Source organism: Onychomys torridus, chromosome 2 (genome assembly GCF_903995425.1).
Source record: "Onychomys torridus chromosome 2, mOncTor1.1, whole genome shotgun sequence".
Classification (NCBI taxonomy): domain Eukaryota; kingdom Metazoa; phylum Chordata; class Mammalia; order Rodentia; family Cricetidae; genus Onychomys; species Onychomys torridus.
Genome location: NC_050444.1, coordinates 123,140,552 through 123,280,682, shown reverse-complemented (window position 1 = coordinate 123,280,682; position 140,131 = coordinate 123,140,552). Strand labels below are relative to the sequence as shown.

Here is a 140,131-nt window from a genome sequence, read left to right as displayed (position 1 = left end):
TCATCTCCCCCATTGAGTACCTTGTCTTACAAGGACCCCTGTCATATTAGACCAGGGTCCCACCTGCTCCAGCATGACCTCATCTCAGCCCATTATATCTGCAACAACCCAATTCTCCAATAAGGTCACTAAGATTAGGGCTTAAGCATATTTTGGGGGTAGGGACACAATTTGATTCATAACAGTTGGGGGGTGTCTGGGGCATGAAGGGAGGAGAAAAGGCCTGAGGGCAAGTCTCCAAGCCATGCTCACTAACATCCTGTTGTATTCTCTCTGCACAGAACCCAGTTGGGGTAGGCCGCTACCTCAACACCACACTAATGGAGACCAAGGACAGACGGCAGCGATACCGTTCTCTGTTCCTGAACGGATCCAAGCGCTACCTGCAAGACCTAAGCCGAGACCAGCTCATGCAGTGAGTATAGCTGGAGCTCCTGGAGGGGGCTGAGGAGAGGTGGTATGACCCTTGGTGGCCTGGAGGAGGGGCATGCTCGGTCCCCATGACAGTCACACAGCAGAGACCCTGGAGACATTCAGTCTAGATCTTGGTTAAGTGCGTACTGGCTGTGGGAGGTGGGCTGAGCTTTGTGTCCTTCCGCTGTTAAGTGAGTGGATGGCTGAGAAGATGGGGTGATCAGTCTAGGGTGAGGGAAAGGCTCCTGGTTCAACCCTCTACCACCAGGTTTAGCCCTAGGCACTTGCATCTCACAGAACCCCAGGTTCTTGGTTTGTCAAGGGTTGGTAAAAGTCATTTTAGGGCGCCATGAAGCCTAAGCATGAAGGGCACATGAAGCCCGGTGGCAAATGATGAGGAAGTCACAGATATCAGCAACTACCATGTTTTATTGATCTAAGAGGCTGTTGGCTAAAATAGAATTTCCATTCTAGGTTTGTTTGAATTTGATGGGACATGCACTTTAGAACTGAGTGTTTTCTTTCTGGGAAATCATGGAGTGGACATTCTGAGGACCCAGTGCTGAGCACCAGATGATTTGCTCAGAGATTATTTTTTGTTTGTTTCTTTTCCCATTTTTCATGTGTGTGTGGGTGTGCATGTATGCATGTTCTTGCATGTGTGTGGGCGTGCATGTATGCATGTTCTTGCATGTGTGTAGGTGTGCATGTATGCATGTTCTTGCATGTGTGTGGGTGTGCATGTATGCATGTTCTTGCATGTGTGTGGGTGTGCATGTATGCATGTTTTTGCATGTGTGTGGGTATGCATGTATGCATGTTTTTGCATGTGCGTGTGTGCCTATGACTTGAGGTTGATATTGAGATTCATTCTTAAGTACTCTTCCACCTTTTCCATTGAGGCAAGGTCTCTCAATCAAACCTAGAGCTCACTGATATGGATATTCTTGCTGGTGAGCTTGCTCTGGGGATCCCCGCTCTCCATTTCCCTAGGTGAGCATCAGGGGCAGGCTACTCTACCCACACAGAATGGGATTCTGGGGATCCCAACTCTGGTCCTCATGCTTTTCTGGCAACCAAGCCCTTTAATTGCTGAGCCATCTCTAGGTTTGTTTGTTTGTTTGTTTTTTGAGCTGAGGATCAAACCCAGGGCCTTGCGCTTGCTAGGCAAGCACTCTACCACTGAGCTAAATCCCCAACCTCATCTCTAGGTTTTAAATGTAATTTTAAGACAGTATTATTTGTGTAAAAATAGTCTTCCTTGATTTAACCCTTTGTTTGGGGGTTCTGGAGACAGGGCAGGGCAGTGGGGAGTAAGAGTTTTAATAGATTTCACATGTGAAGATGCTGGTTCCTTTCTTCACCTTCACGACTCACCCATAGTCTGGTTGGAAATAACCAAACTGGGGTTCATTTTCTTTCAGGATTCGGTAGCTTTGCCGTGCCCTTTCTAACTCCCTGCTTGGTTCTTTATCATCTGGCTTGTGCGTGTGACCTGTGTGTTTCTTTCTGGAAACTTCCAGGACCTTCTTTGACCCTGGTGCTCTGGATCTTCTTGGTGATGTGCCGTATTGTAGTCCATTTTCAAGCATTGTGCCAGGCAATTGGTGTGCTCCTGGCATCTGGAAGCTCGGGTCCTTCTCCTCTGGGGAAGTTTGATTTTGGGGTTTTGTCTGTGATGATTTCTAATGCCCCCCTTTTCTTCTTTTCTTCTCTCTTTTAGAAATTTGTCAGGTGTCTTTATTTGGCATTCTTGGGTTTTTTTTTTTTTTTTTACATGTACACGTGTGTGTGTGTGTGTGTGTGTGTGTGTGTGTGTGTGTGTGTGTGTATGTGTGTGTGCATGTGAGAATGTGTGTGGGTCCATGTATATGTGCAGGTGTGCATACATGTGCACATGTGTGTCAAGACTGAAGTTGACATCAGTGTCTTGATTTGATTTACTGAGGTCTCTCAGTGGAATCTAGAACTCCTGGATCAACTAGCCAAGCTAGCAGTTAGCTCAAGGGCTCCCTCTCCTATCCCCCCTTTCTGTGTGTAGCCGGAAGTTCTCTCTGGTCTCGCTTGTTCTCAAGGTCCCAGAGCTGCTTATAAAATATCATTCAGAGGCTTAATATTAATTACCAATTGCATGGCCTATGGCAGGCTTCTTGCTAGCTAGCTTTTATAATTTGACCCATTTCTATTATTCTATAAGTTGCCACACAGCCATGGCTTAGTGGTACTTTTACATTTACATCTTGCTTTTCCTGGTGGCGGCTGGCATCTCCTCTGCCTCTCCTTTCTTCTTCCACTATCTCTTGGATCTTCCTGCCTGGCTCCATCCTGCCCCGCCATAGGCCAATGCAGCTTTATTTATCAACCAATCAGAGCAACACATATTCCCAGCGAACAGAAAGACATCCCACAGCAGCTGTGATTACAGGAGACTATGGCGACCACCTGGCTTCTCCATGAACTCTGAGGATCTGAACTCCTGTGGTCACACTTGGAAGGCCTGGAGTTTGGATGAACTTTACATGTTGAGCCATCTCCCCGGCTCCTAGCTTCCTGTTGTCTTTTCTTGTTTCTTCTGTGTCCGCCTTTTCCGTTCTTTCTGGTTGGATTTCTTGGTGCTAGTTTTCTAGCCCTGATTCTATCATATTTTTAATCTCCAAGAGCCTTTCTGTCCTGTCACTTGCTCTTTTTTCTTTCTTAGAGTAGTTCCGTGCTGTTGACATGGGATGCTTTCTTATCTAAGGACTCTCTCTTATCCAAGGAGATATTACAGTTTTTCCTGAGTGTGCTGTCTCCAGCTCTTCTTGGCTCTTCCTTTTCTTCCCTTGTTCACTCACCTTCAAGAGAAACACACAGCAAATGCCCTATAAGTCTAAAGGGGGAGGGGCTGACAGGATCCATCATTCACCTGTCACGCTTCCAGGGCCTTCTCTGGGACTACTGGGATTTCCTGGAGAAGAATCTTCCGTTCTGAGTGAGGCTGGTGCAGTGTGGGTGCTCTGGGGAGGAGGGATAGGCCCCTCCCCTTCCTTGGCCTTCTGCTATCTGCTGTTCTGGGGCCCAGTGAGGAGCCAGTGTGGGGCCGGTACAGCTTTGCATCTCCATCTTCAGTGTTGGTCTTGGGCCTGATGTCTGTATTTCCTGGGCCTCCCTGGGGTCTGTGGGAGGGGCTGCATTTCCTCCTGGCCCAGATCTCTCTTTTCATCTTTGTAGCCAGGCTGACTCTCCCTTCTCTGTCCATTTCCTTAGACACATTTACCCCCTGCAACCCTGAGTGCCCTCATCCCTTCCCTTTCTCTACAGTTTGCCTAGCCTTTAAGAATTCATTTAAACACATTTTGGTGAATCTCAGGTGGGAGTGGAAATAAATGTACATATCACCTGCAATTTTAAAATAAAAAAGATTTATTTTATGTGTATGAATGTTTTGCATGAATGTGTGTGCAGCATGTGTGTGCCTGGTACATGTGGAAGTCAGAAGGGGGCATCGGATTGCTTGAAACTGGAGTTTCAGATGGCTGTGAGCTGCCATGTGGGTGCTGGGAACTAAACCTAGGTCCTTTGCAAAAGCAGCAAGTTCCCTTAAGAGATGAGCCCTCTTTCTAGCCCTTCACCTGTCTTTAAGGAACACTAATACTTTTAGTGTATAAAAACACTTGCCTTTCTGGCCAAGGTGCTTAGTCTTATTTTACATATATTAAACCAAGACCAGAGAGAGGAAGGAAGCTTGTAAGTTGCCCAAAGCCACACAGCTGGTAAGCAGCAAATTGAGGACTACAAGCCAGTCTGTCTTCTTCTAGATCACTGACTATTCTCCCATGTCAGGCCCTTGTGAGGATTTGGGAGCCTAGGAAGAGTCATGCCTGGATGCTCAAAGGTGTGTGTGTGTGTGTGTGTGTGTGTGTGTGTGTGTGTGTGTACGCATGCATGTGGGGAAATGTGTGCACATGTATGTGCATGTATGTATGAGTATGAGTCACATGTATGTGCATATATGTGAGAGTGGGGTATGCATATGTATGTGCATGCATGTGGGGGTCTGGGTGTGAGTGTACAAGTGTTTATATGCATGTAGGGATGTGGGTGTGAGTGCACATGTGTGTGGGGGTATGCACATACATGTGTGTACCTACACATGGAAGTGTGGATGTGAGTTGCTGTGTGTGCACATGAACATGGGGAAGGGTGTACATGCACATGTATGTGCATACATGTAGGAGTGTGGGGTGTATGCACATGTGAGTGCATGTGTAGGGGTCAGTGTGAGTGCACATGTGTGTGCATGGATGTGGAGGCTGGAGGTTGGGTGCAGGGAAGCATTCTCATCCGTCCTTACTCCTCAAGGGAGGAAGTCAAGTGTACAAGAAAAAGCATACTTCAGCTCTGGCCAGCATTAGCTTTAAGATCCTTAGTACTTTACTTTTATTGTAGTGCATTTTCAGGAGAAAGAGGCTCTCAGGCAATCTTCTTCTGCCACAACAAAACATTGGGAACAAGGCAATTTAAAAAAGAAAGCGTCTAATTTTGGGGTCCACAGTTCCTGAGGGTTAGAGTCCGTGACCATCATGGGAGCACCATGGGGAGCACGGCAGCAGGTAGGGAGGCATGGCTCTGGAGCACAAGCGGAGAGCCCCCTTCTCATCCACAAACATGAGACAGAGAGCTAACTGAGGATGGTGTTGGCTTTTGAAACCTCAAAACCTGCCCCCAGTGACATACTTCCAACTAGGCCACCCAACTAGGCCTCTTAATCCTTACCAAACAGTTCCACCAAGTGGTGACCAAATATTTTAAAGTGTGAGCCTGAGGGCCATTGTCATTCAAACCACCACATGCACCCATTCAGCTCATAGGAAGTATGGTACAATTTCTGAATTTCAAAGATAAAATAAAAATCTTTCTAGTATCATATCTAAAAAGACATTTTTTTTTTTGAGACAGGGTTTCTTTGTGTAGCCCTGGCTGTCCTGGAACTCGCTGTGTAGATCAGGCTGCCCTTAAACTCACTTGCCTTGCCTTTCAAGTGCTGGGATTAAAAGTGTGTGTCACCATCTCCTGGCAAAAAACAGTATTTTTTAAAGTTTTTTTTTTTTTTTTTTGCATTTACCTTTATTGTTGTCTTTTTGTTTAACTTTTCCTTCCTTTAGATTTTTAATTAATTGTGTGTGTGTGTGTGTGCGTGTGTGCACACACATGCACACACACGTGAACACCCATGTGTGTGAGTGCCACAGCACACATATGGAAATCAAGGACAATTTCTCTCCTACCTTGTGGGTCCTAGGGATTGAATTCAGATTCTCAGGCTTAGTAGTAAGTGTCTTTACCCTCTGGGCCACTTCACTGGCCCAAGGCAGCTAATCTTAAATCTAATCGAAGCAGTCAGGCTTGTTTTAGGTTTCTCTTCTGAAACATATATGGTAGGACATAGCACACGATTCTCAGGAAGAAGAATTGGGTTGTGGCATCTTCTTTGTAGCTGAAATATGATTTGTATTCATACAAGACAAATGAGCTGCATGAGGACTGAAGGTATATCTCAAGCATGTCTGAAACTGCAGCACCTTCTCTGGTCACAGGGAGAGTGGTTAGTGCAAAGACCCTCAGCTGTGACTGCTTTTTGTAAGCAGCGGGACGGGGAGGGGCTGGAGGGATGCCTCTGCAGGTAAGAGCTGGTGTAATTGCAGAGGATCCAAGCTTGGTTCCCAGCACCCACATCGGGTGGCTTACAACTTGCTGTAACTCTAGCTCCAGGGGATCTGAGGCCCTCTTCTGGACTCCTTGGGCATCTGCGCTCACAAGTGCACATACTCCCACACAAACACACATTTACACTTGATTTAAAAAAGTATGGTGAAAAGATGGCTTAGTAGTTAGGGACACTTGCTGCTCTTACAGAGGACTGGAGTTTAGTTCCCTGCTCCCATGTACCAAGTGGCTCACAACCTTTTGTAACTCCGGCTCCAGGAGATCTGATACCCTCTTCTGGTCTCAACATGCAGTTATATCCAAGTGTATGTGTATACACACACACACACACACACACACACACACACACACACACACACAATTTTTTAATTAAAACATTAAACAGTAGGAATAAACAGTAAAAATGAATAGAAACTGGGTGGGGGAGGGATTCTCACTGGTTCCTTACTACCCTTTTCTGTTGGCGTCTGCCACTTTTCAGGGTGGTGGCTGTGCTCCTGTGTGCTTGTGGTTGTGAAATGTGTAATGCCACAGATAGCAGAGGTGCTACAGCAGTTTTCCCATCTTACGACTCAAGTAAGCATGGTTTGAAGAGGTGTGTGAAGGGATTTGCCAAGTCCTGCAGGAGAGCAGAGACAATGCATGGAATGGAGTGTGTGCTTCTGCCTCTGGTCTTGTGCATTATTTTCACTTTCTGAGGCCATGGAGCCTGGTGGTGGCACATGCCTTTAATCCCAGGACTCAGGCGGTAGAACCAGGTGGATCTCTGTGAGTTCGAGGCCAGCCTGGTCTACAGAGCAAGATCCAGGACAGGAACCAAAAACTAGGACAGACAGAGAAACTCTGTCTTGAAAAACCAAAATAATAATAATAATAACAATAATAATGATAATAATAATAAGGCCATGGGTGGTGAGACACATCCTTTATTAGCACGCTGTCTCTAATCCAGGTGAGGGAGAGCATGCATGAGAGAGGAGAGGTGCAGTATATGAGTCCATTGAATCTTTCTTAGTCTCAGTTCCCGATCTCAGCTGCTTCTTCTTGGACTGGACCCACTGGGTCTCGAGCTCCCAATCAGCTAACCTCTGATTTAAGTCCTGTGTGGGAAAGAGTGCTTTTTGCTCTACTGTGTGTATAGTAGGTCCTTCATAAGTGTGTTAGCTGGACAAGAGACCACCATCTGGCTACCTTTCTGGATCTTTTGGCTAGGACATTTTATTTTATTTTGTTACAGTCCCCAGACCTTAGTATAACTGACTCCATGATGGAAGTACCGTTGGAACCCAGCATGTATACAGCACCACCTGCAAGACTGAATCCATCAAAGTTCATAGCTCTGGGAAAGACCCTACCTGGACTGGCCTTGCTTTTTGATTTCTATAGTTCTGCTTCTGGATAACTGTTCTTGCTAACTGAAGTGTGCCAGCCCAGGATATGCTTTTTGTGCTTAAGAGTTCACCATGAGAAAGGCTCCGGACTGACTACACTCCAATATAGTCAATGGCTGGCTAGTATAGACTTTCTATTGGCTTGAACCTGCGTCCAAGTAATCTTGTCTGGTGGATACCCCACAACATTTCTGTTTCTGAGACAGAATCTTTCTATGTAACCCTGACTGGCTTGGAACTAACTATGTAAACCAGACTAACTAATCAAACTCACAGATATCCACCCATCTCTGCCTCAAGTGCTGGAATTAAAGGCATGTAACACCACACCCAGCCCTTAACTAGTATTCTAAAACCCTGTTGGGGTATAGTGGTGTGCACCTTTAATATCAGCAATGGGTAGGTAGATCGCTAAATTTGAGGCCAGCCTGGTCTACATACTAAGCTCTAGGCCATACAAGGCTGCATAGTAAGACACTGTCTCAAAAACAAACAAACAAACAAACAAACAAACACTCAGCTCTGGGGAAAAAAAAGACAAAATAACAAAGAAAAACTCTAGCTGGCCCACTCTCTAGCCATATGGACCAATGCCAGCCTGGCATCTCCCTTACTGGCCTAATCCTCTAGTGTTTATCTGGGAAACGCCTATGTATCAGCCACAGCTCAATGTAAATACAAAAGCTTCCCTGATTTTCTGGACAATGTCTCTTTATTCTTAGCCTCTTGCACATCCCAGGGCGGCACATGCATCTCTGTGGTACTGTGGCTTCCTCACATGCCCACAGAGAAACTGAACAGAGTGTCCCTGTTCCCTTGCTCCAGTGTCTTGCTGATACTCAGAGGTGGAGCTCATGAACACTTGTTAAATGATGAGCCAACACATTCATTAATGAAATGGGTCAGCGTCTTGATAAACACCACAAAAGGAGCACTTGAGATGCTTCTGGTTTTATCTGGCAGAAGATTTCACTTTCTTTTGTTTTTATTTTATGAAAAAAAAATTGAACATGTAGAAAAGTTAAAAGGATTTTATATTGCACACCTCTACACCCACACATCATTTAGATTTTATTATGGGCTGTTGAGATGGCTCATGGGGGAAAATACTTGCTGCCAATCCTGACGAGCTGAGTTCAGTCCCTAGTGTTCACATGGCGGAATTAGACAAGAGACTTAAGAAAGTTGCCTTTGACATATGACACAGCATCCATGTACCTGAACTCTCCTTTACATACAACATTATTATTATATAAAATGATCACAGTACTAATGTTTTAATGCTTAATGGCATATCTTCTATCTGTCACTCTGTCTATTAGACATCTTTAAAACATAAAAAAATTTTGGTTGGGGATTTAGCTCAGTGGTACAGTGCTTGCCTAGCAAACTCAAGGCCCTGGGTTCCATCCCCAGCTCAACAAAAAAAAATTAAATTATATGTGTTTGTGCATTTGTATGTGGGTATGTGCACATGGGTGCAGTGCCTGTAGAAGCCAGAAGAGGGTGTTAGAGCTGGAGTTACAAGTGGTTATGAGCCACTGGATGTGGGTGCTGGGGGCTAACCTCAAATCCTCTGTAAGGGCAGCATGTGTTTTTAACCACTGAACCTTCTATTCGGTCCCTCTTAATCATCTTTTATTTTTTACAAATTTCAAAGGAAATGGAAGCATTAATACACTTCTGCCAAAACACTGAAGCTGCACTGTTCTTTCAGAATTCTAGTTCAAAATGCATATTCTTTACCCAAAAAATTCCAAAGTGGAGCCATAAATGCTCCTTGTTCATAGTAATAATAAATTCTTACCTTCTTGGGGCATGTTTAAAGTATACACGGTGGCTTTAAATGCCGATGCGTTTATATAGTTACTTTTCTTGTTGCCATGAAAGTCCCTGTTAAAAGTGACTTGAGGAAGGACGGGTTTACTGTGGAGTTGGTGACATAGTCCATCGTATGAGAAGATGATGGTGGGAACAGCTCCTCTGTGGCAGCAGGTGGGTGAGGCACCTGGTCACATTGTCTCCCTATCAGGAAGCAGAGACAGATGAATGCTGATACCCACCCCACCCCCAAACACACATGCTCACTTTTCCCGAACTTCCTGGACATTTGCATGTACTGTTTGGGGAGAGATTTGGGTGTTTGAGTCACAAGGAGGGACTCTAGGAAACCCCTCCCTGCACTCCAACCCTAATCTGAATCCTGAGTGTCACTGGGAATGGTGTGTGCAGTGGGTAAGTGACAGTGAGGTCAGGGCAAAGATGGTCTAGTGGTCACTAAAGGCCTTGGACATGGAGCTAAAATGCTTGGATTTGTTCTGAAGAAGCCATGGGTTTTCATAAAGGTCAGATTTATTTACACACACACACACACACACACACACACACACACACATACACACTTTTTTTGTTGTTGTTTTTTGGGATTTTTTTGGTTTGTTTTTGTTTTTCAAGACAGGGTTTCTCTGTGTAGTTTTGGTGCCTGTCCTGGATCTCACTCTGTAACCCAGGCTGGTCTCAAACTCACAGAGACCTGCCTGGCTCTGCCTCCCAAGTGCTGGGATTAAAGGCATGTGCCACCACACCCAGCCTTAAAAGTCAGATTTATAATAGCATTACTTGCATACATAAAAGTCCTTTCTCAGGCATGCAGTTTATGAGGTTTAAAATTATTGCTTAGTTTTAATTTCTAGTTAAGGATGTATATGCATAACTGAGAGTGGGTTTGTGCATATGAGTGCAGTGCCCATAGAGGCCAGAAGAGGGCCTGTGTCGATGCACTATGTCCATGCCAATGACTAATGTGTTTGCCATTCCCAAACAGAATCAGCCACGCTCAGCTCAGACACATTTTTCCCTTTCATTTTACACAGTGCTCTTGAAGTTGCCCGCGTTGTATTGGCAGATTGTTCCCCTGATGCCGGTGTGTCCGAGTGTGTGGATAGGCTGCCTTTTGTTCCCATTTCAACGTTTATGAATGTTGCTTTAAGGAGCTCATACAGCTCTCTGTATAGCGTTCTTTCTGGTAACTAGCCCAGAAGATGTCGTTTTTAGGTCATTTGGCAGATGCACATACAGCGGGCTCTTAAGTTTTTGGGGATGCTGTCCTGTGTGTATTTCACCAGCAATGTGTGAAGGTTTGCTTGCTTCACACTCTGGGTTTGTTTTTGTATTGTGTTTGGTGGTGCTGGGGATTGAACCCTGTGTCTTGTGTATGCTAGACAAGCACTCTACCACTGAGCTACAGCCCAGCCCCACCACATGGGTGGTAAAATTGCATTTTGAATTTTTGTCGTTCTAATTCGCCGTGGTTCGAATTTACATCTCTTCATGACAGGATGTTGAGCATTTTTTCACTTCTTTGCTGAAGTATCTTCAACGCTTTTTGTTTATTCGTTTTAAAGAGCAGGCTGCTTATATTCTTATAGTATGTTTGGAGAATTCTTTGTCTTTATTTTCAATTTTTACCTATGAGTCTGTGTCGTCTGTGTCTGTGGTGTGCCCACAGGGGTGCAGGTACCCACATGGGTGCAGGTGCCCACGAGTGCAGGTGTCCACAGGGGTGCAGGTGCCCACATGGGTGCAGGTGTCCACAGGTGTGCAGGTGCCCACAGGGGTGCAGGTGCCCACAGGGGCTGGAGGCTTCCAATCACAGGGAGGGGAGGTGCTGGAGTTATCTGTGGTTGTGAGCCTTCTGATGTGAATGCTGGGAACTGAGTGTGGACCCTCTGCATTCAGCTCTGAGCCATCTCTCTGGCCCCACATTTAAAAAATTCTTTAGATATTATTGGCCTAAGTCCTTTCTTAGACATTGTATTTACAAATACAAGTGAATACTGTCTCCCAGGTACTCCGGAGGATTTTAATGGGAAGGAACTCGTGTGTTTTCGGTGGGTAGATGGAGGGGGGGTGCAGAGACAAAGATTTGGTCTCGAAGTCTAGATGAGCAAAGAGGGAATAGGTAAGGGTGCAGAGACATAAGACACAGACCCACTGGGTTGCGGGAGAGGCCCCTGTACTCTGGTGAGCCCTCGCTCCCTCCTTCATCCTTTGACTAAGATCTGTAGCATAGCCACTCAGTGCCGGGTCATGATTGAGGGTTCAGAACAAAAGCATGTAACAACCACAGCCCTGTCTCCATGGAGATCCTGGCTGTTCAGTGGGGAAACAGGCAGTCACTGAGAATGTGACGCATGTGACAATGGCCGCTAGCTGCTGTTGGTCATGGGTAGCTAGGGGTTCCTATAAGAAAACCACTTCCAAGTTGCCTGTAGGATGGAGACATGGTCCTGAGCAGGGGCAGGGTGTTCAACTCCTGGCTCAATATCTAAACGGTAGAAGGAGCATGGGAGCTGAGGTTGGAAGTTCAGGGGTGCTGGCCCCGAGTTCTGGCCCTGACCCTGGCCTTAGGTGACCTCATGCAAGCTTGCCCTTCTCTCTCTAGGCCTCAGTTTCCCTCTCAAGGCAGGGCTGTATTATCTTTCAGCTGCTATGGTTTTGTTTGTTTATTTGATTTTTGAGAGGACTCATTCTGTCCTGAAACTCACTGTGTAGCCCAGGCTGGCCTCAAACTGATGGTGATCCCCTTACCTCAGCTTCCCAAGTACTAAGCTTCCAGGGATGAGCTACTTCCACATCAGTGGCCGATTTTCTTTTTTCTTTTCTTTCATTTTTAGACAGGGTCTCATAGCTCAGACTGGCCTCAAGTTCACTGTGTAGAACTGAGGTTGGCCTTGATTTCCCAAACTTCCCACCCCTACATCCCAAGTACTGAGATAACATGTGCCACCACGGCCAGCTTGCTAGGTTGTTTTTTTGTTTTGTTTTGTTTTTTTCCTGTGTCTGTTTTGCATGTGTATAAAATGTGTTCGTGTGTGTGTGTGTGTGTGTGTGTGTGTGTGTGTGTGTGTGTGTGTATGTGCCCATACACAATGTGTTTATATGTGTGTGGAGGTCTTTTTTTTTTTTTTTGAGCTGAGGATCAAACCCAGGGCCTTGCGCTTGCTAGGTAAGCACTCTACCACTGAGCTAAATCCCCAGCCCCTAAGTTTATATCGGGTGTTTTCCTCGACCACTGTCTGCTTTATTTATTGAGTCAGAGTCTCTTGCTGAGGCTGGACCTCACCAATTCTGGCTAGCTAGTTAGACTTTATATGTTTTTCCCTTGGAATTCTTGTAAGACATTCTGACTGTGATGAAATGGGTACAAAGCAGAGATCCCTTCCTTACAAAGGAGTCCTTTCTGGAGGTCATGAATCTTGGCCTCTCAACCAAGGTAGGATTCCCTGTGATGCACAGCTAACACCCACCTGGGATGGGGAACTCACTGCCTTGTGAGGGATTGTGTCCATATTTCTCTCTTTCTCTCTCCCTCTCTCTCTTTTACAGGGAACGGATTACACCTTTTACAAAGGGCAAATGCCCTCCAACTGTGGATTACAATTCAGATCCTGTTCCTTAAAGCCACAGGAGGAGGACAGCCTGATGCGACCAGAGGGCCCAAGGCCTGAAGAGAAATCTTAGGATGGGAGGATGGGAAAGGAAGCAGGGGTCTTGGAGAATGACTGGGAGAGGGGAGAGACCAGGAGGGGCGTCTTTGCTGAAGCCCTGTGGCCAAAAGTCACAAAGTCTGCTGGGACAGTGTGGGGCCAGGTACCTTGTTACAAGAGATCCATTGTCCTGAGCATTCCAGTCAGCTGGTGACATGAATTTGGGAGCCAGACAGCAGGTGGGGGGAAGAGGGTCATGTGGGTGACTCCCTGGAAACCTTCCACTGTTAAGCCAGAGCGTGGGTACCCAGCCCATTGTTGTCCCAGAGGAGGTGGGAGGGGAACATTTGCCATGCAGCAGTCTAGGCCCCTGCAGGAACACCCCACCTCCATGCTAGGATGCTTCTGGAAGCTCAACAGGGCTTCCTGCAAGGAGGAGACTGCTGACCTCCAGGCAGTGTCCAGCAACTGAAAGAGCCTCTGCACCCTGAGTCAGCACTGTGGGCACACAAGTATAGTCAGGTGGGTCTGTGGGGGGCGAGGGGCAGCATCCCGCCTTGCTTCCCACACTGTTCACATCAATGAGAGCTGAGTGTGGTGGTAGGGGAGAGGGTTGTCCCCAGAGAAGAGGGTGCTGGGACCCAGTGGACTCAGCCACAGAACTCACATAATTAAAGAGTAGATACTTTCTTCAGGGCCAGTTTTGTCTCCCCGGTTGCTTCCTCACTTGTGTGTCAAGTGGCTGTCGTGGGAGAAGAGAAACCGTCTCTATTCACAGAGATAATAAAGTCCTCCACGCAAAAGCTGACCCACTGACTCTTCAAACTGGCCTGACAGTTAATTTAGCAAGGTAACAGGAAATAAGATCAGTCTATCCGATGAACTTTCCATAGACTAGAAACACAGCGTTGCAAACTGAAATTTAAAATGTCATCTGTAATAGCCAGGGAGCCCCCCCCCCCCAATCTGCCTATTGGGGTTAGAGCACACATCATATCATCCAGCTTTTCCGTGGGTCTTGGGTCTCATACAAAATAAAAAAGTAAATCTTTTTTGAAAGTTAAAAAATAACTGCAATAAAACTTTAAAAAAAAACTATTTACCTTATAGAATGAGTGCATTTTACGAAATATTTTGCCAGTTATTAGATCACTGGCACTTGCCATCACCATACAAAAGGTGAGCAGATTGGAAACCCTTGCCTTTGTAGGTGAGAACCCTGGGAAGTTTGTTTAAATACTTTGCCCGGAGGTAACCGATGAGCTTTGCGCATGTTACGAAAGTCACGTGTGAGGTAGGATTCCCACCTCTTACAGGCTCGTCTGACTGCCAGGGCAGGCTGTACAAGAAGTCCCAGGGACACCATACCCGCAGGAGCTGGTGTATCAAAACCCCCAGCTTCTCGGTGCTCAGGCAGAACTGAAGTGTGTTCCTCCACAGGCTTAGTGACCCTAGTTGCCCACAGGGCCAGCTGATGGAGGGTGCTCACCTCCGCTGCCATTCCTCTCCACTTTCCTCCTGCTGTCTCCTTTACCTCCTAGTAAACCACTTGTACCCAGGTCTTTAGCTCAGGGTTGGGGTTGGCATCTAGGAAAGGACGAACACTGACATCTTTTCTGACATCCCAGTGGGTCATTAGCTCACACCCTGGTTTGGGCACCTTAGTTTGGAGACCATTCTTCTACTCCCTGGCAATAGCTGCACCTGTCTCTGATTGTAAAAGGCTCCTTTGAGTGTGAGGCAGATATGAGGCTTCTTCTTTAGCCTTCCATCTGGGCAGGGCTTGAGCAAACACTGAGAGCTGAGGCTTGGAACCTGGACCCTTCTGAGGCCTCTAGCAACCCACAGAGAAGGCCAGCATGGAGGGGGTCATGAGGCTGGATCCTGGCTCTGTCCACTAAACTCCAAGCAGCTCCATGTCGATTATATGCTGGACTTTTCCTAATGATTTGTTTTGGGGAACAAAGAGCTTCATAGCCAGTGACACAAACATCTAGTAACCATCCATTCTAGTTCCATCTCTGAGGAGCCAGGCTGAATGAATGTCAGACACATAAATCTTACAAAAGTTGCACCAGGTTCTAGCATCTCTCTAATTGTCCAGCAATTTCCGTCACTCAGGGGTGGAACATCCTGTGTGGGGAGAAGTTGCCCCTTTGAAGCCAGGCTATCGACCCCACAATGTAGACCATCCCTGATACAATGAGTTGGGCATCCTGTGAAGGCAGTCCTAGTCTAAATCCTAGTGACCAGCTAGTGCACAGGAGCAGGTGGGCTCAGGGTGGCCTTGAACTGACGTGCTAGAGTGACTGTCCTCTTCAGTACCCCAGTAGCCAGGATCATCTGCATGTACCACCATGCTCGGGGCCCCTTTCATCCAGAGTTTGGATCTTTGTGCCTCATCATCGTGAGCAGCTTAGTAACAACTGCCCAAGCCTAAGCAAGCCTGGCTCCCACTTCTGGCCCTGTTGTATCCTTTACTCTGAAGGTGCTATATCCAGCTTGGCTCTGGGAGTTCCTCCTCTTCCATTTACCTGTCGCTCAGGCCCTACTGGTCCACTCTCTTTCTAGATCCCTGTAGACTCATCCAGAGAAAACCAAACTGAGGAGAGATGGTGTGGAGAATGCTGGGGGCTTTCAGTGATCCAAATCGGAGAGGTGACTGTCCTGGACCTAGGCAGGCCTTTATTGCCTTGCTGTTCTGCCCTCTCATTGGCTCTCTTAGCCCAGCTACCTCACTTCCTTGTCACCGCCTGTCTGTACAGACCTCCAAGTCTCTATGGTTGGTACTGGGATTAAAGGTGTGTCACCATGCTTAACTCTGTTCCCTAGTGTGGCCTTGAACACACAGAGACCCTGCCTTCCAGGAGATCAGATTAAGGGTGTGTGCTACCACTGCCTGACTTTTGTGTGTACTTAAAAACGGCTTGCTATTTCCTCTGATCTCCAAGCAAACTTTATTTATTAACATACAAATAAAACATGACCACATGGTGTCTTAGGAAATGTTCAACAGCTGCCTCTCAGAACAAAACAGGATGATGTGCCTGTGATAGCTAATTTTATGTGTCAACTTGTCTGTGTCATGTGGTATCCAGGCATTTGAGTAATAAGCATTTCTTGGTCATTTACAATCTTGTCTTACTTAATGTGGGTAGCTGGGTCTTGGCCAGTCAGCAGAAGCCTTGAGTGTTGAAGACTGAGTGAGGACTGCCCGGTGACTGGAGCAGGCCCATCCGCCATCTTTTCCCACATTTGTATTAGAGCTGAAGCATTAGTTCTTCCTGGGTCTCCAGGCTGTTATCTTTCAACCGAAACTGTTATTACTTTTCCTGGAGAGGTGCAAAGAAACACCAATTTGCTCTATGTAGGACATCAGCAGACCAAACAAGCTATTCCATTCAAGCCCAACTCATAAACGAATGAACGAGCTGGTTAGGGTTCCTAACAGGGGCATAGGTGGAGGGTTCTTATAGGAGGGCGGTGACTCAAAGGCAGCAACATCACAGCCAAGTCCCATGCCAACATGGGAACTCTGAAAGGCTGTCACTGGAATCCCCCTGTCAGCCTTCCACCTTATAGACTCTAGTACCTCCCCAGATCACAGGAAGTTGGGAGGGGAGGGGAGTGGTGCCTGGAATTATAGGTTAGGTTCTGATGATGCTGCCTCTTTCTTCAAGGGAGTGCTAATAGGCCCGATCTTGTCAAGGGTTCTGCAGGTAACCACAGATGATCTGATATCAAGACAGCCAAGGTCAAGTCATGGCCGGGGAGACAGAGTTCAAAACCAGCCACACCACTAGCTCTCCTGGGTCTCTAGACCTTGGGCCAAGGCTGCCTCCACAGCCTTCTAAGCCAACACTTGAAATAAGCATCTCTCTCTCTCTCCTCTCCCTTCCTGCCATTTCAGCTGTTCCTCTGACTACACCACCAGCTACGGCAAGCTTGATTGGCAGAGCTTGCCAGGTTCCACAGTGGAAGGAGTGACGAGGCTACCCACGCCACTGAGCTAGTGACATCTTAAGTGTGAGACGTGACAATGGCATTTGTATTGCCCCAGTCTGCCACTGTTCATACGCCTTCCTCAGAAGAGAACAGCTTTGATTTGTGGGGTTCGTAAGAGTTCCAGGGTCATGCACATGAGGTCTCCCACTTTCGGCTTCCAGGTCAGCAGTGAGTAGCCGCTGGCCTGAATGTCTCCCTCTTACACACTCTGGCACTCCTGCACGTGACCCAGTTGACAGTAAGATAAGGCCCCTTGCTTCTTCTCTGGCTGCCTCTTCCAGGTCCTAGTCCTTGGTTTTAGGCTCAGAACTAGAACTGGGAAATGGGAAAAAGCAACTCTGGCCAGAACGACACCTAGAGTCCTGGTCCAACTTACCAGGGAGCTCTGAGCCCAGCTATCACAGGTATCAGCCTAGACAGGAAGTGCCCCATTTAAAAAAAAAAACAAAAACAAAAAAACCTTCCTTGGATCATAGGGATGGGCAGAGCAGGATTCAGCTGTGTGAGTTCTGTGTCCGTGGCCCCCTTACCCCTCCCACCCCTGGCCACTCTGTCAACATCTCCTCAGAGAGAATGAATGACTGCCTTGTGACATTGACTCCACCCCTACCCACACACACCAGGCCAAAGCCTTTCAAGTTATTTGAATGGGGGGAACCCCAACTCAGACAAGGCCTCCATACAATCAAGCTGTAGGGCATTTTCTTAATGACTGATTGGAGAGGGCCCAGCCCATTTTGGGTGGTGCCTGGGTAGTGGTCCTGGGTTCTATAAGAAAGCAGTCTGAATAAGCCATGATAGGCAAGTCAGTAAGCAGCACTCCTCCATGACCTCTGCATCATCTCCTGCCCTGCTTGAGGAATTTCTGCCTTCATTGCTTTTGATGAACTGTCATATCATTGGTTCTCACATTGTGGGTTGCAAGCCCCTTGGGGGGGCATCGAACGACCCTTTTGCAGGGGTTGCCTAAGACCACAGGAAAACACAGATATTTACATTGCGATCCATAACAGTAGCAAAATTAGCTATGAAGTAGCAACGAAAATAATCTTATGGTTGGGGGTCACCACAGCATGAGGAACTGTATTAAAGGGCTGCAGCGTTAGGAAGGCTGAGAACCACTGGAAGTGTGAGTCAAACAAACCCTCTCCTCCTCAAGTTGTTTTGGTCATGGTGTTTCACTACAGAAACAGGAACCCTAACTAAGACCCCACCCCCTTTCTGCTACAAGACCGAGAATTGAATAAGACACACATCCAAATGTTAGGTGATGTCCAGGGCTGAAATGTAAGTTCTGTTTAATGGTAGTTTGGGCTTGGAATGTTGTCTCCAAAGGCCAATGTGTCAAAGCCTTTGGTTCTATTGGGAAGGGCTCAGTAGGCCTTTGGATCACTGGAGATAGGTCCGTAAAGGGGACTGAGGGACCCCAACTCCCTCCTCTATTCTCTTTGCTCCCTGGTTGGTGACCATTTTCTCTGCCATACCCACCCATTACGATATGCTGTCTCACCACAGGCCCAACTGATCATGGAGTGGAAGCTCTGAAAATGGGGGCCGAAACAAGCCTTTCCTCTTTATTAGTTGACAACCTCGGGTATTTTGTTACAGTGACGGAAAGCTGAGCAGCAGAAGAACAATAAAGGTTTAAAATACAACCCGTAAAACCACTGGGATTTCCCAAGGGTTCCTGGAAGAGAGCGTCAGGACGAAGTCCACCCACCCCGCATGTTCTGGTAAAATGCTCATCGTGTGCACATTTGTGCAAACCTTTGAGTTAAACTTGATTCTCCTGACTCTGGGCTTTTAAGCCTCACAGCCCTGGAGGCAGCTGGGGTGAGCCAAACTGCTCAAACAATAGTTACAAATCCACAGTGGCTCTGTCCTAACAAAAGTTTAGCACTTGCTTCTGGGACAGTCGGGAGCTGGTGAGCAGCTTTCTAGTGATGCGGACTCCAGCCTCTTCCCAGCTGAGGCTTCCCCTCCCCACTCTTGCCCTTCTCGTATTTGCATCCAGCTACTGTGGGGGGACAGCCGGAGCTGATGTACTTCACTGCAGGAAAAAAACCACTTAACCCTGAGGGCACACCCGGCTGCAAGGAAGGCTGGTCGAGGGGAGGGGAGCATTCTGTTCTGCTGGAGGGGCGAGAGGGTCCTCCAGCTTTTAGATGAGGAAATGTCTACACAGACGCAATTAGCTTGTCAAAATCAGTTGGGCGAGAGGGTCCTCCAGCTTTTAGATGAGGAAATGTCTACACAGACGCAATTAGCTTGTCAAAATCAGTTGGTCACAACCAAGTACAGAGCCGGGACAGCAGCCAGACCTCCTGATGACACAAGTCTGATGCCTGAGGACAGTACCCACCCTCACAATGGGACTCCCGATATCACTTCTTCATTGGAATGACGGAAATACATGTGTTACCCGCTTCCCCCATGTTCTTGTCAGCTCGTGTCTGTGGGTGTTTGTGTTCAGACAGGACGTCAGAGCCGAGTGGTACCACCTGCTGCCGAGTCCTGCTCTGACGCCATACTGTGGTCCTCTAAGGAAAAAAAAAAGACAAAGACGAGCTTCCAGGCCATACTTTATTTTTTACAGAAGTGGTGGCCCCACAGCCACAGGGACATGTGTTCTGGAGAGTAGGCAACGTGCCTGAGACTGCAAGAGCCTGCTAAGGGGTATTCATGCCTTCTCCTTGGTCCCCATGACCAAATTAAAAAAAAAAAAAAAAAAAAAATCACACAGCACACACTGCCACACCCATCCCCATCCCCCTCTTCCCTTTCAGTAACAGCCAATTCAGCTTTCTAGCCAGACAGTGGCTACAACTCTGATTTTACAGAAAACCTTCATGCAGCCAAGAAACCAGAGCCACGGAGGGGAGAGGCTTGCTTTGACTTCCCACATGCACTGTCCTGCAGCAGCAAAGTGACCCCACCCAGCCACTGCACGGCTGGATGTCAGGACTGGCTATGAGGAAAACCTGGGACCTAGCTCACCATGCTTGGAAGACAACCACTTTTCAGGCAAGATATTATTGGAGCCAAACACTAACCTGAGGCTAATGCGATTCAAAATCCCTTCCCTTCCCAGGTCCTGGGGAATGTCTGAGGAGGGCTGGGTTTTGGTTATTTGGGTGACACACGTTGCTGACATCACTGCCACAGTCCCAGTGGCTTTGGGGTAGAGGCTTGATTGGTGGAGTGATGGTGCTTTACCTATCACAGTAACTAGCCTAGCTCGCACTGACCATTCATCTGCAGCAAACAGAGTCATCAGTCTGCGAGGACAAGGATGCACACGGACCACCAGGAGAGCCCATGACAAGAATTCATGCTGCACAGACAGCCAAGTGAAGACTACTTCCTTCACAGGCCAAACGGGTGAGGTGGTTCCTCTGCCTTCCAATGCCACAAGTGCACCAGCCTTTACAGGACCACACGGGCACCGTGCAGTATGCCAAGCTCTGAGCGGCATCAGCGAGCACCCTTCAATTAAAGTATGACTCTAAGGGCTCTGGCACCTGCCAGACAGATGGAAATGACACGGGAGCTGGCTTGGTGGTGGGAGGAAGGACTTCAGATGACGGACAGCCCCTAACTGTCACCTGGATTGTTTATGTCCCCCAATTTCTAACGTTAGGCTTTTTAGTGTCTAACAAAGACAGGCTTCAGGAGCTCTTACGTTTCCATGCGACATGAGAAAACGACAGTGTAGCGGGGACTGTGACCAACTCAGCTCTTGAACTCTGGCTTCTCTTCCAGGGCTTGATCCCCCACCCCCACCCCACTCCCAGACTCTGGGTTTTCAGCCAGGCAGTTCTGAAGGTGGGGCTGTACAACCAACCACGCTTCACTAACAAGGCAGAAGGACCTTGGAGGCCCCTTCCTCTGGAACGGAAATGGAGCTAACTTTCTCTGAGCTTAGGATTTGTAAGGCACTGAAATTAACTAGAGCTGGGGGCGGGGGGGGAACAAAATGGGGGGAAATGAGTGACCCTGGATGCTTTCCTTCCGACCCCAGGGAGGGTCCTCACAGTAGCACAGGGTGGATACCCCTTTCTTACTCAGTGTGGGAACCACCCCTATGTGACACAGTCACGAGCATGTGCCCCTGTTGTGACTCAGTGGATTCTAGAGGTCTGGTTGGTGGGAGTCAAGAGAGAAAAGCCCAGGAAAGCCAGGCTTCCCATCTTGAGATGTCTTTTCTAGGAACAGTTCTGAGTGGGCTCAGTGATGGCTGGGGTGGCCCTTGGGCCCGAGCACACAGGAAGAAGGGGCAGGATGGCCCAAAGATGGCAGAGAGAACTTTGGACTGGACCTGGCTTTGGCACAGCACATCCTGGGCCTGCCTGCCCATCACGTGGCCCCCTGAGGTCCAGGGGAAGGAGAACCTCCTTTGCTCCCATGAAGGGCTCTTGTGGTGGCTGATGCAAGCAACGCGGGTGCAACTTCAAGGCACCCCCTTCATCACGCCAGCCAAACCTGTGCCACGGACTTGTGGGGAGCCTTCCTGGTCTCAGCACTGAATCCAAAGCATGGGTCAGGTGTGAGGTTGAACGGGAAGCTGTGGGAGCGGCCGCCACTTATGAAGCTCCTCCCACACAACCGGCCCTTTATGTAGATGACATCCCACAGGTAGGTATTTTTACCTCCTTCCACAGATGAACGCGGGCACGGAGGGGCCAAGTGACTAGCCCGGGGTCGGAGCCGCACAGCTAATGAGTAGCTAATCTGGGACTGGGATTTAGGACTGTCTGACTCCAAATCCCACATGCTTCCACTTGCCTGAGCTGCCCTGGAGGCCATCCGGCTGCCTCGGGGATTTCTGGAGGGGTTTCTTTCTGAAATCTGGGGAAGCAGAGAAGCTGGAGCGAGGGAGAGCAAGTCCATTCCCATGCATCGGGCTCCCCAGGTGCCCTGCTCAGTGCCTCGCCGCCTTGCAGATCTTGTCATACACCTCAGGGAAGGCGTCCTGGCAGCCAAGCTGCTTGCGCAGCTTGTGGTACAAGGAACCATCAAACATCTCCCAGAACTCCTCACGGTTCATATAGCAATCAGCGTACAACATCTGGAACCTGCACAGGAGGGAAGGGGCAAGGGAGGGTGTGAGGACGGACAAGGTGGGTGAGAGGGTCCCTGTGTCCCCAAACCCCAGGCCACTCACCCGTGCACACTCCGCACAAACTTCTCCAGCTGCCTCATGCAGGACCTGGCCTCGAAGTGCTTCACACGCGGCTCCCCATAGGCCCCAATGTCCACGTAGAGCTCAGCTTCATCTCCCTTGGGGTGCACCAGTCCTGGCTGACTGGGCAGGATGAACGGGCACAGCCAGATGGGGTAGACCTGAGAGGCCAGGGAAGTGGGTTGGTCTGCCTTTTCCCGGCAGGTAGCAGACCCAGAACTGGCCCACCCACATCCCACGAAGGGCGACTTTGAGTTTGCAGCCCTCACTAGAGGCTCCCAGCTACTCCCAGCTTTGTCCTCCCCTCCAGCCCTGCCAGATACACCCATCCTATCTCATGGGGCCGCTCCAGAGCAGCCCATCAGGCACCAAGGCCCCTCCTCCTTGCTGCCCTGGCTGAGTGGGCCAAGATCCTCATTTTATAGTTGGAGAAACTGAGGCCCAGAAGGCAGATACACCCTGGTGGGTGACATGGCTCTAGGGAGAAGATCTGGGTTCCATGGGACCATGCCCGCCTGGCCTCCCAGCTTACATGGATGTCATTTTGGAAAGTGTGCAGGGCCTGAGACAGACACTTCATGGGCACCAGCATGTCCTGCACCACATGATGTTGCTCGTAGAGCTTGCGAAGAGTCTCGCCCTGGGTCAGCTTCAGGAGGGAGATCTTGGGGGGCACCATCCAGCCAAAGAGGTAGCGGAAGATGGGGTTGTTGCCAAAAGGGATGATATCCTAAAAGACAGAGATGGGGGATGGGAAGAAGGCGCCATGGCCATGGTACAAGTCCCTCACTAAAGGTGGAGGGGACCTTTGCCAGATGGATCTGGGTTTGAGCTTCATCTTCCACATTGACCAACTATGACGGCCTTGGGCTACTTACATAACTTCTCTTAGCTCAGCTTCCTTATCTGTGAAAAGTGACATGTGAGGCGGCAAATGGAGATGTTGTGACCAGTGCCAGGAACACAACGATGAGGTGGTTGCCATTCCTGTTCTCCAGATTAAGGTCAGAGTGGTTGGCATCCTGTAAACATTTGCTATACAAACGCTGTCCAGTGAGAGGAGGGATACTCGGAGGCCTGAGCACTTTTTCTAGGGTTATGCAGCAAGGACAGCCCTCACCAGGTGGGTGGAGTCCATTAGCTTGCACACAGCCCATCATTCATTCATTTGCTTCCCTTGGTCTCTCGAGACTGACGGGCAGGTGCCATCTTTCCTCTCATGCCTGCTTCCCCACCACGCCCTTTGCTTAGCTATGCAGAGGACTCCCTAGCTCACAATGTTCCTTCTAGCTCTAGGCCTTGCCACCTCCCCAAGTCACCTGGAGCCTTGACGCCAAGGGTGGGTGTCAGACACGGGTGCTGTCCTGAGATGCTCACTCTCTTGGGGGTGGAGGGTATGGGGCTGATCTGGGACAGAGAGTCAGAGGCAGTTCCTGATGGTCCCCTGGACTAGGAGCCCAAAGCAGGAGTATGTGCCAACTGCTGGAAGTCTAACACCACCACTCACACTTCCCAAGTCAGAGCTCTCCTCCGAGGGCATCTGTCTACTGTCCAGTCTGCTAGAGCCATACAGCACTATAGTGCGTGAGGCCAGAGTCAGCCCTCTGTAGCCACATCCACCCATCTATGTGTCCAGGGCCCCTGTCCGACTCGGGGGACCAAGAGTACTTGGAGAGACTGCGTATCCCTATAACAGACCTCTCCAGCCCTTCCCAGACTGTGTGGGGTGCCTCACTCTGTTGCCCGGATGTAGAGCATTTTATGTAAGTAGGTCTACATTGATGAGCATTTAGATCATTCAAAGATTATCAGTGAAGATCCTTTGCGTATGTCTTTGTCATATAGGCGCATGTGATGTTCCTGGACATGGACAATTCCAGATTAAATGCTGTGGGGATCTTTAAGGGATCCAACTTCAGACGCTTGCACCATCTTGTACTCTGAAACTAGTGGCGAGCATTGCTCCTTGCACACTTGCTACCAGTGTGCTGTCACACTTCCAGATCTCTGAGGTTTCCCTGACAGGTGTCAGAAAGCTCGAGTTTAAACCCTGCTCTTCTTTCCTGCCTCTGCCACACCCTTACACCATCCATGACCCCTTAGTGACCTGGGGTTCCAAAGCCCCGTCCTGCCATATGCTTCAGTCACTCATTCCAGTAATCTCCCTCAAACTGCTTCCTCCTCAGGCTCTTGGCCACCTCTGCTAGGGCCCCAGGGATGACCAAGGATCCCAGTATCTCCTTCCTTACCCATGTAATCCCCCGCCACCCACCCACCCACCCACCCACCCACTGGCTAACGAATGAAAACGGCAAGCCTGGTGCTGGAGAGATGGCTCAGTGGTTAAGAGCACTGACTGCTCTTCCAGAGGACCCGGGTTCAATTCCCAGCACCCACATGGCAGCTAGCAACTGTCTATAACTCCAAGATCTGACACCCTCACACAGACATTCATGAAGGCAAAACACCAATGCAAATAAAATAAAAAAATAAATTAATTTTAAAAAGTCATGTATCACAAGCGAGGCTTTTAAAAAGAAAGAAAGAAAGAAAATGGTAACCCCTAATGGAAGGATGACATAGGTGCCCTAGGTTCTCAGGCCTCTCTTACTTAACAGGAGGATGAAAGTCAAAGAGAATCTATGTATGTATGCAAATGCATGCCTGTGGAGGTCACTTATGGAGGTCAGAGGACAACTCTGGGTGTTGTCCTTGCCTTCCACCTTGTCTAAGATAGGGGCTCCTTCGTTGGCTGCTGCCCTGTGGGCCAGGCTAGCTGTCTGGAAAGCTTCCAGACTCTCCTGCCCCATCTCCCTTTAGAGGTTCTGGGATTATACATGTGGGCCATCATGCCTAGCTGTCAGTGGCTTCTGGGGATTCAAACCCAGGTCCTCAGTCTCGAACAGCAGCAAATGCTTTACCCACGGAAGCATCTCTCTAGACCAAAGTATTGTCATGACAGTGGGTCCCCTCCTCCGGTCCCCCCACCCCATTGTGCTAGGGATTAAACTTATGGCCTCATGTGTGTTAGTAAAGTACCATATCCCTGAGCCCCAGCAAGTACTCATATTTCTATTTAAAAAATGAAGAGTAAAATCTATGCTAATAACTTAAAAATGAATGTTTTACTTATTATGCAAATATTTATGACGGAACAAAGGAAAAGGCTTTATATTTTAGTACTCAGTGGCACTCTAGACCTGTTTTGTGCACCAGCCTGACAGGTTACCTAGCTGGCCCTGAACTTGGTGCTGCTCAGTGACTCAAGTGGGGGAGGGGAGGGAGGGAGGTGTTTGAGCCAGCCAGGCTAGGCCCAGGTGAGGAGTGGATTGACTCATCACCCAGAATGCAGGTTCAGCGGGTTCTTTCAAAGACCTTTTCTTCTACAGGGGGGAAGGTGCATTGAAGGCAGCCAATGGAAGGCTAGACGCATCAGTGGGAAGCCTACATATTGAGACTGTGTGTGTTCTTTATCGGAGAGGTCTCAGCTTCCATAACTTCTGTAACTCCACCTAGCTGGGTGCTCCACCCACTCCCCAGAGACTCAGGGAGTTGAGTTCCTCCTCAGGAAACCACCCTTGGCAGAAGGGAGTTGCCTCACACAGGCCAGGAGGAGAGGAAAAAGCCTGGTCAAGGGGCAGAGGTGTGGGGAAAGTCTATTGATCTCAAGGGGAACAACGCTCTGAAGGGCAACTCTGCTTGGAGCTCCTGTGGGCCAGCTGAAGCCTTCCTTGTGACTGACCGCTCGGCGGCTGCTGTTGCCCGGTCTTTTGCCCATTTCCCTGCATTTCTAAGTCCCAAGAGTAAATAAAGTCCACGTAAGCAAACACAGGCTTAAAACACCTGTTCTTCCAGTTCCTTCCTGTAAATGAAGTCGATGTAGGACAGTGTTTACTTAATAGCGCACCAACATGACAAGCTTCATTTTTGAGCATAGACTGTGAAGCAGTTAAAAATCTTATCTCCTTAGGAGATGGGGCTCAGCGCCCCTCAGCTGGAGTGGGTTCAATTAAATGACACACGTTGCTAACACTTGGGATGTGGCGGGAGTGACGGGAAACCATGACATGGAAGGCATACTACAGAATCTGCCTGAGTCTCTCTTGGGTGATCTTTTGTGGGGGACACCAACCGCTCTGCTGTTAGGCAGTTCAAGGAGCCCATGGGGTCATGAGTAAGGGCTTCCTCCATCCATCACCCTCCCCCACACACTCACGGATCCCTCACTGGAGCCTGAACCACTGCGATCCTCTTACTCCGCTTTTATGGCACCCCTCAATGAGGCCCAGACTGCTGCACCCTCTCATCCTACACTCATGGGTACCCCCTCACCCCACATCCATGGTGCCCCTCAATAAAGCCTGGACTGCTGCAACCCCTCACCCACATTCATGGCTCTCATCACTGAGGCCTGGGCCACTGTGTCTCCTCACCGTCACTGATTCCCTCCCGGCTTCTGAACCCCTGCGTTCACATTCACCCATGTTCACTGCAGCTCTGCTTTACGGAGTCTGGGGTCACCGTCACCCTCATTGGCACTCATATTTGGTGATTTTAATAGCCACACCTATGATCTACTGGTACCCCAGCTCCCCAGCCCGCTTGCCTTTATCTTCCAGCAATCTTATTTTTTGCTGAGCTCAGCTACTGCTCTCAGAACAGCTGACAACATTGTCACCACGGCGATCTAATCTCAGAGCCAAACTAGTCCCGGTGCATCTTTTCCCAGACCCACCCATACCATGCTCACTCACTGCAGATCGGATCACTGTGTCACTGCAGTGCTCTGTGGCAGCAGAACTCAGTTGCCGGAGTATAAAAGTATCATCTAGTTGGTCCTTTAAGACTGCTTCCTGAGCCCCGGACGATCAGTATCTATATTCATCTACTCCACGGTCCCTACTGTCCAACCTCCCCGAGAGGTGGCCCACTCCACCCACCTGGCACCCACTGTCACAGTATAAAGAGCCACAGCCACAAGCTGGCTTTGCCATGAGTTCATGGTCACTAGTCTCAGGAAGCTGAATCCCCTGGTCATCCCCAGTCAATGAACTTCCTATTCTGTAAGGGGCAATTCACAGCCACCCCCCTCCCCACAAGCTGCCACCATGCTCTGGCTAAAATTCCCACTTCTGATTTCATTAAGAAATTACAGACAACCAGAAGGGAACTCCCTCAACTTCCCACCTCCCAGCTGTCACCCACTTCAAGTGACTGCTCCCTCCTACACATGCTACCACCATGAGGCCACGTTCTCAGCTGAGCCAAGGAGCCATCATCCCCCTCTATAAACACCCCCGCCCTGTAATGTCGTTCTCCCCGTCAGCCCTAGGACACCCTGTCACCTCTCCCAGAAACAAGAGTCTTTCTCTTAGTGCCACCTTCTCCCGGCTTCGGTCCCGTGTCTATTTGTCACTTTTAGTTGGCCTCTGAGATTGGTTTTCACATCCCACGCTTTCAAGCTCAGCCTTCTGGGTTTCACCTGCTATTCAAAGCTGATTCGATCCCTTCATTTAACTTAGCATTGACACTTTCCTAAGGGTCCCCTGGGCTCTGGCTAAGGGACCTTCTCTTCTGCTGGTTCCTCTCCCCGAGGCTGTAGGGGACCCAGGGCTGGGCATCTTCATGTGCCCACTATCATGGCTTTAAATGGCATTTCTCAAAAAAAAAAAAAAAAAAAAAAAAAAAAAAAAGCAAGGTGTGGTGGACGGGCCTGCGAGTTCTGCATTTGGGAGCTGGAGGCAGGGAGAGTGAGGCTAGTCTCGGTGACTAAAGATGAGCACGGGCTACATGGGACCTTATCTCAAAAACAAAACGAACAAAACCCCCACAAACTCAAAAACATTTCACGATGCCCATGGTCTCAACCTCTGCTGAGACCCTCTGGTCCTCACACAAATAGCTGACTGGCGACCAACTGGAGGCCCCACCTGTGTGCTCCAAGAAGTACCTTCAGCAGATCTGCTCCAGGCAGAATTTCCAGGGTCCTTTGCCAGGCCCTCCCCGCTTCCCGTGGTGGGTAGGGGGCCTCCTTCGCCTAGTTCTTGGGTCTCCAACCTCGAACTCATGCCAATCTGTCTGGAGATCCTGTAGGTCGGCTCAGCTGTCACAGTCCCTCACGCTGCCTTTCTCCTTTTACCTCCCAACAACAGTGATGTTTCCTCTCTTTCCACGATCGCCCCCAACCCACTGCACTCCCCTTCCAACTACCAAAGGTATTCTTTAAGATTAAAAATACAAAGTAGGACACACCACCTTCCTGCTCAAAGCATCCACCGGCTTCCTATGACACCTAGAATAAAGCATTAAGTTCTCACTTGACCTACAAGGAGCCATGTGACCCAGCCTCTGGCTGCTATGTGACCTCATTCTGCACCCTGGCCCTAGGCTCAGCAACGCTGCTGTGTTTCAGACATATGCAGCCTGCACTGGTTAATTCTCTTAGCCCACGCTCGCTGGCCGTCCCTCTGCCCAGGAGCTGTCCTGGAGCTTCTGTGTGGCCTGTCCTCCTGTCCACTCTAGACACAATCTCACCTCAAGGCTGAACTGGACTCTCCCCTCACCCCTGTGCACAACCTTTCCCCCTCTTGCTCTGGCTCCACCCTGAGCTAAAATCTCTCTGTTTAGTAAGGATATAATGTCTCCTGAAAGAAAGAAAGCAGGTCTGCCTTCCCCAAAGTATGGCCCCACTCTGTGTCAAGAGTGAGAGCCAACCTCTCACTGCAGGTGGCTGTGCCCAGCCCACAACATAGGAACTGTTCTGCTGGACGGTGAGGACAAGACCATTCACTTCGCCAAGAGGACAGAGAATTGTGGCCACAACATGAATGGCCCGCTGTCCCAGAGGAGCCAGGGCCTTGAGAGAGCTGAGCCTCACCTGGAGCTCCCAGAAGATGCTTCGTGTGTGGCGGTGATAGTAATGCCTCAGGGGAATGTACTCAAGGCCCTCGCGGTTGGTCTTCAGGTAGTTCTCCACATGCTTGAAGAACCACGGCTTGTAGTAACTGCCAATGCTATTCAGCTGAAATGACAGGAGAGCATTGTGATCAGAGAGGGCCAGGCACCACCAGGGAGCCACCAGGGAGCAACAGTCAATCCCCTTGGCCTTTTCAAAGCTCTGACATGTCAACTGTGGCCTTGGAGCGTCTTCAAAGCCAGGCGGGCTGGGCACAGCAGGCACTCCACAGCAGAGAGAGGTCGCTCAGTGACCTTAGAGCTGTGCACAGGGCCATGGAGCTGGCTCTGGCAGGCTAGGGAATTCAGTGGCCCATCTTAGCCAGCTTCCTGCTTCCAGCAGAAGCCAATGTTCACGGTGTCGATGACAATTCAGGGCTCTGTACAGGTTAGCTCCACCGCCCTCACCGAGCCAGTGTGGACCACCCTCACCGCAACCCACAGCTCCAGCCAACCATGGCACTTTCCTGCTGTTCCCCGACTTGGCTCCAGTCCTCTGGGTTTGGCACTTTCGTTATAGTCTCCCTCTCCTGGAGGGAAGCTCCTAGGTTACAGGTGCTAGCCCTGGGCTCTGTGTCCTCCAATGCCTAAATGACAATTTGGACTGTTGTCTTAGGGGTTCTCGGAGGTTTGGGCCTTGATCTGCCTGGTTCTAAGATGACTTAGCTGCTCAGACCCCCAGCTCCTTCTCCCCTGAAATGAATTCTGGGCAGGATGGGAGGAGAGAATGTTCTAGGGATGGGCAGCTGGCCAAATGTTGTCCAGCCCTACTCTAGCTGTGTGAACCGGTGCGAATTAACAATGAAAAAAATAGACATTATCTAATATATATATATATATATATATATATATATATATATATATATAAATTCAAGGCTTTATTTCTCTCTCAAAACAAAACAAAACAAATTAAAAAAAAACAAAAAACCACAAACCAAAAAACCAGACCAAACCATACTGTACATACTGTGTATCAATCTGCTCTTCCCATGTATAACCCATGAGGCTGATCCTTTAGCCTGTCTGTCTCACTCTGTATATGGCAAGATATTGATACTTCTGACTGGAGTGGCTGTACAGATCAAAACACACAACACAGGACACACCTAGCAGGGGCCTGGCCCACAGTGAGCCACAGCATCAGTTCCTTGCCCCTCCCCCTGGCTTTCAGCCTTTCCCTCTGCAGCCAGCACCCGTCACTTCGCTCTTGTGGAGCCTTATCTGCGGCAGGCACTCTGTGGGGAGGAGCGTGGGAGCTGCAGTTGGCTAGACGGTTTTGCCCAAGCTGGCTTCCCTGTGGATAGTGAGGCCTTTGCTTGGTAAGAGAAGGGGACCGAAACTCAGCAGCAGACGGAGCAATTTGATCTGAGGCGGCTGAGGCCTGGCCACTTGCCTGGCAGTGGCATCCACTGTGTAATTAAGTCGAAATTAGGAGTGCCTAGGTCCAAGGTCTTAGGGAAACATTGTACCAGAGAAGCCCTGAAACAATAAATAAGCCAATCTAACCACCACTCAGGACACACGGCAGCGGTGAAGGCCAGGTGGCCGCAGAAGCTCACTCTGGCTTTACCACAGCCACAGAGAGCTGCTCCCACCTGGTGGTAAAGTGGGTTACATCTTCACAGAGAGCCTCACCCTGGATGGTGCCACCAGATGACCCATCACAGTGCTTGCCTGGCTTCTAAACTAGGACACTTGACCACTACTCTGCTGTCCCAGTCTTGCTTGCTAGGTCAAAAGGCAAGAACAAGAACCTCTGGCCTCTGGGCTTTTCTGGAGGGGCTTGGCCTGGAGGAGCTCCTGGAAGGGTCTTGGGGGGATTGGGTCAGGGGTCCAAATTCTTCAAAAAGCCTAACAAATCCTTTTAGCAATACCACTTTGATGGCATCTAATCCATCAGACAATGGTAAAGTTACTTTGGTATGGCGGGTGGCTTCTCTCCTTGCTCCTTCCCCTCAGCTTTACCCTGTAGACAGTCTCTTAGGAAATGCCCCGGAGAAGCTGGAACACCTCTGGACCAGATTCCCCTGATAGGTGAATAGGGGTGGGGGGTTCACCATGACTAGGCTTGAGGCCAGGGAGAGCCAGAACACTTCAGCTCCATGGCTTCTGTTGCCACTAATGCTCCTGGATGCCCTCCTCCAGACATGTGTCCTCCTCCTCCTCCAGACATGTGTGCCACCAGCAATCAATGCTGTGGATGCTGCTAAACTCTAGAAGCTGGGACCCACATGAACCAGGAGCAGAAACCAGAACGTAAACCCGCTGGGTATCTCCAGGAGTCTCCCTTCACTGGACCTCATGTTCTAATATGGAGAGGGGACTGTTCCACAAGACTTGGGAGTCCTTTTTGGTTACTGTATTTTACAAGACATACTAGGTAAGCACTCTGCCACTGAAACCTTAGCCCTCTTCTCCAATTAAACAAAACCAAACCAAAATTGATTGATTGATTTTGTGTGTGTGTTGTGTGTGTGTGTGTGAAACAGACACATTTGTGGAGTTTGTTCATTCCCTCTGCCATGTAGGTCCCAGGGATCAAACTCAGCTCTGGTGGGAAGTACCTATATCCACTGAGCCATCTTGAGGCCCCCAATTTTAAAACATTCAAATATGTAGGTACAGATCAAGAACCTTAAGAGATGCCTATACTTTGGTGTGTAATTCTACTTTAAGATATTCTTCAGGCTCTCACTGATCCACTAATTAAGTTAAAAATCAAAGCAAACAAAACTGGGAGCAACTTAAATTATTTCCAACTGTGGACAGTAGTTTTGTTTTTTTTTTCTATAAGCAACAGACAGGGGATTTGCTCATCACACTGTTCTGAAGACAGCAAATCAACAAAGGCAGCAGAGCACAGGCCAACGCTTACCCACCGGGCAAGACAAATTTGAAGAGGCCATCACAGATAAAGGCAGACAAACTAGGAAACAAAACAAAGATGTGTTCACCCCTGCAAGTAACAAGAGAGCTACAAAATAAAGAGGAACTATTTTTAACCTTATCAGATTGGCAAAAATCAAAGTGTGATACTCTCACTACAGTTGGCAAGAATGTAGGGGAAAGGCCTTCAGCCACCTGTTGCTGGATGCGGGCGTGAACACAATGACGCCACTGAGGGCTCTGTGGTTTCAATCACCCATATTTAGGGTGCTCACATCTTGGCTCAGGATTCCATTTCATTCAGAAAAATGTTGGTATGAAAGGACAAGAAAAGAGTCTTGAATTAGGCCAAGTACTTATATTCAACCAAGTGGTTTGGAATAGGATAAAATCAGCACGTGCCCAACCACATACGTTGGGAAATGCACAGCCAATTGTGGAAGTGGTTATCGTGTGTGTGTGTGTGTGTGTGTGTGTGTGTGTGTGTGTGTGTGAAAACATGCACCTTATCTTTCTTACATATTCAACATTGTCATACTAGTTTATTATTTAAAAAGTGTGAAAAAGGTTTTATGTATGTATTAAGGGGGCGGTAAATAAATGAGGAACAGCTAGCTCTGGGTCACATGTGTAGGTGGGGGTCTTTTACTTGTTTATACTTCCAGGTCTCTTACAGTGAGCACAAATCCTTTCTGAATGGAGGAAAAAACTCCCACTATTAAAAATCTACTTTGTTGCCGGGCTGGAGAGATGGCTCAGCGGTTAAGAGCATTGCTGCTCTTCCAGAGGTCCTGAGTTCAATTCCCAGCAATCACATGGTGTTTTACAACCACCCGTAACGAGATCTAGACCTCTTCTGGTCTGCAAGGACACATGAAGGCAGAATACTATATACATAATAAACAAATATTTAAAAAAAAATTACTTGGTTGCCAGGCATGATAGCACACATCTTTAATCCTGGCACTTGGGAGGCAGAAGCAGGAGGATCTCTGAATTTGAGGCCACCTTGGTGTAAATAGTGAGATCCAACCAAGGCCACATAGTGAGACAAACAAAAAATAACAACAAATACATTACGTAGTTGACTCACACCCATAATTCCAGAACTCACACTCAAGAGACTAAGGCGAGAGGATGGCTATCAGTTGGAGGTTAGCCTGGGCTACACAGTGAGTTCCAGGACAGCCTGAGCTACTATGTAACCCTATCTGAAAATAAAGATTAAAACATTACACACGGCCGGGCGGTGGTGGTGCACACCTGTAATCCCAGCACTCGGGAGGCAGAGGCAGGTGGATCTCTGTGAGTTCGAGGCCAGCCTGGTCTACAGAGCTAGTCCAGGACAGGCTTCAAAAGCTACAGAGAAACCCTGTCTCGAAAAACAAAACAAAACAAAAAAAAGTAAAAAAAAATTACACACTTGTTATGTATAATTAAAATATATGTTAATAAAACATTAAACATTGTACGGTGAAAGCTGAGGGTGTGTACCCATTTGGTTTGGAAGAGTATCAAGGTAACTGCTCAGTCTTGCCCCTGTCATCCTGTGGAAATTTAAATTAACCCTTGGAGAATCCGATTCCTCATCTATGGCATGGATTGTCATCAGACATTAGGTTTTGTCTACCACAAAGGGGGGCACATGACAGGCAGGAGGAGGAGACAGGACTCTTGTGGCCCCAACACAGCTCTGAAGGAGCCTGTTCCCTATATCCTGGTGGGCTGCCACAAGGAACAGTCTAGAAGAGGCCCAGCCCCAGCCCACCTTTCTTCCCCTGGCCTACCTTGCTAGGTTCTACGTCATCCGTCATGACCCCTGTCATGATGACAGCCTCATCTAGGGAGTACAGCAGCCCTTCCACGAAGTGGTTCTCCAGCCGCTGGGACTCCCGGGTGAATTTCTCACAGATGGCCTCCAGGCCCCGAACTGGCTCAAACCGCAGCTTGACATACTTCTTGGCAGGGATGATACGGATCTCAGCAGCCACCAGGAAACCCAGGGTCCCACAGGACCAGGGCACCGCGTAGAAAAGATCTGAGTTTTCAGACTGAAACAGAATTGGCACATGCTGAGAGCTTGTTCTCTAGACATGGTCAGTAAAGGGACATAGGGCCTGGGCTGGATTCCTGCCTGTTGCTATCTTGGGCAATGTACAATATCATCAGCGCTCGATTTTCCCTCCACAGTTTCCACTTCATATTTAATCTCCTACTGCTCCCTATATCAGGGATGCTCAGCTAAACAGCATCCACTACCTGCTGCTGAGGCTAGCCCCTGAACCACATGCTACCCAGCAAGGTAGTAACCAAAGACCCCAGAGAGGCTCCAGTGCAGGCTACATGAGCTAGATCCTTCTAGAGTCAGGGTAGCCAAGAGGCATGAAAATGTGAAAACGCCCCCTCCTGAGCTGGTGCTAAAAGAGAGACTGCCTCTCCTGGCATGCTTCACCTTATATTCAGGGCCTGGCAGGGCATTGCCCCACTTTGGACAGGTAAGGAGCATGTATCTCTATAAGCTGACCTGCCTCAGTCAGGCTCTCCCAACTCTGAAATAGTGTTCTCCCTACAGCCCCTCGTCAGGTTCTGAACACCTAACCCTACTTGTCCCAGAGACGGACACTGCCTTGTCCATTGCCCATTCTAAGTTAGATGTTTTACGTCTCCAAGAGCCCTTTTCCAAAAAAAAAAAAAAAAATCCAGCCTCGGGCTGGTTTATCAATAGGCCAGCAGTGTGCCATCTCTAACCTGCATTGCCTTAGGGGTAGGCAGGACAGGGAGCAGGGTGACAGGGGACTAGACAAGGAAGTTTTGTGGCAGGCAGCAGGAGCCTCTGGCACAGGAGGACTCTGTCAACCAATCCCTCCCCTAGGCTACTAGCTCATTTCACTGTCCAGGTCACAGCAGCATAAACTCCCAAAACTGCACCCCTGGCTCCATGCCGGGAACCGACATTGCACCCTCCCGCTCCAGATCTCACAGCTGCAGAGGGCCCAGCCTCAGAGGAGCCTTCATCTCCTTTCTCCCCACAACCAGATAACAGGGCTCAGTGAGCGTGTAGGAAGATGCGCTGAACCAATGTGACATAGTCCTTGGCTGACTGCGGCTTATTTATTCCAGACCGGAATTCCTGAGCTAGTCATCTTTCCTTGGACTCTCTTCTGTGAGGTACAGGCTCTGGAGGCTCTGATGTACCCACCTTGAACCCAATGACCCAGGTTTAAGTTCTAGCTGTGGAGAATTTACTGTGTGACCTTGCGTAGGTTATTAGCCTCTTTGTGCTCGAGTTTCCTATTTGACCTCACAGTTTGTTGGAGAAGACAACATGCAGGAAGCATTCTTAACAGTACCTAAGTGCATTTTAGGGGCTGTACAGCCCAATAGATGTATTTAAAGTGACGCACCCAAGGACAGCCACCTCCCTGACTTCACAGTCCCTCACACGCCCATCTCTGAACTTACCGGCGTGCAGCGCACAAAGCTGCCATCTGCCAGGATCAGCTCATATGCAGTGCAGATGTGTTGGAAGAGGCCGTACTTGTGGGATGATGACTCGATGCCTGTGCCCATGATCAGGCCCCCTGCAGAGACACGGATGTCAGCAGGGAAAGCTGTGGTGTGCAGGGTGGGGCTGGCGGAAGTGGAGCTGCTAAATTGATGCTCTCCAGTCATCAATTTGGAGAGAAAGAGTGAGAAGGTCTCCTTGAGACCACCCACCCTCACCCCTGGTCAGCCTCAGAGGTTAAAAAAAAAAAATCTGTGTGTGCATCCACTTTAAGAGGAACTTTACTGAAAAGAGAGGTGACTGGGTGGCAGGGTGCTATGACCTATGGGAAGATGCTGCCCCTGGAAAAGAGCTTTGAGGAGGGGGGACCCTACAGGGAGAGGAACCAAAGGTATTCTGTGTGCAACACCAGTAGAACCAGAGCAATGGACTGTCATGAGGGAGCTGACAGGGTCAAAACATCTGACTGCTCAGAAATGGAGCATGGCCATTTCTGGCCCAAAGGGAAAAGCAGCTGTCACAGAGAAGATCTGCTATACAGAAGGGGGTTGACGTTCCTCCACTGTGACACCCGGGACCACCTAGCCCTCCTGCCGTGAACACGGAGTACTCACCCACTGTGAGGTCATCGAGCTCAGGTAACACAGGTAAGGTCCAGCCAATGGAGTTCAGCAAAGCTGTCACCTGACCCATAGACACCAAGGGCTCCACTCGAACAATCTGTAGATGGGACAAGAGGGAGGCTGGGCTGAGGGAAACAGCAAACCCAACAAGAATGCCTGCACAGAGAATGACAGACACCTCAGCCTTCCCAAGCACTCAGGCTGGAGAGTCCTATACAGCCTTTATGGATCTTTCTAGAATACTATATTGGCTTTAATTACGGTGAATATGACTTCTGGTTCTGAGTCTGCTAGTGTGGAATGTCATCCTCTGGAAGATCTTGTATCTGTTGGATGTGGTTGCACACACTTGGAATCCCAGGAGAACAGCCTCAACTTTGAGGCCTTTGGGGCTATCTACTAGCAAGATCTTGTAAAAAAAAAAACAAAAAAACAAAAAAAAGAATGAAGACAAATCCCGAACAAACAGAATAAAATACAACAAATGCTTAGTTATTTTTTTCTAGATTATAGGAGAAATATTAATTTGGAAGTAACAGCAATCATCTAGTCTAGCTATTCACTTAGCAATGACAACCATGAAGCAGATCTGTCTTGCTTTTCCATATGTCTATGCTGCTCTTTTGTATGTTTTAATACAGCATACATATACACAAGCACAAACCCACACATACACATCTGTTTGACTACTAAAAATCTAGTACTAGAGGGGGCTGGATAGTTGGCTCAGCAGTTGGGAGGACTGGATGCTCTTCCAAAAGACCCGGGTTTGATTGCCAGCACCTGCCTGGTAGCTCACAACCATCTGCGACTCCAGTTCAAAAGGCGATGGCTGTCTTCTGGCCTCTGCAGGCACCAAGCATGCAAGTAATGCAGAAACACACATGTAGGCAACCACCCATACGTGTGAAAAAGAAGTTGGCATTAAAGATTGGGGAGACCACTCAGTGGATGCTAGGACAGACGTCCAGACTCCTGGTACTCAAGTAACTGCCTGGTAGACGTGACAACCTGCCCAGTGCATGAGAGCTGGAGACAGGGAGTCCTTACAGCAAGTTGGCCAGCCAGACCAGCCAAACTGACAAGTCTGGGCTCAAGTGAGAAACCCTGCCTCGATACGTACAGTGGAGCAATTACAGAAGACACCCAACTTGCTGTGGGATATTTGTATACTGTGCATAATGTGCTGCTTTTGTTTCCATAGGAGAAATGCTACGGAGGCCATCAAGATGGATAAAGATTAGATTCAAACAGGAGAGACCTCTTGATAGGAGAGGTGATAGTTCATCAGACAGCCTGACCATTCAATCCAAACTAACTTAGAAGACTAAAAAATGCCTTTCATTTGGATCAGGTATGGAAAAAATAATTTTTATTATTAAAAGATAATATTTTTTTCTGTTGTCAAAAACCAGGGGCTGGAGAGATGGCTCAGGTTAAGAGCACTGCTTGCTGCTCTTCCAAAGGTCCTGAGTTCAATTCCCAGCAACCACATGGGGGCTCACAACCATCTGTAATGAGATTTGGTGCCCTCTTCTGGCCTGCAGGGATATGTGCATTGTATTGTATACATAATAAATAAATTTAAAAAAAAAAAAAGGAATTTGTCAAAGTTAGGGTTGGGGCAGGGTTTTGTTTTTGTCTTTCCAGGAGAATAAAAGCATCCAATTAAAGAATCTGAAGACCACTGAACAAATGAGACATCGGAAGTATAAATCATCCAAAGAAAAATGTCCCAAGAAAAAGAGCAAAATTGGCCTAATGGAATAGCACTTATTTATAACAGAATAAAATTTCATAAGTCTTCACAAATATTTGTTTCTGTTGTTCTCTACAGACATAAAAGGCAAATAGTCTGTTTGTGGTCCCAATTCAGATAAAAATCAAAGCTGGCTCTGGAGTTGAAGCATGGCTCTCTCATTCTCTAAACCCAAGCATGATTGTTAAAGAAAAAATCCAAATTCCCTGTCTCATGTCAGAAGAGCCACCTGATATGGGACAGAAGAAACTAAAGGGACTAGTTTATTGTATAGTATTATCTCTAATTTATAAGATTACTGTATATATAATATATACTTTCTGTCATGATATTAATGGTCATATGGAGTACTAACTAATTCTAGAAGTAGGCTTCATCTAGCTTCCTGTACATGATTTCAGGCTTGAGCCTGAATCAGGTAACTAGGAATTAAGCTTGTGTACCCCGTATGTACTTAATAGATTGTGGTCTTTTAACTTCTCTGTGATCTGCTGCATATGATATTTAAAATGTTTAAGTTTTCTGCAGTGAACTGTGATCATTCCTAACAGTGATTTTTGAAGTCTTCAAAAAAGATGATGGGGCTCCCATAACAAAGATTCCACCTGGATTGTGGTGATGCCACTAAGCTGACAGACACCACCCAAAGAAACTAGAAACTACTCGGGACAATTTCAAGGCAGTTAGTTGAGATGGTCCAACCTTGCAGACTATCCAGCTAAGACTTTAGATAAGCCCTACACTTGCCCATCACAGAGACCAAACAAAAAATAGAACAGCCTGCTCTCCCAGGACTTGACCATTACCTCAGTTTTCCCAGGGTACCCTAAAGATTCTGTTGCCCCCAGTCAGTAGGAAGTAATTCTAAGAATTCCAAGAGGTAGGGTGGGTGCTTTTTGATTGTTCAGTGGGTTATGAATGTTTGTCATCATTTAGGGGGGTTGGTTGCAAATTGTTACTGGTCCTGGTAGAGGAGGAAACTAAGCAAGGGAGGTTGGATTCAAGGATCTCTTTCTGAAACAAAAAGAGGGGGGGGCATGGAAAGGATAAGGTAAAAGAATAGATTACTAAATCTACTTTAAACGAAAAAGCAATTATTAAATCTCAAATATTTTACATTGGTATGGATTTCTGTATATTGATACAAATTTAAGGTTATTTTTGTTATACTGTATATGTTTCTACTCTTGTTTAAGATATTACACCTAAGCAGCTCATAAAAAAAAAGTAATGTATAATTAAGAAATTCAGGTTAGTAGTCAGTCATCTATAATAATCAAACTTGTAGTCATGTTAGGTTGTTTTCAAGGCTAAACAGATATGTATTTTAGACAGCTAGGTGGTCTCCAAATACTTCAGAGACTTAGGAGATAAGGCATTTAAGATGTTTTAATAACCTAAGGCTTTTCATGAGTGAGACATATCTGCTTCTGGCAGCATAAATTTACTTCAAAAAAGGATGTTGGGCATTGAAGAACCTCCTTTGCTTTTGTTTTGGCAAAGTTAGCCACTAGGCAAGAAACTGCCCTTGCTTTGACTGCTGACAATATGCTGTCCAAATTGGATGAGCAGGCCACAAAAGAAAGCGATTGCCAAATTTTGCCAAGATGAGGTAGGACAGTCCTTCAAAATTCCTGCTTCACAGAAAGGTCTGTCAGATATTCTAGGCCTGTAGGCCAAAGATGGATGCCCCAAGGTTGCAGAGGAACCTTGGGTGACTGTCCAGGCAGCCAGATGCTTCTGTCATTTCTTAGTTTTGGAAGTTGCTTGTCCTGCACTTCCTGTTTAATCTGTTAATGATACCGGAGGAACAGGGAACAAACAAGGCAAGCTCTGAGATTACCCTCATCTGCCCAGAAGAGGGAAACCTGGGTAGAGCTTATATCACTACGATTTGCTAGACCAGAGCTGCAGAGGACCAATCAGAAAAGAGTTTGCAGCAGAGTCTGAGAACAGTGCTGCCCAGAGAAGAACACTTGGAAGAACTGCAAAGGGCACCACAGCAAATCTGACCAGGTATGGGCTGGTTATACACATACATCTCCCAAGGCTGAGGCCAGGGACCAGAAGCATCAGGGATGATTATGGGCAAAGACACCAGAAGGTCATCCAAGGCAGGGCACAGTATTTGTTCTCATAAACCAGCATGGAAAACTTGATTTATGGAGCCTTGGGCAGAGTCCTTAGAATGTCTTGCTTCGGTATCAGGGAAACAATTAATCCAGATTAAATGGTGCTCTGGTCCTACCACTAAGAAAATCAAGAACCAGCAGGATCAAATTGTTTCCAAGGAATTTAGCTGCCTCCTAGAAATACAACCTTAAGACATGTAGGAATGTAATACCCAATACCCACCAGGAAAAGGTCAGAATGGCAGAACTATTCACTATCCAATCAGCATGCAAAGAGGCAGGAAACTACAGCCCATAATGATGAGGGAAAAAAAAATCAAGCAAAACAGAAGAGCAATCAGGGACACCAACTAAATTCTTTATATTCAAATAGTATGCCTCAACGTGAGTAAGCACACGCATGCGTGCACACACCACACGCATGCACGCACACACACACACACACATGCACACACACACACATGCACGCACACACACATACACACACACACACACACACACACACACACACACACACACACACTCTCACTCTCTCTCTCTCTCTCTCACCACTCTAACACATATACAAATAAATAAAACTACAAAAAATATTAGCAAGACCCAGTGTCTGGAATGAAAGCTGCAGTGGACTGCGCAGACAGCAAACTGGGTATTACCGAAGAATAATTAATGAACTGGCATATAGGGCAACGGAAACCATCTACGGTGAGGCAGGAGAAATAACCTGAACAATCTGAAAAGGCCTAATACACCTGTAACAGCACTCTCCAAAGGAGAAGAGAAAAAAGAGAAGGCAGAAAAAAAAATGTCCCCTCCCCCAAATTTTCTACATCCTGTGAAAAAACCCAACAAATTCTAAGCCCAAGAATTTATGAAGAAAACCATACCAACAATATCACAATAAAGTGGTCAAACCCGGTAATAACAAAAACATTTTAACAGCAGAAAAGAGAGAGGAGGGGGAAAGCCTATTAAGAGGGCCGCTATTCTTTCTTTTTTCCCATGTATTTCTTTTGTTTGTTTTCTTTTTTTTTTTTTTTTTGAGCTAAAGATCAAACCCAGGGCCTTCTACCACTGAGCTAAATCCCTAACCCCTATTTTTGTTTTTTTTCAAGACAGAGTTTCTCTGTGTAGCCCTGGCTGTCCTGGAACTTACTCTGTAGACCAGGCTGGCCTCAAACTCAGAGATCTGCCTGCTTCTGCCAGAATTAAGTGTACGCCATCAGCGCCTTGCTGGAATTTAGTTCTCAGCACCCACATTGGGAGGCTTCCAAATCCCTGTAACTCCAGGATCCCATGCCCTCTTTTGGCCTGTGTAGACTCACACGTGTGTATGCACACACAGACACATAAATAAAAATAAAATACATTGAAATAAAAATTCCTGACAGAGTTCTTGCTAAAAACAATGCAAACAAGGGCAATGGAGTAAATTCTTCAAAGTACTGAGAGAACATGCCTGTCAACCTGGGAAAATGTGTATTTATATACATCGTGATGTATACAAGAAATGTTAGGAGTGCCTTTGAGCAAAAGGAAAACAGAGACATGTGTCTAGAATAGAAATGAAAAGTCAATAAGCTCCATGGACAAACAGATGCTATTATTTAAGTTTCTTTATACTGACAGTAATTCAGTGCGGAGCTAGGGAAAGTATGGCTAGAGCACAAAGGCAGGAGGAAGGAGATGGAAGTCTATTGTCATAAGATCCTTATACCATGTGTGGGATGAGACAGCATCACCTCTGACTGCAATGAGGAAAATGTATACTGGAAACCTTGAAGCAGAGCTACAGCTTAGTAAGCCAGAAAGGAAGCTAACACGGAATCGCTAAGAGTATTTGGTAATCCAAAAGAACCCAGGGAAGAAGAAAGAGACAAGGAACAGAGAACAAATCAGGCACATAAACGGACAACGGATGGCAGGTGACAGGCTTGAATCTCATCAAAAGGACGTTAGATGCAAAGGTCCTACCACCTCAATGAAGACAGAGGTTGTCAGGTTAAATTAAAAAAAAAAAAGACCCAACTGTGTGTTGGCTGTAAGAGAAACACACTTTATTAGGTCAACAGTAAAAGGATTAAATAATAACAATATATATAATATATATATATATATTATATATATAATGTGACCACTAGTCAAATGAAAAGCTATCAATATCAGACTAAATAGATTCCAGAGCAAAGAATATAACTAAGGATTGTTTTAAAAGGTAATCTCAGGGTTGGGGATTTAGCTCAGTGGTAGAGCGCTTGCCTAGAAAGCACAAGGCCCTGGGTTCGATCCTCAGCTCAAAAAAAAAAAAAAGGTAATCTCAGCCAGATGTGGTGGTGTACAGCTGTAATCCCAGCATTTGGGAGGAGGCAGTAGGTAGAGGGCTCAAGGCCAACCAGGGCTATATCTTTTCATAATGAAAGAAAGGGATTAATCAAAAGGACATAAAAAAAAAAGGTCTTAAACATATTTATTTATGCCTAGTAACAGAGCTTTGAAATACATGATTTGTCACTGATACATGACAGGCAGAGAACAAACTTGCAATTGCAGACTGACTTCAGTCTCTCTCATTGATGAGCAGAGGAAAGGTGTAAAGTCAGCTTTGAACAAGACTATGAGCCACAAGACCTAACTGACATTTGAGAACATGTCCCTCCAAACAGTGCACTCATATGAGCACACTAACCTGGAATTTTTTTTTTTTTAAGTTAAAGCATTCAATTTTCTGACAACAGCTAAATTAGATCAGAAATCCAAGATAGAAATAGTTGGCTAAATATCAGGAAACTAAACAGCCTGGTTATTAACCCAAGGCCAAAACATACAGCAAAAGGGAAACTAGAAAGTATTTTAGGGCTGGTGACATGGCTTAGTGGATAAAGAAAGACACTTGTCACCAAGCCTGAGTTTGATCCCACAGCTGTCCTCTGACCTCCACACTCCCGCATGGGCAATAAAATTCTGGTTTTCAAAAGACAAGCCATGGACTTAGAAAATATAGAATGATATTGGATTTTAAAAAATTAGCAAAGGATCTGAACAGGCCTCAGCAAGGATGACATGCCAACGGCCAGTCTGAACATAGAAAGGTGGTTAGGGTCTCCAGTCATTAGGGGAGAGCAAGCTAAAACCACAAGGAGACGCCACCACAACACACCATGAGGATGGCTAAAATCGAGGCCCACTATGCCAGGTTCAGTGATATGCAGCGGCAGACACACACACGGCTGGCGGGACTGTAAAATGCAGCTGCTCCTTAGGAAAACAACCAACCAAAGGGAGCAACTCCTGAAACGTGAACAAACATCCACCTGCCGAGTGACCCAGCCATTCTCCTCCTCCTCCGCATTTGTCCAAGGAGACACTTTTAAAGATTTACTATTTCTTTGAGATTTCTTTGTGTAATTTTAAACTATGTGTGTGTGTGTATCTGCGTGTGGGTTTATGTACACAGGTGCGCCCCTGGAGGACAGAGGTTTTGGGTCCTCAGACCTGGAGTTACAGGTGGCTGTGACCCCTCTGATGTGGATACCAGGAACCAAACTTGGGTCCTCTACACAAACAGTACATGTGCTTAGCCGATGAGCCACTTCTCCAGCCCCCATTTTAATTTAATTTTGATTTTTAAAATTGTGTGTGTGTGTGTGTGTGTGTGTGTGTGTGTGTGTGTGTGTTATCCAGTGGCTCCCCTGGAGCTGGAGTTGTAGGTGGCTGTGAGCTGCCTGACATGGTGGGTGATGAAGACTGAACTCATGAGCTGAGTCAGCTCTCCAGCCCCCAAAAAAGTCCTTGCATGTTTACAGAAGGCCTGCTCAGAAATGTTCCTGGGCCCTTTTGCCGTAATAGGCTCAAAGGGAAAATAACCTGATGTCCATCCACAGGTAAACAGCTAAAAAAACCTATCTAGCCATGCCAAGGATACTAGTTAGCAGCCAGACAGTACACGTCAGGCACACACGCTTCAATATGGATGCCTCTTGCTGGGCTGTGGTGGCACACGCCTGTAATCCCAGCACTCGGGAGGCAGAGCCAGGCGGATCTCTGTGAGTTCGAGGCCAGCCTGGGCTACCAAGTGAGTTCCAGGAAAGGCGGAAAACTACACAGAGAAACCCTGTCTCGAAAAACAAAACAAAACAAAATATGGATGCGTCTTAAAATACTCATTAGAGAACCCAGACCAAAGAAGCAAGCACTAAATGATTTCCTTCAATACTCTCCAAAATCCAGTGCTCATTTCTAACAACAGAAGCAGAACACTGTTAACCCAAGGCTGTGGGTGGAACAGGTAGGGAGGGGGTTAAGGGAAAGAACTACCAAGAGCTATGAGTAACCTTTTAAGGTTGTAAGGTGCGCTCGGTGTTTGAATAATGGTTTCACTGGTGCAAAGCTGTCAAAACTCATGTCAAAATTTATTACCCCGTTGCGCAGTTTAAACAGGTACAGTTTATTGGACGCCAGGCATCCATCAATTAAGCTGTCTTAAAGAAGGCACATGTGCTTTGGCAGGGTCTCCCAGTGATGAAATGCCATCAAGGGGAAACACTGTATGCAATGACTCTCTTGTTGCTAAATATTGCATTGTCCCATTAGAAACAAAAATGTAATAAAAATCTGTGTGTGGAAGATCTCTGATTACATATAAGCCCAATTCTCTTTTCCTCAAGCTATGTTTTGAGAAGCAGAATGACTGACTATACCTTATCGTAGCTAAAAGGCCCAGAAGCATTAAGAAGTAGACCTAGTAGGTGGCCAAAGAGTGCACATATTTCTGGGCGAGCTCTCCTCTCCTAGCTACCTTTCCCCGGCACATGCCTTTTTTCTTTTTCACCTGCACACTTTCTTACCAGGAAGGGGGTAAGCGGGTTCCCTTTTGTCGTTCATGTTTGCCGGTGATTTTTCCATCCCTAATTTTTTTTTAATAGAACTAAAATGATCAAAAGATTCCCTGGAGTTCTCAACTTGCATGATAGGCTATGGCCAGTCTTTCCTCCCATTGGCTGGTAGGCTTGGGAGGGCAACAATGGTAGGTAGAGCTAGTTAGTAATAAGCCTGAGCTACTGGCCAAGCATTTATAATTAATATAAGCCTCAGTGTGTTTGTTTGAAAGTGACTACGGGACAGAAAAACTCTGCCTTCACAGAGCCTTTACTGATGGCCTTGGTCCTGTCCACTCTGGGATGTCGTTGACTGAACTCAATTCCCTGTGAGTCACTCATACCAAGGGCAGTGTCCACCTGCTCCCAGAGACAGGGTACAGCACATGCTAACTTGGTTTTGTTTCTTTTTTTATTTTTCCTTTGGAGAAAGGGGCAGTACTGGGGATTGAACCTGGGGCCTTGTGAATACTAGGTAAACATTTTTACCACTGAAGTACAAGCCCGGCCCTCTCACCTGTTTCTTGGTGTCCACCTCCAGAATGTCCATCAGATTGATCATGATGTTCTTATGAGTCTTCTTGTACTTCCCAACCCGCAGTGAGACGGTGAGCCAGCCAGGACGCCCTGTGCACATGAAGGTCTTGCTGCCCTGTTCCTTCCATTCTCGTACCTGCAACCACAAGATGAGACTCAGCTGTCTCTATCTGGGATCCCCAGAGTGGCTCACAGGCTCTCTTTCAGGATAAAGGAGCTGGGAAAGATGCCTTTACTCAGGCAAGGTTGAGGAGGACGGTGAACCCCTGAGGGCCTTACCCTGTGGAGTCTCCCTGGCTCACAAGGCCAACAGAAGGGCCAATGTGTTGCTACTGTATAAGAAAGAACGAAAAAAAAGAGCTAGAAAACAAAGTATTCTGAAAACATTAAGTGGAAAGTTCAGGAAAGGCTTTACAGTGTTAACCGAGCAATTATAAAAATGATTCTCATCTCCAGTGTGCTCCCACCCGACTAGGCACCTACTCTACAGTCTTGTTAATTCTCTCAATGCCAGGGGGTTGAGATGAGCTCCCCTGCCCCACTTTTGCAGATGAGGAAACTTGTAAGATCATACAGCCCGTGACTGGCAAGGCCCAGATTCATAGCCAGGACTGACCAATCACAGAGCAGGGAAGACAGAGCCCAGAAGACAGATGGGCTTAGTCCACGGAAGAAGAGCTCCTTATGAAGCGTCTTCTGTGCCAAACCCTATTGTCAGCATCCACACATGCTAACTCATGTACCACTGTGACAGGGAGAGAGGGAGCAGCCAGCCAGTGGGCAGTGGTACTTTGGCAAACCTCCATGCCAGGGCAGAAAGGGTGCAGGGCCTGACCTGCTGCTGAGGAATAAAAGAAGTATCTTGTCCCTGCAGATGGAGAAGGGACGCACAGTGCGTGGCTGTCGTTAGGGTATCCAAGCACCGTCCATTTCCTCTTCATCTGCTTCTAGTAATTCCACTTCCCTCAACCCAGGTGAAGCAGATTCCACCCTGCTGGCCACAGTGACAGTTTTAGGAATGAGACTGTGATTCCAGTAGTCAAGCCTGGTCTGGTTCTGGGAGGGGTACGCTCTTTACCGAGGTGGGGGCAACACTGGCCGAATCTAAGGCAGAAACTGTTGGGGACTCGGCAGGAAAACAGCACCCCATGGGAATGAAGTCAACTCAGGGGAAGGAAGAGCCAAGGAAGACATGACAGGAGAGATGGAGGAGAACGGGAGAGAGGGTCCTGGACTCAGTCACACCTCAGCCAGCTGGACCGCTGGACTTCTCAGGACATAAGCCAGTGCAGCTCCTTTGTACTCAAACCAACTTCAACCAAGTTTTGCAAGAGCCCTGTCAAGGGTCAGACTTCGGAGGAAGCTGCCCTGGAGCTGTCAGGCAGAGGGCTCAGGGTGGGGAGAGGCTTGCAGTCTGGCAGGAAGGCAGTAGTGTGAGTGGGCGGTAAAAAGGCAAAAGGTGAATTCTGTGACCACCCCGCTCTGCCTGGCTCTGCAGTCAGAGACTTGATGGAAACCGAGCGTGAAGGAGCGGAGCAGGGTGCTGCTGGACGGTGGGTCACACAGGTAGACGCTAGCAAGGCTGGAGCACTGATTGGATTTGGGGTAAAGAAGCAAAGCCTGGAAAAACCATTCTTTGTCAAATTCTCAAGAGGGACAGGAAGGGTCCAGAAAGTGGGTAACAACTCAAGCAGCTATGGTAAGGAACTAGACATGAGGCAATGAAACCAGACTCATGGGATGGGATGGAAAGAACTGGGAGTTGAGGGAGTTGAGAGCTCAGGCTCTTCATCCCAAGCCAGTGTGAGTGTCTGCCCTATTTACCAGTTGTTGTTCCGGGCACGACTCACAACTTAAACCTCATTTTAGTAACGCAGGTACCAGACACCAGGTGGCTGTGGACTGTAAATCACAGTCATGAAAGGCACAAGGTAGGGCGGCTGGCCCCATTGTTTCCTGTTCACAGAGCATCCTTCCATTTAGTGTCTGTTAACAAGCACTCACTAATAGATAATATACTCTGGCCCCAAGGGGAGCTGTCAGCTAACAGTCCCGTGTCTTCAGGAGCTCACAACCTAACCAGGGCGTCCAGCAGGTAAACGCGTAATCTGAACCCACGGAAAGACCTAGGAAGGAGCGTGCAGGTGGGGTGGGAGCAGAGCCGTGGGGCTTCCACCGTGAGTTCCAAAACCCAGGGTGGCAGCGCAAAGTACCGCTGATCCCTGCACCCTCTGCGCGCTCTTCTCACTGGGCAAGGTCCTCTGGTCTGGAGGTCAGTCCGCCTGCACCTCAGGCTCAGCCTGCAGCATACAGCATGAAGTAAATAGAACAAGAGGATGTCTGCCATGAGGGCGGCAGCAGGAAGCAGAAGCTCTCTGCAGCTGATGCCAGTCAGAGAAGAATATAAGGAGGGGCAGAGGGAGCCCATGCCAGCCCTGGAAGTGGGAAGAAGGCTTCATTCACTGTGAAGGAGTTTCAGCCTAGGTGCCGGCTAACCTATGTGAACCGTCATCTACTTACCGGGTGCAGAGTGACTTCACTAAGCAGAGTCTGAGACTACACATGGGGTTGGGGGCTGGATTCCACCTTCTCTCTTTAGTCCTTTATTCCAAAGGCGTCCAAAGCACGTCAAGCAGTCGCGCATTGGGTTACCTCTCGAGGGTGGGAGGCAAAACAAACTTTCACCTCTTTCCTACCATAATGCTCCTCTCCCAACCGACTTTCTAACCCTCTTCCTCTCACTGCCCTGCTCCTCAGTTTCCACCTTTGCTTAACCAATCTCTCCACTTGAATCATTTCCCAGCACCACCTCCCGGAGGCCATTCCTCCTCTGGAATGCGGGGGCCTGATGAGTTACCTGACTGTTGCCCACCTCCCGAAGGTTTAGGGTCCCTCGTTTTTTCAGGCACTGCGCATGCCCTGCACCTAGCGGACACTCCGTAAGCCTCCGAGCAAGGTTCTGTTGGTTGCCCCAGTGCTTCTGCTGATTCCGTTTCATCCCCCTGGGCAGTCCCTTCCCCCATCACACGCGGGGTCCTTCGCGATCCCCCTCCCACGCCCGCTCCTCGGGCCCGGCACACCTCTCCGCCGCCCGGCGGACCGCAACCCCGGCGCACAGCCGCGCCCCGCGCCGCTCACCTGCTTCTGGATGTCCCGCACGCGCTGCTCATGTAGGCGCGGCGCGCTGCTCAGCTTGAACACCACCCAGGCGCGCACGTAGTAGTAGATGTCGAAGATGAGCGAGAGCGGCAGCAGGAAGAGGCACACGAACACCCAGCGCTGGTGGATGAGTACGAACTCCAGTCCCTTCACTCGCACCCAGAGCAGAAAGAGCAGCGCGCACACGGCCAGCGACACGGCGGGCTCCATGGTGTCGCGGCGCGCCGCGCGGGAGGCTGCGGGCTCGCGCCGCCGGCCACGGCAGCCCGCTCCGCTGCTCCGCCGGCTCAGAGCCTGCTGCTGCCGCCACCGCCGCCGCCGCCGCCGCCCGGGGAGCCTGTAAGTCGGGCCCGCCGCCTCGCGATTGGCTTGGGTCGCCAAGGTTCGGTGGGCCGAGACCCAGGCGGCGACCAATGGTGAGCCGCGCCGGGGATCGGACCAGGGAGCCGCTGCATTCATTGGCTACGGGAGCCGGGATGCTCCACCCTCTTCTCCTAGCCGGCACGCGAGGAGGGGCTGACCCGGGCTGGGGGCGCTGGTAGGGTCGGCCAGCGGCCGGGTTGGCGGGAGTCAGGGTTCCCGCCCTGAAGGCTGCAGGACCACCCTGATCTCCCCCTTAAGTGGCGCCTCCCGTGGACACACATCAAGCAGTCGCGCGTCGGGTTACCTCTCGAGGGTGGGAGGCGCTCCAGACAACCACCCAGCATCCCTGGCTGGAGAGTCCCCTGGCCTTGACCCGGGCAGGTCTTGTCACTCCATATGCACAAGATCAGGGGTGGGGGAGGATATTTCTTCAGTTTTCAAGGCATTTACCGTAAATGCATTTGAACTACTCCCTTTAGGAGTTCTGGGCCGTAGGTAGTTGAGACTCCCATTGCAAATACGATGGTGTGTGAATTCCACCTGTCGAGCAATTTAAAAGCATAGAGGTGACGGTGACATTCTTCCATGCTGAGGCCAAAGTTGACGGAGGCCTGGGGACAGAAAGAAAGGGCTTCAACGCCGCAGCAGCCCTGGATTAAGAACTGAGCACATGGTCCTGGCTTTTCAGGCCCAGGCTATGAAACAGCCTCTGACCTCGCCAGACCCTTAAGCCCGGTGGCATTTACCCTTTCCCTGAACAGAAGGAAGCTTTGGAGATTAGACCAGACTCTTCACGGCCTTGCATGTCTTTCCTGATTCCCTCCCTTTTCACCTTTGCCCAGACACACGCTCCATCCTGCTACCCTTTATGGTGATGCCTTTGGTGCATCTGTCTCTAGAATGCCCGTGCTGTCACTGCGATAAAACAGTACACAGCCTGGAGGTCCCCCGGTGCCAGCTCTAAAGCCACACTCATGGACTTCCTTCAGAGGCGCACAGTTCCTTCCATTTTTGTATAATTGTCCCTTTGTGTGGCTCTCACTCCCACAGATGTAGCTTTAGGGCAAACAACACCTAGCTACTACGACACTTTTGTATTTCCAGTTTGTAGCATAATAAGTAGGGCATTGTAGACACACCAGCGTATTGACCAATGGTTAAATGAAGAATGTAGGCGGGAGTTGGGATATCCAATAGCAATCAAAGTTCAAAGTGAGAGGTTGTTGGCTTCCAAAGGGAGCAGTCAGACCTGAACTGTCTGTCATTTTCAACTATGACAACTGCCCAGGAGCTGTCGGTAGTTCACCCAAATTGAAATGTCCTTTAAATGTATAACACATGTTCATAATCCTCATGTTAATTTTTGTCAAAATGATTACATTATTTTGGGTTAATATTAAAAATTTTACCTGTTTCATTTCTTGGTGTGTGTGTGTGTGTGTGTGTGTGTGTGTGTGTGTGTGTCTGTGTGTGTGTGTGTAGACCAGAGTTCAATGTTGAGTGTTGTTCTCAATAACTCTCCATCCTTCTTTTTGAGACAGTGACATTCATGGAACCTGGAGCTTGCTAGACTGACTGGTGGACCAGCAAGTCCTTAGGGACCTCCTGATTTTACCTTCCCAGTGCTGGGACTGCAGGTGTGCACTGACATACCAAGCTTTGGGGGAAATTTTTTTTTTTAAGTTTTTGTGTGTATGTGTTTATATGTGTATGCTTGCATGAGTTCATGTATGCCACATGAGTGCAGGACCTTGTGAGGGTCAGCAGAGGGCATTGAATCCCCTGGAACTGGAGCTTTAGTTGAGAGCCACCATGTGGGTCCTGGGAACCGAACCTTTGGTTCTAGACTGCTGAGCCATCTCTCCTACGCTCCCGCCCCCCCACCCCCCACCCCAGACACACTCCTGGCTTTTAAGATGAATGCTGGGGGCCTGAACTCAGGTCCTCATGCTTGCATGGCAAACACTGTACTGAGTGAGCCATCTCCTATTTCATGTTTTAAAGGTAGTTTCTGGAAAACGAAAAACAACAGGTTTGTGCCATGCTGTATCCCTAGAAGCTATAATCCAGAGAGGCTGTCAGAGGAGAGTGAGTGGGACAGTGTCTCACCCTGGACCTGTCTGGAGCAGGTGTTCAAACCAATACTTTATTTCGCAAGTTAAGTGTTTCGAGGAAAGTTTAGGCATACTGTAATCTGGACAGCAAGTTTAACTTACAAATTAGCTAGCATTGAGTATTGTGTAGGAGAAACTGAAAATTAGTAAAGATAGTTTTCTGGTGGTGGTGGTGGTGGTGGTGGTGGTGGTGGTGGTGGTCCACGCCTTTAATCCCAGCACTCGGGAAGTAGAGCCAGGCGGATCTCTGTGAGTTCAAGGCCAGCCTGATCTACAGAGTGAGATCCAGGACAGGCACCAAAACTACAGAGAAACCCTGTCTCGGGGGAAAAAAAAATTAGGATAGTTTTATCCTCAGGAAGAGAAGAAGGAAGCCCATATAGCAGATTTAAAAATCCACTTGTAGGAAGCAGCTGTCGAATGAGAAGGTGAACGTGTCCTCGGAGCCGTTGCTCAGGTAGCTCCCCTTCCTGCTCGACTCCTTGGATTTCTGGCTCTTTCTTTCTCCCTCTTTTCAAGCTCTAACCCTGTGGGTTGCCCTGGGCTTGGCCGTTAACCTATAAGTGAATGCATAGTAAGACAGCTCACCTTAGCATGTCAGGCTTCCCGTGATTACCACACAAGGAAAGTACAGAATTGTCCTGTGGCTCCAGAACCTCCCTCCTGCTGCTCTGAAACTGTAGTCTCCTCCCCATGAGCCCCCCCCTCCGGCGTGACTTCTCTGGTCTCAGTCACACACACAGAGAGACCCTGAAGGTCATAGAAATGACATCATAGAAGAAATAATCTTGAGCCAATTATTAATTTTTCTGAGAGTCAAAGTGATTGCTTTGGCCAGGAATCTCAACCGCACATTAGTTACAGAGTTGATGAAGCATGAAAACAGTCAGAATGTGGGAACAGGTGCTTTGGGCATCAACTTTACAGGTTAACCAGAAATTAAGAACAACTCCTGGGATAGTTGGATCACATAACATTCTTCCTAAAAAGCAATTCTCCGTTTCTTTTCCTAAGGAATACAGCCTAATCAACACAGTTTTTCCCCCCCAATTAAGTAGTTTTATAAACACCAGAGTGCTGACATTTCTTGTATGTTTGTGTACAGTACAATTTCTCAGATCATTTGGTCTCTACAACCAGCTTGCAGAGTTATTTTAAGTCAATGGAGACATTCAGACTCAGAGAGGTTAAGGAATTTGTTACTGTCTTATTCTGGCAAATGGTGAAGCTGGGGTGTGGTTCTCACAGTCTGGATCTTTCTAGCATGTGACTCGACTCTTCTCCCTTGGTTAGGTGAACTATCACTTCCTGTGGATCCATTCCACAGAAATGAAGTGCGAGCATTTGAATGGGCTTCCTTAAAGTGGGGCCTGCAAACATAAGGATGCTTGCTAAAAACTTGTACAGCCATTGTTGAAGTCAGTATGGCGGTTTCTCAGAAAACTGAGAATCGAACTACCTCAAGACCCAGCCATACCACCCTTGGGCACATACCCAAGGAATGCTCAATCATACCACAAATATACATGCTCAACTATGTTCATAGCAGCACTATTTGTAATAGTCAGAACCTGGAAACAACCTAGATGCCCTTCACTGAAGAATGGATTAAGAAAATGTGGTACATATACACAATAGAGTACTACTCAGCAGAGAAAAACAATGACAGCATGAAATTTGCAGGCAAATGGATGGATCTAGAAAAAAATCATCCTGAGTGAGGCAACACAAACCCAGAAGGACAAACATGGTATGTACTCACTCATAAGTGGATTCTAGATATAAAGCAAAGAACAATCAGACTGCAACCCACAGAACCATGGAGGCTATATATATATATAGCATGGGGGACCCTAGGATGACTGTGGCTTATAAGTTTTGGTTTTACTCAATTACTGAGCAAGTCTCAATGAAGCATTTCACTAGTAAGATAAGAATTTATACTGTATCAAGCTGATAATAGAAAAATTATTTATTTAATTAATTAAAAAATAAAAATAATAAATTTTTTAAAAAAGAATGCTTGCTAAATTGTACTCTAGACTGTCTCAACTCATTTGACTCTAAACCTCCAGCAGCAACCTCCCTTCATTCCCTCCCTCCCTCTCTCCCTCCCTCCCTCTTTCCTTTTTCCTTTTGGTTCTGGAGGTCAAACAGGACTTTTATATCTAGGCATGTAGGCATGTACTCTACCACTGAACTACATGCCCAGCCCCTTAGTAGAAGAGTAACGACATTAGTCCTCTTCCTCCCTGACCCCCTCGTCTCCCCCTCGTCTTCTCCCTCCTTCTATATTCAAGGTCAGTATTGGTTTAACTGTAACATCAACCACTAGTGAGAATTTAACACTTCCCCTAATTTTCAAATACTGGTTTGCTAAAAAGCCAGACCACCACCACCAGAACTAGTCACAAAAGCATGGGACGGTCTTAGAACTGTGTGGAGAACTCCACCATCACTGTCTGTGCCTGACAGAGAAAGAGGAAGAAGGCTGAGGAGACCGAGGAGAACCAAGAGAAGTCCTGGCAGCAAGCTGGGCATGGATGCTTGTGTTTGTAACCTCAGCACGGGGGTGGGGGTGGGGGGTCGGGGGGGGGGGGGGGGGGGGGGGGGTGGAGATAGTGGGTTCCAATAGCTTGCTGGACAGCCATTCTAACTAGAAATGGAGAATGTTCGGCTCAGTGAGACAGCCTATCTCAAGGCAATAAGGTGTGCAAGAGAGGAGGACACCTCATGTTCTGCTCTGGTGTCTACATGTGCGACACCACATACACAGACATTTGCCTTCTTGAATCTGCGTGTGCGTGAGTGTGCGCGCGCTCACACACACATACACACACACACATACACACGAGAGAGAGAGAGAGAGAGAGAGAGAAAGAGAGAGAGAGAGAGAGAGAGAGGGAGGGAGAGAGATGCATGAATGCATGTGCACACAGTGCTGGCAGACTTTTCCTTCCTGTGTGGCTAGAACTAGCGTCACAGGACAGGGAGGGCTCTTCATATGAAGTATTTATAAATATGCTTAAAATGGACAACTGACTGTGAGTGTGCTTGGGCCCTTCAAGATGTCCTTTTTAATGTTCACTTTGCAGCTGCAGAGAGTGTCTTCACCCAGAAGAAACAAGACCGCCTCATGGCAGGAGGAAGAAAGACACTGGTATGAGTGACTTGGTAATTGGGGTGCAGGTGCCCAGATGGAGGCAGCCCCTCCAAACTGCCTATCATTTGCATTGGTGCACCTCTGGAACCTCTGCTCTCCGGAAACGAGTCCCTTTGGCCTGGACTGAGAGTTTTTTGTTCTGATTTGGAAGATTAGAAAGGAGAGGAAGATTTGGGCTGTGGTTGTGCACTCCTTTAATCCCAGCGCTTGGAGAAGCAGAGGCAGGCGGATCTCTGTGAGTTGGAGGCTAGCCTGGTCTACAGAGCGAGTTCCAGGACAGGCAAGGCGATACAAGAAACTCTATCTTGGGGAAAAAAAAAAAGAAGAAGAAGAAGAAAGAAAGAAGAAGGAGAAGAAGGGCCGGGCATGGTAGCACACGCCCTTAATCCCAGCAATGAACTTTCACACTCAGTTCAAGGTCTTCTTTTTATACTTATTGTCCAGTATCCCAACTCTGAGAATGGTACCACCAGCAATGGGTGGGTCTTCCCATCCCAGTAAAGTTAAGATAATATTCTAGAGAGCTGTTGGTAGCAAAAGACCATGAGAGTATACAGCAGGTGACAACTAGTGTTCAGAAGGTCAACCTATCAGAACCAAGGTTTCTGTTAGAGGAAACCATCATGCAAGGTGTTATGGAATTATTGCCTTTTGAATGAATTGGCTGTCTCTTGTTGTAAACTTCTTGTGCAATAACAGCTATGATTCTCCCCATTTACCATGCATTTCCGTGTTATAAGTACATGTAGTCTCATGATTACATCTCAATCTTATGGGCACACATAATTGTGGATCGTCTAGAAGATGGTTTCTTATTTAACTGTACAATTTTTATGAATAGAAACATACTAAAAATATGCTTCATACTAGGCCTATTATTCCATGTGGACTGTAGACACTTAGAGGTCTTGTTCTCCATCCCTAGCCACTAACAAGACAAAACTGGCCAAAGTGTCCTCAGAACTTTCACAGAGGGGAATTGCTGGTGCCTGGACTTGTTGGATCAAAACCCTTCAGAAGAATTATAGTGAACCAGAACTGATAGTGCAGGTGTCTGGCCCTGGTATCTCTTAGTCTTTCAAGAGATCAGTAGCACCTATGTTGCTCTAAGCTTCCTCCACCAGCACCTCCCCACTCTGATTCAAATAACAATTAACACTTTGTATTTGTTTCTACACCAGTTTTTGGTTTGTTTGTTTGGTTGGTTGGTTGGTTGGTTGGTTTTCAAGACAGGGTTTCTCTGTGTTGTTTGGTGCCTGTCCTGGATCTTGATCTGTAGACCAGGCTGGCCTCGAACTCACAGATATCCACCTTCTTCTGCCTCCTGAGTGCTGGGATTAAAGGCGTGAGCCACTGCCGCCTGGCTTCTACACCAGTTTTTAATACAAGATTTTAGACTCAGTAGGCTAATTATGTCCTGAGATTCAAGTGATTAACAGAAAAAGGCTGTTAACTGACTAACCATGTCTGGATATTACTAATCACATAAAATAGTACACATATTCTTTGTCTTTTCCTTAAGTCTCTCATTGGTTTAATGTCTTTCCTTGTAACCCTTGTAGCTATCCCTTTAAGAGACAGCCAGAACTTTTTACAACTTACAGCTGTTGTCAGTCACCAATCAAGCTGATCAAGTCCTTGCCAAGTGTGACTCCTATCAGAATACTTGTCCCTGAGAGTTTGCTTTGTAGTTTTTACTAACAAGTTGTTAATGAATGGAGATACATATATATGCTTGAGGGAACAAAGAGGAGAAGGAAGATGGAAAAAAATAGGTAGAACAATGAGAGAACAGCAGAAGGAACAGAGAGGAACTAAGTATGAGAACAGAGAAGAAGCTGTGTAGATAAAATTGACTTAGAAGAATAAAGTGAATGGACTAGAGAACTCAGTGTGCTTAGGTTCATTGAGTGTCCCTCAGATCAATATCCTCGCCTCTTGTAGTTTCTGCACTGGACCTTGGTAGTTATCTCCTCAGGGCAGGCAGTAATTCCGTAACACCTTGGGTGATGGTTTCCTCTAACAGAACCCTTGGCTCTGATGGGTTGACCTTCTGAACACTAGTTGCCACCTATTGTATACTCCCATGGTCTTTTGCTACTAGCAGCTCTCAATACCCATGAGACCCCTCCCCTAGCTGATTCTAGATCTCATCATTTTGACAACTGAGATTACCCTTCACCTTGTATAGTCAGCTTCAACTTCCTACAAGCTGAGCTGGGCCCAAGGAGGTAGGACTCAGTCTATCCAGAGGCCAGTCATGGATCAATGCAGTCATGAGATCAAGTAACAAAGCCGGACCATAGATAGCACCACAAAACCTAGGACAGGCCGGGCGGTGGTGGCACACGCCTTTAATCCCAGCACTCGGCAGGCAGAGCCAGGCGGATCTCTGTGAGTTTGAGGCCAGCCTGGTCTACCAAGTGAGTTCCAGGAAAGGCGCAAAGCTACACAGAGAAACCCTGTCTCGAGAAACCAAAAAATCAAAACAAAAAACAAAACAAAACAACAACAACAAAAAACAAAACAAAACAAAACTTAGGACAGATATAACTTTCACTAAAAATGCTGGAAATAGCACACACCTACTCATAATTACATAAGATAGTAACGCATTCCCCCCAATTTAGAAGATGACTGCTTTGTGTCTGTCACTGACCGAGAGTGGAAAGAATGGGCACAATGCTGTAATGCACACACTAACAGTAATTGTCACATGCTGTCGGAGCTCACCGAGCAGCTGGCTCTGGAAGTGGGGTTCCTCCCATACCCCACATTTAGAATCAAGTATATTTGTCTCAAAGTGTCCTTTTGGGGCCCTAGTCTGGGGATGGGCTGCCTCCCAACTCTGTGATGGGGGAAAGAACAAAACAGCCCTTGAGTACAAATGCTATCCTTGAGAAGAGCTGGCAGGTGAGAAAACACTTCCAGCAGAGGTACCACTGTTTATCCCGAGATCTTAAAATGCTCACAGTGGGAAGGAGAAGCTGCAAGTTCAGCCTTGGGAAGCTTGGCGGAAGAGAGGAAGCTCTAACAGGAACTCCAACTCAACTTCCCCAGGCATTTCTGCTGGATGTTGGGAGTCGACTTGATGGTGTAGTAACTTCAGGATGTTGCTGTCATGAACAATTCCTATCAGAAGAGACAAATCTCTGCATGTACTAAACTTATGCCCTCGTTCCTTGATACAAGTAAAATGGTATCCAGGTCACGGCCCGTTGATTTAAATGGATGTGTATAAGGAGAGTATTGGTTTAATGTGCTCGGTGGCTTGGCGCTCTGCAGGCGTGGGTGGAGAAACTACTTGCACAAGGAGAGGAGGCAGCTGATAGGTGGAGCATGAACTGCAGATACAGCAAAATAGTTACCCACAAGACAAGACAGCAGCCACCGGCTCTAATGAGCTACAGGCCGTCCTCCTGTAAGTAGCCTCCTGGAGGGCACGGCTGCAGGTTTGATGGCCGATTATAGTAATGGATATACACAATGATACAGAAGCATCCATAAAAGGCCTCATACGTTCCATGTAAGCACTCATCCCACAAAAATGACAAGTAATACCTTTTAGAAAGACACCAGAGGGCCAGAGGTGTATCTCAGTGTTTGGGCACTGACCTAGCACACTCAACAGCCTGGGTCCAATTCCTAGTACTACAAAGAATAAAATAAAAGACACTTGAGGGTCTCTGAGAAACTGCTCATTGCAGATGCCCACGTACTGAAAAACAGTGTTTCCTGGATTTCTGTGAGGCTTTGTTTGTTTGTTGTAAATTCTGGACTAGCATGTTGCTGCCAGACGATTGTTTTACCACGTGACAACATTAAGTCCTGTGCCAGGCCTGGTGGCTGAAGACTTCAGTCCTAGCACAGAAGAGGAAGAGATGGGTGGATCTTTATGAGTTCGAAGCCATCCTTGTCTACATAGCAAGCTCTATGCTAGCTAGGGTTATGTAGTAAGACTTTGACTCAAAAAATAAAATAATCAAAACCAAAGAAGTGAAAAAACAAACAAAACCCCCTCAAACTCTATCCCAAACACTAGGAAACAAACGAGCAAAAGAACTACCATCTGCACTGGGTGATAGTGGCCCATGCCTTTCATTTCAACACTCAGGAGGCAGAGGCAGGTAGATCTCTGTGAGACCAGCCTGCTGTACAGAGCGAGATCCAGGACAGGCACCAAAAACTACATAGAGAATTCTGTCTCGAAAAAACAAACAAACAAACAAACAAACAAAATACAAAAAGGGGTGGGAAGCTGGAGAGATGGCTCAGAGGTTAAGAGCACCAACTGCTCTTCCAGAGGACCTGAGTTCAATTCCCAGCAACCACGTGGTGGCTCACAACCACTTGTAAGGAGATCTGGTGCCCTCTTCTGGCCTGTAGGGACACATGCAGGCAGAATACTGTGTACATAATAAATAAATAAATCTTTAAAAAAAAAAAAAAAGAAAGAAAAAGAAAAGAAAAAAGAAAAAAAGAAGAAACCTTGTCTCAGAAAACCAGAAGAACTAAAACCAATCAAACAAACAAAACTTACCATCATCTTTTCATAAAAGAAAGGAGGTTGTAACTTCAGGGACAGGAGGGTGCTTAAAGTATTAGAATAAATGTTATTCCTTCAGATTAAACACATTCACCAAGATGAAGGGCTTGGGACAACTCATAATTTATCCAGTCCCCTACAATTTCCAGAAGGGTTGTCAAGCTTAATTGAACAACCCTGCACTTGGGAGCGGTTGAACCATGATGCTCAGGCTGTGGACTCTGGGCCAGCAGCCCTATCTGAGAACCAACCAGAGACACAGACATCCTGATTCTGCCCTCAGCAGGATGAAGCCAAAATCCTGGGCACAGAGCCAGGCTTTTGAGCCCTATAGGTAATTCTGACATGCCTAAGCTTGAGATTGATCGCTGCGGCCTCTTTCTTCTCGTGGATCTCACAGGCCTCCCTTGGAAAACCTTCAGTGACAGCATTCCACCAGCTCCTGAAGAAACCTGCTTTAAAGTGGGTTATCTCTGGTGACTGGGATCTTCTGTTGCCTCCTTCATATGAGTTCTGCTGTTCTGAGCCACACTGGATGGGTCTTCCCCGTCTCCCCTACTTGACAATACTGTGTTCATTTGAAGATGACTAGTATGGCCCTGCACACCGAGCAAGCCCAGCCAGTACCGACTGCTCCTCATCTGGCTAGGTCTTTAGTCATCTCCTGGGCCCAAAACTGGCTACCCCCTTATTAATTGTATTTGTATTGTTGTTAGTAACTACTACGGATTGACTTTGTATGGAGGTGTTCTATAGACTCTTGAATTCTTTGTGCCAGGCCTGGAAGAGGGATCCTTCAGATCTGAGTTACAGATACAAAATAAGCTCACACCCAACATCCTGTTGTTTGTGAGTGAACTTGGATTCTACCTTCATCACTGTGACACTTCAGAGCCTTCTGCTATTTTCATGAGAGCAGACTGCCCTGAAATCTCTACCAAAAGATCACTAATCTAGGCAAGTCTGAGCCAGGAAGCTAGTGGCAGGATTGAGTAGATGGCATAATAAGCACAACATGGACTCTGGAGTGACATAAATCCAGGTTAAATCGTGTCAACGCCATTACGAACAATGTGAGATACGACTTTGAGTGTGTTGTCAATCTCTCCAGGCCTCAGTTTCCTCTTCTATGAAGTGGGGATTTTAATAACATCCCTCTAATAAGATTGATGTGAGCACAAAATAAATTAGGGCGGGGTTGGGGATTTAGCTCAGTGGTAGAGCACTTGCCTAGTGCAAGGTCCTGGGTTTGGTCCTCAGCTCCGGCAAAATAAACAAATAAACAAACAAACAAATAAATAAAGTACTATGCTAGCTACTTTTACGTCACTTGACACAAGAAAGGATCACCAGGGGAGAGGGACCTCCAAGTGAGAAAATGTTGCCATCAGATTGACCTGTACACATGTCTGTGAGACACAACCAACATTCTTGGTTGATGATCAATGTGGGAGGTCTCAGCTCACTGTGGGTGATGCCATCCCTGAACAGGTGGTCCTGATGCTGTAAGAAAGCACACTGAGAAAGCCTGTAAACAGTGCGTCTTCATGGCTTCTGCTTCAGTTCCTGCCTCTAGGGTTCCTGCCTTGAGCTCTTGCCCTGTCTTCTCTCCTGGGGGGATTGAGATGTGAAACTGTAAGCCGAAACAAAACCTTTCTTCCCCAAGTAGCTTTTGGTCATGGTCTTTATCACAGCAAAAGAAACCCTAACTAAGGCTGGAGAGATGGCTCAGAGGTTAAGAGCACTGACTGCTCTTCCAGAGGTCCTGAGTTCAATTCCCAGCACCCACACAGTGGCTCACAACCATCTGTAATGAGATCTGGCACCCTCTTCTGAATACATAATAATTAAATCTTTGAAAAAGGAAAAAAAAAAAAAAAAAAAAGCCGGGCGGTGGTGGTGTACACCTGTAATCCCTGCACTCGGGAGGCAGAGGCAGGTGGATCTCTGTGAGTTTGAGGTCAGCCTGGTCTACAGAGCTAGTCCAGAACAGGCTCCAAAGCTACACAGAGAAACCCTGTCTCGAAAAACCAAAAAAAAAAAAAAAAAAAAAAAAAAAAAAAATAAAAGAAAGAAAGAAAAGAAAAGAAAAAAGAAACCCTAACTAAAAGAAGTACTTAGTAAAGTGTTAGGTACAGTGCAGATACTCAACAAAGACCTGTTAGCACTACTGCTGTATATTCTCAGCAGTTACATAATTAATGTGTAGATGGGCAGGTACAGACACATGCACATTGCAGCAACTTAGACACTCTCCTTGACCCTCACTGGACACCTGCCTGTGTCTGACTGAGGGACTCTTCAGCACACTGCTAACTTACTCTCTGACTCCATTTCTCTCTTTTGCAAGCCAGTCTCCACGTGTGGTCAGGCTAATCTTCCCCAAACCCGCCACTAAAACACCGTCCTCAGATGAAATCCCAACTTTCTTTTCTTGACTTGCTAAGGTCTGGATATACCATGCAGCCAATTCTTCCCCTCCTTTATTCCCACTGCCGGGAGTCATGTACTCTGGTGTCAGCTGGGCTCAGTCTAGGCCTGTCTTCACGCATAGCCAACTGTGCTCTCTCTATCCCAAAAAGCAACTCCTCCTCACCTCCTCTCATTCTTTAGCCCCAAGGGCTTTCGAAACATTTTTCCCCCACCATGAGTAAGAATAATTTTATCTTGTAAAAGAGAGAGAAGTTGGTGGTAGGAACTAGGTAAGGAGGGACTGCCGTAGCCCCGGGACAGAAGCAGGTGGGTGTGAAACAGAATGGAGAACAGAGCAAGTAGAGCTGCTGTTGTGGGCCCGGGGCCCAGGCCTGCCTGATCTACATGAGAGGTGAAATTGCTGAGCATGTAGAGCCGGTAGTGGTAACAGATCTCGGCGGGGCACTTGCTGCGCGCTGGGCCCTTCGCTAAGTGCTTTATAAACACTGATTCATTTTGTGTTCACAGCAGCCTGCTGAGAGAGACACTGCTATTATCCCATTGTCCGCAGGAGGAAATGGAGACCCAGGGAAAGTGGCAGGCAGCACACACTCCAGGCTGTGTCATTGTTCAGAAGATTCGGTCCAGATTTGTCTGTCTGAGACTCAAGTTCATACCCATTACTTTTCCTGCCACTTCCAAGGAGATGTGGCCAACAGATCCTCTTCAGTTGGCTCGCTCTTTAGTTCTTGGCTTATCGTGAAGTTATGAAAAGAGCTTAGAAAGATGTGGGCTTGAATTCTGAGCCTCCCTCTTATCAGCATATCATGCCCGTAAAACTGAATGTCCTCCTCAACAAGCTGGGATAATATATTTCCCTGGCAGAGTATCTGTAGAGAGAAAATGAGGCCAAGGAATCCAAGGTCCTTGTGTGGAGCCTGGATCCCAGCTGCTTTTCCGCTTTCTCTTCTCTTCTCCCATGTGGCATGGTTTGCTGAGATCAGTGACTGAGCACAATCACCGTTGTGCCTCACAGTGCTTAGGACAATATTGAGAGATGTGCAAAGGCACATAGGACAGGACTGTCACTTCGTGGCTAAGAGGTCTCTGCTTAGTCTTTCCCATATACATTTTCTTAAACTGAGATATTAAAAATAGATCTCTCTTTTACCTGCACCTTTCTCTCCATCATTTCAACAAGTGTTTGCTGTACTCACTGTGTATTTGAGGGGCTGCCAGGTATGGGGGCTGTCAGGTGTTTGAATTTTGGTTCACGGTGATGAAACCCAGCCCAGCCCTGGTCTTGTAGCCAGAACTATGCTGCCCACATTGGGTGTAGGCAGCTTGGCAGAGGTGGAGATTATTGGATGTTAATAGTTTAGGAAGTCTTTTCCCACACTGCTTCTCAACTCTCTTCTCCTCGTGACAATGTGGCCCTGAGGTGAAGGAAGGAGAGACTCTAGTAGTTCTTATGAATCTGCAAAGATCTTAAAAGAATAAAGGTGGCCCGAAACCTGAGGGAAAAAAAAAAAAAAGGAGAGACTCTATAGTCATAGTTGGTGTGGTAGTTTGAATGTAATTGGCCCCCATAATCTCATAGGGAGTGGCACTATTAGGAGGTGTGGCTTTGCTGGAGTGGGTGTGGCCTTGTTGGAGGAAGTGTCACTGTGGGGGTGGGCTTTGAGGTTTCCTATGCTCAGGATACCACTGAATGTCTCAGTCAACTTCCTGCTGCCTTCTGGTCAAGATGTAGCTGGTACCACATCTGCCTGCATGCTGCATGATGATAATGGTCTGATCCTCTGAAATTGTAAGTGAGCCACCATATTCAAATGTTTTCTTTATAAGAATTGTTTTGGAAGCTGGGCGGCGGTGGTGCATGCCTTTAATCCCAGCAACCAGGAGGCAGACGCAGGCAGATCTCTGTGAATTCGAGGCCAGCTTGGGCTACAGAGTGAGTTCCAGGACAGGCTCCAAAGCTACACAGAGAAACTCTGTCTCAAAAAAAAAAAAAGTTTGGGTTGGGGATTTAGCTCAATGGTAGAGCGCTTGCCTAGCAAGCGCAAGGCCCTGGGTTCAATCCTCAGCTCAAGAAAAAAAAAAAAAAAGAAAACCAAAAAAAAAAAAAAAAAAAAAAAGAGTTGTCATGGTCATGGTGTTTCTTCACAGCAATAAAAACCTTAACTAAGATAGTTGGGTACAAGCTTGTCTTGTTTTGCTTTGTTGGGTATTTTTTGTTTTATTGGTCTTTTGGTTTATGTTTTTGTTGGGTTATTTTTGTGTGTTTGCGTTTCATGGTTTTTGTTTTTCTTTTTAAAGAGAGTAAGGTCATGGAGTTGGGTGGGTAGCAGGTGGAGAGACTCTTAAAGGAATTGGGGGAGCGAAAAAGCATGATCAAAATACACTGTATAAATAAACTTTTTAAAAAAGATGTACTTATTTATTACATATACAGTATTCTGTCTGCACACCAGAAGAGGGGGCCAGATCTCATTATAGATGGTTGTGAGCCCCCATGTGGTTGCTGGGAATTGAACTTGGGACCTCTAGGAAGAGCAACTAGTGCTCTTAACCTCTGAGCCATCTCTCCAGTCCCAAATAAACTTTTTTAAATAAAAAAGGCAAAAGGTTTCTTTGTTTGTTTTTAGATTATCACATTTTATTTGTGTGGGTGTTTTGCCTGCATGCTTGTGTGTCACATGTGTACAGTGTCTACAGAGGACAAAAGAGGGAGACAGAATCTCTTGAGTCATAGCTAGTTTTAAGCCTCCAAAAGGGTGGTGGACCTGGTCCTCTGCCAGAGGAACAAGTGTTATTTATTTATTTTTTTTTAAATTTTTGGTCTTGGTTTTGGATTTTTGAGACAGGATTTCTCTGTAGCTTTGGAGCCTGTCCTGGAACTCACTCTATAGACCAGGCTGGCCTTGAACACACACAGATCAGCCTATCTCTGCCTCCCAAGTGCTAGGATCAAAAATGTGCACCACCAATGCCCAGCGGAACAAGTACTCTTAAATGCTGAGCTCCAGACCTTAAAAAAAAACTACCAAAACTTTTTTTTTTTTGTTTTTGGAGACAGGGTTTCTCTGTGTAGCTTTGCGCCTTTCCTGGAACTCACTTTGGAGACCAGGCTGGCCTCAAACTCACAGAGATCCACCTGGCTCTGCCTCCCAAGTGCTGGGATTAAAGGTGTGTGCCACCTCGGCCCGGCTTTTTTTTTTTTTTCTTTTCTTTTCTTTTCTGTTCTCTTCTTTCTTTCTTTCTTTCTTTCTTTCTTTCTTTCTTTCTTTCTTTCTTTCTTTCTTTCTTTTTTAGCCCAAAACCCTTTTATTGAGACAGAATTTTTGTATCACAAAATTTACCCGAAGTGTTTAATTCAATAACTTTATTACGGGTGCGGAGTCCTGCAACTGTTACCCTTTCCATTCTAGGGTAAGTTTATGCTCACAAGAAGCTGACTGGCTTATCTTCATCTGACAGGCTGAGTTAGTCAGTACCTTTCCCAAAGCTGAGCCGGGCCCTCCTCACTGGCTCAGTGATACTGCTGAGCTAGTTGTCAAGAAGACAGACTTGAGGAATGCTGTGTGGACAGGCATCTTAATTAGACATTAATTGATGTTCACTTGATAAATGGCTTGACACGTGAGGGCAACCCTGGGGGAGATTCTTTAAAGGAAGCCAGAGCTCTCTTCTGTCTGGGTGTGGATCCTGCTGCAGATGGGATTGGCTGACAATTCCGTGTCTGTCTGCCTTCCCCTTCTCCTTCAGGACCCTATCTCCAGAAGAACCTCTGTGCAATAAAGCCTGCCTCTCACTCCACCTGTCCCCTGTATTTTGTCTCTCTAGAGGGGCTCTGAGGGGACCTTGCTCATGCCTTTCAGCCCCGTTTCTCCACTCCCCTACCCATTGCTTACTTCCTTTGGCTCCAGGGCTCTCTCTCAACTGCCAGTCCTACATCACCCGTGATTTTTGAGTGACCACACCTAGTGGCTTTTGTAGTCTTCCTAGCTGGAAGTTCAGCCTCTCTTCTCAGAGTCCCACCCTCTCTGTTCTGTGCCCTGTGGCCTCCTTCACCACGTCTGACGCCCCCCTGGCTCTGTTCCTACCCCCACGTCCAGCTGTAATGCTGTAGGCCCCTCCTTGACCCATTGATCTCTGGATGCCTGATAACCCTATCCCCAGGGTAAGCCCACTGGGCACTGTGGCAGAGGCTGGAAGGCCTCCCAGATGCAGTCTGGCAAGCAGAATCTGGTTTTCAGCCAAGTGGCCTTGGTGCTGACCTTTCAGTACTGTGGTATTGTGTGGGTCTCTGCTGTTGGCCTTGCATTCTGGGAGGAGCAAGTCTCAGAGTAGCTTCAGACCTTGAGGATAGAGACCTTGAGGTACAGTCTTCTCTCCCAGCCTCTGCCCTATGACCTCAAGCAAGTTAACACTATGATCTTTGCGATCCCAGAATGGTTTTCCTATATAAAAAGGTGGGATTTTCATTTTGTTTTGCAGTCTGTGTGGTGTGTGTGTGTGTGTGTGTGTGTGTGTGTGTGTGTGTGTGTGTTTGTTCATGCACAGGCTCCAAGAAAGGCTGCCTTAGCTAGGGAGGCTTGCAACCAAGGGCAACCCCACCTCCATGGCCCTTCACAGAGGAGATAGAGAGATTTGACGATCTCTCAGGGAATCTGTGGGATACAAAGACCTTAACCCAGAGAGCTTCCATGACCCCTGTCCTGCCCCCACCCCCACCTCCAGAAAGATTTGCAACAGGTGGCCCTGGAGGAGAGTCTTTGATCTTATCAATTGATCATGACCCTGATTAAGACACCAGAGAGTCTTGGCAGAAAACGAAGAGGGTGACAGTGGCTAGGGGCAGATTCCCATGTACTTCTTTCTGCCACATGTAAGGAGTGTCTACCAGGAAGGTGAGCCAGCTTGGACCATCATTATGCTGGATGGCCACCACCAGAGTCTTCATGACAGTAGAGGGATTTGACTGAGGAGCAGGGCTGCTAGCTCCCCCTGGACCCATAAGCCTGTGCTGTACAAATGTCCCAAGGGGTCAGGAAAGATCTCAGTCATTTACCAATCAGCCACATCTTATGATGTTCTTATGTGGTTCTTTAGACTTTGTGTTGAGGACAGTCAAATGAATATGATAGTCACACTTATCTGGGAGCCACAGAGAGGGAGCTCTCATCCATGGATAGGTAGGGTGTAGGACCTTCACTACCACTGGTCATGGGAAATGTAATCCAGGCTTGGCTCTATACTCAGATTTTTACCCAGACACTGGCAGATACAAATGAAAGCAAGGCCCTTCCCATGAGAAGGCGGCCATCTGCAAGTCAGGAAGCAGGCAGATCTGCTGGCACCCTTATCTTGACTTCCTAGGCTCCAGAACTGTGGGAAGGGGATTTAGAAGTCACCCACTGTGTGGTGCAAGTGAACAGAGCATCATAGGCTGGGGCTGTGCAAATCATAGGTTTTTGTTTGTTTGTCTGTCTGTTTGTTGCTTTGCCCACAGGCTCAACACTGAAATTTGTGCACATGCTCAAGAAAGACAGAAGGCATGGTTGGGGGCTGGGAGAAAGAGAGAGAGAGAGAGAGAGAGAGAGAGAGAGAGAGAGAGAGACAGAGAGACAGAGAGACAGAGACATAGAGACAGAGAGACAGAGATAGAGACTATTCAGCTGTCAATTTGATGAGGGATGAGACATTCCTTCCGGTTCACTTCCTGAGGACTTCCACGTGGTCTCCTCCCCTGGGAGCATCACTTCACTGGCAGCAGCTGGGTCTGGGTTTCAGATTCCCAAAGCTTGCAGAACTGCCTTCAGCCTCAGTGGCACCAACGCCAAGTATATAGCTCCCTTCCTGAGGACTGGCTGCTGTGCCCTGGGGCCTCTTCCAGAGCTTGCTTTTTGTGACTTCTGCCTATTTCCAGCAACTCGAAGACCTCGGGAGTGGAGGGTCTTCTCCATTGTTTTCATTGTGACCTTTCAGCTACTGGGTTAACAGTTTCATCTCAGCTTAAGTTTCTCTTTCTCACATTCTCTCTGTTAATGTAGTCGGGCCTTGACTAATATACTTTGTGATATGCCAATTTAACAATAAAAAGAATATCCATTCCAGCTCTGAATTCCTGGAGGGCAGCCACTAGGTCACTGGGATGAATCTAACATCCATTAGTAAGAGCTTGGTGCATTGTAGTGTGTGTGTGTGTGTGTGTGTGTGTGTGTGTGTGTGTGTGTGTGTGTAATGCACAAAGCCATTATAAACATTACCCTTCATGCTAGGCTGCAGAAGGGCCTTATTATTAAATATTTGCTGATTGAATGGAACACACATTTTTAGCTTCTTAGAGGTGGCAAGAAATGAAAAGTCCCGGCTTTGGAGCCAACAGGACTTGGCTCTAGCCTCTGTCCTTCCACATCTAGGGCAAGCTACTTCACTTTGCCTGTTGAAGGTGGTGCCTGTGACAGGGAACAGGTGGGAGGGCCGTTGGACGGTGGCCAGAGCACAGTGTGTTAAGAGGACATTGAGTTGATAGCTAATCAGGTTCCAGAGAAGAACAAGAGGTGTGTGGTAACTTAGGGAGATTAAATTATCCGTGGAGATGAGAAAAGAGGGAGATCCATTTTGATGATGTAGAGGTAAGGACGGAGCCGAGGCTGAAGGGTTCTCGGAGAAGGTTCTTCACTTATGAGGACTCGGGGATTCTGGAGATAGTTGGTAACCACAGAGAGCCAATCGATGCATGAATCCCTGGCCCTGTGTGCCAGGCCCTATGTTGGGGGACAGAGAAGAAGTGAGGACTTTTGTTCTCAGGAACTCGGCAAGTACATCCGTCTTGAATCTGCTGAGGGATGATGGGGTGCTGTGCCCCAGGCTGGGTGACAAAGATGGATTAGAGCTGGCTTCGGGAGGCGACTTAGTGGTGAAGAGCAATTGCAGCTCTTCCTAGGAAAGCCTGGATTGATTCTCAGCATCCACTGGACAACTGTAGCTCCAGTTCCAAAGGATCTGATCCCTTTTCTGTCCTCCAAGGACACCAGAACTGTATGTGGTACCTAGACATACATGCAGGCAAAACATCCATACACATTTAATAATAATAATAATAATAATAATAATAATAATAATAACAACAATAATAAAAGAAAAACAAAGAAGGCTTTGATGGCAGCAATTCAGAAGTTAGTAAGGGGCAGTGACACCAGTCACCAGGACGCAGAGCTGGGAAGATACCCAGCTATCCAAACAGTCTCCTGTCTTCCTCACTCCCCACCCACCAAAGGTCACAGCCATCCTGTTTATGCCGTCAAGTCTCAACTCTGTCCCCAGAATTAACTTTGAGACTAGGCATATGGTTCTGGGTCCAAATCCTGTTCTTCCACTTGTTACCTGTTTGGCCTTGACCCAGCCTAAACCAGACTTCTATCCCAGACTGGATTATTTCTGTCCCCACGGGGCTGTGGTAAGAGTTGAGTGGGATGATTGCGGTACTACCGTTTATCTCTTGTGAAATCCAGTTAGTAACTTAATACTCAGGAAACTTCGGGAGGAGTCACGGAGCTTTGAGGAGTAGTGGTATTTGTAGCGGTATTTGCTCCGCCTGTGACCTTGAGCTATACGGCCCAAAGGAGGGGGTGCTTCCTGTCTGTGACCTCTGATGAGGAGTTGGAGAAGGGTCACAGGCCCCTTCTCCCTGCTCCTGCCTTCAAGGTGGCTTCGCTCCCGGTCAGATCGGGGACGATTTCAGCTGTCTACTCCATTCTGTGAGTGTATTTCCTCAATTTATATCTTAATAAATTCTGTTACCCATTTAATAGGTGGGTAATAACGTGGGTTGATCATAATAGTGGCCTCCATCTTCTGTTTCTGAGGAGGAGAAACCCTGTCTTGCTTCCCAGGGGAGTGGCTTATTAGATGGGAAGGGGTATGGTAGAGAAAGCAATTGAGTCCCCTCTCATGTAGAAAGGCCTATCTGTGGGTCTGTCTGACTTCAATACTCAGGTCCTTCCACCATCCAAAATGCTTCATGCTGTCCTGTGCCCTCTCTCAAGACACACAGCTGCGTAGACACTATGGATGCCCTCTCACCCACATAAGAAAACACCGGCTTATCCTGGCCTTGGCGGTCTTTCTAAAGTGGGGCTCTCCTTTCAGGCCTTTATTCTAATTCTCACTACAGCATGCCCTTGAGTTGGGCCAGCCGAGGGTGGTTTGTTCCGTGGGAGTTCCCTGGTGTGGGGCACACATGCAGCCCATTCCCATGAATTCCAATCCTCCCAGTGCTGACACAGCACCCTCTGAGGCACTCTTCCCACATCTGGGAAGTGGGAGCCCGTGGCCCAAGGGCAGTGCCACAAACAAACACTAACAAGGCCACATTCTGTCTCCACAGCTTTCCTCAAAGCTACAGACTAGACACACACACACACACACACACACACACACACACACACACACACACGACGGGGGGGGGGGGGGCGCGGGAGGGGGGGGAGGACACGGACGATGGACGGGACCAGGTAGGAGGGTGCGGGTGGACAGACCTGCCGTGGAAGGGTAATGCTAGTGACTGCAGCAGTTCCATTAGCTTCCCTGAGACAGCACAGTGTTCGCCACACTAACCCGTCAATGTCCGGTGGCAGTGGAGGTCTCGAGGGGGTTCCCAGTGGCCTTGTGGCTAGCCTAGCTTCCCAGCCAGGTTCTCTAGTCCTTCCAGCATGCAACAAGGTGCCCCCAAACCCTTAGCCTTTGTCTCCTCTGCTTCTGTGCCTGTCAAAGAGGCGTGCTGTGTGCAAACAAACCATTGTTCCTGTGTGCGGTCTCCGCCAGGGAGCCGAGGATGTAGACACTACAACGCTGTGTTCCTTCCTACTCTCAGTGACTCACAGTGCAGCAAGGTATTGAGACCATGTGTGAGTAACATCACCTTCCATGTGTCCATTCACCTGACCTTTGTGGGGCTCAGCTCTGGGCTAGGTGCCCTGCAAGCACGGGTCATGCTAGAGTTGGAATTAAAAGGCAGCAAAGAGGGAACCGATTCACCCTTTCTGTCCATCCACACCAGCCAGGCACTAAGAGGCCTGATGTTCTAAGTAATTTGTGGGACTCTGGGCAGGCAGGTAGCAGTACAGGCTCAGTGTTGTGAAATATTATTTTAAATATGTAAAGATGTGTTATATTTGTTTATACTAGGGAATATTGCTTTAACTGTGTAGAGGTGTGTCACATCTGTTTATGCTGTATCTGTTTAACTATAGAAAGAGGCATTACATTTGTTTAAGCTGTGGAATATCACTTTAACTGTGTAACGATGGGTTACATTTGTTTATGCTGCACTTGTTTAATTACGTAAAGATGTGTGGCTGTTGGCACCTTGCCTGCCTAAGGCACCTGATTGGTCTAATAAAAAGCTGAATGGCCAATAGCTGGGCAGGAAAGGGATGGGCAGGTCTGGCAGGCAGAGAGAATAAATAGGAGAAATCTAGACTTGAAAAAAGTGAGGGAGAAAGAGAGGGAGGTGTCTGGGGCCAGAAGCCAGGCAGCCACCAGCCAGCCACCAGCCAGCCACCAACCAGCCACCAGCCAGCCACCAGCCAGCCAGCCGTGAGAAGTAGTGACAGGAAGATACACAGAAAGAAAGATAAACAAAAGGTAGATAAAGAGAAATAAACTAAAATAAGAGCTGAGCAAAGCCCTGGCATTCAAAACTAGTAAGTCTCTGTGTCATGATTTGGGAGCTAGCTGGTGGCCCAAAAGGAAAGCCTGCTACAGCTCAGTCTTGTAGCTGTGATTAGCCCCCACGCAGTGCCCACCATCTCCCTGTCCTAAAAGATAAGACTGCCAGCTAATTTCACAGATGAAGGGGTAGGGGGCTGACTCAGAGTTTTGGAGTCATGGAGAGACAAAGGCAGGGTGGAACCTAGGTCCCTGTGACCTCAGAACTCATCATGGAAGACCTTTCAGGCAATGCAGGGACCCACCTCGCCTCACTGCTTGTTCTGAACCTGATGTTCCCAGCTGTTGGATGCGCCCCTCACAGACATGGTTCCCGGGTTATCACCCCAGGGGTGCTTCCCGTGGGAATGCCAGAGTCGCATGAGTAGCCACCAGGGGAGGATTTACAGTGAAGGAGAGGGAACTCACTGCAGAAAAAGCTGTTGAACTAGGCCTCTGTCGGTATTCTAAAGCTCTCGGAATATGTATTGGGACACCAGTGACAGTGATGTCACTGGGATGGAAGTGGTGGTGATAATTGTGGTAGGGGGGCATCCGTGGGGGTAATTGAGGTTGTGGTAGACAACCAGGGACATTGGCTGGGGAGAAGCTGGTAGTGGTACTGGTGGTGCTGGTGATGGATGTGCTGATGGTTGGCGACGTTGACGGAGTGACATTGGTTGTCGTTCTGATGGTGTTGGTGATGGCAGAGGTGGTGGTGGTGCTAGCTATGGTAGTGACTGTAAGCCTCTCCAGCCACAGGAGTGGCCAGGGCCCTCCCCCGAGGACCTCTAACCGCCAGGTTCCACCCACAAACTATTCTAACTTCCCTAACTGCTGGGCCCTGCCCCCTACCCTATAGACTAAAAAGCCCAATCTCTGGATGTGAAGTCCCACCAAGCTCCACCCTGGAAAGTTCCCCTTCCTTCCCTAGAAACTCTATATAAGCCCTGTATCCTGTTCAGTTGGAAGCTGCTCTCTTCCACCCTGGCAGAGGCAGCCACCTTCCTGGACTCCTCCCTCCCAGTAAATCTCGTGTGAGGTTTGTTGTGTGGTGTGACTTTGTGGTATTCCCAGGATACCTTTCCATCGGAGCTGTAACGTTTACAGTGATGGTGTTCATGTCGTTGGTGATCATCGTGCTGTGGCTACGGCTGCTTCAGGAAATGGCAATGGTTGTGGTTATGACTATGGTAGCTATGGTAAGGGTGGCCCACAGTTAAGGTGGTGGTAGAGAGGGTGGTGCTGGTTGTTAGTGGCCGCAATGTGGAGTGATCGATGAAGGTGGTGATAATGTTGATGGTGATCATGATGAATGTGGTTAAAGGGAAGGCGTAAAAATGCATGGGACTCTGGTTTCAGGCAGGCCTGAGTTCAGATCCCACCTCTAGACCTGTCTTAGTTCATTTTCTGTGGCTGTAATAGAATGCCTAGTCTGGGTAATTTACAAGGAAAGAGCTTTATTTAACCCAAAGTTCTGGAGGCAGGGAATTCCAGGATCTGATGATTGTCAACTGTATTGTAATCTAGCTGTGGTCTCCCACGGAGGGGAGTACACGTGAGAGTGGTGGGCAGGTGTGGACTGAACAGGGAAAAGACAAAGACCTGGCCCACTTGTTTTCTGGAAACTTACCCATTCTTCCAAGAACTGGCCAGTGTGACAAGAACGACATTAATTCCCCCTGAAGGCTTCATGTCCCCAAATGACTATACTGGCAACCAGGTTTCAACACAAATACAGTGGCAATAAGCCACATGCATCCCTGCCAACTGTGGACTTGCTGTACGGCCCAGAGCAGGTTAGTTGCTTCTCTTTGTCTCTTTGGGAAGTGAGAAGACTTCATTGCACCCTTTCATTCATTCAGACACCCAGCACTGCTGCATGTTATCAGCTGAGCAGGATGGTGCAGTGGCTGGAGATACAATCCTCTGTGAGACTTGCAGGGCTTTACAAGATGCCCATGTTATCAACACAGAAGCAGGCAAACAGCCAGAGGACTGGCATTCACCTTGGTTCTGGAGTTGCTGGTGAATGTATTCAAGAATGAGCAGCCGGGCGGTGGTGTGCATGCCTGTAATCCCAGCACTCGGGAGGCAGAGGCAGGTGGATCTCTCTGAGTTCGAGGCCAGCCTGGTCTACAAAGCGAGTTTCAGGACAGCCTCCAGCTACAGAGAAACCCTGTCTCGAAAAACAAAACAAAACAAAACAAAACAAAACAAAACAAAACAAAACAAAACAAAACAAAAGAATGAGCTTGTAGTTGCTCAGATCCCACTAGGCCAGGGGTTCTCAACCTGTGGGTCACAATCCCTTTGGGGGTTGAACCACCCTTTCTGAGGGGTCTCCTAAGACCACCAGACAACGCAGATGTTTGTGTTATGATTCATAACAGTAGCAAAATTACTGTTATGAACAAGCAATGAAATGATGTTATGGTTGGGAGTCACCACACCATGAGGAACTGTATTAAAGGGTCACAGCATTAGGAAGGTTGAGAACCACTGGGCTAGGTGGAGGATCAGGAAATCTGTGACACTCTCCCTCCTCAACCGACCACCCCAGGTGGAGTGAACTGGACTGGGGGAGAGAGGGGACTTGGCTTCCTGACTGACTTTGAATAATGGACTTCAGCACTTGGTGCAGTCGGCTGTGATGAGTTCCTCTCAGCCAGCTGAGCTCCTGATGTCCTGAGGACATAAACAGTATGACCTGAAAATAGGGGGAATGCCACCCACGGCCAGATGACCCGTGAATCATGACTCATGTTGTTGACCAGAGGCAAGGACATGCCCAAGGTCATCAGTGTTGTTTATCTTCATTACAGAGAGTGGAGAGATGAAGGGAAGAAAGGAGGGAAGGAGAAAGGGAGAGGAAAAGGGGGAGGTGGAGGCTTACTGTTTAGAGCTGGTCTGGGGTTTAATCAAAAGCATTCAACAGCAAATTAAATTCTGCTTGGCTTGTCAGCTGCTGCCCCCACCCTACAGACTAATCCAAGCAGACTGAGGAATCTACTAGAACAGTATAGGGAACTTTCCAGACTTGTCGATGCCTTGGGAAGGCCAGACAGCCAAAGACAGCTGTGCATATGCCTGGGCCAGAGAGGCTACTCTGGCTTTACCACCTGGGCATTTGTTACAAGGCAGTAGAAGACCCGGCCCCAGGCTGCAATAATTCCTGCTAAGAAGGCATTTGGGTGTCACTCTTTCAAAGGCACCATCCAGGGGTCACAGATAATGGGTTAACCTCGGGATGCAACCATACTTGAATCCTAGCAGAGGTGCCAGCTTCCTTTTGAACCTCCTGTCTACTCCATGGGGGTGGATTTTCACAGCACAGGAAAACTGCTTGGATGTTGCAACTGCTGGACTTCCACACGCAAGGTCATTGATCTTATCCTCAGTGTACCCAAGATATGACAGAACAGCTCAAAGCACCGGCTGCTCTGCCAGAGGACCTGGGTTTGAGTCCTACCTTGTACACAGCAGCTCTAGTCCTGGGATCTGATGCCTTCTTCTGGCCTTCATGGACACTGCATGCACAGACATCTATATGGAGAGAGAGAAAATTTTTTAAAGAGGCAAAGAACTACCACTGAGTTCCCAGTTCTCCTCCCCCGCAAGCAGGGGTGCGGGGGAGGGGGACAAGGGAAAAAAGGCTAGGAAAATCTACACCTACATTGTCTGTTCAGGTGAGGGTTGGATGAGAAAAGAACTGTCCTTGCTTTTGAAGGTGAGGGAGGCAGCTTTTATCTGGCCTCCTAAGAGCATCTCCTAGGAAACCCCAGAGGATGGAGGGTCCCCTCCCAATGTGAGGTCATCTCTTTGGGGCTGGGTAGACTGACAGACTGCTTCTCCCTTGGAAGGAATGGGTATGTCTCTAGGACTTGGAAATCTGGTTCTTAGCTGTAGTTAGAAATAATACCCAGGTTTTTCTTCACCATGTATTTCAGAAGCTTCACCTGGGCCGGCACACAGAATTTTAGCTACACTCCCCCCCATATTACTAGACATCCATGGCACCTGGACTTGGGTCAGCATTAGGGAATGGCTAGGATCCTCTTGCCTGCAAGGAGAAATCAGCTCACAACAGGGCAGACATTGTTCTAGTCCAGTGGTTCTCAACCTTCCCAATGCTGTGACCCTTTAATACAGTTTCTCATGGTGTGGTGACCCCCAACCATAAAATTATGTCATTGCTCCTTCATAACTGTAATTTTGCTTCTGTTATGAATCGTAATGTAAATATCTGACATGTAGGATATCTGATAGGTGACCCCTGTGAAAAGGTCATGACCCACAGGTTGAGAACCACTGTTCTAGATCCATCCAAATATCACTTGCCTTGCTTCCTGAGCATAATGGCAATCCCACCTGACAGCATGGTGGCTGTTCTCACTGGCTAGTCCCCACATGGTGGCTGGCTAGGATACCCTGTGCTCCTTTCTAATGGCCGGCCTAATCAGACCTTCTGAGGTTCATCTGCCCTATATGGCTGAGAAACAACACCCCCCCCCAATGTGGGGAACTTAAGGAGAGGTGCCTTCTTATCAGGACACTAATCCCACCAGGGTCCCCCACCCCAGCCTTATCTTCAGACATCTGTGCCAGCCTGCTTTCTGTTACCATGAGAAATGCCAGACATAAATCAGCTTGTAGAGAGAGAGCCTGGTTCATGGATTTGGAGTTTTCAGTCCATGATGGAGTAGTCCTGTTGCTATGGGTCTTTGGTGACACTCATGGCAGGAACATGTGGCAGAACAGCTTGTTCAGTTGTTGGCTGAGAACAAAAGAGAAAGAAACCCTGGGTACCACAGTCCTTGGAGAACACATCTTTTCTCCCCACCACAAACAGAGACCACCTGCCTCTTTGCATTTCTACCACCTTCCTGTAGTGCCAAGCTGGAGACCTCTGGGGGCATTCAGCTCCACTTTTAGGTCACCCCATTGGAGGTAAGGGCCTCAGTGTATTGCTGAGCAGGAGTCATGGCAAAGGCCACAGGACCCTTTAACCCTCCCCTTGGCTCTCTGCTTCCCTGCCCCATGGCCTACTCTTTGCTCTCCTTGGCATTACACTCCTTCAGAAGGCTTTGCCTCAGATCTTTCCTGTAAGGAACCTGGGCTAAGCTAGGCCTATGATTTAGTAATGACATGGGCACAAGGCACAGAACCAGAACCAGCACCAGCCGGAAAGTGATTCTTGGGAAAAGCAGGGGAAGCCTTAAGAGGGAGATGAGTTGGGGGCGGGGTCTGGAAGGAAGAATCCACCCTTTTGCTAATCCCCATGCTTCACTGGCAACATCACTCTAGGTGCTGGGAGAACTGTCCAGAGCACAGCACCAAAACCTCCCCTAGTGGAACTTACACTTGTGGGGGTGCGGTCCAATCACAGAAAGACAGGGTGGGGCTGGGGAGATGGCTCAGTGGTTAAGAGCTTTTGCAGAGGACCCGGGTTCAGTTTCCACACCCACATCAGGGGAGTCACAACTGCCTGTAATGCCAACTCCAGAGAATCCAGCACCTTCGCCTGGCCTCCACGGGTACTTTCATGTACGTGGGTCACATAAACAGGCACATACACACAAATGAAAACACTTTTTGGTAGATGCACGTCATGACAGACAGGGATTGGAGCCCTGAAGGAGATGAACACTGGGCAGGAAGACAAGGACCGGGTGGGAAGTCTGAAAAAGCTGTAACAGGAAGGCCAGTGACCAGGAGTACCGATGTGGAAGGGAGCAGGGTGAGCGAGGGGCCTCCAGGTCCTCTGGAGCACACAGCATACATACATGCATAAAAAAGTCACCTGGACTCTGGACACTTCCTGGCAGGCAGTAGGGCTGGAGGGTGACAAGAAAAGCTAGGGAGGGATTTGGTCTCAAAGGGTCTCCAAGGCCAGGTTAGGGCTGGAAATTTCTTCCCTTCTCCTCCTTCCCCATCTCTTTTCATCCTCTCTTTCGCTTCCTCTCCTACTCATCCCCACCCCCAACCCCAAATACTTCCTATGAGCCAGGGACTGTACTAGGCATTGGTGTGTAAAACTGAGTAAGGCGGGGGCTGGAGAGATGGCTCAGTGGTTAAGAGCACTTCTTGTTCTTCCAGAGGTCCTGAGTTCAATTCCCAGCAACCACATGGTGGCTCACAATCCTCTGTAATGAGATCTGGCGCCCTCTTCTGGTCTGCAGGTGTACATGCACACAGAACACTGCCTATATAACAAATACATAAATCTTAAAAAACAAAAAACTGAGTAAGGCTTTGTCCCTGCCCTCAAGAGTGGCTTGTCATGTATGGTTATTCTAACTGTGACCATCAGTCTGGGGCTTCTGCAGGGCTCCCAGGAAGAGGCTATGTTTTGAGACTCAGCCTGTGAGACAGAGGACATATGACCGAGGGGCCAGGAGAACTGGAGCAGGATCAGGAGGCTGGTGCAGGAGTGGGGAGGGCCATTGGGCTGTGGTCAGAGAGACAATGGTGCTTTCAGGAGGTCACGTTGAAGCCAGGAACTGTTCCTGCCACCGTCAAGGACTGTGGCCAGCTGCAGAGAGCGGAATGCTAGGGTAGGACAACAGCCAAGCCTGTGGTCACTTATTAGTGACGGGTTATAGCCTAAGCAAGAGGGCAACTCTGTTCTGTTCCAGCCCCACGCCCACGGAACAGCTCTAGCCAAGAGTCTCACACATCAAAATAGATATGGGAACGAGAGGAAAGCGCCTGCATGAGGCTTCCCTGTGGGGAGCAGGAGGGACCACAAGAGAAGTGTTGAGCATCGTGTCAGAGTGGGAAACAAGACCTTCTGGCTCCTCCCCTGACAAGGCGCAGAGGCCCCAGAGAAAGAACTGGTATGGGGGTGCCAGGCTGGGAGGGCAGACTGGTGAGCAAGTGGCCAGCTTGTGGGGTGGGACTGAGTTCCTGAATACAGTCCCTCCAATGCTTAGCACGCTGGCTGTGCACCTTGGCTGGGGAGAAGACCCAGCAGGTGGGATGTTAGTAATTCTTTTGGTCTAGATCATGTGTATGGCTGGGGTTGGAGACAGCTCCTCCCTTCTAATAATGGCTGACATTTGCTGCCTACCGTCTGTGATGTTTGCGTGCATCAGCTTTCCCATCTTCACAAAAACCTCTGAGTATACATTTTGAAGTACCCACACTGAGCACGAACTCCCAAGAGTCCATACAGCGATCCCACAGTAGGCGTTGGCCAGGACGGTTGTCCACATTTTATAGGTGAGAAGACTGAGGCACAGAGCAATGAAGGCATGTGATTGGCTGGCCAATGGCAGAGCTGAGGTTCACATGCCTGTCTGAGGCAGTGTCCAGGTAACAGTGATGTGGCCAGATTTAGGCACAAGGCCTGGAGGGCACCCCGGGAGGATGCGAAGAGGTCCTTTAATCCCCCCAGTGTCTCCAGAATACCCCAGGTCTTGGCTTTCTCTCTATAGAGGCTCCGTTCTTCCTCTCGCAATCTAGATGGTCCACTCATCATGTTTTGCACAGTCTGTTTCCTCCACCTCCAAGGCTAGTGTCCCAACTGAGGGTAAGGACAAAGACAGACATCAGAAGAACTGGCAGAGTGCTTCGTTATTGGGAGCCGCTGGTAGTGAAAGTCCATGAGAGTATACAGCAGTGACAACTAGTGTTCAGAAGGTCAACCTATCAGAACTAAGGGTTCTGTTAGAGGAAACATCATACAAGGCGTTATGGCATTACTGACTTTTGAACGAACTGACTGTCTCTTGTTGTAAACTTCTTGTGCAATAACAGCCATGATTCTCCCCATTTACCGTGCATTTCCATGTTACGTGTACATGTCATCTCATGATGCATCTCAGTCTTGGGCACAACTTTCCCTATACATTTGGGGTAATTGGACAACTGTACCCAGCTGTGTTTAATTTCATTAACTTATTATCTGCCCAGGCCATTGTGGGCAAAAGTATTTCAGCAAAGATACCTTTTTTCAAGGACAAAACTGCACATAGATAGCTCACCTCACTTACAGATAAGAGAAAAGAACCACTAACAATTAAATCCTCAACCCTTTACCTTCATCCTGGGTTATTTATACAAGACCCTAACTTAAGAGATTTACTGCTCACATTCCTGGGATGATGTTTTAGCCTTCTGTTAGTTACTGAGTTAAGGCAGTTACTTCCCACTGACCTAAAGAGATTGCCTACAAGGCCAGGCTTCTTTCTTGTGCAAATTAAGTTTTTATTCCTCCTCAGCCAGGTGCTATTCCTAGATTTTCTCCTCAGAGAACTACTACTGAGTGAAAGTGCTTTCACTAACCAAATACTACACACTCTGACATAGGTTGCTTAGCCACCTAGCTTATGTCCCCCTCCCTACCAGAAAGCACCTGCAGCTGGGAAGAGCCGGAAAAGCAGCGCCAAAGACAGTTTACTTTCTTGTGACTTATTGACCCCTAAGATTTTACCTAGCCATTTCTAGATTATAGTTTGAGCACATAAATTCCCTAATTGATCTTAGCCTTTAGTTGACCTACCAGAGAACTCCCCTTTAGTCATTCCCCTTTGGGGTTGTATTTGGAAGCTGACAATTAATTGCTTTATGTATGGATCCTTATCACCTCTCTCTGTGACCCTGAAAACTTCAAGCCTCACATTGCTTTACCAAAGAATTACTGTATGGGTATGTATACTGGTTCTTTGACAGCACTAGGGAAAGAGGATTGATGGAGAAGAACAAAGATGAGGACGGAGATGGAAAGAACTAGATAGAGATGAGGGAACAGCAGGAGGGACCGAGAGCAGGAGGGACCGAGAGCAGGAGGGACCGAGAGCAGGAGGGACTGAGAGGAGCTAAGTATGAGAACAGAAAGGAAACAGTGTAGATAGAACTGACTTCGAAGAATAAAGTGTATGGACTAAAGAACTCAGTGTGCTTAGATTCATTGAATAACCCTCAGATTAGAATCCTCAGCTGGTTGGTAGACTCTTCCATGGACCCTGGGAGCAAACAATGTAGGCTGGACTTACTATTGTTTGCCTTACTTCATCTCTTTCATTACCCATTAGGAAACCTATAACAATTATGTAAACAATAACCCCATTGGCTGCTGAGGAGGCTCAGCAAGCTGATTGATGCACAGGGCACCTTACAAGATCAAGTATGTACTTTCCTTGTCCAGTGCTCTCCTGCCTGCCATTGTCCTGCAGATTTGTGACATGGTGTCCTAGCTAGTGTCTCTGTTGCTGTGATAAACATGTGACCTACAATAGAACATGCAGGAAAGAGAACAAGAAAAAGCTAAGAATTAGCGAACTAGGAAGGACTGAATGCAGGCAACGGATATGAGAATTATGGATGTAACATTGTCAATGGGTATACGTTATAAAAGAGGATATGAAACAATTGTTTTTTGAGTTCTACCTCTGCCATGGCTTTTTCACTTTGGGTGATGGATAACTGCATAAAAATAAATTTTAGCCAGCTGGTGGTGGTGCACACTTGTAATCCCAGCACTTGGGAGGCAGAGGCAGGCTGATCTCTGTGAGTTTGAGGCCAGCCTGGTCTACAGAGCTAGTCCAGGACAGGCTCCAAAGCTACACAGAAACCCTGTCTCAAAAAAACCAAAAAAAAAAAAAAATTCTATAGTGTAAATGGCTATTTACACTGTATAAAAAGTTCATTGAGGTTAAGGGCAAAAAAAGTTCATTGAGATGTATAGACTTTGGGTCTGATTAATTTTGGTGTGTGACTTTTTTTATTTGCAAAATTTTATTTATAATGGAGTTCATAAAAACTGAAATACCATAATCAAGACAACCAATAGGATAAAGAGTTTATTTGGGCTTACAGTTCTAGAGAGATGAGAGTTCACCGCTGTGGGGAAGCATAGCAGCCAGCAACAGGCATGGCCACAGGAGCAGGAAGCCGAGACGAGGGTATATAATCTTGAGCAGTACCATCCTCGGCTGCACCACTAATTCTGTCCCCCCAATAGCACCACCAACTGGAACCAAATACCTGAACTCATGGGGGACATTTCTCATTCAAATCACTATACACAGTAAAATCAGCATGACTTCTGACCTGACACAGGGTGGTTCGAATCCCAGGCTGCTCTTGCTAATGGTGTGAATTTGCTGCTTTGTGTCTCAACTTCCTTGTCTGCAAGCTGAGGTTGAAGATGGCTGGCTGTGGGAGTTGTGTGAATTCATGAGATGAGCTGTGTGGCCACTGAAGAGGCCTGTGGAGTGTTGGCCTGTGAAAGGAGAGGGAAGGGATGTGGGAGATTTGATTTCAGGAACGGGGTGAGGTTGGCAGTACAGCTTTAGCTCTGTCCTGGGCTCTCCACAGCTGCTTCTCTGCTCAACTTTCCTCCATGGCTTCTGGTCCTTCCACCTGCCAGGACTCTGTGAATGAATTCCCACAAAGATTCGGTACCTTCCACTGAATCTTGTAAGTGGCTGATTCAAGCGACTACAGCTTGAATGATTATGGAGGGTTTGGAAAGTTGCAGGTCCAGAGCTTAATTACAGTTATCATTAGCTCCATAAATAGTCATTCCTTATTCATCCCTGTGTCTTACCTAACATCTTGTGACTAACAGATAAAACCTTTTGGAATGTATTAATTGTAGGGTAAAAGGGCCAGCCAAAGAAACCCACCCTGACTGTCAAACCAGAGCCAGTGAAAGAAACACTTTGATCCTGAACCCAGAACCAAAGAAACACACCCTGACCCTGAAGCCAAAGAAACACACCAGGGCCCTAAAACTAGAACCAAAAGGCTAAAAAGGGCCAGTGAAAGAAATACAGTTTGGCCCTGAAACCAGAGCCAAATCGGCCCTTGACCAACTGAACATGAAACCAACCAATCCTTGAGCAGGAAAACCAACCAATCCCTGAGCAGGAAAACCAACCAATCCCTGAGCACAAAATCGAGCACCTTGACCCTGAACCCCAGAGTCAGTGAAACAAACACTTTAGCTCTGAAACCAGAAGCAAAGAAACACACCCTGACCCTGAAACCAGAGCCAAAGAAACACACCTTGGCCCTGGAACCAGAGCCAAAGAAACACACCTTGACCCTGAAACCAGAGTCAAAGAAACTCACCTTGGCCCTGGAACCAGAGCCAAAGAAACACACCCTGACCCTGGAACCAGAGCCAAAGAAACACACCCTGACCCTGGAACCAGAGCCAAAGAAACACACCCTGACCCTGGAACCAGAGCCAAAGAAACACACCTTGACCCTGGAACCAGAGCCAAAGAAACACACCTTGGCCCTGGAACCAGAGCCAACTCTGCCCCTGACCAATGAAACCAACCAATCCCTGAGCAGGAAAACTAACCAATCCCTAAGCAGAAAATCTTCTTCCTGGAAACACTCCACCCCTAAGAAACCTTATATAAGCCCCTCTGCCTGTTCAGATGTGGGCTGTCCTTCTCCACCCTGGCAGAGGCAGCCACTCTCCTGGACTCCTCCTTCCCAGAAAAATCTCTTTCTTAAAAGAGTTTTGGGTGAAGATCTTTTACCAGTGCACAGCAGAATCTCTGCTGGGACGTTCCTTTAGGGGAACAAGAAGAAACCGATACTTCTGGGAAACTCCTTTAGAAGCAGAGCAGAAGTTAATAACTTGTTGCTGGAGCCAGAGGAGATGGCTACATTTCTGCAGGGGTTTCCCCTTTAGTAGAGTGAAGTAGAAGAATTAACATCTTGGGCTGGAGCTGATAAGAAACAGATACTCTGGGCAGTAGTGGCAGACACCTTTAATCCCAGTGCTTGGGAGGCAGAGACAGGTGGGTCTCTGTGAGTTAGAGGCCAGCCTCATCTACAGAGCCAAGACAGACAGGCTCTAAAACTACAGAGAAACATGTCACAACCCCCACCCCCCCCCCCAAAAGAAAAGAAAAGAAAAGAAAAGAAAAGAAAAGAAAAGAAAAGAAAAGAAAAAGAAACGGTACCTCTGCTGGGACATTCCCTTAGGGGACCAGAGCAGAAGGAACTGATACCTCTGCTGGGAAGCTCCCTTAAGGGGTGGTGGAGCAGAGCTGAGCTGTAATGGCTCTCTCTCTCAGAGAAGAGCAGGATTGCTACATCCTGTGGGGAGACCATCCCCCATCCCACCCCAGCTTCAGGTATAGCCTGACTTCCTGACAAGTCAGGATACCTTTCCCCCTTTCTCCTCACAGCTGTTGGTATCCAGGATACCTCTCTTCATAGCTGTAAGGATAGCCTGATTTCCCAACAAGTCAGGATACCTTTCCCTCTGGAGCTGTGTGACATTTGCATTTTGGTGCCCAAACCTGGGATAGACTCCCCTGGTGCCTGTGCTCTCCCCTTGTGGTCTGAGCCACACTGGGACCCTATCCCTTATCTCCAGTACATCTGCAATGGATTCACCTTCCGGCTCACTGATTGCTCAGCATTCCATCCAACAGTGGCCATTAGGTGAGTTTCCCTTTTACAATTAGGTGTAAATGTTTCCCGGGGTCTGATGAAGTGACCATTGAGTGTCTGGCACCCCTCTAGTACTCTTGGAAGTGGAGGTATGGTCTTTAAGGCTATATGCCTGGCTGGCCTTCTACTCCACCCTTGGAGCTGCCATCAGGCTGTTTCCTGAGACCCAACTGAATCATTGCTTCCCTTCCTGTCCTCTCCTCTTGTCTTCCCCTGGGGCTGCCCATCATTCCACAACTCCTCTAGGCCTTCGTGGCTTCTGTGGCCCTTTTCTGTGGATGAGACCCTCCGCTAAGAGCTCAGTTTTCTCTTACCTTCTCACCTCTATAGGAGCCCTGGTACCAGGTACCCGAGTCTATTCACTGCCTTAGCTAGGCAAAGCTTGACCACTGTTGAGTGTGGTGATGACCCACTGAATGGCTTGGTCCTCATTCGTTCCTCCCTGAGTCCAGGGGACACCTGTGACTTGTTGCACAAATCCAAAATGGTCTTATAACAAAAACCTGGAGCCAGATATCAGGGTGAAAGCTGAAAGATCAGAGAAACAGAGTAAGCCACAGCCACCACCTCTTACCTCTCCAACTTCTCAGCCTGACAGAGCCTCTGAGAGAGAGAGAATTCCTATCTCTTCCCACCTTATATTCCTTTCTCTGCCCAGCCATATCACTTTCTGTCTGGGATTAAAGGTGTGTGATCCCAAGTGCTGGAATTAAATGTATGAGCTCCCACTGCCTGGCTGTTTCTCTTTTAGACTGGATTGATCTTGTGTAGCCCAGTGTGGCCTTGAATTCACAGAAATGCAGATGGATCTCTGTCTCTGCCTCCTGAGTGCTAGGACTAACGGTGTGTGCCATCACTGCCTGACCTCTGTGGCCAGCTCTGTGGCTGGCTCTGTCCTCTGATCTTCAGGCAAGCTTTATTACAAACAATATATCACCACAGCGACAACAGGCAGCAGTGTCCTTTCCCTCACCTCTCACCCATGGGAACTCAACATTCTGTACCCTCCCATCCCCCGTGGGATGCCTCCTAGAAAATCTCAAGCCTCTACACCTGGCACCCTATTTGAAAGGCCCTAAACTTCTTCACTCTTGCAATAAAGTTTGCCCTCAATATCCCTTAGATAAACAATCTAAATGGCCATGTAATGGCACCCTAGATCCCAATATTATTAGGGATATTTACAACTGCTGTGGGCAATGGGGAAATGGAAAGAGACTCTCTATGCTAAAGCTTTCTCAGACCTTCACTCTGAATCTTCTCTCTGTGCCTCCTGTTCCCCAACGCAGCCCTGCTAGGTGTAAAGTCAGAACAGGGTTAATGTATTATCTTCAATACAGCTGATGAGCCTCCCGCTTATAGACCAAAGCCCACAGCTTCCTCCCTTCTGGTCCCTTCAGTTTCCCCTTCTCCCTCCTCAGTGGCAGGTCGTCCAGGTCAGCGCTCACTGGCACCCACTCTCAGCCCACCAGCAGCCCCTAGTTCCCCCCCCCCCCCTGCGCTACTCATTCCTGCTCTGCATGGGAACCTCTATTTCATCCACCCTGGGCTCACCAACCACCCCCTCTCCTCCAAACCACACATTCGGATGCTCTTTTTCCTTCACCAGACTCTCAAGTAGATCCCCAGGTGTGGGATACCTAAAACCCTTCTATAGCCAAACATCACCCCTGCCCCCCACCATCATCCAATTACAAAGCCTGACCAAATATATAATGAGGGCCCTAATACCCACGCTCTCTCCAAAGCCTCAGGGGACTTAAGCCTATCCTAGATAGAAACTACTTACTCACTCACAATCCCCACCACAAAGGATGAAATTCTATCTTTCCTAGGAATGTCCGGCTCTTTATCCTCTTGGATTCCTTCTCTCTTCCCTCCTGTACCCTATACAAAACAGCCCTTGGCCCCTCACACAAACCTTTTCTAGCCCCTGCTACTAAGCCCTTTTGTAAGCTTTAACACGCCTTCCTCCAGGCTCCAGCCCTACACCTTCCAGATTTTACTACCCCTTTTCTCTTTATGTTACTGAAAAGGAGGGATATGTCCTCGGGGTCCTGGGTCACCAACTGGGACCTTCCTTTGCAACTGTGATATACTGTCAAAAACACTAGACATACTAACCAAGATTGAGCACCTTGTCTTTGAGCTCTGGCTGCAGCTGGACTTCTTATATGTGAATCGAAGAAGTTAGCCTTTGGGTCACCTACTACTGTCCTTTCCCCTCACCACCTTTCACACCTCCTAACACACAAGGGCTCCCAAACACTACCTCCCTCCTGAGTTCTCTCCCTTTCGGTAGCATTGGCAGAGGACACGTCACTGACTTTTTAGCATATCCCACCTCTTAACATGTCAAATCTTCTCCCCCGACCAACCCTGGAATTCACCCCATCTCACTCATGCATTGAGACTCTAGAAGAGTTATTACCTTATCATACACATACACAGGAGGGAGCACTTCCACAGGCCACTTGTATATGCTCTACAGATGGCAGCGCCTTCCTCTATGAAGGAGTGCATAAAGTAGGATATGCTGTTGTTTCAGACACCATAGTGGTTGAAGCACAAGCCCTTCCAGCCCACACCACAAATCAGCAGGCTGAATTAATAGCTCTTACCAGTGCTTGTCAATTAGTTAAGAGATAATCCCTAAAACTATATACAGACTACCAGCCTGCCTCGGGTCTCAGAAGAATGAGACCTTACACACCTGTCAGGACTTGAGCTTCACCCTATTGGATCATGCCCTACCTCTTCTTTTACATCTTCACACTCACCCCTGTTGCTAGCAAACTCTATGTTTGGAGATTTGAAGTTCAGGAGACATATGCCCAGCATTTCATTATACCACTCATGTGGCAGAGGCTGGAGACTGCTAGAAACATAATGCATATTCAGAAAAACACTCCACCTTTTATGAAGGATGGGCAATCTTTCACATCCTAATTAAGGACCTCAGATGGGAAGTGGGAATCATTGGTAAGCTTTTCCCTGGCTCACAGTTCCATAGCTTTTGACCATACTTGGGCACAAACCCAGCTTGTGGCAGACATGTCCTCACCCTCTTGCCTACACTCTATAAAGTGGAGGTGGGCTTTGAGGTCTCATATATGCTCAAGCCACGCCTAGTGAGATTGACTACTTCCTGTTGCCTGTGGGATCCACCACTATATCTGCCTGCACGCCATGATGCTCCCCACCATGATAATGGACTAAATCTCTGAAACTGTAAGCCGCTACTTCAATTAAATGTTTTCCTTTGTAAGAGTTGCTGTGGTCATGGTGTCTTTTCACAGTACTAGAAACCCTAAGACGGGTATATATGATAATCAAGATTTATAAAGTCAGACAAATTTATCACCTCCCAGGCCTGTGGGGCAGAAGTCCAAGACGGCCGGCTGGGTTGTCTGCCTGTCTCTCACAGGCCTAGATCAAAGTGTTGGTCTGCATGTCTCTTCTGTGAGGAACTGAGGTAGAGGGAGCTTCCGGCTCCATTAGTTGAGCAGAATTGATCTCCAAGGCCTTGTTTCTTGCCGCTGCAGGTCTGGCCTCTGTAGTCTTTCTCAGGTGGCCTCTGTCCACTGTAAAATGTCCCTGGGCTGTGGATGCCTTCTGCCAGAGAAAACAGCCTGCCTGTACAGGGCCTGTTTCAATAAGCTTCCTCTCTGTCACCTTCCATGGTCATGGGAGTGGGACCCAGTGACTTTCACCCACTCCTCAGAACTCAGCTCAAAATTCACTATCACAGGAAGCCTTTCCTGAAATCCTGTCCCACTGAAATCCATTTCCCCCGCTCCTGTCAATTGCTTTGTATTTAACTCCGTTTCAGGTGGTATAATTATAAGATTTGGGGGATTTGTTTTGGGGATTTGATTTGCCTTGAACTCCTGATCTTCCTGTCTCCACCTCTCAAGTATGGGGATTACATGCATGCGCCGCACACCCAGATTTTCAGGATTCGTGGAGTAAGGTCGGGGTGGGGCTGGAACCTGCATGCTGCACGAGGGTGAGGGTCATCTCTGTTGTTTTCTGTGGAACCTTTGTCATAGCACAATACCGGAGCACCACGAAGGGAGCTTGAACTGCGCTTAATCAGCTGCCCTGTATGGGCAAGAGTGGGGCTGGGTTCTGAAGCAGTTTTTCAAAACTATAGCGTATACATCTGCCCACAGGAGGGAGTCAGAGGCCACTGACTGCAGCAGGAATTGAGGCTCCCATTGTAATTGTAGCTCAGTGGATGCGTACCATGGCCCTTGCTGCTTACTGCTTGGAAATATATATTCTCCATTGTTTTTTTTTTTTTTTTTCCCCCAAGACAGGGGTTCTCTGTGTAGTTTTGGAGCCTGTCCTGGAACTCACAGAGATCCGAGTGTTGGGATTAAAGGTGTGCGTCACCACCGCCCAGCTCTGGAGATATATTTTATGAGGAGAATGGGAGGATAACTTTTCTAGGAATCAGTCTACTCAGGTTGGTTTTACCCCAAATCTGTCAAATCCTCGAGCCCTTGGATGAAAAGTAAAAGCGGTCAGCATAAGGCACCAGGGGGCAGCACAGGCAATAAGTGGTAGTGAGGAGCTGAGTTGTTCTCCATACCCACCAGAGGGCAGAAGCTGGTCAGAGAACCCCAGTTAGATCCCCAGATCTCCTTATAAACTAGGAAGCACAGTTGCTGCAGCCTGGGTAGGGAGCCACTAAGGATGCCAAGACACACTTCCCTTAGCTGTCCTCGACCCTAGCTCCCCAACCCTGGAGTTGGCGTCTGGTCCCTATCCCTGCTTCCTTCCATCACACCCTCAACCACCTGCTTGCTCATCTTTGAGCAAACTTCAGTGGGACCTAGATGGACAAAGATCACTCTCCCAGTTTTAAAAGTGCTGGTTGGCAACTGAGCCAGGGCTCCGGGTTATACAGTAAGACAGGAAGGACTCTGAGTGTGGGCAGTGGTCAGGAAGGGGTCACAGAGGGGTGGTGGACTTAGCCTGCAGTTGCTGTGTAAGCAGCTGCAGGGGAGGAAAATTGTGGGTCAGAGTATAGGGATGCAGAGGTGCCTGACCAGAAAGAGGCAGGTTGGGTTGGGTGTGGTAGTGGTGTGTGTATATTGGGGAGAAGCAGCCCCAGACTGAGGCCAGGAGATGGGGTTGTTTCTTGGGTAAGGGGTGGGTCAGCTGAAGCATTCTGATACCCAGACAGGGACCCCAGGAAGGCAGAGGTCCAACCTTATGTGTCCTTAGTGTGTGTGTGTGTGTGTGTGTGTGTGTGTGTGTGTGTGTGTGTGTGTGTGTAGCCCAAAGGCAGACACATTAGCAAGAATCCCAGACCCTCCTGGGATGGGGGTTCCTGTAGCACAAGGGACACCTGGACAAGACCAAACGGGGTGTGAACGGTAATGCTATCTGGTCTTCACTCTAGTGATCCTTGCCTTTCCAGGAGATGCTGAGAGAGGAGCAGAGCAGGACAGAGAGGAGCACTCCCAGCATGCTCTGCAGAAGGGAATCCTGTCAAAGCTACTCAGGCCTGAGTGATGAGAGGGAGGTCATAGACCTAGAGTCCAGGAGCAGACAAAGGTTCTTCCTTGGTGGCAGGGAAGCCCCAGCCCCGCACCCTTGAGCTCTGGTTTCATCTTCTGTGAAACAAGGAAGGACTGGAAGAGCCAAAGTTAACCTGTAAGCCCCATTTGCCCAAGCACGAGATAACTTCCTGAAATGATGGGAGCTGAAGTTCTTGGGAAATAACAAGCCACACATCTTCATTCCTCTAAACAAGTTTGTTTGAACTGACTACACTGGATGTGATTGGCCACATGCAGGTGGCCGGTGTATAGGCAGGAAATACATCAGGGTGTATGTTTGCCCCTAATTGGACCTGGTGGGAAATGCAATGAATTATAGGCTTTGCCTTTTATTATTTATTTATTTATTTATTTTGTTTTTTTTCGAGACAGGGTTTCTCTGTAGCTTTGGAGGCTGTCCTGGACTAGCTCTGTAGACCAGGCTGGCCTCAAACTCACAGAGATCCACCTGCCTCTGTCTCCCGAGTCCTGGGATTACAGGCGTGTACCACCACCGCCCGGTGGGCTTTTCCTTTTAAAACTCCTGTAAAACATGACATGTGGCCAGTCTCTGGGAACCTGGGGGTGGATCTGGCCAGAATCCATCTTCCTGAACAGTATTTAATTAAAATTTGCTTTGAATTTGGCTCAAAATTGTCGAACTGTTTTTTTCTCTCATGAATTTCAGGATTAACATCTACTCCATGCCACCCTGATTGGGCATGATGTTCTGGGCCAATGAGAGGCTGGCAGAAGCAGGGGCCACCAAGTGGACCATTGGGCATATTGTGCCTGATAATCCCTGATGCCCTTGTCCTAGGCCACCACATGACCAACCCTGAGGGCCCTGGGCTTCAGGATGGGTGACTGAGAGATGGCCCTGAGGCATGGCTTTTGTGGTGGTCACTGAACCTTTTCCTTGACGGCAGATCTAACCACAAGGTGGCACTCACTTATTTTCTGTTTGTGGGCTTGTGTTTAATATTTTGTTTTTGGATGAGGGGATGAGACCCAGGACCTCATCGTGAGTACCGGCTGCATAAGTGTGTTGTCACTAAGCGAAATCTTAATTCCCATCGCCCCAGCATGCACATGGATTCTTGTCATGTTGCTGAGCAAACAGAAGGGTGATGGTCATCACAAGTCACCAGGCTAAGGTGCTAAGGGCTATGCTACTTCCTACTCTGCCATTTTGCAACATCTTGCAACTACCCTGCCTCCTCCTGCCCGAGAGGGGCAGGCTAGGATTCCAAGACCAAAGGTCCTCGTTCAGTGACCCTGATGGCAGCCAGCCTCCAGTGGCGTACAGCATGGCTCTCTAGATGGCAGTGTGACCTTCAGCAGGTCCTCCATCCTCTCAGAGCTTCAGGCAGGGAAGAGGAGCAGGCAGAAGTGGGGTTTGGATTTTGTTTTGTCGAAGCTCCACGAACTCAGTGTGCACCCGTCCCCTCCGTTGGATGGTCATAGTCCCTACTTGCCACCCAGTCTCTGTGTAGCTGGCAAAGGTGTGTCTACGAGGCATGGCCACCTTCAGGGGCCACAGTCTGGGAGTCTCCTGAGAATGGACCCTCGGGCTTAGCATGTGAATGGCTTTCCAAGAACGTCTCTTGGCCAATATATGGTCCACCCTAGCCGGATCCTTAGTGTCCCAGCCCAGTCAAAGTGACAGGAATGCAGGGCAGTGACTTCAGCTCTCTTTAGCAGAACAAGGCTCCTTCTCATCTCTCCTGGGACCTGTCAGCACCTTGGCATTAGGCTGGCTGCTCCTAGTGAGGAGAGAGCTGGCTCCTCTGCCCTCTAGCCAGGGCTGACAAGGAGACCAGGTCAGGTGGCCCCAAGGTGACCCAGTCTCCTGCAGATCTGGCTCATAAATTCTGCAGCAAGGAACACTGTCCACCTGATCATTCATGGCCTCCAGGACGGGAGTCCCATGACACACTTCTTGAAGTTCCCAGGAAGGGCTGGCCTATGTGCTGTTGAGTCTGTTTCCTACTCAGGAAGGAGACACCGCCTGAGCCTGGCCTCAACTTCATGATCAGCTTAACCCTAAGTTTGGCCTCCACTCCAGGGCTACTGGGACAGAGGAGGCTCTTTTCAGAGGCCTGATATCGGCAGCCCTCTCCACCTCTTGACATCGCTCACTGCCAAGTATAGCCCTGTGGTCGGAATCCCTCGCAGGAGCCAGGCCATCTGGGTTCGAATCCTGACTCTACTCCTGGCTAACTGTGTCCACTTAGTGAAGTGATTTGCCTTGGCCATGGCTGGGCTTCCCTGTCTGTGACATGGTGGCTATGAGAATTAAATGGGTCCATTTGTAAAGTGCTTACAACAACCTGGTGTACCACACGCTCTGTATGTGAAGCTCTTCTGTATCACCTCTGCCTCGCTGGCCTCTGCGGGAGGGGGGGGGGCGTGCAGTGGAGAGCAGGGACACAAGCCTTTATAAAGAGGTATTTTATCTAAAAACCCTTGACACGTGGAATCTGTGAAGCTCTTCATGGCCACACAAGGTAGGAACTCTCTTCCACCCCCATGTATGTTGGACTGATGAAGAAACAGACCTCGTCGTGGAAAGGGGCCAATGCAAGGTCATTGCTGCTGTGGAGAAATGACCCAGTCCTTAATCCTAGAGCTTTTCCTTTGACTTCTGTGTCTTCTGGCCCAGGCTTGAAGGCACCACGGACCCTCAGTCCAGTCTGCACACAGGCCTGCCTGGTCTGGAGTCGGAGGTTGAGTAATGCTGACCATTCCAGCAGATACCTTCCGCCACACTTAAGACTCATTACTCACACTGCAGAATCCTAAGGGTCAGGTTGGGGTGGGGGAATCTATTCTATCCCATCACTGAAGGACATAGAGCCCCTCCTTCTGGTGACCTTGCTTCCATAAGCATAGAGGTGTGGATGGGTTAAGAGGTGAGACAGTCTACTGCATCTCAATCCTGCCCCTGACCAGGGTGTGTAATGTATGCTTGCCAAGTTGAGAATCCCTCCATTTGGGAGCTTGGCCCCTAATTTTGCCTGGAAAAGGAAATGAAGTAAGTGGTCACCAAAAAGGATCCCCTGAGTGGTGTCTTGTAGCAAATAAGATTCTCGGGATAAAGAAAAGGGGAAGAACATATGCAAAGACTCATCAGGTAAGGACCTGGAATTAGGAGCCAGTGTGGCAGGATTATGAAGTACAGGGTAGAAGAAAGGTAAAGTGGAGAGACTGGAGAGGGAACCAGATCTGGAATTGGAAGGTTCTTGTTATGGTCTGAGTATGGATCATGTACTATGGACTGTAGACAGACTTTTATTTTGGGGCCACCAGCTCACAAAAAAATAACATGGAGACTTATTATTAATTATGAAAACTCAGTCATAGCTTAGGCTTGTTTCTAACTAGCTCTTATAACTTAAATTAACTCATATTTTTAAATCTACATTCTTCCACGTGCTCATTACCTCATCTCCATTATGCCCATTCTGGTTATTCCATATCTGGCTGATGACTCTGCCTTCTTCCTAGAGCTCTCTCTGTCTAGAAGTCCTGCTATACATCCTGCCTAGCTATTGGCCGTTTAGCTTTTTAGTAAACCAATCATAGTGACACATCTTCACACAGTGTAAAGGAATATTCCGTAACAGTGGATTGGTTGCTAGCTGTTGGACTTTGGGGAGGTGACTGGATCATACGGGCTCTGATTTCATGACTGGATTCATCCATGGCATGGTTGAAAGTGATGGAGAGGGTAGCAGGCGAGGCTTGGTTGTGGAAACAGGTTACCAGAGGCATCCTCTGAAGGATGGCTCTTTGTCCTTCCACTGTCTTTCCCTGCCTCTTGGGCATTGTGAGGTGGACTGCTTGATAGGAAATCACAACATGTCCACACGGTTGGGCTTGCCCGGCAGACCGCCTAGTTATTATTTCCGGTTCAAAATAGCCATTTCCAGGTCAGAACATCTCTCGTGACTAGGACTCCGTGGCTTTACATGGTTGTGTAAAGCGCACGCGCGCACATGGCCATGTAATCTATGCGCATGTGTGGAGTAGCCACATGCGGTCCTGTACGCATGCGTGGCTCACTCTTTAAAAAGCCGGCCATGTTGCACAGGTCTCTCTCCTCCTCTTCTCTCCTCACTCACGTGTGTGCTTCACACAGGCCTGCCACATCTCTTCCGAATCCTATATTAATAAACAGATCTTCTGTGGATTTGTCGTGTTCGGGATGTGTTCCTTGCGGGGTAAGAGCGCCACTAAATAACTAACACTGCTCTGCCTCCACCTCATGCTCCTTGCTGTGATCTTCTGCCTCACTCTATCCTGAAACAACAGAACCAACCAACCATGGATGCAAATCTCTGAAACCACAAGCCAAATGAATCCTTCCTCTTTTTAAGGTCACTCAGGTATTTGTCACATGATGCATGTCTTACTAAGAGTTCCTGTTCCTCTGTCTCTGCCTCAGGCCATCTCCCTAGGATTCCAACACCTTCTGTCCTTGTGAGCACTGATGTTCAGGACTTGTTAGCCCAGACTCATCCGACTTGACCTTCATAACCACCCGCCAAGGTGGGAAGGGCTATAGGTAATTTAATCCCCATTATTTTAACTGTCTGATTATTGCTGAGTTATTTTTAAAGTTCAACTCTTGTTCATTTAACTTGCTAAAGTCATCTGTAGTAGATTTTTTCATATTTGCTTTGATGGTATATTTTATTTCTTATTTTTAGTTCCTTTCCACACCATATTGCATTGGCAGGGATCTCTAATAAAAGATCAATAAACCGGGCAGTGGTGGCACATGGCATTAATCCCAGAACCTGGGAGGCAGAGGCAGAGGCAGGTGGATATCTGTGAGTTCAAGGCCAGCCTGGTCTACAGAGCGAGTTCCAGGATAGGCAGGGCTATACCCAGAAACCCTGTCTCAAAAAAAAAACCCCAAAAAACAGCAAGGATAACAAAAACACATCAACAGTAGCAGATAGCCTTCATTCACTTTTTCTCATCTCTTGGGATTTTTTTTTTTAGCATTTTACCTTTAATCATAACATTTATTATGATTTCATCCTTTTTGTGGATATCCAATTTGATTTCTTTTAAACATATTTTATTTGTCCGTTTTTGAGACAGGGTCTCAGTATGTAGAACAGGCTAACCTTGAACTCAGAGATTTGTCTGCCTCTGTATCCCAAGCACTGGGATTAAAGGCATGCACCACCATAACTGGATGAAGTACATACTTTTAAATCAAATTAAGTCTCCTTTTATTCATGTTTTCTAACATTTAAAAAAATTCATCAACTAGTATTATGTTTTGATTAAGTGTTTCTTCCATACATATAATTTTATGGATTTTCCCCACTTATCATGTTGTTGGCAGTTTTATCAGCGATTCTTTGTTTTGTTTTTTCAAGGCAGGGTTTCACTCTGTGGCCCTGGCTGTCCTGGAACTCACATTGTAGACCAGGCTGGCCTTGAACTTACAGAGATCTGCCTGCCTCTGCCTCCTGAGTGCTGGGATTAGTGATTGAGGGTAAATCTTGCTCCTAAGAGCATATTGGCAATGTCTGGGGACCCTTTTGATGGACTCACCTGTAAGTGACTGTTGTAAAATATTAATTTAAGATGTGTTACATTCCTTTCTGCTGTGGAATATTTGTTTAATGATGCAAAGATGTGTTACATTTGTTTGAATAAAATTAACCGTGGGTCAGAAGGCTGAGTCAGCAACTAGCTGACAGGAAGTGGGAGGGAGGAACCTACCACTAGGGTTCTTAAATAGGGACTGAGCAGGACGCCCTGATTTTGGGGGAGACACGAGCTAGGAGAGGAGATTAGCTACTTGTTCTTCAGTCTCTGTGAGCGAGCAGGATTTCACCTCAACCTTTGAGTCCTGAGTTCTGTAGAGAGACAGAGATCTAGGTAAAGTTCCCTTTAGCGACTGTGATAGAGAGGAGCCGGTGCCTGAGTGAACAGAATTCCACCAGGCTGTGGCCTGTGTTGCTGAATCATCTCTGCTGGTAGCTGCAGAGTTGCCACTGCCGATTATCACAGCAGTTGTTTAAGGGGCAGCCACTGAATTTAATGGAAAAACGTGTGACTGTGTGGTGCTGGCAGCTGGTGGATAGACACCATGGAGCTGTTAACGTCTCCACGCACAGAACCACGCTCTACAGCAAAACTGTCAGCAGTGCCTGAGATTAGAAACCCTGGTTTCTTTTTCTAAGTGTTTTTTTCTTTTCTTTTTTTGGAGTGGGGGCAGAATTTCTGGCTATCTAGAAACTCTATATGTAGACTAGGCTGGCGTTGAACTCACAGATATCCTCCTGCCTCTGCCTCCTTAGTGCTGGATTAACGGTATGTGCCACCACACCCAAGCAAGTTTCTTTTCTTTTCAAGCATATATTTATTCTAAAACTTAATGGACTTCAATATGACATTTTCACACATGCTTATCATGTGTTTTTGCGAGAGCCTAAGTTACGTTTTAAAAAGGCAAAAGATGTATAGGATCTGAAGAGAAACCAGAGTATAAATTACGTTTTAAGTTTTAATTACTGTGCCTAAGAGATCCATGAGACAAAAATGCCTCTGATCTGCAAGCCCTTTGCCCAAGAACAGACAGTTCCTGAAATGTGGAAAGCTATTATTTATGGAGATAACAAGTCACATTTTTTCCCCACTCCCCTAAACAAGTTTGTTTGACCCATTTGTACTGGATGTACTTGACCACATGTGGGCGGGAGATTCACAGGCAGGAAACACATCAGGATGTACTCTTGCCCCTGATTGGACCTGATGGGAAATGCAATGGATTATGGGTTTTCCTTCTTAAGCTGCTGTAAATTGTGACTTGGGACCATTTCCCAGGAACCTGGTATGGGTCTGGCCAGAGCCCATCCACCTGGTCAGTATTTAATTAAAGCTTGCTTCAAAGTTGGCTTTAAACAGTGGTAGTGGTCTTATTCTCAATTGGTCGGAATAACACTTTGACCATATTTATCTCCAAGGCATCCATTGCTCCCTCCTCTACTTCCTGCTGGTCCCCATGTAAGGATTCTGTCCTTAATTATGTCACCAGCCTGTGACTGTGTCCCGCCCTAAAAAGTAGGTGGGCCCTCTGTGTGCTCCTTTTTCTGTTTCTGCTCTCTTCCCTCTACACGGGCTCTTTGTTTCTCTGGTGTTCTCTCTCTCTCTCTCTCTCTCTCTCTCTCTCTCTCTCTCTCTCTCTCTCTCTCTCTCTCCCAATAAAGCTCTAGAAAGGAAACTATGGCTCGTGACTCTCCTTCAGCACTCTCCTCCGTTGGCCACTGTGGGCCACGGCCAGTCAGGAGCAGTGCCAATTTAACCAACACCCTCCCTGTTCCCTAATGTCTCCCTTCCACTTCCGTGTGTGTGTGTGTGTGTGTGTGTGTGTGTGTGTGTGTGTCTGTCTGTCTGTCTGTCTGTCTGTCTGTCTGTCTCTATGTCTGTACATGTATATAGATAGTCTTCATATGAGAAGGTTATACTTTTCCTTTTTTTTTTTTTTTTTTTTTCTCGAGACAGAGTTTCTTTGTGTAGCTTTGCACCTTTCCTGGATCTCACTCTATAGACCAGGCTGGCCTCGAACTCACAGAGATCCGCCTGGCTCTGCCTCCTGAGTGCTGGGATTAAAGGCGTGTGCCACCACCACCCGGCTATACTTTTCCTTTTGAGTCTGTTCATTTTACCCAATATTGTGATCTCCAGTTGCAAATTTTCTTGCAAATTTCATAGTGTTCTTCTGAGTGTCATAACAAAACTCCATTGTATGCAGAGTTGCGTCTATCCATTTGTCTGCTGATGGAAACTTCTAGACTGATGCTGTGACTTGGAGGTTGATAACAGTGTGGGCGGCCCCGTGGTGAGGTGACTTAGAGCCCATTAGGTGTGTACTCGGAGGGGTTTAGCTGGGTCATACAGTGGATCTGTTCTTAGTTTTCTTTGAGGAGCCTCCACATTAATTGCCACAGTGCCTGTATTAATATATATCCCCACCAGCAGTGTACACGGCCTCTCTTTTCCTGCATGTCCTCAAGAGCACTTGGTGTTGTTTGTTGTCTTAGTGATAGCCATTCTGACTAGAACAAGATTTAAGAATGTCGAGGACTTCCCCAAATATCTGTGTATTTGCCAGTTTAGAGTTGGCAATTATTTTTCCCTAGTCTGGCTCTCTCCCCCGCTCCCTCCTTCCTCCCTCCCTCTTTTTTTTCATCTCCCATAGCCCAGGTGGGCCTTGCAGTCACTACACAGCTGAAGTTGACCTTGAACTCTAGATTTCCCCGCTTCTGCCTCAAGTGCTGGGATTACAGACATGCACCACCACACCCAGCTTGCAGGCTGCTTCCTCACTCCTCCCTGTGCTGGAAAGCAGCAAGAGCTGAGGAAGCTGAATTTACTTTTATAGCAAAGCCCCTCCCATCATAACAAAGCCATCTCTTGATAAACGCCCGCCATCCATCTGAAGGTGGTGCCTCGGGATGTGATCTTCTAGGAAAGCCCCATCTCTCCATACCATCCTGGTAGCAATTACGTTTCAGCATGAGTTTTGGAAGAAGATGTCAAACTACGAGGGAGTGGCCCTCAACAGTCATTTATTTGCTGTATGATCTCACTGCTTGGCCTCAAGTGACTGGTCCAGGGGTGGACACCTCATTCCACCTTTTAGAATCAAGGGTGTTAACTGCTACTGGGAGATAGTTAGACAGAGCCAGGAAATACTACAGTTTGGGAGTGCTCAGTGGACAAGGTTGCAGTCTTAGGTTTCTATTGTGATAAACATCATGACCAAAAGCAACTTTGGGGGAAAGGGTTTAGAAATAAAGCTGAAAAGCTTACAGTTATAGTCTATCGTGAGGGAAGTCAGGACAGGAACCTGAGGGCAGGAACTCAGCGGGGGCCATGGAGGAACACTGCTTATTGGCTTACTCTCCTGGCTTGCTCAGCCTGCTTTCTTTCTTTCTTTCTTTCTTTCTTTCTTTCTTTCTTTCTTTCTTTCTTTCTTTCTTTCTTTTTTTAAATTTTTTGTTTTGTTTTTTGTTTCTGTTTTTTGAGACAGGGTTTCTCTGTGTAGCTTTATGCCTTTCCTGGATGTCGATCTGTAGACCAGGCTGGCCTGGAACTCACAAAGATCCGACCACCTCTGCCTCCCTAGTGCTGGGATTAAAGGTGTGTGCTATCACCGCCCAGCTCAGCCTGCTTTCTTATACATGCCAGGACCACCTGCCCAGGAAAGGCACGCACATGGTGGGTTGGTGGAGATGAAGAGGCATAGAGATGGGGGCATAGGGATGGAGAGGAGAGGGGTAGATATGGAACATACTTCCAAGGCCAAATCAGTAGACATGGTTGTTGGGTAGAGGAAAAGGGTGGAGGAAGGGAGGGTAGAGGAAGGGAGGGTGGAGGAAGGGAGGGTGGAGGAAAGGAGGGTGGAGGAAGGGAGGGAGTCCTCTTCTTTGTTGAACACAGGGAGAAAGAAGCCAGGCTTTTCTGGCTTGTGCTACCTCTCTCCACCTGTTCTCTTTAGAAGACCAGACCAGACAAGTGATAATGACCTGTGCCTGACAGAAAAGGAGAGGCTCTTGGGGGGTGTCAGATTCCCGGTGACCGCAGAAGAGACACAAAGGAGGTAGTAAGGTGACAGCAGGCCATCCAGCACCAGGGAGCTATCAAAGCTGGCAGGGGAGGATGACAGAGATCAACCCAGGGCCAGCAGTGCTTGGTAGAAAGAGTAGAGCTCATGGCAGGTTACAGTTTCGTCCTGGTTGGTTTAGCTGAAAGAGCAGCTAGTGAAGGAATTGAAAGTGGCAGATGGGCCGAGAAGGTAGTTCACTTGGCGAAGTGCCTGCTGTACAAGTATGGGGACCAGAGTTTGACCCCTAGAACCCAGGGTATGGTGACACGTGAGTATAACCCCAGAACTGGGGAGATGGAGACAAGGGGACCCCTGAGCTTGCTGGCCTGCTGGCCAGTGCAGCCTATTGCCTGAGGTCAGACCAATGAGAGGCCCTGTCTCAGAAGACAAAGTGGATGGGTCCTGAGGAATGACACCCAAGGCAGACTGCTAGGCCCCACATGTGTGTGTGCACATATGCGCATGTACCTGCACTCACGTGTACCCACACACAGACACAAACTTCTGATATCCTGTGATATCTCGGTTGTCAGTGTCTGAATAGTTATGACTTGCGGGTCAAGGGTCACCAGTGTAATGGCTAGTGTTAGCTGTCAACTGGACAGAATTTAGAATCACTTGGGAGATGGGCCTCTGGGCACAATTGTGAAGGGTTATCTTGATTCGGTTAATGATGTGAGAAGACTCTCCTTAGGTATGGGTGGGGCTATTCTCTGGCCAGGGATCTTGGACTGTATAAAACAGGGGAAGGGAGCTGAGCATTCATGGCTCTCTGTTCCTGATTATGAATGTGATATGACCAGTTGCTTTAGGATCCTGGTCACCTTGACTCCCCCACCATGACAGACAGAGCCCACATAAATCCTTTCTCCCCTAGGGTACTTTTGTCTGGATGTTTTATCATAACAACGGGAAAACAAAGACAACTGCCAGCTGGGCGGTGGTGGTGCACGCCTGTAATCCCAGCACTCAGGAGGCAGAGGCAGGTGGATCTCTGTGAGTTCAAGACCAGCCTGGTCTACAGAGCTAGTCCAGGACAGGTTCCAAAGCTACAGAGAAACCCTGTCTCGAAGAACCAAAAAACAAAAAACAAAAACAAAAACAAAAACAAAAAACAAAGACAACTGCCTAATGCAATACCCACCATGTGCATTGGGGGCAACATTTCAGTTATCAGCATCCACATGAATGCGTGGGGTGTGTACAAGGCAGTCCTATTCTGACTCTTGTCTCCATGGGTCGTGCTACGACATTGTTCAGTGTGCTGGACATTATCCATGGCAACTTCCTCACACTGTGAGTGAAAATATATTCTAGGAAATTTGAAGCCAGTGAACATGGCTGGAATGAGGTTGGAGTGAACACATGCTGTCAGCTGTGGCCAAGCCGGGAAGGCAAACCAAGGTGGTCACAGGAAGTGTGGGCATGCCACAGGTGCATCTGTGTAAACTTGTCCAGAGGAGAGCAGCACAGTTTCAGGCCACGGCACACAAGCTTGTTCCTCTGCTTGCTGCTTGGGCGGCTTGACCTCACACAACGGGCCATGCTTACTTTCTGAGTCTTGCATGTCAAGAAGGCAGACACCCACCCGGCGGGTTACTTACAGCTACTGCCTCCTCTTCCCCACATTTTGCTCAGGCAGGCAGCAGCTACCCTGCTATCCTGAGATGGATTTCAAACTGGTTTGTGTCTGTTTTATAGAGTGCTAAGTGACACCTGTACTCAGTACACATTTAATATATTTCATTTCTGTATAACATACAAGACATGTTTCCTGGAAAAAATAGATTGTGTAGTCAATATTGTACCATATCACTGTGTATAAGCGATATCCAATGAGGCGAGCCCTTAAGATTAGGTGGCCCTTGTGCACTTTGTATTTTGTTAAGTAGATGCTTTTGGATATTTTAGTGACAACTATAGAAGTTGCCACTTTGTGATTGTACTTTTTAGATGGTTTGTGCTTAAAATACTATTTTTTCTACATAGAGTATAAGTTCTGGCTGGCCGAGTTTTCTTCAGCTGACTGGGCAGCTACAATAATTAAGTAGCCTTCAGTTGTTTCAGAGAAAAATCTAGAAGCTTCCAGAGTAAGGAAAAGAAGCAAATACAGCAGTAGGTCCTGAGTTAAATGACCTAAGGGACCAGGGGCACTGGCGAGCTGGTAGAGCTGTGGTCCCACCCTCACCTAGGATGAGGGGTGATCAGCAAGCAGATGACACCCCATGGGTCACCTGTGTTCCCTATCAGGGCTCCATTAAGGCCTCTTCTGTAACTAACTGGCCCAAATATTCCAGTCATCTATGGGGGAACTGGAGCCATGGGGGGAAAGACTTGGCCAGGGTCATTCCACAGACTAATGGTGGAGTTGGGAGGAAAATCAGAGCGCTCAGGCCTGTCACAGCTTTAATTACCATCAACCCAGGCCTCACTTCACTGCTGAAGACTGTCCAGGAAGCCCGGCAGGCCATCCTGAGTGGTGGTTGCTGTGCTAGGGCCTGGTGCTGGGTGGGAGGAGGTGTGGAGTGCAGATGCCAGATCCCAGGCAGACAGAGCAGTTTGGTGGAATGGAGGAGTGCCAGGGTCTTGTACATAGTTGCTTGTAGGCAGACTGGGATGGGGGAGGAAGGTGGAGGGTACAGGGCCAGGAGCTAATGTAGAATATGGGGCTTTTCAGAAGACATGGGGTCAGAAAGCAGGTGACAATCCCAGACAGCCTCTACTCCCTGCAAAAAGAGCCCCAACTCTGAACAAAATTTGGGTTTCTATTAGATATCCATGGGGACTTGTAGATTAATAAGCCTAACTCACAAGAGGGGGGGGGAGAGAAAAAAACAGCAGGTGGACCCTGGACTAGTGTCTCAGAACTTCAAGGATCCCCATGAATAAAGTTTTCCCGTCCTGGGAGCCGCTTCCAAATTACCACACAGAGGCTTATATTTATTATAAATGTTCAGCAATGGCTCAATACTAACTAGCTCTTACATTTTAAGTTAACTCATATTCCTTATTTACCCTCTGTCATGTGACTGTACCTTTATTAGCATGGCACGTTCATCTCCTGCTCCCTCTCTATCTGCTGGTGACTCCTCCTCAGACTCCGCCCTTTCTCATCCCTTCATTCTCAGTTTGGCTCTCCTGCCTAACTTTATCCTGTCCAGCTGTTGGCCAGTCAGCTGGTTTATTAAACCAATCACAGCGACATATATTCACACAGTGTACAGAAGGATTATTCCACAGCAGATCCCTAATCTTTACAGACAGAAAACAAGCTTAGAGGGGCAGAGAATTGGTCAATACCACATGTGGTAGTCATGGCCCAAACTCACCCCTGCCACCCCTGTTCTTCCCACCAACTCCATTCAGTATGTTGAGGACACTGCCTGCCACCTTTCTCAGTCCATCTAGATTCTCTGAAAACAGAGGGGGCTCTGTGCAGATTCCTGACCAATCCAGGCATCCTCTGTAGCCAAGGCTTCCACCAGCTCTTCACGGGATACCAGCAATCCTGCATCTCCTCCTGGCTCAGGTCTGCTGGGAATCTTGCCTCAGGACTTCACAGAACAGAGGCCCAGAATAAGCAGTAGACTAGACTGGCTTGGCCATAAACTGTGTTCCCAGGAAGTTGCGACCTTGAAATTTTTAATGCCTTTCTTACTCAAGGGCTGTGCTTTCCTTTTTAGACCATGAACTCAGGGCACCGGTTCCTTGCTTCTCTGTGAATAGGCAGAATTCCAGGAATTGGCGTGGCCACCGGAGGCGACCCGTCGTGGAACTTCTGGGGAAGGGCATGTCCCTTTTTAGCTCCAAAAGTCCGAGAAGTTCATTCCGGCTCCAAGTCTGATTCAACTAACACAACAGGCATCTGGAGACTTCCTGAAACGTCACATCATGTCCACAGGCTCACTCTTCCCACATACAAGTGGCAATGAGCACCTGCTATAGGCACAGGAGCCTCTTCTACAGGACAGAACTTACCCAACACAACTGAAATCCTTGCTCTCGGGATACTCACATGTCAGGCAGGGGGTGGTGGTCCTGGAGCGATGTTATGTCTACCAAAGGCAGGAGGGAGCAGACTTCTGTGTGGGTGGATCTGGGTTTAAATCTGATCTGACATAGATGATTCTGGGTAGCTGTTTTGACTTCTATGGGCCTCAGCTCTCAACCAGTTGAATACAGAGTTAACTATGTAATCCTACAAGTCCACTCCTACCCAGGTCATACACCCAAGAGAAGGGAGAATGGGGCCACACAAAACTTGGACATGAACGTCAACAGCAGCAGTGTTCATGCTCACCAAAAGGTAGAGGCAACCCTGTGTTGATCAACTAATGAGGTGAACTGTGTTTTCATACGGCCTTAAGATGGTAGGTATTCAGCAGCAAGAGCAGGCAATGTGCTAATACATGGTGAAACATGAATGGACCTGGCAAACTAATAAATGAAGGAAGCTGGACATAAAGACCCTGCCTTATCTGTTACAGTTTATAGGAGATGTCTGGACTAGGTAAATCTGCAGAAGCAGAAGACTGAGTAGTATCTCTAGAGAATGGAGGAACTCAGTCACAATGCTGAGTGACATGGGATTTCTTTCTAGGGGCAATTGATTATAGTGATGGCTGCACAGCTCTGAATGTATCAAATGCCATTTACTTGTGGTGGCATACACTTTAGGTGGATGGGTTTTATGCTATGTGACTCATACCTCAATAAAACTGTAGAAGGAACTCCGTCCATGCAGGACCAAGACTCCTGTGATCTAAGAATATAATGGAGGTAACATAATGTCTAGCATCTGGCAGACAGTCTGGATGTTGACTTTTATTCTGTTGGTAATCTTTAACAGCTGGTTTATGCAAAACCTTAAAACAATGTTCATTGTCTGCATAGGAAAGACATGCCCTTTGGTGACTAAGTGGAGCTGTACTTTGAGCAGAGGTCCCTTTACATCTCCAGGATCTGCTGAAATCCTACGTGTGCTGGGATCCACCTCTGGTTGCCTCCTTGGTGTCCAATAAACATCTGAGATACCTCCTGTACTGTTACCAACAAGAAACACTCAGAGGCAGGATCTTGTCACCATCAAGCTTGTTTCTGGGTTCCCTGTGATTATGCCATTTGCCCATGTGACACCGCAGAAGGTATGGTCCTATTATGTCTTGTGTGTCTCCACACACGTTCCCAGTGTTCTTTGGCACAGTACACATGGAGGGCAGAATTCTGAGATGGCTCTCTTGACCCCTACCCTCCGGTGCTGATCCGTGAGTATATGATAACACTTACTGAGAGAAGGTTGGTAACTGTCATTAATGTTCCCAAGCAGCTGATGTGAGCTGGAAGGAGGGTGCTCTAGCCCAATCACAGGTACTTCTCTTTGTCCAGAGGCAGCCAGGGTAAGTGAGGAGTCTGGATGCATCCGTCAGGTTGGATTTGAGGGACTTGAAGTTTCCATGGCTGAGACAAGGGGCTGTGGGCAGGACCTGAGAGCATCCATCGAGAGTGCAGAAAGAGCCTTGGACAGAAACAAACTCAAGCCTGTAGTTAATCAATTACAGGACCTCAGCTCAGCCAGCACCTTGAGAGCTTGAGAGAGCTTGCAGGTGGATCCCTTTTCAGCCTCTGGATAAGCCTGGCTTTGTTCTTGGGAGCCCCTGAGCAGAGAGAACCTAGTAGTGTCCACCTGGTCATCTGACCTACATGCTAGGAGCTAGTAAAAATAAATGTTATTTAAGGCAGATTCCTTTGTGATAACCTGCTGTGTACGATAGAACACTCATACAGCAGCCGTCTCCGGAGAGATGGCTGATTCTTGGTATGTAAGGCATTTCCCCAGGATCACAGTGTATTAGTTTCATCTCACAACAGTCTTTTTAAAAAGCGTAAAATCCATTCTTTGTTTTCAAGATATTGTTATTCCCACCGATCAAGAATAAGACCACTACCACAGTTTAAAGCCAAATTTCAAATAAGCTTTAATTAAGTGCTGGCCAGGTGGATGAGCCCTGACCAGATCCGTACCCAGGTTCCCGGGAAATGGCCCAGAATCACAGTTTGCAGTGGCCTAAGAAGGAGAACCCATAATTCATTGCATTTCCCATGAGGTCCAAACAGAGGCAAGCATACATCCTGACTTACCTCCAGCCTGTGAACCTCCCACCCACATGTGGTGCAGATGGGTCAAACAAACTTGTTTAGGGGAGTGAAAATATGTGGCTTCTTGTCTCCTATAAGCAATAGCCTCCAGCATTTCAGGAACTATCTGTCCTTGAGCAAGGGGCTTGCAGATCAGAGGTATTTTTGTTTCATGGGTCTCTTAGGCTTGGTAATGAAAACTTAAAATGTATCTTTGTCTCTCGCAATATACAGCACCACCAGCAACACTGGAGACTGGCGTGTAGCTTGGTGGTAGAGTGCTTGCCTAGTGTGCAGGAAGCCCTGGGCTTGATCCACAGCACCTCACTAAAAGTGAAGGAAGGAAGGAAGAAAAGGAAGGAAGGAAGGAAGGAAGGAAGGAAGGAAGGAAGGAAGGAAGGAAGGGAGGCAGGGAGGGGGAGGGAGGAAGGAAGGAAGGAAGGAAGGAAGGAAGGAGAAGAGAGGGAGGGAAGGGAGGCAGGGAGTGGGGAGGGAGGGAGGAAGGAAGGAAGGAAGGAAGGAAGGAAGGAAGGAAGGAAGGAAGGAAGGAAGGAAGGAAGGAGAAGAGAGGGAGGAGGCAGGTTGGTCTTTGGTCAGATCTGATCTGCAGCCACACTTCTCCACCCTTCTAGGAGCCTTGCTGCCAGCCCTAGATATGGGAGACTGTAGAGAATGACTCAGAGGCTGGCAGAAAAGCTCTGGACTCCAGAATTCTGAATGTGGGTCCCTGCTGTGCTGCAGAGCCTCTGTGATTTGGGGCGGCTCACTGTCCTTTACTGAGTCCCTGAATCAAACCAAGACAATGGCTTTCGACACATTCCTCTGTCCTTCCTCCACCCCAGGCTTTTCTCTGAAGAAGAAAAGCTAATGTAAAAACCATAGTATCAAAAATTAATGAACAGCCCTGGCTTGTGCCAGCTGTGCCTAGGGCCGGAGGCAGGATAGAAAGGTAAGAAAAGAGTTATGTTGACATGGAATGGAGAGCCTGGGAAGAGAAACGCCCTTCATCCCGGGATCTGGTTCGCATTTCCTGCTGATGGAGTCAGGGAGCTTCAGATATCACAGAGAAAACTCACGTTGCCTAAGGAAGCAGTACTTTCCCAAAGATAACTCAAAGGTGTCAAATACAGTAAACGAAGTGTGCGGACTTACAGCCAAGTCACCTACAGCCTTGAGAGGTTTTCATTACTCCAGTCTCTTTCCAAAGCTGGACACTTTACCACTCATAAATTCATTTTACAACTTTGTTCGTAAAAGAACATTTCTTAACCTTTAAACTGTTATAAATTACACTCTGAGCAAGGTAGCTTAGGAAGCCACGGGGCCATTTATACAGCCATCATACAGTCAGGTGCGGCTCTTCCTGGAGAAGCCTATGCCCACACTTGGGTATGTCTCATTCCTTCTCCGAACATCTCTCTTTCTACTAACTCACATGCTTAATATCTACATAAAAAATACCAAAGATAAACAAACAAACAAACAAACAAACAAACAAACAAACAAATAAAAATTCCAGCTCTCTGCTGGGTGGTGGCGGCACACGCCTGTAATCCCAGATTCGGGAGGCAGAGGCAGGCGGATCTCTGAGTTCGAGGCCAGCCTGATCTACAAATCGAGTTCCAGGACAGGCTCCAAAGCTACAGAGAAACCCTGTCTCAAAAAACAAAAACAAAAACTAACAAACAAACAAAATTCTAGCTCTGTTTCATATTAGCTGGTCCTGAAATTCTTTTCTGTGGTTGAAGCTAAGAATCCTGGATTTTCTTAAATGGAGGTCCCTAAGGAGAAAGGTAATGTTCTGAGATGCTGCTTAGAGCTCTATCTCCACCCCCCACATTGCTGACAGGCCTACTCCTCTCCTCAGGAGAGATCAGGACTGGAACCTTTGACCCTCTAGAACCTCACTGAGAGCTAAACTCTCCTCCACCAGACAGTGGGCACTCCTGAACACAGAAGCTGCCCTACACCCTGTAGGTTGCTACTAGAAGCAACCCCTCTACTCCACAGCTAGAATAACCAAAGATGTTTCTGTAAACTGTTAAATGTCCCTTGGGAAGGCAGGAGTGGGCAAGCCTCCTCAGGCTGGGACTGGTTTAGTCATTTCTTAGTTGAAGCCAGATCTCAGAATCCTGTTCTTCCTTTTTTTTTAAGCTGAGGATCGAACGCAGGACCTTGTGCTTGCCTAGGCAAACACTCTACTGAGCTAAATTCCCAACCCCCAGAATCCTGTTCTTTGAAGACACTTGAACTTGACTGGCTTTCCCTGCACTGTGCTGTTGGCAGGGGACAGAGGGTATTCATCATCACATAGCTCCTGCTGTTCATAGTAGGTCTCACAGGCCTGTTGTGGTCACTCTGAAATGGCATGGGGGTGGATAAGGGACAAGGCACAAGGCATCCATGCCTGTCTTTGAGATGCTGTCAGTGGGGGAGGGGCAAACCTTCGAGCAAAGAACACACACACACACACACACACACACACACACACACACACACCATTTAGAATGGTGTTAAATGAAAAACCCATACACAGGTTCTGGCTCATAAGTAAAGTGCTTGTAAGCATGAGGGCCTGAGTTTACCCCCCAGCACCCATGCAGAAAGCTAAGCATGGCATGGTGGTGCTTGCTTGTAATTCCAGTGCTGGGGAGTTGGAACAAGGGGATCCCTGGGGCTCAACGGCCAGCTGGTATAGCTGCATCTTTGTGGCCAAAGTGTGGCACTGTACCCGGGACATGGTGACAGAGAGCTTGGGAGTGACATGGAGTAGGGGAGTGAGGAGGTGAGGCTGGGAGGTGGCCAGGGTCTTGTTCTCAAGAACGTGGATGCTTAATGGCAGTGTGGTTCTTGGGGTGATGGGGAGCCACTGAAGGTCTAGGCAGGTGAGGGACTGACTGGAGGGCTGGTGTGAAAGCTAAGGCTGGCGCGCTGTTAGGGACAGGCAGCTTCAGGGGAGAGAGACACAGTCGGGGCAGCAGTTTAGGCTCTGACTGAAGAGAAGGCAATGTTGGAGAGATAGAAAAGTCTGGAAGACCCAAAGGATGTGGATTTTAGCACCTTCTCTCCCCACTCCTCTCTAGCCTTGGGCCAAGCACTTCTAGAATCTCCACGATTAGCAGAGGTAACAGGAGGAAAGGCACTTGCCTGGTAACAGATAATGACTGGACAGAAAGGCCCTTCCCCGCCCCCTTGGTGCAGATGCTGCTGACCAATGGTGGTCTCTGAGTCAACCTCCTGGTGTCGGGAAAGCCTGAGGCTACTTGTTCAAAGAGGATACGCAGCTGAACTCAGGCCCGTAGCATCCAGCACCATGCTTTGGCATCACAGCTGCCCAAGGCTATCCCAGCTTCTGGAAGGGGGTAAGAAGGAAGAAAAATGGAGACAAATTTGGCCCAGATCTTTGTATTCCAAATGTACTCAGTTCCAGTCCCCTGGAGTCCCTGGGACAGGTATCTGGCTGTACCCTAAGCCTCATGGTTCCTCTTTGTCATTAGGGAAGTCTCCAAAGGTTCATGAGAGGAATGCCCAGAGCCACTGTGTAATGCAAGACTATATATACAGACTAGCTTCTTGGAGGAAGGTCTCATTAAACTCCAGTAGCTGCTCTGGGAAGGGGGCTCTCCGGGTTACAGAGGACATGGCCAAAGTCCTCTAGCCTGTGACTGGCTGGAGACAGGAACCATAACTTTCCAGCTCTGACCTTGATTTCCTAACCAGAGACTCAAGTTCAAATTAGGGCCCATGCTGGACCTCAACCTTACTCTGTAATGACTCACCTAGGGATCACAGGCAGGGAGAGGACACACCCTGTGTGGATACCTGCACAGCCCAAAGTGTCACGGCTTCCTATCTCTCACCCACATCTCCCCTGAGCACAGCACCGAAGGGCTGCTGGCAGACCTTAGTCTTGATGGGGTATGGCAACGTCAGCGATCTCTGCCTCTGCTCAGCCACTCAGCTTCTCAGCCTTATATAGGCGTGTGGCCTGCTGTGAAGTGGGGACATTTATGCCAGACCACGCACAATGAGGGAGATAACAGACAATGCTCGAAGGACCTCACCAGAGGGAGAAATTGGTGCTCAAAGAACTCAGGTGTTCTCAGCAGACTCTTTCTTCAGACACAAGTTCCCTATGACTTGGCCCAGCTTTGCACATACTGCCCCTTCTGTGGCCTGCTGTGGCCCGCAGCCACCCTTTAAAGATGTGTCCTCCCAGAGACTTAGAACACAGACGGAGCTAACCCTTCTTCTGGGTCCCCGAACTACCTGTTCATAGAAAGAGCAGGTGTTTACCCTACGTGACCTAACACTCTCCGTGCGTGATGCAGGGGGATGCTGCTGCAGGAAAGTTGGTGCCACAGCTCCTGGCCTCCTCTCTCAGAAGGCAGTGCCCCCAAGAAGGAACACTCCAAGCTGGTCCTCTGACTGACAATGCTGTCCTGGAAGACTGAGAGAGTAAAGGAGGCTGCTCTCTGGCCCCTGTGATAAAGCTGTTCCTGTCAACATAGGAAACGCTTGGATAAGTGGCTTTCCCCCATTGAGCCTTAGTTTCTCTTGCCTGTGAAGCAGGTGTGGGGGGTCCTGGCTCAGGCCTCCCACAGATCCCTCCCCTGGATGTCTCTGGGAAACGAGTTTCCAGGCCCAAGTTCCATTTTTGTGGTCTCCACCTCTCTGGGAAATTGCTTCTCTCGCTTTAAGTTGGGGCGGGGCCTGTTGGACACTGGCCCGGCACCTGGAACCTAGAGGAAGCACTGAAGCGGCCACAAGTCTTTTGAGGTGGTGAGCGAGGACCGAGGACTAGAAGACAGTGGTAGGTGGCTTCCCAGCGGGATCTCCAGCTGGAGACCCAGCGGCTGGGTTGGGTGACAGGGAGCGGGGAGGACCAGTGGCCTCAGCCCTACTGGGAACCAGAACAGAGACCTCAAGGAGCCCGTGGAGTGCCAAGGGCACAGCTGGGGTCAGCTACCAGAGCCTCCTCAGATGCTCGCTGCCTGCAGAGCTCAGCCACCACCACCACCACCACCACCACGCCTTCTGATGTGCTGGCCTCTCCCCTGGACCGCTCCTGTGGCGCCCGGACCAGCCCGATGGCTGCACATGAGGTGGGTGCCAACATCCTGTCTCCCTCCCTCAGGAGTACCTCAGCTAAGGGTGTGGCCTGGACCCTTCCCTTCAACCTGGACCGTGCAGAACAGACCCACTGCCTTATGCCTGCTACCCAGTAGCCCAGGTGCCAGGCTCTCCGCAGTTCGTGGGCGTAGGTGGGCTCTTTACAGGAAAGGTGCCTACAGTGTTCTCATGGTGCCACTGCCGGACAGCAGCTGGGACACTGCAGGTCTCTCTCCATCTCAGTCTGTCTGGATGCTGGTGCTCAGATCCCTTCTTCCTCCTCTGACAGGAAGAGGGCTTTCTTCTCGCTGATTTGGACTGAACCCCGTGTCGTGGACAGGCAGGGCTAGAGTGTAGATGATTTCCTGATTCAATTCCCTCCCAGCTGAGGTGGAGTGCTCTTTATAGTGGGGGGCATTTAGGCAAGGAGACACTAGATAACCTGGTAGCATCTGAGCAGGGCCACCCTCTATGTAGTTCTGTGAACTCACGCCTCAGGTACAGCTCTCTGGGCTCAACTCCATAGCGTCTTAGCCCTGAGAGCCAGGATGTGAACTCCAAGGTGTGGGCCTCAGGAGCCTGCTCAGTCAAGGTCCCAGAGCTGACAGACTGACCACAAGGAGGGAGAGATGGACAAAGCCTCCCAGTTGGGAAAGGCCTCCCCATTGGGAAAGGCCTCCCCTGGCTGGAGGGAGATGGGTGCAGTCCCTGGGAAGGGTGATGCTTGTTTCCTTTTTGAACAAGGGTGAAGTGGGGACCCAGTCAGAGGAAGTAGCAGGTCTGGGAGAAAGTCCCAGACGGCCCAAGTTTGGGTGTGGGTAGGGACAAGGGGAGGCTGGAGAGCAGTGGAGGTGGGACCAGCTTGGCAGGTCCTGACTGAGTGCCAGGATGGGGTGGAAGTCTCTGGGGCTGGAGAGCTTCCTGTCTGGGCCCCCCCCCGGGGGGGGGAGTTAGAAGTCACACCCTCCATGACAGAGAGCCCTCCCTTCTCTCTCTATCAAGGCACAGGGGCTGGAGGCACACCCATGTAAGGGGTAGTGAAATGTCTGAAGCTCCTCAGAAACGGGAGTGGAGGGGTCCAGGGGCAGGACACACTAGCAGCCATTGTAGGGACTGGCCTGAGGCTGGGCACGCTAACTGCCATTCTCTGAAGCTGGGAGGAGGGCACCTTGTCAGGGAGAGCAGCCTGGCAGACACAGACTCATGGGCTGGTCTCAACTGCAGACATCTAAAACTATCTACAGAGACCCAGCTGTGCACGTACAAGGGAGCCTGAGTTAGGTTAGAGCTGCATCTAAATCCAGCCCTGACCAGCATCCCTGGGATATTACTGTGGTGAGTGTTAAGCAAGGGGACACCTGTAAAGTGCTTGGTATGGTGCCCAGTTGGGCAAATGCCCCCAGCACATGCTAGCCATCGACAATATGTATGTGGGCCAAGGAAGGACTGGGCAGAAAACCGCTCAATGGGGCTTGTGCTCGTCTCTGAGGGTGGGATTCATCCTGGCTTGATTTTGCTTCTTCATTCTCTTCATGATAATCCATTTTTGCTTTCCTGGAAAACAGAAAACATCCTGGGTGACTTCAAGTCTGTTTCCAAGTGTGTGCTCCTCAGATATGTGGATCACCACTGTACTTAGCTTTGGATGAGGACCTTCCCTGGTTTGGGCTATGTGGAATACTCACTCTCCTGCCCCATCCACCTGCCTTGGTTATGTTAGAGGTGGAAGGGACTGTCACCTTGTGAGGGCTGTAACATGCAGACCCAGGATTTCCTCTGCTGCCTTTTTTCCGTGTTTTCTCCAAGCTGGTTACTGCAGCCTTGTTCCCGCTGGCCCCTCCCTGTGGGTATGGGAAGGGTTTGGAATGGGTCTGTCACCTTTCCTGGCCTTGCCTTGATTGGAGGGAGGATGAACTTTCCCAGATGCTAATCCCAACAAAGAACGGCATTCCATGGCATCGCTGTATGTAGCTGGTGACTTCAGAAAACTCTTGTTTAGTTAGGGGACAAGTCAAGGAGGGGACAACTGGCGTGCTCCCAGAAGGCACAGGAGTCTTCAGAAGTTCCCCAAACAAGGGCCAAGCTGAGCTTTGCAGGGAGGTATGGGAAGTCACCATACGGAAGGATCAGGAGGAGGAGCAGTGGCTTAGAAGTGAGCTTTGGGGACCAGTGCCAGCCCCTTCTGGACTGCAGGGTCTGGGGCCAGGCTTGCTCCCTCTTTCAGTGATTCCCGTGAGTTCAAAAGAGCAAAACACGTGACTCCTCCCCTTCTGCCACACATCCATGCTGAGCCCAACTTAAAAGACAAAACTCTTTCAAATGTGTAGGGATATTCTGCTTGCATGTGTACGTGTGTTCCTTGTGCGTGCAGCACTCACAGAGGACAGAAGAGGGTATAGATCCCCTGCAGCTGCAATTAGAGACAGAAGAGGGTATAGATCCCCTGGAGCTGCAATTAGAGACAGAAGAGGGTATAGATCCCCTGGAGCTGCAATTAGAGACAGAAGAGGGTATAGATCCCCTGCAGCTGCAATTAGAGACAGAAGAGGGTATAGATCCCCTGCAGCTGCAATTAGAGACAGAAGAGGGTATAGATCCCCTGCAGCTGCAATTAGAGACAGAAGAGGGTATAGATCCCTGGAGCTGCAATTAGAGACACCTTGAGCTGCCACGTGGTGCTAGGAACTGAACCCAGGTTCTTTGGGAGAGCAGCTGGTGTTGTTGGTTTTTTTTTTTTGGTTTTTTAATTTTTTATTTTTTGAACTGAGGATCGAACCCAGGGCCTTGGGCTTGCTAGGCAAGTGCTCTACCACTGAGCTAAATCCCCAACCCTTGTTGGTTTTTTTTTTAAAATATATATTTATTTATTATAATGGATACAGTGTTCTGTCTGCACACCAGAAGAGGGCACCAGATCCCAATGTAGATGGTTGTGAGCCACCATGTGGGTACTGGGAATTGAACTCAGGACCTCTGGAAGAGCAGCCAGTGCTCTGCTCCGAGCCATCTCTCCAGCCCCCAGCTGGTGTTCTTAACCACTGAGCCGTCTCTCCAGCCCTAAACCCAACTTTTTAATGGGTTTATATTATTTCACCTAGGGGTCAGGACACAGTTCACGGGCTGATTTGTTAGGGTGGAGATGGCAGTCTCCTTCAGTGCTATGACTGTGGTAAAGACATCTGAGTAGGTGTCCTGGGAAAATCCCGCTCGATGGCACCACATCCATCTTCACACTGCTAGCACCATTGTTCACACTTGTCCCGCTCCCCATGACCCTCCATCTTTTGTCAAATGGAGACAAGAACTGGACCCCATGAGGTGGTGGCTAGGGGAGGAGAGGCAGAGCACAGCCAGCAAGCCCTGGCCTTTCCCAGCTGCTCACAGACTGGCCAGCGCAAGAACCGTCTACCCATCAGGCCAAGGGTGCTGAGGTTTATGTACAGTCCCGGATTAAATTTATTAGTGTATGATTTACTATATACTATTAAAATATATGATGTTATAATCACATATTAATAAATATACATTTATTAGGCTGGGCGGCAGTGGCACATCCCTTTAATCCCAGCACTCGGGAGGCAGAGGCAGGGCAGATCTCTGTAAGTTCGAGGCCAGCCTGGTCTACAGAGCGAGATCCAGGACAGGCACTAAATCAACACCTGGAGAGACCCTGTCTTGAAAAACAAACCAAAAAAAAAAAAAAAAACCCAAACAAAAAAATATACCTTTATTAGTATATAATTAAGCTCCTGCTGAAGTCCAGGTGCAGTGCTAGGAAGCTGAAACAGCTTGTCAGTGACCATCAAGTAGCCCTGCATGCATGGGTGTCGCCTTCACTTCCCAGGCGAGGGAACTGAAGTGTGAGTCAGAAGACTCCTCTGAGGTCTCGGAACTTTGTGCTGGCCCGTTTCTTCAGACTCTGTCTCTCCTGTGTGCAGACATGCAGCGTCAGAGGCCGGGGAGTGGCGTCCACGGTGCGCTACTGCATGACAGTCGGCGGCACAGTGGTCCTGGTGATTGGGACACTCTGCTTTGCGTGGTGGAGCGAAGATGATGCAGCTGTCCAGCCTGACTCGCTGGCCCCCACAGTGGGACATCCATCGCCCAAGATCCCTGTGGTGTGGCTCAGGTCTGTCAGCCTCCTCTGTTGCAGCCTGGGTGGCCTGCTTCTGTTCTCTGGCCTGCTTTGGTCCATCCAGGAAAGCACCAAGAGGTCGAGCCAGGGGGACCTGTACCAGCTCTCCAGAGGCCTGCACCACCTTGCTGTGGAGTCTTCTGAGAAGAGCTACAGGTTAGTGGGGCAGGGTGGGGACCACGGGTGACCACTACAGTCACACAATCCAGTGTTTGCCCAGCAAATTCTCATGCGATCCCTCCACTGGACATGGCCGTGGCCTGTGTCCTGAGGACATGGAAGCCCCATGGCAGAGGCAAATGACAACCCAAAGTAGTGAGAGCTATGTGAAGAGCGGACAGAGTCCTGTGGAGATGTGGAGAAACCTGGGAAGCCTTACAGGAGGAGGCTGCAGCAAAGCTCAGCAGAGATTCAGAGTCAAGAGCCTAGCATGGGAAGAGTCCTCAAGGCACAAGAGGGCACTGACCAGGACCAGGCACTATGCTGAGTGACTTTTCCACATCCCAGGTGACGTAGCCAGGATTTCTCCATTTGTGGAGGAGGAAACCAGACCCAGAGACCTTAGATAACTTGCCCACGGATACAGAGCTGTGTCAGAACTGTGACACACACACACACACACACACACACACACACACACACACACACACACACACACCCGTCCCCGCAGCCTTGCTGGGAACCAGTGTTCACCATAGCTCCCTGCCTCAGGAGGCACTGGGGACCATGAGGGAGTGATGTGTGGGCACAGCTCAGCCCAGTGCCCAGCACACAGTAGGTGTGCTGGAAGTGGCAAGTTTTCCTGACCTACTAAGGTGGTGGTGTCGGTGGGGCTGGGGTGGCGGTGGGGTGGCCATGGGGTGGGGGTGAGTGAGGCAGAAGCCCACGGTTGCATCAAATAGTTCTCTGCCGGTTTTGGTTTTTTCCATTGCTGTTATCCCCAGACTTTGAACATATTTTCTTTCTCATTTCCTTCCCTTTTTGAGACAGTCTTACTCTGTAGCCCAATCTGGCCTAAAACGTGTGATCCTCCTGTCTCAGGGGCTGGGATGACAGACATGTATTAACCTACCCAGCTTTTTAGCATGTTTTCTTAGAATACGATCCCCATAGATGTGCTGTGGTTTGTGTATGTGTGCTGTATGTGTACGTTTGTGTCTTATGTCTGGACCGGTTTTGCCCTGTAAGAAAGCTGAGTCATGCATGTCTCCTTGGGTACTTGTTTATTCAACAAAGCATCCAGTGGGCCTGGCTGCTACACGGGTTTTCTGCCCTCTGCCTCCTGGAACTTCTATGCCAGTGGGAACCGATGTTGCTGTTTGTGGAGGAGGGAGGCATGTCACACGCAGCTCACAGTGGTGTGAGCCTGGGGGCTGCAAAGCTTGTGGCCCTCTGTAACGTGTCTCCATAGGCACTGGTGTCAGTTCAGTAGGGGCTAGCCTGTGCTCTGGGGACCTGCCTGGATGTCTTCCTTCCCTTTGTCTGGTAGACAGTGTCTTCTCGAGTACCTTGCTATCGGCCCAGGGCTCCTTGAGGCTAGATTACAGATACATCCAACAGGTGCTACTTAGGCCAAGGGGCAGACCTCAGGTGGGGCCTGGTGGGACACACCCGTAGTGCAGCACTTGGGAGCTGAGATCCAGCCTTTGAGTTCCAGGTCAGCCTAGGCTGCAGAGTTGGACCATCAGAGGGAAGGACACCTTACCCAGACAAACTTTGCACTTCTCAGATGAGAAACTTGTCTCCGAGAGAGTGACCTACCAGCTCATAAAATGAGTTGGACTCTGACAGCCAGGCCAGGCCTGTCCTCCTGCCCCGCCCCGCCTGGCCCGAGCAGAGGTGGTGTTGTCTATACACACACTAGTATTGCCTCAACAGGGACCAGGCCACAGCTGCGGGTTAGGTGAGCTACTCCTAACCCCAGCCCCCTCCCCCCATCCCTGCTGCCAGGAAGCTGGAAGGGGCCCTTCCAGCTCTGAGACCCACGTTTCAGATTCAGAAGCTGGTGTGACTGGGTATGGAGGAAGCCTGCTTGTCTGATCCTGTCCCCATGGGAGGCACCTCACTCCCCGGTTGTAGAGTGTTTCTAGCCTGGTTGTGGCTAGAAAAAGGCTTCTCATCTGTTGGCTTGGGCAACCCTCTTTCCCTGTCAGGCCTTAATCCCCCCACTTAGTCACCTGCTCTCTCTGGCATCTGTCTCACACCGCTGAGCACCTACCACGTGGTGGGTCCAGTTCCGAGTATGGATAACACATCAGGAACGAGACAGACAAGACCCTACCCTAGAAGCTGGCAACTGTCAGTTCTGAACAGAGGCCCCTGTGGTCCTTCAGAGAGCACAGCAGACAGCGCCAGGCCTGCTCGGAAGGCCAACTCTCTGTCGCTGCTGTTCTGTTAGTTAGAAGCCCTGTGTCTGTGAATGTCCCCAGATTTCCCAAGTCACCCCTGATGCCTTATCTGTCAGTTGTGGCAGGAGGAAGAACAGACCTTCTGTACCACAGCTCGGCTGCTGTGATACCTGAAAAACAAAACCAGAAAACACTTCAAGGAAGGGTTTATCTGGGCTCTCAGTTGGCGGGTATATTCCATCATGGTGGGGAGAGGGCACAGTGACAGGGGTGTGAAGCAGCTGGCCATGTTGTGTCCATCATCAGGAGGCAGAGAGATGGACGCTAGTGCTCAGTTCAATTTCTTCTTTCTGTCTAGTCCAGGACCTTGGTCCAGGTGAAGATACACCACACAGTTAGGGTGGGTCTTCCCACTGTAAGTAACTTAGTTGAGACACTGTCCTACAGACATGCCCCGAGGTGTATTTCCTGAGTGATTCTAGACCTTGTCAAGTTGACAACCATCATTCCCCTCTCTCCCCTCGGATGCTGCAGGGCTTCTGTGACATGACCATGGTGCATGTGCATGCCATGAAGCAGGCACCCCTTAGCTTTCCCTGCTCTTCTTCATTGCGTTCTTGGTCTCTAACGGGCTTGAGCCTTGCCTGCTTATAGGGAGGGTGTAAGGATTAGGCCTGTTTTACGGAAGGGAGATGTGAGGATGTAGTTAGCTTGGGAGAGGTGTGGGGTGAGCGTGAGCTCTGCCATTAGAGGGGGCTGTCCACTTAGCTGTCCACTTCACTCAATCATCTGTGAGATGGGTGGGGCTTACTCCTGCCCCACTGGGTTTGGTCTCTCAACAGAAAGCCAGTGGGGCCAGCAAGGAGCCCGTTTCCTGCCCCGACGAGGCTGTCCTGGTCTCTGTGCATGAGACTACTTGGCAGGACCACCCCGCACAACCACAGAGCTCTGTGTCCGGAATGTACTAGGAGCCTGGGCATTCTTGTATTCTGAACTATGACCTTGGACAGTTAAGGTTGATGAGCCAACAGGCTACTGAGGTGACAGGCACAGGCTGGAGGGCTGTTGCACACCTGCCCTCTAAGCAAACTTCCTGCTCCGTGCTGAGTGCCTATGGTACCTGAGCCACACGTCCTGCTGGCTGCCACCTGCTGGCCTGGCTCCAAGCAGACCCAGAACCAGCTCAAATAATCTGGGGAGGGCAGGGCAAGTCTGGGCAGGATACAAGAAGGGAGAAGAGAGCTCTGGAGCCCTGTTACTCATATTCCTTTTAGGGCTGTTAGCCCTTTTTCCGCTTTTCCTCTTCGGCATCTGTGAATGACAACTCTTATCCCCATTCCACGGATGAGGAAGAAGAGGCCCAAAGAATGTAAGAACAGAACCCAGGCCACACAGCAATAGAGTTCAGTGTGCTGCCTCCAGGAACATAGCTTCTCAGCACCACCCCCTCACCCCCTTTCTTCTTTTCTGATTTGTTGAAACAGGGTCTTACTAGGCAGCCCTAGCTGGCCTTGAACTTGCTATGTAGCCCAAGCTGGCTTCAAACACAAATCCTGCTGCCTCTGCCTCTAGAACACTGAGATGACAGGCATGTATCACCAGGCTTGGCAGAAGCATTGCCCTCCTTGCAAAGCCTGCTGTGGGAGCTCAGAGGAAGGTGAGCACTGGTTAGTTCTCAACTGCAGGTCTCCTGGCTGGTCCCCAGCCCTCTTCTTCCATCTAAGCCAAGTTCAAATCCAGGGCCTGCACAGCTGCTGTGACCAGCAGGATGAGCCTGCCTCCTAGTGGCCTGCTGTGAGGGTGGCAGCCAGCTCAGAGCCCTGGGATGGGGAAAGGCACTATCTGGAGGTAGCCCACAGGGGCTCAGAAGCAGGACATTTGTCCTTGGAATCTGGCCTGCAAAGCTAGATCAGAGGGGCCTCTGAGCACCTACTCTTTACCTCACACCCCTGTTAGGTGATTCGGTTGCCTAGGTGCGAAGGGTGGGCTGGAAAGTCAGGGGTGGGCTACAATACAGAGTGAAAGAAGAGATTGACTTGGTAGGTAGTGAGCTCTCTCTCCCTGGAGGCATGCAAGGAGAAGCAATTACCTGGTTAACTTAACCATGTCAAGTCTCAAGCATCTAGATGGGCAAGTAAATTGAGGCCTCACTTTCTGCCCTGAGCATCACAAGTGTAACTTTACAAAGGATATTTCAGCCAGCTGGGAGTCTCTATGTCCATGGACCACCACTCAGTCTCAACAAACACCCCTAAGCACCTGTTCTCAGTGTTTAGACATTCATCAATCTCTGCCCCAAGAGACAGCCACACAGTGTCAGCACAGTGACAGAGAAGAACAGTGTGGAAGCTCAGGGGGGAACAGGAAGTGGGAACAGCTCAGAAAATGTCCCCTGGGAAGTCTCAAAGTGGCGAGTGGTGTCAACCCAGAGTGTGGGAAGGGAGCGGAGGTATTGTGAAGAGGAGGGGGAGCTGACGTTGGCAGGCTGCTCCAGCAAGCGTCATGAGAGCTGTGTGGACGTGGCCATGGTGACTCCTTTGTCTCCCTGTGACCATGCAGGAGAATTTTGAGCTGGTCCTGCTAACAGCTTCTTTCCTGTTCCCATAGACCTCCCAAGGAGGCTGTCATTCCCACTTACGAGGAGGCCATGTACTGTCCACTGGCTGAGGGTTCCCTGCAATCTCCTGTGCAGCCGGAAGAAGAAGACCTTCAGTGCCACGCCCAGGGGGATGCCCTGCTGCGGTCGCCATCCCTCTTACCCCCACCCAGCTACCAGAGCATCATGCTCGCTCGGGGGGCTGTTTCTGGTCCACGTGCTACAAGCTCCAGTCCAGATTGAACTCAGGCTTCAGGGGAGTTACAGGTCTCTCCAGCAGGCCCTGAAACTGGTACCTAAGCCACGAGCTTTGCTCAGGGCATCCTCCAGTGCTGGGTTCACAGCAGGCATTCAACAGAGCTCTGCTGCTGGGTGCTGCTTATGTATCTGTTGCTGTGTAATAGACGATCTTGATGTTAGTCGGCTTTAAATAAACCCCACTTTATTACATCTCACCCTTCTATGTATGGCTGGTTCCTATGGTTCTTCTCCTTATGAGGTATTGGGGACGCCATCATCAGGGTCCCAACCGAAATAGGACCTCCAAACTGGTGTGCTGGGACCCAGCAGCTGACAGCTGGGAGATTATGTGCAGTGAACACACAGAGGCAGAAGCAGATGCAGTCCAAATTTACACAACTGGTTTGTGGCCAATTGAACACAAACGCCAGTCTAAGCTCCCCTGAGCCCAGGTCCTACCCTGTACCACCATGGCAATGACTTCTTCTCCTGGCCTCAGTTTCCCCATTTGTGAGGTGGAGTTGGCATTTTATAGCAGCGCCAGCCCCCGCCTCAGAGAGCCTAGTGGGAGGACCCGTGGAGTGACAAGCAGCGGGAACTGAAAGCAGGACCACAGCCCTGGGCCGGAGGCCCTCACACTGCTGCACGTCTCAGAGCTGGTAGAGGAAAGCCTCCTCTACCAGGGGCCTCACTACTGTCCCTGAGTCTCCAGATGTGGCACCAATAGCAAACTTTCTCTCTAGCTGCATTCTGCCTGCTCCACTATGCCACCAACTGGTCCAGTTCTGTCCATTCCTAGCTGGTAGTTCCCAGCTCACCCTTGCCCCCCCCCCACCCTATCAGCTTGAGCTACAGATCACGAACTGGCAAATCAAATCCTTTTAACTCGGGCTGTGCTGTAAGGGACACACCACACCAGAGTAAGGGAGGCATATGTAGTCTGGGGTCACCTTTGCCCCTCTCCCAGGGACAGCGTCCTTCTCCAGTGTGCAGGCCAAGGGCCTGGAAGGCAGCAGGTGTCAGGGGTCAAGTTAAACCAGCTTCTCATTAGGGATGCCATGTCACCTCAGTCTCACTCAGGGGGACTAAGCGACGTCCCCAAGGCCCCAAGGCAGCAGGGACTCAAACGCTGGCGAAGGTGGGAGCCCCAAGGGGCCAGCGGGTGCTAGGCTAGGTCCTATCTCCTCCTCACCTGTGAAGGTCCTTCTTATTACAGGTGTGTGTGGGGGGTCCCCATGTGGGCAAGCAGCATGCGCAAGCTGAGAGGTCGAAGTGCAGTCAGGATGGGGCTCCCCGTCTGTGCTGGACCACAGTGTGGGGGGGGGGCGGGGGGGGGAATCACATTATCACTCTGCCGGTTTTCAGGCCTCTCAATGACAAGTCCGGGTAGGGCCTGGCTCCCGGCTCACTCGGAAAGGCAAAAGCCCTGACACAGTCTGGGCTGGAGAAGGCCTGCTCTGCATAGTAAACTTCCAGCTCCTACCAAAGACTTCTGCCCCTTGCTCTTTGTTCCCAGCCAGACCCTTGGGCCTGGGCACTTCCTGTCCTATCCTCCCCTCTGGAGTTCTGGCCCCTCCTTTCTACCCTTCTGTCACATTCTCCCTTCCCAGAGGTTTTCCTAGGCCACAAAGGAGTCTGGAGAGGCCTTGTCTCCCCTCTCTGGCGGTGACTTAGGTTGGGCCTGTATTAGATCCTCTGCAATTCCTAAGGGGTTTCCCCGAGTGAGGTATTTACCACAGGGCATAGAGCTAATGAAAGGCTGGTGTGAACAGGTTCTGTCTTGGCAGCAGCTGAAGGGCAGGTGGGGAGGGCTAGCCAGCCACAAAGGACTTTTCTGTCTCTCTCCACAATCTGTTCATCTGGCTCACGAAGGGACAGTGACTTGGTCAAGGTCACCAGCCTGAGGAGCCTGAGCTAATGCTCTGGCAATCTCACCAAGGCAGGGTGCTGTCCCTTTCTGGGCTGTAGTGGCCTGGCTGAGGAACCTGTGGGAGAAGCCAGCCACCCAAGGCAGGCCTCCCCCTGCAGCTCTGCATGGAACCTTCCTGGGCTTGTTTGCAGGCGATCCACCCACACTTGGATTAATCTTGATTGGCCACCAAGCCAGTGACAGCCAGACGTCAGGGGCCTTTGCGACTCAGGCTTTCCATACTTTTCCCAGGATCCTTGCAAGTGTGTGTTGCTTAGTGACCCCTGCCTGTCACTCCAGGCACTGTCCACCTTAAATCTGGCTTTCTAGAAACAAAGTGTGATTCCCTACACACACACCTCATGACCCCCTGGGATCCCCTGGGAACCCCTGGGACCCCCTGGGACAGAGGCTCCAGTTAGTTTCAGGAAAATGTCACCCCAGAAGTTTCCTGCCCATATATTCTTGGCCTCCTCAGTTCTAGTCCTTACACTTCATCTCTCCCTCTCTAATACCATCCAAGGAGTACCCTGTTCCAGACCCAGGGGACACAGAAGCGAACAAAACGCAGTCACCCTCGCCAGCCACTATAGTTTGGCTTTTAGTTAGAGACTTGGACAAGAGACAAAATAGATAATTTGTATAGTGTGATAGATGGTGATTAAGGCTGTGGAGCACACAGATTAGGAAAATTGGGGAAATTCCTTGGCTTCTGAAATCTAGAGAGTGGCCAGGGAAGATCCCACTAAGGTGACCGTAGGGTTAAAGACTTAGCAAGGGAGATAACCATGCAGCTATCTGGAGGAAGGTCGTCCCAGGCAGCAGGAAAAGCAGGTGCAAAGGTCCTGGGGTGTCTGTGCATATCAGGAAGATCGTGGAGCCAGAATGACCTTTGGGTGAGTGATGACCTGGAGGGGTGATGGGCAGGCAGTATGCAAAAGTGACCTATGGACTTATGGACCATCTCAAGGCTTTTACCCTAAGAAGACAGGTTGCTATTCCAGAGTTCTGAGCAGAGTAGTGACATGTCCATTTGTATTAGAAAGAGACTTGAGGGGTCAAGGGTGGAAGCAGAGTGATAAGGAGATGAGTGATTGGATTCTTGTTTATAGAAGGTAGAGTGTGGTGGTTTGAATATATGGCCTCATAGACGCATGTGTTTGACTGCTTGACCCATAGGGAGTGGTGTTATTAGGAAGTGTGGCTTTTTGGAGTAAGTGTGACCTTGTTGGAAGAAGTGTGTCAATGTAGGGGCAGGCTTTGATGTCTCATATGCTCAAGCCATTCCTAGAGTAGCACACAGTCTCCTTCTGCTGCCTGTGGATCAAGATGTAGAATTTTCAACAACCTCTCCAGCACCATGTCTGCCTGCATGCTGCCATGTTTCCTGCCTTGATGATAACAGACTAAACTTCTGAACTGTAAACCATCCCCAATTAAATGTTTTCCTTTATAAGAGTTGCTGTGGTCATGGTGTCCCTTCACAGCAATAGAAACCCAAACTAAGACAGAAGTTGGTACCAGGGACCAGGGTATTGCTGTGATAAGCCTGCCATGATTTTATTTGGAGGAATGTGGACTTTGGGAGTTTAAATTAGAAAAGCAGTTGAATACTTTAAGTGTGGCTTAATAGGCCATTCTGGTAGGAGCATGGAAGACAGTGGAGCTGAGGGTGACTTGAACTGTTGGGGGCCTTGCTCAAGAGCCTTCAGAGGAGAAGAATTCTAGTATGTTGCCTAGAGATTGTTCTTGTGATAGTTTGGTGGAAGAATGTGGCTGCTTTTTGTCCTTGTCTGAAGAGTCTGCCTGAAGCTAAAACGCAGTGATTTAGATTAATTCTGTTGGCAGAGGAAATAAAAAAACAGTCTAGTATAGACTGTGTTGTGCAGTTGCTAGTGTTAACTCTGATGAAGGTTTGTAATGAAAAGGAGCAAGCTGAGCAAGGAAAAATACAAAATGTGTGCATTGAGAAAAAGGGGCACCAGGAAGTGAGCTAAATCCTGTGTTCAAGGAGATAAACAGATTAAGAAATGGAATAAAGGGAGTGGTGACCTCTGGGCAAGACCCCACCCAGCTAAGCTTCCAATGTGTGAAAAGAAATTAAAGAACAGCTTAGATCCAGGTGTGGTGGTACACACCTTTAATGCCAGTACTCAGAAGGCAGAGGCTGACAGGTCTCTGAGTTCTAGGCCAGCCTAGTCTAAAGATCCAGTTTCAGGAAAGACAGCCAAGCTTAGGCAGTGAAGGAAACCGCTGCAAACAGAAAGCTAGTGAAGATGTAATTGAGTGAGGGGGTCATATTCCAGCCCCAGCAATCAGCGGAACTTGGCAGCTTCAGTCATGTGGTTCTGGCTTTAGAATCAAGGATAGAAAAAAGGGGTTGTGGAATCTTCTTCCATGACTAAGGAAAGCCTTTGGGGCTAAACATGTGGCAGGAGTATCCCTGCATGGAAGTCCAGAGAGGCCACTGTGTGAAGCTGTAAAGGTGAAGCCTAGATTGCCTTGGAGACCCCAAGATGCTGGAGATGCCAGAACCATAGGACACCTGCTGAGGCAAGCTGCTCATAGGGAGTGGAACGAGCTCAAGAGAGACAAGTGTGTTGCAGTCAACAAAGCTGAATGGAGTTGGATATCTGAAGATTATTTTGACATCAGACATGCAGAGGCAGTTTGGGGTTGCCCAGCTGGTTTTCGATCTTGCTTTGATCCAGTATTTCCTCACTATGCTCCCTTTCCTCCATTTTTGAATGACAGTTTATATCCTGTGTCATTATATGTTGGAAGTATGTGATTTGCTTTTTGATTTTGATTTTACAGGGGATTACAGTTAAGAGGTTTCATGAGACTCAGAAGAGACTTTGTACCTTTAAACAGGGTTGAGACTGTGATAGACTATGGAGACTTTTGAAATTGGACTAAATGCATTTTTGCAATATGATATGGCTACAAACCTATGGGGGCCTAGGAGTGGAATGTGGTGGTTTGACTAGGTTTGACTCCCATAGACTCACGTGTTTGGATGCCTGACCCATAGGGAGTGGCATTATTAGGAGGTTTGGAATTGGAGGAAGTGTGTCACTGTGCGGGTGTGGACTTTGAGGTCTCATATGTTCAAGCTATGGTCAGTGTGGCTCACAGTTGCTCCTGCTGCCTGAGGATCAAAATGCTGGATTCTCAGCTCCTTCTCCAGCACTATGTCTGGCTGCACACAGCCGTGAAGATAATGGATTAAACCTCTGAAAATGTAAGACAGCTCCAATTAAATGTTTTCCTTTCAAGAGTTGTCCTGGTCCTGGTGTCTCTTCACAGCAATAGCAACCCTAACTAATATGTAGGGTTAACAGGATTTGGGAGAGAAGATGTGGGGGTGGTGGCCCGGGAAGGACCTGGAGGCAGCTATGTGTAGCATGGGCTGTACAGGGTGAATCACAACCATGCCGAGCAGTCTTCATTCCATTGTTCTGGAGATGATGCAGCTGAGCATTCCATACCTGAAGCTGTGCCTGTCAGTATGGCAGGAGCCTAAACAGAGGAGGTGAGAACATGGTTGGTATCTGTTACTGACAGGCTCTGGCTTCTCAGGACGAGCTGAGCCTTGTCTTCATAGTCTTAGGTTTCTACTTGTGCTCAGTGTGTTCTTTTTTTTTTAAATTTATTTTATTATTATTAGGTGTTTTAATTTTATACATCAGCCATGGGTTCCCCTGTCCTCCTCCCTCCCGCTCCCACCCCCATCTTCCCCCCAGCCCCTTCCCTCCATTCCCATCTCCTCCAGGGCCAAGACTCCCCTGGGGATTCATTTAAACCTGGTAGATTCAGTACAGGCAGGTCCTGTCCCCTCCTTCCAGACTGAGCAAAGTGTCCCTGTGTAAGCCCAAGGTTCCAAACAGCCAGCTCATGCACTAAGGACAGGTCCTGGTCCCACAGACTGGATGCCTCCCAACAGTCGTCTTGGAACTCTCGTCCAATAACTGATGGAAGTGGATGCAGAGATCCTCAGCCAGGCCCCAGGTGGAGCTCCAGGTGTCCAACTGTCGAGAAAGAGGAGGGACTGTAAGAGTGTGAATTGTTGAGCCCAAGACTGGAAAAGCACAGGGACAAATAGCCAATCGAATGGAAGCACATGAATTATGAACCAACAGCTGAGGAGCCCCCAGCTGGATCAGGCCCTCTGGATAAGTGAGACAGTTTAATAGCTTGCTCAGTGTGTTCTATCTTTGAGTATCTTGTAGGGCAGCTCACTACCAGGATTCCCAATTCCTTCAGGCATGTTCAACTTTTTGACTTGCAATACATGCTGTTATTCACAAAGTTCACACTGAGAACAGGACAACTGAGTTAGAAAAAAACAAAAAAAAACAACAACAGCAAAAGAGCAGCGTGGAAAAAGTCTCATGTCTTAAGTAAATTTACAATGTTTTTTTTTTTTTTGTTTTTTTCTCGAGACAAGGTTTCTCTGTGTAGCTTTGATGCCTGTCTTGGATCTTGCTCTGTAGACCAGTCTGACTTCACGGAGATCTGCTTGGCTCTGCCTCCTGAGAGGTGGGATTAAAGGTGTGTGCCACCACTGCCTGACAGTTTTGTGTTTGGCTGCATTTGTAGTTACTGGCCACAGGTTGGACACGCCTTCCAGAAGAAAGCACTTCACACTTGACCACTGACTCCTAGACCGCTCCTGCCGCTCCTACTTTTTGGTGCAAGGAAGGTCTAAACCAGAGTGGCCTCAGGTGTGTGAGGGCAGGCCACCTTATGGCCATTTAATTCTTGATTCCAGAGGTAACTACTAGGTATCTGCCCCCCTCCCCCCCAAAAAAACAAACAAACAAAACAAAACAAAACAAAAACGCGTGGCCGAGCGGGGATCCTTTAAGACCAGGAATGCGTATGTGCTTGCTCTCTTGGCAGTGCTGTGGATCAAGGCAGAACTGCGTTGGACCTCATTTCACCCTTCCTGGATCCTGCAACCAAATCCCTTATGCTTTTGTGAATTAACCCAAAATAAATCCCTTTGATTATCAGATAAACTCCGTGGAATTGCCTCTTTACTGACTTATCTCTTATTCATTGCTACTACAAGAGCAAACAAAGAAAGAAAAAAAAATCAGCAGAGGGCAGAATGCCCAGACCTCTCCAGAATGTCCAAAAGCCAGATCCATTTACCTGGGCTCTGCGGCATTAGGGAAGATCTTGGCCCATCTCTGTCGCTCTTCAGGCTTGGTTCCCTTATCTGAGAAGTGGGCATGGCAACTCTTCCACGTGTACCTGGGGCTGGATGTAGAGGTTGTGACCACAGGCCTGACAGCACCAGGCCAGACAAACCACAAGGCCAGCAGGGGCACGAGAAGCTTCTGTGGATGTGGCAGAGATTCATCCTCTGGTTCCTAGGACCATATCACCTTGGTCTCACTGGGCCTCATCCTTTTTTTTTTTTTTTTTTTTTAAGATTTATTTATTTATTATGTATACAATGTTCTGCCTGCTTGCACTCCAGAAGAGGGCACCAGATCTCATTACAGATGGTTGTGAGTCACCATGTGGTTGCTGGGAATTGAACTCAGGACCTGTGGATGAACAGCCAGTGCTCTTAACCTCTGAGCCACCTCTCCGGGCCCTGGGCCTCGTCCTTTTTACAATGGGTACTAGCTGGGCTGCTCTGCATTCCTGGCCTCTCTTGTCTCCAAGTCTCTTTGAGATGATTCTAATGTCTCCCTAGAGGTCCCCGGCCAGTTACAATCTCAAATGACTTTCCTTCCACTACATCACTTCCCAGTACCAGACCGGGAGATGGACTAACGGCCACTTACAATCCACAGGCAACAAAACTCAAGTCCACTGCTTACGTTCACCCTGGGACTGGAGGTGACCAGAGACTGGGCACCTGGGCAGTTTTCTCAGGGTGACTGTTCCCAGTTCCTCTACACACTGTGAAGTCAGCTGGACAGAGCTGAGGGACAGTGATGGCAGGAGACAGAGATTGCAGGACCCTCTCTGGGAAGGGACCCCATGGCCAGGCATGCTCAGAGAGGTGCATGTGTGAGCACAACAGGGCACAAGGGACCCACACAGCCCATATAGGAAAGTCTCTGAGTGCAGGGGTTCAGGGAGCTCACTGGGAGCCCTGATGTTGCACAGGTCACTCACAAGAACTCCACCTGTCACACTCTGGGTACCTGTGGTGACTCTGGGTCTCTTCAGTGGCAGCAACTGAAGCAAATCTGACTTCCCCTTCAGCCATATCAGAACCAGAAGTCCTCCCTTAGACTGCCATGCTTAGGACAAAAGCTTTCCAGGTGGGGGACAGATGAAGTAGATGTTAGTCAGTCAGTCAGTCATACCTGCAGGGCCACTGGCTCACCCCGTCCTGGCCCCCTGTGAAAAGCAGGGCTGGGCTAACTGTGAAATATGAAAGGGGTGTGGGAGGTAAGGCCTGGAGCCAGCTCTGGTTCTGGGAAAGGCTACTATTACCCCCTGATTTATAGAGGAGGAAAGTGAGAAAGGGCCAGCTGGTGAGCAAGGTCGTGCACCACACAGCTGGAGACGCAGATCCAAGAACATTGTGGGCTTTGATCCCGGAGCCTGCCCGTGTTCTTACCTACACTGTGTTTGACAAGGCGCATGTTAGTGAGACAGGCAGCCTCTGGGCTCCAGTCCCAGCTGCCCCGTCACTATTTGTGACTTTGGGCAAGTGACTTGTCTATGCCCCGAGTCCTCATTTGTGAAGTGGCACCTGTCTCCTTAAATGAACTCAACAGAGACAGATCTAGGATGGTGACCATTCAGTGGGTACAGCTATTCCTGTTGAGCCTAGATGATCAGGTGTCCTTGAGAAAGGGTGTCTTTAGGTGTCTAAACTGTCAGGCTGTGGGTTCTGGATGCCGCCATGGCCCCACCCGGGCTTCCCAGAGCTGGGAGGTGCAAAGCCTAACTGGGCTCAGCTCCACCATAGGCAAATGAGATGACATCAAAACCATGGCTGGCCCAGCCCCTGTGACCTCCCCCAGCCCTCCCCTGCCTGTGTCCCATGCCCAGATTCAAAAGCTCCAAACAGCTAGGCTCAGAGGGAAGGAGAGTGGCAGGAGGGAAGGTAGATGGCTGGGCACTTGGGCCCACTGAAGCGTGTCACCTCCTGCCCTGCAGAACTGCGGGGCCCAGGGCTGGGAGCTGGACCTGTGGGGACCCTTCCTTGCTTTGTGCTTTACGCCTCCATCAAGCAGTGTATCATCCCTCGCTGAGAGCCTGCTCAACATTTGCGTAGGATTGTGGGCAGCCCTCTACCAGGGAGCTGGTCAGCTATCAGGGCTGGTTAGCCACCATGACTGACGAGAAGACCTTCCGAATCGGCTTCATTGTGCTGGGCCTTTTCCTGCTATCCCTCGGCACATTTCTTATGAGCCACGATCGACCCCAGGTCTATGGCACCTTCTACGCTATGGGCAGCATCATGGTGATTGGGGGCGTCATCTGGAGCATGTGCCAATGCTATCCTAAGGTAGGGGGTTGCAGGGGGCTGGGAGGGGGCAGAAGGACACATGGCTCTCATTGCCTCAGGTACCAACCCCTTGCTTCCAACCGCTGTGTCCTTCCCATTTGGACTCCCCATATTCTCTCTGTTCTGGGGCAGGGGTATCCTTTTTGTTTGTCCGTCCATCTCTCATTGTGGCTGGTTAGAAGGCCCCCACATCTGGTCCTTAAGCCAGCCAGAACTGGGACATAATGGGATCTATGCACTGTCCCTGTGTTCCATCAGAAGTTGGCCAGCATTTACTCTCTTCCAAACTTGAACCCACATCTCACCCTGACCCTGTCCCAAGGGCTCTGTGTTTTCTGCAGTTCCCTTTCATCTCACAGATCCTGACCAACAGATCTCAGGTGGGAGCCTGCTTTAGGGTAGCGATGTGCCTTGGGTGTCCCATAATGGGTGCTCCATCCAGGATGCTCCATTCTATGTCCCCAGCTGCTGAGAGTTCTGTCTTGCTGGGTCTTTCTGAGTCTCAGTATTTTCATCTGTAAATTGGCTCCCCAGTCTTGGCCCTGCATAGCCCTATGCTAACCCAAGATGGGAAGGGGCACATTTGCAGCTGTGCTGTTGTGTTTAGGTAAACCGCTGCTGCTGCTGTTACTCTCCTCTGATCCCCTGAGGGCAGAACATGTGGGCATTGTAAGTCGTCAATGTCCAGAGAGGTGGGGTGACTCTTCCAATGTCACACAGCTAGTTAGAGATAGACTTGGGGGCACAGGGAGAGCAACAAGGGTCTAGCTTGTGTTCTGTCTCTAAGTGCTTGGAAGACTGAGCCACTTTGTTTTCTAAGTTTCCTGTGAATGTGAGTGAAGAAGGAGAGTGGAAAGGGAGACAGACATCCGAGGCCCCACTGAGCCTGGATACTAAGAGCCCTATCCTCGCAGCTTCCTCCGCTCCTCCCCACTTCGGTGGGGAGTACCCAGAAGGAGTTCTAAGAGTTGGCGCCAGGTCCCAGCCTCTCCCAGCCCTACCCCCTCTGTGGCCAGGCCTGTCACTTATATCTGGAGCTTGGGCAGTCTCAACTGGTCTGGAGCCATTTCCAAAGCCGTTTACAGTCAACTCTCCTCCATGTGCTCAATGTCCTGAGCAGAGGTCACTGGGAGAAGAGGGCCTTGAGGTCAGAGCCACCATGTCACCACCCAGGGAGGGTGGGGAGGTTGGGAAGAAAGCATCCTTCCTCTGGGCAGCTGGTGGAGGGACTGAGTAACAGCAGGATGGCTGGTGGGGGGAATAGGGCTGAGTATTAATGGGGAACTGTTAAAGGTTCACGTGCTCCTGTGTGGGGAGGTGGTACGGCTGGTGGAAACCCACACCTCTTAGTGTTCCTCAAACCCCAGTTCAAGTCCCTGTGCCCTGTGCCAAGTCTGTGACCTTGGAAGAGCCTCCACCCCCACCACTGTGCCTTGGAAGGGAGCAAATGGTGCTGTGGGGATGGGAAGGACCTGGTAACCGTGCCTGTGTGAAGCAGGCTCGGAGACCTTGTTCTTGAGAGGATGTTACCAGCACTGGGAGGTCTGCAGGGGGAAGCGGGGAGGACATGGGCTGTTAGAGCTGTCACAATTGGAACAGGAGGAAGAAAGGGCACCCGCTCTTCACCGTGGCTGTTCTGTTGGGTTTTACATACAAACCTGGTTAGATTTGGTACTCACCTGGGCCTCAGGCATGGGTCAAGTGGACGAAATGAGCCAGGCAAATCTAGTGTGGGGGCTACTGAAGACGCTGAGCTTAGAGGTTGAGATGGAACAGGGGAGTGAGGCAGAAGGGGCGGGGTGGCAGGGAGAGCAGAGTCTTGGCTCTGCATCCTCTGCTCCTTACTTCTGTCTGCTCTCCTGCAGCTCAAACCCAGGACCTGTCCCCTTTGTGGGCTTCCCTCTCTATGCTTCCTCCCACTAGGGACTGGTCAGTGTTCAGCCTGAACTCAGATCTGATGGGTCCTCTCCTGCTAAAAATTCCCCTGGAATGCCCGTGGCCATGGATAATTCTGCATAGCCTTCCTCTTTCTTTAGAGAAAGAATCTGTGTTCTAGGATGTGGCTTCCTCTCTGTCTCCTCCAAGCTTCTCATGTCAGTGAGGGTAGTCGTGATTGTAGTGGTGGTGATGGCAATGTTGAAGTTGATGGTGATGGTGATGATGGTAATGGTTGTGATGGTGGTGATGACTGTGGTGGCGATAGTGATGATGATGATGATGAGGAGGAGGAGGAGGATAGCAATAGTGAGGATGGTAATGATGGAGATGGGCATGGTAGTGATGATGGTGATAGAGTAGATGATGATGATGATGATACCTGGGCCAGGAGATAGTGAGAAAAAAGAGGTAAATCTTTTTTGTTGTTGTTGTTGTTGTTTATTTTTGTTTTGTTTTGGTTTTCAAGACAGGGTTTCTCTGTGTAACTTTGCACCTTTTTCCTGGAACTCACTCTGTAGCCCAGGCTGGCCTCGAATTCACAGAGATCTGCCTGCCTCTGCCTCCCGAGTGCTGGGATTAAAGGCGTGCGCCAGCACCGCCCAGCTAAAAGAGGTAAATCTTAAAAAAAAGTATGGAACCTGCCGGCCACAGAGCGTCCTTAGTGTGGATGTAAGATGCTTCGACACCTGGGGGAGGTCCCTTTCAGGAATGCAAGCTCCACCCATTACCCGCTTCTTTCCATCATCATGAATCTTTGCTGGTGCGGACCGTGCCTCCCTCGCTGTACTCTGTGGAAAGGGACAGAGTGTTGCTTGTGAATCTGGAGCAGTTCAGCAGGGGGTCATCAGGTGTTGCATGAAGAACGTTCAGACTTGTGTGTCCACTGGCTTGGTCTTCGCTGGGCCAGGTTGTGATTTACTGAGAAGCCCTGTATCCTGGTACCACGCTGAGGGAGTCCTCTGTATTAGCTGAGGGAGTTCTCACAGCTCTGCTGGGACACAGGCCTTTAAAAACCCCAAACAACATATACGCACAGGACACACTGCTTTAACCACGGGCAAGCGTGCAGTTCTGAGGCATCGGGTCCATTCTCAGTGTGGTCAGCCCATTTCCAGAACTCTTTCCCGACTAGGAGACGAAGGATTTATACCACCGTGCAGAAGTTCCCATTACCAGCCTCATTCATCTTGGGGAGCTGCCAGCCTGCTCTCTGACTTTCACAACTTGGTCCACAGTGGAGAGACGCGGAGTCTCAGAGTGCTTGTCTCCGCCCCCACCCCCCCCCAGTCTGGTGCGTGTCACTCAGCATTGCTGTGACGTGCATCAGAACTTCCTTCTCAAGGCCGACAGGCATGCCGTTGTGCACGTCCCTGTATTTCGTTGTCTATCACCCGCCAGTGGACCCTGGGTCACCTCCTGGCTGCGGTACACAGTGCTTCTCTGAGCACGTGTCTCTTGGAGGCGTCTCTCATTAACCACAAGAGTTCAAAGTGGATGGCTCTGGAAGGGTGGATGGCTCCCAGGGCCCACAGCAAGGACCTGGTAGTGAATAGACGCCCACCTGTCTCCAGGACCCCAAAGGCAGGGCTCTTTCTCCTCAGCTGGCTCACTCCTTCATGGCCTTCCTTCCCAAACCCAGTGGCCACCCCTCTAGCTAGGCTGCTTGTTGTGGGCATACCCACAGCCATCTGTGCCTCTGCCTCCCCACCACAGCCGTGTCCTGTGAAGCACAAGTCAGTGGCTGGCTGACCACTCACTCGACAGGTGCAGATACAGCACCCCTTGTAGACACCGCTGGGAAATGGTGGGCCTGGGCTCCAGGGCAGGGCATCTCTCTGACTCACTGCTGCCCTCCAGAGGGTATCTGCCCAGGGAAGGTTCTTGGGATTGTCCGGTAAAGGGAGAACATGATGTGTGGACAGGAACCTAGATCTGTCTACCCCCTGGGGCTGAGCCACACACAGAAACTCCCTCATCAAGCAGAGGCCCTGCCAGGTCCTTCTCTCCTACAGTCTGCAGAGAAGTTTGCAGAGGCTCTGGGCCTAGCAGCCAGGGTGTGTGGCGACAGCCAGCTTTATCCCTGGTCAATTGCAAAGACCATATCCTGTCTCCTTGCAGATCAGCTTTGTGCCGGCAGACTCTGACTTTCAAGGCATCTTATCCCCAAAGACCCTGAGCCTGCTGGAGAACAGACTTTCGGAGGTGAAGAGGTAAGTGTAGGGAGAATGGGCCCTCAGTCCTGCCTCCTGTCAAAAGTGGGGAGGAGGGGAACAAGGGAAGAGGTAAGGAGGGAGCGGACCAGGATAGCTGGGCTGGGTGTCTGTCTCTGTCTTATCCCATCCAGCTTCTTCTTTGCCTCCCGTTTTCTGAGAAATCACAGGTCATTTCAAACTCTCAGTTTTGTGCGTCTTAACACCGTCATTCCCATTTTATAGATGTAGACGCTGAGGCTCAGAGAAACACAAACTTCAGATCTCGTGGGGAGTCAGGGCTGGAGACAGGTCTGAATCCTCGCCTGACTTGGCCACGGAGGTGTCAAGCTCTGCTTCTGGCTTGGGGCAGAGCCAAGAACCCTTTGGCTTTGGTTAATCCCCTGAGCTGTGACTCCAAAGAACAGCTACAGGCCCTGGAGGCCCAGAGCCACTCCGCTTTGCTTGGGGGAGTTTGTAATGCTGGCATTTTCCATTCCTGACACCACAGGGTGAAGCGCCCCAGTGGGAAACAGTGGACACACTCTGGTGGGTGGGGCCACCCCAAACTATCTCAGGGCCTAGACCTAGCTCAGGCCACCTGGGGTCCCTTCCTTTGTCTTGTCACCCCCCAGTCATGTGACCTTAGACAAGGGCTGGATTGGGGATTTAGCTCAGCAGTAGATTGTTTGCCTAGCAAGCACAAGGCCCTGGGTTCGACCCTCAGCTCAAAAAAAAAAAAAAAAAAAAAAAAGATAAGGGCCTAGAAGCACAGTGCAGGGAGCAGATCACTATGGCCCTGATCCACCAAGCAGGGTCTGTATCACTCTCTATATAAGCCAGTTTCAGTGACTGTGCCTCAGTTCCCTCTCAGTACCTCCTGGAATTACAGGGAGTGTAGAGGCAGTCACTCCCCAGCCTCGAAGGCAAGGAGCCTCCAAGCAGCTGAGCTTCGCTCTACTATCAAAGCTGTGGCTGCTGCCTTGAGATGTGCCTTAGCAAGCCTCCATGCTGAGTCCTCTCCATGCATCTATCTATCTATCTATCTATCTATCTATCTGTCTGTCTGTCTGTCTGTCTGTCCGTCCGTCCGTCCGTCCGTCCGTCTATCCATCCACCCATCCATCCATCTATCTATCTAATGTGTATTGGTGTTTTGCCTTCATGTATGTCTGTGTGAGGGTATCAAATCCTCTGGAAGAGCGGCGGCTAGTGCGTCTCTCTAGTCCCGAGTCCTCTCCTTGTCTTACCATTACATGCTGTGTATACCTTTCAAGACATTATGTGATGTTGACTTGGGATCAGGCCTACAGAGCTCTGTACACCTAGGTGGGCCTCAGCCTCACCATCTGTGGGCCTGGGCACAGTGATGCCCCTGAAGTTTTTCTTTTGAAGTCAGTGGACCCATACCCCCAGAGCAGACAGGGGGCCATGGTGAGAGAACTCATGTCTACCTGCCCGATTCTCTCCCACTGTCTGTTGGACCCAGCCCCCAAGCCCCCTACGTCAGGCTGTGGGAAGAAGCCGCCTACGACCAGAGCCTTCCAGACTTCACTCACATCCAAATGAAGGTCCTGGGCTACAGTGAGGATCCCAGGCCCCTGCTGGCCCCCGAGCTGAAGACAGGAGTCAGCAGTGGCGGGGAAGGCGAACCTCCTCGGACTGCTCAGGCCTGGATGGAAACTACAGTGGTCGTCCACAGGGGCGTGGATGAGACTGAGGGAGAAAGACCCCATACTCAGAGCAGGTGAGTGGGCAGCATAGGGTTGACAGTGCTGCCCAGGTCTAGGGCAAGTGGTGGGGAGGCCTGTGTGCAGGAACACTTGGGAGTGAGCAGCAGAGGGTGGGGGTGTCACAGGCAAATGAGGCTGGCCTGGGGCTCTAAAGGACCTAGGTGCTGGTCTCGACTGCTTGGCTCTATAAGCGGCAGGTTTTGGACTCTCCTGAGCAGTTTCTCTCAGGGGAACAATCATTTTCATCACACAGGGACAATGCTTTAAGTGCCCAGCACAGAGTTCTTCCTTCTCCAAATGCTTGTCGTGAGCAACAGGAGGCCAGGAGCCAAAGGGCTTGGATTGAAATCCTGGCTGGGCTGTTGACCTGCTCCCCGCCACAGCCCAGTTCCGGTCTCTTTTCTAGTCAAGTCTCTGATTGCTCCACTCATCCACATGTCCCATCCTTACTGGACACCAGCTCATTCTCAGGCCTCAACTGGCCTCCAGTCTCCTGGAGCTCCCAGTCCACTGGTGGGGGTGGGGGGTGAGAGGCAAAGAAGGACACAGATGGACCTGCAGTGGGAAATGGACTGTGAGGGGCCAGAGAAGGATCCCGAATGCCTGCAGTTGTGGATGGGCCAGTTGGCTGTTTGTTTGTTTGTTTGTTTGTTTGTGATAACATCCCTGTTGCTAGGATACCTACTCTGTGCCAGGCACCGTGTGAAAAGCTGTGAACATTTTACCTGCTGTAAATCTCAGAAACAACCACATGGGAGAGGAGAGGACTCACATTGCCCCCAATTTCCAGGGGGAAATAAAAGGAAGCACAGAGAGAGAGATACACAAAGTTACTGCAGCTAGTGGCTGAGATCTGGACCCAGACAGTGTGACACAGGGCCTACCCTTCACTCATTCTCTTTCCCTCTGCAGCCTTCCAGGGTGTTCCCCAGGCTCTGCACCCTTGGCCTCATTCCAAGATGACCTGGACATGGGTTCCAGTGAAGGCAGTAGCCCCCACCCATCCCCACCCAACAGAGATGAGCCACAGCCACAGGTGCCGTGGGCCAGCAGGGGTCCACCGGATCGCTTCAGTGACTTTGCTCTCATTGATGACACCCCCACACCAGAGGACCTGGTCCTGGAGGGGCAGGTGCAGGAGGTAGCTCTGCCCAGCAAGCAGCGACGGTCCCTGAGGGTGAAGGAGAAGGAGACTGTCCAGACGAGTGCGGAGGAACCTGAGCAGGAGGAGGAAGACCTGTACTATGGGTTAGCAGACAGCCCTGGGGACCCCCTCCCCGACAAAGAGTTGGGTTTCGAGCCCGATGTCCAGGGCTGAGATGAAACTGCTCCCTGGGTCTAGTCTGACGGTACTGCTCTCTTCATGTGACCCCATAAGGCCTCAGTTTTCCTCCTCCCAAATGGGATTGTATGGCGGGTCAGGTGAGGCAAGTGAACTGAAGCATCTTGGGAACTGCAAAGAACACACATGGGAGGCGGCAATCACACACACACACACACACACACACACACACACACACACACACACACACACAGAGTGAGCACAGTAAGTACATACTTCAGACTGTAGCTTGTTCTGCTGACCTGCAGGTCAAGTGGGCTTTTCTGAAGTCCTGTGTTACAGCCAGACCCACGGAAGCCCTTTCCATCTCCTAACGCTGACCTCTAATTGGGCCCTCTGTGGTGTTACCCAGGGCCCCTGCTCCTTCATGGAGGCCTCTCAGGGCCCATGTCTACTGAGTTTTGGTCCTCTGACGGGTGGTTTGACTCACCCCACTCATAGCTGACGAGGTCTTCTGGTTCAGTCTCGTTAGCAGCTCCCCTGCTCTGGGTTCTGTGACCCTCTGTGGCTGATCTCTGCTGACCTAATCTGACCTCTAGACAGCTCTCTGGTCCCTCCTGTTCCTGCGGCTGCCACTAGCTCGTGCCCATACCCAGGCCCAAGCCCATGCCCATGACCAAGCCCATGCCCATGCCCATGCCCATGCCCAAGCCCATGCCCATGCCCATGCCCAAGCCCATGCCCATGCCCATGCCCATGCCCATGCCCATGCTTGAGCTGTCTTTTTCCACTGTGCCGGGCAAATTCACTCATTCCTGTATCCCTGCCTAAGTGACCTTCTTCTGCCAGCTCTCCTGACATCCCAACTCCTAGGTGAGAATGTTCTCTCTGGGGAGTGGGCATCCATTTCTGTGGCCTGTTGCTTGCCACTGCCCTGGGACAACTTCTTGGCCTCATTCACATACTTTCCAGGGGATGCTGGGCATGTGCAGACCTCAGCAGATCTGGGAACCTTTGCAGATGATGTCATCCTCCCCAATTTTGACAAGGATGGCTCTTTAGTCTCTGGCACTCACTTTTCTAAAGGGCTTCTGGACAGTCACAAAACCAGGCAAAAAGCCACCCAAAGAGCCCAGCAGCAGCTTGTGGAACCCACTTTGCCCTGGCTTCAAGTGGGCAAAGTCCAGCTGCTGGGTTAATTCCACTTGATGCCTTGGCATTTCCTGAGCATCTGCTGCGATATGCCAGGCGTATAGCATTGGAAAGAGAGAGCATGGAGCAGAAGCTGGGGTAGGAGCAGAGTCACCCCGGCCTGCAGATCTGGCAAAGCCCTCTGCTCTTAGCCCAGGGCGGAGGAAGCCACAGGGAGGAGGGTGCTGCTACCTCCTCCAGGCGGGTCCACACACTTAGAGCTGTCAGGAGACATGAAGGAACATGGCTCTGGTGAAGGTCGGAGGTCCCAGACAAGGGAAAGATAGCGCTGGTGCTGAGTGAGAAGACATAGCCACCCTCCTGCCTCCCGGGGCATTTCTACCTCTTCAGTAAAGATGCCTCCTCCACCAGGCACCTCCTCTCTGCTGACGTGACCAGCCATGGGCCAGGTGAAATGGAGCAGGCTGCTGTGTACTGCTGGTCCAGGCAGGCATGTCTGTGACCCACACCAGACAGAGCTGAGCCAGCACCAAGGACTGAAATAAAAACGTTTTCAACATTAAAAGGTCACCTTTATTTGCCTGCGAATTCTTTTCTGTGAAACTGCCCATTCCCTCCGGGCAGAATAAAATGAGGCTTCATGCCTGACTGGCACGGAGGGGCCTCTCTCAGAAGGGAGCAGCAGACATAGCAGTGTGGCCATGTGGGACAGCTGTGGGGGAATGGCCCTCATGCCCAGAATCATAGTCGCGGAGGCTTCAGATACCAAGAGCCTCTAGCTGCCAGCCATGGGGCAAAAGAAACGTTAGCTCTGTCCCTCCTACAGGTGGGGGATCTACAGGTGGCTCCCCCGCCTGTGTGGCACCCCTCACAGGTGTGCAGGGAGAAGACCACGTTCCTGGGTCATCTGGGAAGGGCCCGCTTACATGGACATTTCTTCCGAGGAGTACAGCCACTCACTCAAAGCCAGCTAGCTCACGGCGTGGGTGGGGAGCAACCTGCGGCACCAATCTTGGCAAGAAAGGATAGCCTAGGGGATCGGGGCTTCTGTCAGGTGGCTGCCAGGGAGCAAGTTTTGCTCCAGATCAGGTAGCATCAAGAACAGGCTGGTTGCTATGATTCTGTGACCCGCTGTCCTGGAAGGGGAAGAGCCTGGACAGAGCTACCCTGTGATGAGAAAGCAGCGGAGATCATGCAGAGGTGGTTGGAGGGGGTTGGGGGTGGAGTGGCAGGGGGCAGGTGGGGGGGATGGTGTCTGCTCCTTCTGTGGCCTGGTCAACATTCACTTTGCATGTGCCTGGTCTAGGCTGCTTTTGCTAGCCCCTGTCCTCCCTGCCCCACGTCAGCGGCTGGAGGCTGCGGGTGACTGGTAGGTCTGGGTGGAGGGGAGGGCACTGTGGATTTTGACCGCGAGGAAGGGCTGTGAACTTGGGCAGCAGGGGCAGCGTGGCCCACTTCCTCCTCCTCTAGCCTTCCCTAGCTCCCTGGCTGTTGACTGCGGCTGCCACATTGGACCTACCCTCCCGTTGCCTCACTGACTCAGTGTTGGGTGATACTGGCACCTCTGGATGTCCCTCTAGATGACTGACGGGATCAGAGGGGAGCAATGATGGCCTAGAGTAGCCAGAAGGGGCTAGAGGAGCCCAGTGGGTGTCACACCTGGATTCCAGCCTCCAGCCCCGGGTCCCGGTTTGTGTGCCAGGGCAGAAAGTCCTGGCATTTGCTCTCCCTGTCTGACTGTGGGAGTTTCCACTCCAGAGGGAAAGTCCCTGTGGAGGGGTGGCATGGGCAGGCAGTTGTCCTGAGGGCCTTGAGCACTGGCCTGCTAATGGTTTATTGTGACCCGGCACCATGCCGTCCTTCCTATATACCTCTCCACATGACAGACAAGATTGCACCTCCATTCCCCATCCTTGGGCAGCACACTCACACCCTTTATCCCATCTGGTCCTTGGAAAAGCCCTGGGAGGGGCAGCCTGTTGACCACACATGGTCAATGTCCTAAATCTCAGACTCTGAGCTACAAAAAGACCTGGGTTCACACTCATCCTCTGCCAGGTCCTTGCTCTACAGACTTGAACAAGTCGCTGTCTGTCTACACTCCTGACATGAAGATAATCCCAACGGTTGGAGCCGTGGGTAAGATGGACAAATGGATACAGGACCCCCTGGCACATCACAGGTATTCCAGCAGCATCTGGCTCCCTTCCCTCTCTGTGCCTATGTCCTCTAGTGAAGTAGGATCAGATGTGTCTTACTCTTCAGCAAGGCAGCTGGTGACTCAGTAGGGAGAGTGTAAAAACTCCCACAGCGGCGAAGCTTGAGTATGTGTGCCAGAGGTGTTCTAGCAGCGAGCGGGCACGGAGCTAAGCATGGCGTCTCCTGAGGGAGAGGCGGGTGCTTGTGAGGTTGCGGCAGCCTCCCAGGAGTCAGTAAGAGAAAGAACAAGAACAGGAGCCCTGCGCCTTACAGGTAACATGGTGCATGGTGGCCCTGCTCTATATAGCCCTGCTCAGAGGCCATGCCTGCTTCCCAGGTCTCCTGCCGGCACTGAGATATTGGTGTTTTAGGGACCCCAATGCAGGTCCTCTGAGCGGCCCCCTGGGCTGTCATGTCCACAGAGTAGTGGGACTCGATAACACACCTGCCCTGCTGTGCCACATGAATTCCTCTCTCTCACCCTTACAGCCTGCAAGGTTACATTGTTCCCATTTGACGGGAAACTGAGGCTCAGAGAGGCTGAATCATTATCAGTTTTTCCAGAGGAAAGCTAAGTGGAGGCAAGGAAATCTAGTTGTCAGACCTTCAACTCCTGGCTGGAGGTGTCTGTAGCCTCAGGGTATTCAGACCCCAGTACCCACAGACTAGCCAGTCAGGCCCCATGGAACACCCACCTGTGCCCACTTACTGCTGTGAAGAGGGAGACTCCCACCTCCCGTGACTCCCCTATGGTATTCTGTTGAAGTCCTTAGCCTGGCCTCACAGCCCTTCATCATCTGACCTCTACTGCCTTTACAGTTGAATCATTTGCTATGTCAAGCATGTCCAGCACCGCAGCCCTACCTCCGTGCTGTCCTGGGTTTGGGTACGCCCACTCCTGGATGCCCTTGTCTCCCAGCCCTCCAGGCTCAAATTCTCTATCTGCTCCTGGACTCTGAACCAGCCTGCCCCTGCCAGGGCAGAACGCATCCCCTTTGCCAGCTGTCCTCGAGACCCTTTTCAGGTGTGCATGGCTCTGTTCCTGCACTTCCCTAGGATGTTTGGGTGATTGCCCATCTCTGCTCCTGTACCGGAAGTCTTTAGGGGCCTTTTCCTCCCACC

General features: G+C 49.0%; 4 protein-coding genes across 4 annotated transcripts in view; 3 read left to right on the top strand and 1 right to left on the bottom strand.

Moving 5' to 3' along the window:
* Lexm (lymphocyte expansion molecule) overlaps nt 1-12,972 on the top strand; it is a 25,730-nt gene extending 12,758 nt beyond the window's left edge. The window contains exons 10-11 of the mRNA XM_036178585.1: nt 282-415; nt 12,900-12,972. Of these exons, the coding sequence (XP_036034478.1) occupies nt 282-415; nt 12,900-12,972 (207 nt within the window). The remainder of the gene's footprint in view (nt 1-281; nt 416-12,899) is intronic.
* A 6,768-nt stretch (nt 12,973-19,740) lies between these two features.
* On the bottom strand, nt 19,741-48,980 carry Dhcr24 (24-dehydrocholesterol reductase). The gene is made up of 9 exons (XM_036179136.1): nt 48,596-48,980; nt 45,438-45,593; nt 36,147-36,252; nt 35,490-35,608; nt 33,815-34,078; nt 29,065-29,208; nt 22,720-22,917; nt 22,170-22,348; nt 19,741-22,080 (listed from the first exon to the last, which is right to left on the bottom strand). Exons 1-9 carry the CDS (start codon nt 48,824-48,826, stop codon nt 21,927-21,929), a joined length of 1,551 nt encoding a protein of 516 aa, XP_036035029.1. The 5' UTR covers nt 48,827-48,980; the 3' UTR covers nt 19,741-21,926.
* Nucleotides 48,825-119,121, top strand: Tmem61 (transmembrane protein 61). The gene is made up of 3 exons (XM_036178584.1): nt 48,825-48,955; nt 113,716-114,090; nt 118,890-119,121. Exons 1-3 carry the CDS (start codon nt 48,825-48,827, stop codon nt 119,119-119,121), a joined length of 738 nt encoding a protein of 245 aa, XP_036034477.1.
* Nucleotides 119,122-128,339: 9,218 nt separating this feature from the next.
* On the top strand, nt 128,340-135,694 carry Bsnd (barttin CLCNK type accessory subunit beta). The gene is made up of 5 exons (XM_036177566.1): nt 128,340-128,516; nt 132,573-132,664; nt 134,133-134,390; nt 134,883-134,902; nt 135,309-135,694. Exons 1-5 carry the CDS (start codon nt 128,340-128,342, stop codon nt 135,692-135,694), a joined length of 933 nt encoding a protein of 310 aa, XP_036033459.1.
* Nucleotides 135,695-140,131: the final 4,437 nt, after the last annotated feature.

What these genes read in the sequence shown, in the direction of transcription:
- Bsnd (XM_036177566.1), top strand. Translation starts at nt 128,340, where the DNA reads ATGACTGACGAGAAGACCTTCCGAATCGGCTTCATTGTGCTGGGCCTT. An exon ending in TGTGCCAATGCTATCCTAAG is followed by an intron (nt 128,517 to 132,572) that starts GTAGGGGGTTGC and finishes GTCTCCTTGCAG; the next exon opens with ATCAGCTTTGTGCCGGCAGA. An exon ending in TCCACTGGTGGGGGTGGGGG is followed by an intron (nt 134,903 to 135,308) that starts GTGAGAGGCAAA and finishes GGTGTTCCCCAG; the next exon opens with GCTCTGCACCCTTGGCCTCA.
- Tmem61 (XM_036178584.1), top strand. Translation starts at nt 48,825, where the DNA reads ATGGTGTCGCGGCGCGCCGCGCGGGAGGCTGCGGGCTCGCGCCGCCGG. An exon ending in CGCCGCCGCCCGGGGAGCCT is followed by an intron (nt 48,956 to 113,715) that starts GTAAGTCGGGCC and finishes CCGTTTCTTCAG; the next exon opens with ACTCTGTCTCTCCTGTGTGC. An exon ending in TCTTCTGAGAAGAGCTACAG is followed by an intron (nt 114,091 to 118,889) that starts GTTAGTGGGGCA and finishes CTGTTCCCATAG; the next exon opens with ACCTCCCAAGGAGGCTGTCA.
- Dhcr24 (XM_036179136.1), bottom strand. Translation starts at nt 48,826, where the DNA reads ATGGAGCCCGCCGTGTCGCTGGCCGTGTGCGCGCTGCTCTTTCTGCTC. An exon ending in AGGTGGACACCAAGAAACAG is followed by an intron (nt 36,253 to 45,437) that starts GTGAGAGGGCCG and finishes TCCCATCTACAG; the next exon opens with ATTGTTCGAGTGGAGCCCTT. An exon ending in GCTCGATGACCTCACAGTGG is followed by an intron (nt 35,609 to 36,146) that starts GTGAGTACTCCG and finishes GTGTCTCTGCAG; the next exon opens with GGGGCCTGATCATGGGCACA.